General features: G+C 45.8%; 4 protein-coding genes and 2 non-coding genes across 11 annotated transcripts in view; 3 read left to right on the forward strand and 3 right to left on the reverse strand.

Moving 5' to 3' along the window:
* Window positions 1-4820: 4820 nt before the first annotated feature.
* Window positions 4821-5696, forward strand: CCDC160 (coiled-coil domain containing 160). Its single transcript, XM_066640181.1, has one exon. The coding sequence runs from the start codon at window positions 4821-4823 to the stop codon at window positions 5694-5696; it is 876 nt and encodes a 291-aa protein (XP_066496278.1).
* Window positions 5697-8325: 2629 nt separating this feature from the next.
* PHF6 (PHD finger protein 6) lies at window positions 8326-30117 on the forward strand. 5 transcript variants are annotated; one of them, XM_066639992.1, is made up of 11 exons: window positions 8326-8452; window positions 18968-19137; window positions 19742-19843; window positions 21361-21494; window positions 21704-21747; window positions 23877-24034; window positions 24189-24332; window positions 24908-25012; window positions 25617-25750; window positions 27900-28026; window positions 28353-30117. In XM_066639992.1, the coding sequence occupies exons 2-10, from the start codon at window positions 19000-19002 to the stop codon at window positions 28024-28026; spliced, it is 1086 nt and encodes a 361-aa protein (XP_066496089.1). In that variant the 5' UTR covers window positions 8326-8452; window positions 18968-18999; the 3' UTR covers window positions 28353-30117. The 5 variants fall into 5 exon arrangements, with proteins under 5 accessions (XP_066496089.1, XP_066496088.1, XP_066496090.1 ...); XM_066639991.1 differs by lacking the exon at window positions 8326-8452 and adding an exon at window positions 9469-9600; XM_066639993.1 differs by lacking the exon at window positions 8326-8452 and adding an exon at window positions 9695-9715.
* Window positions 30118-42317: 12200 nt separating this feature from the next.
* HPRT1 (hypoxanthine phosphoribosyltransferase 1) lies at window positions 42318-59036 on the forward strand. The gene is made up of 9 exons (XM_066639880.1): window positions 42318-42485; window positions 47432-47538; window positions 48773-48956; window positions 51186-51251; window positions 52484-52501; window positions 53096-53178; window positions 55295-55341; window positions 56025-56101; window positions 57728-59036. The coding sequence occupies exons 1-9, from the start codon at window positions 42426-42428 to the stop codon at window positions 57773-57775; spliced, it is 690 nt and encodes a 229-aa protein (XP_066495977.1). The 5' UTR covers window positions 42318-42425; the 3' UTR covers window positions 57776-59036.
* Window positions 59037-99582: 40546 nt separating this feature from the next.
* The window catches only part of PABIR2 (PABIR family member 2), a 16173-nt gene continuing 1081 nt past the window's right edge, over window positions 99583-114674 (reverse strand). The window contains exons 2-10 of one of the 2 annotated variants that reach the window (XM_066640110.1): window positions 111555-111633; window positions 109001-109057; window positions 108298-108341; window positions 108162-108216; window positions 107850-107951; window positions 106482-106570; window positions 103331-103395; window positions 102494-102590; window positions 99583-101698 (exon numbers count right to left, since the gene is read on the reverse strand). In XM_066640110.1, the coding sequence (XP_066496207.1) occupies window positions 101548-101698; window positions 102494-102590; window positions 103331-103395; window positions 106482-106570; window positions 107850-107951; window positions 108162-108216; window positions 108298-108341; window positions 109001-109057; window positions 111555-111633 (739 nt within the window). In that variant the 3' untranslated portion in view covers window positions 99583-101547. The remainder of the gene's footprint in view (window positions 101699-102493; window positions 102591-103330; window positions 103396-106481; window positions 106571-107849; window positions 107952-108161; window positions 108217-108297; window positions 108342-109000; window positions 109058-111554; window positions 111634-114674) is intronic. The other variant, XM_066640111.1, reaches the window with a different exon arrangement.
* Window positions 102853-102986, reverse strand: LOC136663385 (small nucleolar RNA U109). Its single transcript, XR_010795028.1, has one exon. It is a non-coding gene; the product is annotated as a small nucleolar RNA U109 (small nucleolar RNA).
* Window positions 109342-109477, reverse strand: LOC136663384 (small nucleolar RNA U109). The gene has a single exon (XR_010795027.1). It is a non-coding gene; the product is annotated as a small nucleolar RNA U109 (small nucleolar RNA).

A 114674-nucleotide genomic window follows, 5' to 3' on the forward strand; every position in this document is an offset into this window, starting at 1 on the left:
AAGCAGAACTTAACAACTGGGGAATGAATGCCAGCTCCAGGGGTGCCAGGTAGGTCTGGGGAGGGGGGGATCCCTTTGGAGCACAGGATCACGCCCTGCATCTGTTAAATCTTTATCATAAGCTCACACGGACTGGATTGTTACCTGACTATTCTGCAAGCGGTTTATTTGTTTTAATGGCTGTACCTCTTGCTGTGTGTTGTGATATTGTTTGTGCATTGTTTGGTCTTGCAGTGTTGTTTAGCTTGATCCGAGTGGCTGAAGCTCTAAAAACCAGTGGTTTTCCACCAGTGCGCCGCGGCACATTTGTTGTGCCGTAAATAGTCCACAGGTGTGCTGCAGGAGTTTGGGGTAGGGTACTAATTTATTAGTAGGGCCATTGGGGGAAAGGATTCCCCCCCCCACCAGCAGTATCATGTGCCTTGTCAATTGTCAAGAAACTGATGGCATGCCTTGTCAATTTCAGCACCTTGTCAGTGTGCCATGAGAGGAAAAAATAGCTGCTCTGAACAGTTCTCCTAATTTTATAAGTGAAATACTATTATTGTTGGCAACCTTCAGTCTCGAAAGACTCTGGTATCGCGCTCTGAATGGTGGTTCTGGAACAGCGTCTAGTGTGGCTGAAAAGGCCGATTCGGGAGTGACAATCCCTTCCACACCAGGAGCAAGTGCAGTCTGTCCGTGGTCTGACTCCCTGGCTATGGGCCTTCCTTCTTTGCCTCTTTGCCTCAGACTGTTTTAACTGTTATAATTTATGTAGCGTTGGCAATGGCCATGACATCCTAACAAGGTACAAGTCCCTGCCCCAGAGGGCTTACAATCTGGGGAACAGGCACAAGGGAAACAACAGAAGAAGGTGGGAATTGCGGCAGGGGTAAACAGGAGAAAAATAACGTGATTATTTCAGTGGCAAGTATGTATGTAGGTTTACAGCACAATCCCAGGCATGCCTATTCAAAAGTAAGTCCCATTGTGTTCAATGGGCCTTACCCCCCAATAAAGTGCGCATAGGATTGCAGCTCATGTCCCAACTCAGTGGGACATGAACTCAGTGAGACTTGCTGCATAGTCAAAATGCATAACATAGCACTGTTCATTATTGGATGGCATGGGGACTAGAGAATGGAGATTCTCTAGTGGCCACAGAGAAGCACAAGCTCTAGGTGAGTACTTCAAAAGTACAAAAACTCTTAGGTGGTCATGTTAGTCCATTAGCGGGGAAAGTTCAAAAAGCCAGAATCTGGTAATACCTTTACTAGCACCCAGTAAAAGTGCCTGCAAAATCTTAAGCAAGGCTCCAGAGTTATCCAGAACTCTTAATCAGTCAGGATATTAAGCAAAGCCAAAAGAGTGTTTGTGGTCATTATGTTTGCATTTCATTTTAGAATTGTTACAAACTGCAAGCTTTGGGGGCTTTTCATCAAGCCCTGCTACCAGCCCCTCACACTGTTTACTTTGCTTGACATCCACCCTGCTGAAGAGTCCTGGATAACTCAAAGGGCCCAATCCTATCCAACTTTCCAGCACTAATGCAGCCATGCCAATGGGGCGAGTGCTTCATTCTGCAGCAGGGGGCCAGTCATGGAGACCTCCTCAAAGTAAAGGAACATTCGTCTCTGACAGCAGGGCTGTATTATAGCTGCATTGGCATTGGAAAGTTGGATAGGATTTGGCCCAGAAGCTTGCTTCAGATTTTGCATTGGGATGGGAGGATTGGTCTACTAAAGGTGTTGTCGGATTCTCCACTTCAAAAGTATTCAGCAGATTTTTTTTTTGCCACAAGACCCCATGTTATTGGGCTCATGGTAAAGGCAAAATTTGAACTCAGGGCTTTGTGACCAGCTCAGTGTCTTAAGCAACATGTTGTACCGTAAATGCCTTACATGATTTTCATGCTTGTGGTGTGTATGGAAAGTATCACAAATTTTCCAGCCTCCTGTTTTGCTTTGCGGATTAAAAGAGAGGGGAAAGATGCAGCAAATACCAAATTTAAATATTCCAAGCTTCATGAAAGTTCATCTTTTGTAATAAGCTCAGCATGAACACGGTTCAGCAAACAATTTTCTGAGTAAATGACACAGTGGCTTAATCCACAACTGTTTCAGTTCCAGGGGAGCAAGATGGAAACACAGCTTTCTTCTCTCTTCCAATGCTTTTTTTTTTTTGGGGGGGGGGGTGGTCTGCACACATCTCATTGTTGCATTTAATGAACATGGTTTCTCATCTTACAGCTGGAGGCAGATCTGCACAGCTGGGGGGCTGGAGCTCAAAAAAGAAGAGCAGGAACAGAATATGAGGAATGCTCCAGGTCAGGCCTATGAAGGGACAATGGGTAGCCTTGCAAGGGAAGTTTGAATATGCTGCCGCTTACACCCACTGCGTGGCACCGCAGCTTTAAACAGCCCATTTGCTTTCAAACAATGATCGCCGCAGGTCAACCCCAATTCAGTTGATACATCATCTCAAAGAGTTATGGAATGCAGGAAAAATCCAAAAATGTATTGAATCAAAGAGTGAACACAGAATGTCTATGATGAACTCCCCACCCAACAAATTCCAGGTGTGGCAGTGTGGTAGAGGTGGCCTGTAGAAGGGAACAGCAAAAACCAGTCCTGCCTGGCACAATTCATCTCCCTGAAGGCACCCATGCCGTTTGCTGTGTTCTTGAAACGCTGGTCAGAACTGAGCCATTAACTGTGAAGAGCAAGACAGTTAACTGATGGGATGTGTAGTCCAACAGTGTGTGTGTTTACTTGGAAACAAGTCCCACTTGTGTTCAGTGGGGCTTACTCTCGAGAAGCTTAGGACTGCAGCAAAAGCAGCAATTTTCAACTTTTTTCATTTCATGGCACACTGACAAGGCGCTGAAATTGTCCAGGCACACCCATCAGTTTTTGGACAACAGACAAGGCACACCACGTTGCCGGTAGGGGGCTCACATCTTCCAATGGCCCTACTAATAAATGATCCTCCCCCAAACTCCCATGGCACACCTGCAGACCATTCATGGCACACCAGTTTGCCATGGCACAGGGGTTGAATATGGCTGCTATAGAGGTTTTGTCCATACCTCTGTTCCAGTATTCGGTTGAGAGTAATAAAGGTGGGAGATTGTTTCAGCTCCACCTCTTCCACCAAATTCCCGTGGCATACCTACAGACCATTTGCAGTACACCCATGTGCCTCAGCGCACTGGTTGAAACTTGCTGAGCGAAAGCAACCCCATTTGAAATTATGTACATAATGCTTTCACAACATGATGGCTTCACAACAATACAATGATGTGACATTGGGCATATCCTGACCCATAAGTCTTCAGCTTAGAAGAAATCCAGTTGTCCCTATTCACCAGAGACCATCCCTATTTTCAAGTATCTGTCCCTGGCAAATAATTGAACCTACCATTGTGTTTTTGAGAAGGTTCTATCGACTTTCGTGCAAGTTGCTGCAGTTGTCATTCTTTAAGGTTCCACTTCCTTCCCTCTGGAACTGTGGAACTTGCATGATCTGAGTGGGGAACAGATGCTGCATCTTGTCTTCAGTGCAGATATATGTAAACCCATGTGCATGAACATGAAGGCAGAGCTTGTCATTTTGCACACCCTGCTGAGATACATTCATAACTGCCGATACCTATTGCAACACAACTGTGAGCGCTATCCTAACCCCTTATGTCAGTGCTTTCCAGCACTGGCATAGTGGTGCCAATGGGACATGTGCAGCATCCTGCAGTTGGATGTAACTCACGGAGGCTTCCTCAAAGCAAGGGGATGTTTGTTCCCTTACCTCAGAGCTGCATTGCCCTTATGTCAGTGCTGGAAAGCACTGACATAAGGGGTTAGGATTGCGCCCTGTGTATTTCTTGTACATTGTGGGAAAGAAAACTCTTTCTGGCATGTCTGCAATGGAAAACAGGTGATTTTAGGGTAAACAAATGACACCACATAGTAAAACAGAGCAGAGCCAGGGACCCTGGGCAGTGGTCCACGGTATGAGATTAGGAGCATGGTCCTCTTTTTGGTTCCAGAATGTTGGAGTGTATGTGATTGCTGATCTGGAAGTAAGTTCCATTAAAACCAGTGCGTTGTGGTCAGCTCAGTGTCTTTACTTCCAAGTAAACAAGGTTCAGAATGAGTTTTTTAAAAAAAATTTTAAGCTTATGAACAGTTCTACAAATATCCTATCACAGGGGTGTCCAAACTTTTTGGCAGGAGGGCCACATCATCTCTCTGACACTGTGTCGGGGGCCGGGGGAAAAACGAATTAATTTACATTTCAAATTTGAATAAATTTACATACATTAATATATTAGAGATGGAACTTCTATGACTGAATGAAGGTCTTGCAATAGCTCAAGGTCTACAAAAGGCCTTGCACAAAGCAAAGTCGGTCTTTCCTTTGCTGCCACTGCTGCATCACAAATGTGAAACAGCAAGTAGTGGAGGGAGCCCTAATCCCACAGCTCATGTGAAAGGTTGAACAGTCACCCTCATGCTGAGAGCACTTGCGTCGGGCAAGCATGGGCTCCAGGAAGTCTCCAGAGGGCCAGAGTCTCATTGGAGACTGGGGGCTTCCCGTGGGCCACATTGGGAGTCCCTGAGGGCCGCAAGTGGCCCCCGGGCCGGGGTTTGGGCACCCCTGTCCTATCAGATGCTTATTTATTTATTTATTTATTTATTTATTTATTTATTTATTTCTACCAGCAGCAGCAGGAAGTTTGTGAAATGGGGAGCTCCAATCAACATTGGCTAGAGAAGCTATTTCCTCCGCATTTCAGCGCAGAAGACTTCTTTAGTCAAAGTCATTGGCCTGATCCGCTGATGTGTGAGGAGCTGGCTTCTGAGAGAGCAAGGAGGGTTCAAGGAATCTACAATATGGTGATGATAAAGTTTAAAGAAGAAAAGAGGTCCCAAAGAAAAGAACCTCTTTCCAAGCTGTTTGTAACAGAGCTTGAACCAGGATTAGCAGGGACAAAGATAAACATTTCAAAGGAGGAAACAGAAGGGGAGTCTGCCTGCTGGGGGCCTGCTAATTTAGAAGTTGAATCTGAAGGAAGCATTGTGGAAACAGAAGGTCATTGTATCTGGAAAGCAAGGCAATTGGTGGCCCTAAGACAAGAGATGCACAAGGAGCATTTAGGAAGCATCTCTTTAAAGCTTCAGCTGTCCTTTCTCAAGGAAGAGCTGGCAGGACTTAAAGCCAAATGCAAAAATTTGGTGGCAGGATTTGAAGAAGCCAAGCAAGAGTTGAGCCATTCCAGAAAAGAGACTTTGTGCAAAGTTGCCCAGTTAGAGCAGCTTCAAAAGCAAAGCCTCCATAAAGACTCTATGATCGAAGCTCTAAAAGGAGAGCTCCAGGAGAAATCTGCCACCATAAATAGTTTGGAGGAGGAACTGCGCCAGGCACGAGTGGAGACCCTGCAGTTGGGGCTGCTCAAGAAAGATTTGCACCAGGAGCTGAAGGAGCTGAAAGATCAGCAAGACTTCGAGGCAAAGTTATCTGCAGCAAAGGCAGTTCTGCATTTTGAGGCCGAGAGGAGGAAAACCCAAAGAGAGCTGGAGGATGCTGAAAGGGCGCTGGGTGCAGAGAGAGCTCTGAACACGGAGAACTCCAAAGCTCTAGCAACGCTGAAGAAACATTTTGCAGGCCCACCATCATCCGACGTGGCTGAAAATTTGAGAATCTATTATCTGTAACACAATTTGCAAAATTATTGCAAGCCCCAGTTTATAAGTTGTCTTTCTCTCCCATTTATCTGAGAGAATCTCTAAACTGCAGTCGTCTGTAATGATTAAACAGCCTTTATTCTCTTCAAAGAATCTTGGGGTTGCTTTGGGGGGGGCTGCAGGGGAGGAATACTGATCTGATTCCATCCCAAAGAAGAATCCTTTTGAGTCTTATAGTCACAGTCCTCTATTATGTTGCCTTCTTGCAATACTGGCTAGCTGTTTTCCACATGAGAACAACTCTGCCAAGGAATACAGGCTCTTATTGACAGGATCATGTCTGGGACGCTGAGTCTGAATGCACAACTTTATATCCCTGACTGTTTATTGTGCGAATGGACAGAGACAGGGTGAACCATTTCTGAATATGCTGGCTTTTTTGCTTGTGAATTAAAGATTGCCATTTTCAAATATTGTGACATAACATTAAGGGTGCAATCCTGACCCACTTTCCAGCACTGGCATAGCTGTGGCAGTGGGGCATAAGCTGCATCCTGCAGTTGGGGGGCAGGCACAGTGGCCTCCTCAAGATATGGCAATGTTTGTTCCCTTACCTCGAAATTGCATTACTCTTATGTCGGTGTTGGAAAGTGGGTTAAGATTGCACCCATTGTTGCTGTTAAAGAATAATATAGTAAACCCCCACCAGGTTAATTCTTTAAGGGCGCAATCCTAACCCCTTATGTCAGTGCTTTCCAGCACTGGCATAGAGGTGCCAATGGGACATGTGCTGCATCCTGCAGTTGGGTGTCACTCACGGAGGCCTCCTCAAAGTAAGGGAATGTTTCTTCCCTTACCTCAGAGCTGCATTGCCCTTATGTTAGTGCTGGAAAGGGGTTAGGATTGTGCCCTAACATGAATTTCTTCTCCATTTTTTAATTGCACATTGGCTGTTTGACATGTCCCACTATATTTATAGTTAGTATTACATGCAGAATTACATGCAGTATTCCCCTGAGGGCTGGGGACAAGAATAGGCCCTCAGTTTGTCTGTACTTGTCGTAAGAGGCGACTAAACAGCCGGGGAAGGCAGCTCATCTGAGAGAAGGAAAACTCTGACCCCAAACCTCCACTGCCTTGTGGCTACATCCAGTTATGGAAAAGGCTTCAGGAGTCAACCTCGAGGCAAAATCCGGAGCCGGAGGCAGTTCATGGCTGAACACAGTCACGTTCTGGCAACTCTTGCGACGCCGCTAGAACCAACCCTATTGGCCTCTGCCTTTCCATTGGACCATTTCAGCGACGTGGAGAGGGGGGATTTGCTGCATGGGAAACAGTCTATCCTCCATATCTACCTTACCCAGACTTTGCACACTGGAGAGGACACTCTGTTCCAGAACCACCATTCAGAGCGTGATACCAGAGTCTTCCGAGACTGAAGGATGCCAACAACTATTACATGCAGTTTTCATCCTAAACCAGTAGGGGGTAGTCCTTGCCTAGGTCTTCTCAATTTAAATGGCCTCTCTAGTATAGACCTATAGAAAAGAAGGGAAGAGCACCCAGGGCACCCAGAGCACACCCACTGGTGTGCAGACTTTTAACCAATGCAGCACTCTTTATGAGTCCTTTGAAGTACTTGTAAAGACATAAAATCTTGCAAATCTGCATATTCTGCCCACCACTCAATTCATACAGAAATGTGCATTGACAACTGATGAGTTGTGCAACATGGTCATAAAATGGGAGGTGTTAAGAAGAAAAGTGAATTCACAGCCCAATCCTATTCACACTTTCCTGATAGTAAGCCCCATTGACTCTAATGGGACTTACTTCTGAGTAGACATGCATAGGATTGGGCTGTAAATCACTAATTCTTAGCCACATTTTTGACATAAAAATGCTCCAGCAGTGTTTTTCAAACTGTGGGTTGGGACCCACTAGGTGGGCCATCAGCCAATTTCAGGTGGGTCCCTATTCATTTAAATATTTTATTTTTAATATCTTAGACTTGATGCTGCCTGTGTATGCGACTGCATTTGAGGAAATGTGACAGATCTGTACTTTTAACTACTCTGTATATGCTTTAACAATGATAGTAAATGGGGCTTACTCCCAGGGGGATAGAATTGCAGCCTACTACCCAACCCTATGCAAATCTACTCAGAATTAAGCCCCATTATAGTCAATGGGACTTACTCCCAGGTAAGTGTGGAGCTGATGGCAGCCTCAGAGCCCAACCTATGCAGGTCTACTCAGAAGTAAGACCCATTATAGTCAATGGGACTTACTCCCAGGTAAGTGTGGCTAGGATTGCGCTGACTTCCCAGCAAGTGCCCTTCTGCGCATGCGCACAGAGCCTCAATCACCTGTTGAATTGAGTCTTTCGAGTACGCATGCGCAGAGCTCACGAGGCGCGGGGGGGGGTTTTCGTGCGCACGCGCACACGGAGTTCCTTTCCGCGCCCTCTCCCAGGCGCGCGCTCTGCTCTGATCCAATCGCGGCGCGGGTTGTCCCCGCGCATGCGCAGCGAGCACTGGCGGCAAGGGGGCGGGGAGCGCTGTAAGTTCTCCCCGTCCAGGCTCGCGCCGCGTGACGTCACGACGCCGGCCGCGCGGCCCACGCTCGCTGCGTGCTTGCGTCAGCCCCGCGTCGCTACGTTGCCTCTCTGTCTCTCTCTCACCCCTGCCCCTCCGAATGAAAGGGAAGGTCCCGGCCAGCCTGCGAGCGCCTTTGAAGCCGGCGGCGGCCGCGCTCCCGGTCCCGCTCTGAGGGCGGATCGCCTGGTGAGTCCGCGCCCCCCAACCCTGGTCGCCATGGAGACTGCCCCTCCCTCTCCGCCCCTCCCTCCCCGCTGACCCCCCTGCGAGGTGCCTGGACGCCGCCCACCCCTTGCTCTGGGGTGGGCGTGGAACCCCCCACCCCCTTCCCGTGGGGTGGGCGTGGGACACTCCTTGCCCTGGGGTGGGACCCCTTGCCCTGGGACCCCCACCCCCCTTGCCGTGGGGTGGGCGTGGGACCTCTTGTTCATGGGGTGGCCCCCCCACCCCCTTGCCGTGGGGTGGGCGTAGGACCCACTTGCCGTGCGGTGGGACCCCCAACCTCCTTGCTGTGGGGTGGGCGTGGGACCCCCACCCTCCTTGCCGTGGGATGGACGTGGGACCCCCCTTGTTGTGGGGTGGGTGTGGGACCTCTTGTTCATGGGGTGGCCCCCCCACCCCCTTGCCGTGGGGTGGCCGTAGGACCCACTTGCCGTGCAGTGGGACCCCCAACCTCCTTGCTGTGGGGTGGGTGTGGGACCCCCACCCTCCTTGCCGTGGGATGGACATGGGACCCCCCTTGTTGTGGGGTGGGTGTGGGACCCCCTCCATGTTGTGGAGTGTGTATTTGGCCCCCCACTCCCATGTCCCATGGTGGATGTGGGACCTGCCCCTTGTTGTGGGGTGGGGGGTGGGTATGAGATCCCCCCACCCCCATGTTGTGGGGCAATGGTGGAACCCCCCTTTTCGTTGGATGGGTGTGGGATCCCTCCACCCCTTTGCCGTGGCGTGGGTTATCATGGGGTGGATGTGGGACCCCCATGTTGTGGGCTGGGTGTGGGACCCCCCTTGCCTTGGGGTGGGTGTAGGACCCCCCACTTCCCTCTGCCCTGGGGGAGTCTGTGTGTATGTGTTGTACGATCTTCCTTTCTCCCATTCTTTTCTGGCCAGCACTGCTCCTCAGTGTTGCCTTGTATAGGTTTTGGCAAGCACCTGGCAGAGGTGAAGGAGGCGAATTCCAGTCCTGGGATTGTTAAGGAAAGGATATATAGTGCAGTGTTCTTCAACTTTGGGGAGTTGATCAAGTCCCCAATGCGTTCACATAGCCTCAGTTATGGGGTCACAGTAACTTACAGGAATGAAAAAGGTTGAAGACCACTGGACCCAACCAACAGGTAAAGGGGGAGGCATCTGGTGTACCCTCTTTATCGACCAGGAGATGGTGTCCCTGTCCTGATCTGGTTCTTAAGCAGTTGTGCCAAACTATCTTCCACTAGTGCCAGGCCTCAGGTAACTTTTCCTGCTTTCTCTAATAAGAGTGGCTACAGTGAACAGTGCTGGGAGTGCATAACAGGGGCAGGGAGTGGACGGTGATGAAGGTGGGCAGATAGGGTCCTGGGAGGGGATCGGGATCAATGGTGGGGTCTCCAGTCTCATTTATATGTCGGGGTTGTGGCACAGAAAAGGTTGAAGACCACTGACATAGGGGATGAGATTGCTGTTCTACTGTGCCTGTTCTATGGTGTGAGTATGTTGGGAGTAGTGGCTATGGGCTGGGTTGCTGACCCTCAAGAAGGTTATTGCAGAGCTAGAAAAGGTGCAAAAGAGGGCAAGCAGAATGATTGGGGAGGGGGCTAGAGCACTTTCCTTATGAGGAAAGGTTGCAGTGTTTGGGTTAACTCGGGGAAACAAGGCAGGGGACCAAATTGAAACGTATGAAATGATACGTTCTCACAATACTAGAGCCAGGGGTCATCCAATGAAACAGATTGGCAGGAAACTTAGAGATGCTTCTTCACACAATAGTCTTCAGCCCCAATGCAATCTGTGGAACTGGTTGCCACAAGATATGGTGTTGGGCCACTAACTTGGATGGCATTTAAAGGAGATAGGACAAATTCAGGGCAGTCAGGTCTACCAATGGCTACCAGTCATGATTGCTATGGGCCAGATCCAGTGGCAGGCTGCCTCTTCATCCCAGTTGCAGGGTGAGCAATGGCAAGACAGAGGTGTTGCTTTTCTCTCCTGCAGAGGCAGCTGGCAGGCCCCCATGGGAAACAGGATGCTAGACTACCTGGACCCTTACTTGCCCCTAGTTCTTGGAAGAGACAACACTGAGTGCACTTATTTGGGAGTAAGTTGCATAGTTCTCAGTGGGACTTGGTTCTCAGTGAACATGCCTTGAATCACACTGATAGATGCAGGCGGGTGCAGATGGGAGGATCCCTCCCTCTGGATCCCACCTCACTCTGAGGTGAGGCCTGATGAGTTCAGCAGAAGTTGTTTGTGAGTAAAGCTGCTTAGGATTGCTGCAGCTGGGTTGTAAAATATGCCCCACTTGATTCACTTCAGCCCATTCATATGGTAAGTGTGCATTGGATGGAATTATATATCATTAATAAGGAAGGTTTGTAAAAACTGTAGCTTAGATCATGAATGTAATAGCCATGTCTATATATGTTCTGCATTTTCAAATGTTTGAAGCTAAGTGTATGGTATTTCTTGTAGCAGGAGAAGGTACTGTTGTTTGCATATGTTCAATTGGAGAATAGCAGTTCCTTTTAGTCATGAATTCATACGTAGAACTGGGATTCAGCTCTGGGACTTCTGGCTCCTGTTCTGCTCTGTCTTTGATTCACTTGTGACTTGTTGCCCTATCATCTCCTCTAGTTTCCTGAATAATCTCTTCTGGGGTGGTCCATTTAATCTGTAAAGGAATAGGATGAGGGACTTTGTGGGATTGTGTTGCTATAGTTACATTTTTACCTTGGGCTTCTGGTTCCCTGAATTCTGACAGAAGAGTTTGAAATAAGGGACTTTTTCCATTCCAAAGGAGATGACAAGCCTGCCTTACTCTCCTTTGGTTTCCCTGTGAGACTGTGGTTTCTTTGAGGAGGGGTAAATGGGGAAGATTGCAGGGTTCTTTTTAAGGAGCCCTGTGAATATTGATGGATTCCTGCTAAGCCCCATGAACCATGATATTTGTTGGTTCTGAAATTGGCTTAGTTGCCATGTTTCTGGGATGTGTTGTGGTGTTGCTGCTGCTGCAACTGTGCCTTTGTGTTTAGATCTAGGTTTTATTCTGTGTACTGATAGCCACTCTATTTGCTGAGACAAGAAAAGGGGGATAAACACTTTAAGAGAACATAAATATTTGCCAGAATTCAATGTTTTTCAGTAAGTGTACTTTTGAAAAGTCACCCAAGCACATTCCTTGTCTCACAGCCCATGGTTGTCATTTGCATCTCAGTCTTGCAACTCAGTTTCCTTTATGTAGAATTTACATGGGTTTTCCCAAAGGTTTGTTTCTCTGTCTCCTACAATGTTTAGAGCTCCTACTGGTTATCCTTAATTGCCCTTTGGTTTGATACATACACGGTATCAGACTGGATGCTGGGGGTAGAAGACAGAATATTAGTCTGTCAGTGCTGACCCCACTCCAGATGTGTGTTGCCTCTCAGCACGCCCTTGCTCTTTGAATCTGGTGCTTGTTTGAGGGTCTTGGGCTTAGTCAGAGGGCATGTGGAAGGAGGCAGACTCCAAATATATTTGGCCAAAACCATTAGCAGCTCATGTGTTAAAGCAAGCGCCTTGAGTTGTGCCTGGATAAACGTCAGGAGGAGCAAGTGCATGTTCTGGAAGTAGGGCTGTGTTGCTCTTCTATATACTGTATGCAACATGGCAAGTGGGCAAAGCCCAGGTTGTACGGGCTTATTTTGGGCATTTGCCACCATCAGATTGTGAAGCCTTGCTCAGAAATAATGCTCATTTTGTTGAATTTTTCTTCAGTTGAAAAGCACAGTAGAGTTACAGTTGGGATGAGAAACATCCTTCATGCATGTGTGCATTGCTGTTGCACAAAACCTGCATAGTCTGGTTTTCTTGCAAAGCCAAGACATCCCAAATACCTTCTGCTTTCATCTGGAGATTGAATCCACTAAAATGTTTTGGCCTTCTTATTTTCTTTGGGTTTTTTGGAGTTCTGTGAAGCCTGATTCTCTCAGAGAAACGACATGCTGGGACTTGACTCTAGCAGCTAAATGGAGCATGACTACAAGCTCTTGAATTTCCCTCCTTACCCTTGGCTTAGGTGACATCACTGCTACTTTCCCTCCTTCAGTGCTGAATAAGGTCCATTGCCTTAGCAGTCTGCTTTGGAGCCAGCCTCTTTTTCCCATGCTTTGGGAACAGGCTATTTAGAAAAGTGCAGTGAGGCCACAAGCAGGGCTTAAGACACAATAGGCATTCATGGGGGAAACGGTCACATTTTACCTTTGTTTCTGCCAAGAAAGCCCTGCTATGGGCAAATGAAAGGCTGGAATATTATTACCAAAGGAGGTATTTTCTGTGTCGATGGCTTGCTTAACCAGCTCCTTTCTGTGAAAGAGCTTTCTGTGAAAGGTGGGGTGTGATGATCAAGCCCTTGTAAGAAAGGCTTTAGAATATAGTGGTGGTACTTAAGGTACTGATCCTGTCAACAAACATGCTAGACTTTCTCTTCAGTACTCCTGAAAATGACAAGTTCTGATCCTGTGTTTGGATTTTATCTCTCTGGAATGGATTCCTGTGAATCTCGGAGAAAACCTGCCACTGCCAAGATCATTGTGTTGCATAAAGTCTGCTTTTCTAAGAGGCAGCTGGTTTCTCTTTTGCTTTGCAGGGTGGCACAAAATAAATATTTTGCTCGAAACTTCTTGTGTGCAGATGCACACATAATATAGTACTGAGGTTCTTACTGTGTGTGATTTTTTTAAAAATTGATGGAGTAAACCTTTGGCTGATTTAAAAACAGTTCTGGTTTCTCTTTGTTTTTCAGAGGTGTGTTCAGATTTGTGTTTGTGTTAGCGTTTTAGAAATGCTTTGAATAATCTATGTGATATTTAATAATAATAATAATAATAATAATAATAAAGACAATTGACAAATACCAGGTAGTGATGCAGGTGTCTTGCTCCTGGAGCCATCTCATGGGGCGCTGTGAGATACAGGAAGCTGGGCTAGATGGACCTTTGGCCTGGTCCTGGCCAAATATCCCACTTATAAACATGGTAGGCTTATATGAGTGTAGGAGCTTTTTTGGGTGCAAACTCTCAGCAATGGCTTGATGGGTAGGCAGGTTTCTTCTCCATTGTCTCCAAGTGCAGGATCTGTCAGTGGCAGGCTGTTGGTGCTGGGCCTAACCTTTGATCCCAGCTGCTGAGAATCATGCCTGCTCTTGTCAACATAGCTCTATCCTGGGTTCTGTTTCTTAGTCAATTGTGTCCCATTCTGCTAAATTTCTACAGAACATTTGCACAAGTGAGTTTTGGTAAATAGCCATACTTACTTTAAAAAAATTAAAACGAAAAGAATGTTAGTAATTGATTTTGGCTTTGGTCTCTGGTGTAATGCTTCTCTAGAACAATCTTGATACTTGTCTTTCTCTGCCACTGCCCCTTCATCCTTTATCCTTTTGAAATTGAATATGACTGTTTACCAAATGGATTTTTCAGTCTTAATCCATATTGTTGTATGCTCACAATCCTGCAATTCTAGTAAAGTGAGTTCATAGCAAGTATTTCACTTGTGTAGATAAAAAATGCCTCTTGTGTTTGATGTTGTTGTGTCCAGCAGAACAGAAAAATGATTTCTGCTGTAGCAGTAAACTGGTTTAGGTGAACTGTAATTTGGTAGTGTAGTACTGAAGTGGCTTCCAAAATGTGTTGCCCAGATCTTGCATTGTGATGGTTCTTCATAATCCCTGTTCTGATTCTTTTTTGTGTGTGCTGTTATTTATTTATTTATTTATTTATTTATTTATTTATTTATTTATTTATTTATTTTGAATTAACACACACAGACATACAAACATATAACATACATTTAGGAGTGCTAAATACCATATACCATTACTCATTAATCATACTATATCTCCTAATCTACTACTCATCTACTTCTGCCTCTTATTAGTTTATCTATTTATATAATATATACTAAATTTTCCCTAATGCCCTGTACTATATTTTCTAAATTTTCACTTTCTATCAAACATAATTTACTTCAATTACTCATTAATATTAAAGCAAAATAATCGAATTACCAAAGTATAACAACATATAAAACAATTCTTTCATCTACTTCTGACTCTTCTACTCATTTAAATATTTCTTATATCAAATATAATAGATTTTTCTTAATTCCCTATAATATCTCTTCTAAATATTCACTTTTTATCATCTCAACTAGTTCAATTATTCATTAATATCAAATAATAATAATCTAATTTCCAAATTATACTAAAACCAACAATCTCTTATAATATGTTGTTTACCATTCTCCAGTCTAATTCTCCAATCTGATTACATTTTTTTCTTTAACATAATAACCACCTATAAAACAATTCATCCACACGCTAACATTTCCCACTATTTTTTCTAATTCATATATATCAATTTTGTATATACGTATTCATTTTTTAAGTAAATTTAAACCAGTTATTAACTAAATAATATCCTCCAATTTTCTTTAACCCTCAGGTTTCTTTTTCTTTCCATTTTTTGTCCTGTAATATCTTTAATAATTTATCTCCATAACAGAATCCAATAAGCCCACACTTTCTTGTATAAGGTATGTTCATTCTTCCATTTAACTGGGATATGTTTTCTTCTTGTTCCAACAAACTTTGTATTTTGTGCACCCATGTTACTCTGTCCATCGTCTCTCTCTAGATCCTGTTGATTTTCCACTCTTCTAATTTCTGTATCCACTCTTCTGATGATGATTTCATCCCTCACCATCATCTTTTCTGCTTTTTCCTTCTGTTTATCTTCTGTTTTCTTCACATCTTCCAATTGCTCCTTGCACACATCTATCTGTTGAGAGAGAGTCTTTAAACTGGCTTGAATCTGCAAGGACCAACTCAACTGCTGTCTTCTCATTGTGAGCAATTTTTCCAAATTTTTGAGGATCATTTGAGTCCAAATATATGGAACAGGCTCCATCTTGCAATTTCTCTCTGATCCACAAGATGTCCACAGTGTATTATTCTCCTTACTTCCACCACATGTTTTTTCAGTCAGGCATTTTTTGAATTTTTCTTACAGATAACAGTGTGATTAATGGAGAAAAACAAAACGAAAGAAACAGTCTCAAGGAGACAAAACTCTTTCAAATCTAATAAAAATTATGTCCACAAGTAATTCTGGATTTTAGTCCACACACCAAATTATATTTATAATTGTAATCCACGACCGATTTATTCCACTACAAAGATAAAGAGCACTTTCAACATCCTTAAAAAATTTCTCATTAACGCCTTCAGTGTATTCAGGGCTTTTAGCCAAATCAGTCAATCAAAGCCAGGGACAATATTAACACATACTTATCTTAAAATTCCAACTTAAACTTTACGCTTCATGCTTTTTCTTCCATATGGTATCTTAACACGGAGCCAGCAGCTTGATTGCAGACACTGCACTTCCCCCAATACTGTCTGTCCCTGAGGATCAGGTTTTGGAGAAGAAAGCCCTCCCCCCTCGGGCTTTCAAAATCTCTGGTACCTGCATCTTGGAAAGTTCTTATCTCTCCTGATAAAGATCTTCAGATCCTCTTCAGACCTGCAGTTTTTTGGGGGGAAACAGACTGTCTCTCAGGAGCCCCTGCAGACATGTCTGTTCATCCACTGTTGGCTCCTCCTTCCCCCTGTGTTTTGATTCTTGAATCTCCAACTTGTTTGTTCTTAAACTAGAGAATACAGAAAACTACAGAATACCCAAACTAAGAAGACATAACCTAAAGATACATAAACTAATGAGGCAGATCCTATCCACAGTATCCAAATCTATTTAAGAAATTGCCTGCCAATAACCTTTTGAACCAGAATTGTCAAATATCTGGTTCTCATAAGCATTGTTGTTGGCCCTGTGCAATGGTGTTCCTGGTGAATGTCCAGATGCTTTGGAATTTATGACATCTTGAAGGTTAAGTGCCCAAGAAAAGAGCTCAAACTTGGCAGATGTGCTAGTAATTAAAAAAAAAATGCCCTGGGAATTAAAATATCTAAAGACATGGATCTATTTTGTTTCCCTTCTTTTTGTCTTTTATTTCCAAAGTGTGGAGGCTTCCATGCTGGGTTTTCCTGCTAACACAAATCCTCTGGTAGGAAGTTGTCCATTACTACATCCAAGAAAATGCACCCAAATTACTGTTTCATGGTAAAATGCAAGAGTAAGAGGGGTGTATGATTTAGCAGGGCTGGGAAAACCCCAAGTGCCTTGGTGCTCAGTTGCTGCAATTTGGTATAGAGGTTTAGGAATCTGAAATATTTTGCTCCCCAAGGCAGGTCAGGCTCTTTTCTGAATGCACGTGCTCACAATATTTTGAAATGCGTGTGTCTGCATTTTAAGATTGTCTTCTGCGGCCTTCTCTGGGTTCTCTGACCTGCTGAGTTCTGGTGGGTGGGGGCCAAGAAAAGCCTTCTCTGTGGTGGCACCCATTTGTGGAACACCCTCCCTACCTCTGTGCGCCTTGTGCCAACACTTCATCCTTTTCAATACCACAACAAACCATTTTAATTCAACCCCAGTTTTCAAATTCTGTAAAAGTATCTTTTGGGGGGGGGGGCCTGTTACAGTTTGTTGCTGCTCTTCTTACATTCCAGATTTATTGGGAGTTCTTTCTGGATTGTTGCTGTGGTGGTTAATCTTTCTATGTAGTTTATTTCAGCCTGTGTTCTCTGCTGCTGTATTTTTTGTAAGCTCACTCAGATGGTTTTTGGAGAGGTGTGGCATGCACATACAAAATGTGGTACTGGGAGTGCTAAGATCACATTTTTCTACTGTGTTTGCATGATCCTTGAGATGCTATTGAAGGGACTGCAGCCCCCATGGCTGCGTGGTTAATTCAGCCTTGTCACCTCCAGGTTCCTAGAGCTTTTGAATCTTAAATGGGAGAATTGCACATGTCACAATATAAACCTGTGTCCTGCAGGGAGCTGGCGTACCATAGTGGCTAAGGGACTGTGCTATGAGTTGGGTCTTCCTTGGTTTGAGATTCACCTCTACCATCAGCTCTCTCAGTTGTCCTGTGCAAGCCACACCCTCTCAGTCTCTGATCTCCAGTTGCAGGGGTGTGTGTGTGTGATAATACTTGCTCTCCTTATAGTGTTGCTGTTGCAAGGGTTATGTCAAGAGAATACATGTGAAGTACTTTGCAGACTCGGAAAGCACGAGGTACAAATGCCACGTGTTGTAATTCCCCTCCCTGTGTCAGCGGGAGGTGTGATGGTCCCCTGGAGATCTTTTAACATGATCTTGAACAATGTGAGAAGAAATGGGGCATCTCTTTGATACCAAATGGCCATACTTGAACTTGCAATCTGAACTTCTGCATCCAACATGTTCACAAATGTCACTTTAAAAAAAATTATGTTCTCATAGGTCACAACAACACACAGAATACAAACCAGAGGACCTATCCTGTGAACGCAGGTGGGAGAAAGCTTAAATTCAGCAAAACATTAAAAGATCCAAAGCGGCACAATAAGAGTTATTCAAGTGATATCTTCAGAGAGGATGATAATGAGCAGAGGGTCTAAAGACAAATTGGGTTTTATTCACATAAGAAACATATGGTTGCCACCTAACAAAAGAAATGAGTTTACCGAATTCATTGTTAACCGCACCTCAGGAGTAAGCTTTTCCACTGGAGCAATGTACCTTCCCCCCTTACCTTAACAGCAGTTCTTCTCCCCAAATATCAGGGGTGTTATTGTGCTGTTTCAGTGAACTGTAAGGCAGACTGAGGCCCAAATCCTAACCAACTTTTGAGCACTGACATAGGTGTGCTACACCCTGCTTTTGGGTGGCAGTCATGGAGGCCACCTCATGATAAGAGAACAGTTTGTTCCCTTCCCTGGGAGCTGCATGGTCCTTACCTTGGTGCTGGAAAGTTAGTTAGGATTACTCCCATATTCATATAATTCTAACTAGTGTAAGAGGGCTTGAATCAAGCAAAAGTCACTTTCTGGTGTTGTGCAGGTACCCTGCGGCAGAGCAAGTCAAGTCATTCATCAGCAGTCTGCAGTTGGGTCTGCTTTATTCGGAACCTGTTATTTTTTCTTTGCTGCAACAAATCATTAGGCACTATTAGGATTTCCGCTGTGCCAAGCTCTTCTGTCCTCTGTTTCTTAAAATGAATGAGTGGAAAAAGTAGGGTAGGGGGCAACTTCACCTTGGCTTCTCTTGTCCCCAGTGTGTGTGATAGTTATTCTCCTCCTCTGCTTTTTACTCTCAGTTTTTTCCAGCTTATTCCTTTGGGGAATCCTGTTTCTGGGCTTCTGTTACAGTTTTTATTCCTCAGAGAGGACTACTGCTTTGGCAATATGCAGATTTATTTAGGAGATTCACACAGACATACCATGTTCCAGCCTCAGGCAGTGTGAATCTTGCAAAGGGCTTTGATAAGGAATGCAGAGTAGACTGAAAGGAGTGGGGGAGAAAAGGGAGAGATTCACCAAGGACTTCTATTTGTACCTCTTTTGTTTTTTTTTGTTGCACTGGCAAGGATTGAAGTGGTGTTCAAGATATTTCAACATCATGTCGGGCTCTGTTGGACAGAAAAAAGGGCCAGGGAGGCAGCGCAAATGCGGCTTCTGTCGATCCAATAAAGATAAGGAATGCGGGCAGTTGCTGCTGTCTGAAAACCAGAAGGTGGCAGCACATCACAAATGCATGGTGAGTGCCCCAAAGGATGCTGGCAACTGTTCTGGTAATGGGGGGGGGGGGAATTGGAAGTGGGGCTGCTTAATTCTCTCCTATAAGTACACTCCCCTGACCCATTTTTGGCCTGATCTTTTTTCTCCAGCAGGGCTCCAATATATAGAAACGTAGTCAGCATCTGTCTACTGGTGTACACAATTGATCCGTCAAGCTTAGTATGATCTATTTTACCTGGTAGTGGCTCTGCAGGGTTTCGGGTGGAAGTCTTTCCCAGCCTTACCTGGGGATGCTCCCTGGGATCTGAAAAGTAGGAATAAACCAGTGAAAAATAGCAGTGCGGTTGAGGGAGGATGTATGAGGGAACACCAAGTAGTAGGATGACAGGTTAAGCACTGCTGTCTCCCTGAATCCTGTTCACGAATGAGCCATGATCTGCTTCTGAGTATACACACATAGGATTGGGACTATACATTGCAGTTCTCTAAAAATTAAGTATGAAATGACTCAGCACTTCAGCTGTTCCTTCGTGTCAAAGCTACTCACTGTAAAGTATGCAGTTAGATTTACTGACGTGAAAGAAAATCTTGAAGTCTTGTCTTTCTCTTGCACAACTCTTCAGCTTTTCTCATCAGCCTTGGTATCCTCACACTCAGACAATGAGAGTCTTGGAGGCTTTTCCCTTGAAGATGTGCAGAAAGAAATAAAGAGAGGCACCAAGCTGGTAAGTCTGGTATTTCTTGTTTGTAAAACTAAAATAATTGAAAGAAAAGAGAAGAAGCTTCTTAGCATATTGTCAGTGCCTTAATACTTTGCACCCTTTCCCCCCATCCTCCTTGCCTGGACTCCTGCCATGGTGTTGTAGAGCCCCCTGAGCAATGGTCATTGTGTCCTGTTGGGATGATTCTGTTTCTGGCATAGGCACAGGCTGTCTTAGCTTACTGCCATGTCACTCCCTTTATTGCTGAACAATAAGGCAAACCAGTAAAGAGCCACTGCATGGAATTGGCTCCGAAGTCAAAACAAGTTGCTGTGTTTGGAGGAGGGAAAAAGATATAATCCTGTTGTGCTGGGTATGAGTTGCAGCTCTCTTCAGTAACAGGATTGTCTGCATTAGCAAGCCAGTGATCCTGAAGCTTCTTAAAGCATTCTAAAAAGCATTGAAAAATAGAAGTAAGTAGCGGGGTGGTGTGTAGAGGGGCTTCCTCAGAAGCGCAGACCTGTTCCCCCCCCCCCCGTGTTTCTGACAAGTGAGCTGTGTTACTAACTTGTGCAAGTCCTATCTGTTGCAGTGGAGCCTTTGCCAGTCATGATATGGATGACTCTTAACATGTGCCTCAAGATGGAGTTGGGCTGCCAGGCTGTCCAACCCAGCAGCTCTCCAAGGAATCAGGCCAGAGGGCTTCTCTTAGTCTTGCCACCTCATCTTTCCTTCATGGAAGATGTGGGGATTGTACTTGGGATCTTCTGGCCAGACAGCAGGTGCTCTGCTACTGAACAGAGTCCTTGTGGCTTAAAAGAGCATAGCTGTAGATTTCTGCTGAGTCAGACCATCGATCAGTCACTGTTCATCTTTGCATCTCTCCAGGGCTTTTCCCATCCTTGGTACTGATTATCCTTTGAGCCAGAAATGCCAGAGATGAAAGGGGAACTTCTCCTTAGAACTACTGATCTAAATTAATCTTCATGGTAGAATTTTTCTCTTGGTATATAGGTTGGTGCCCGTATGAGGGCTGAGGCTGGGTTGTAATAAATCTGGATTCCTGTCCCTGAAGGACTTGCCTCTTCATTCCCTGGTGAAGTTGGATTGGGGCAGAGCAAATGCAGAAGTCACTTTTGTTCCTAAGTAGAAATGAAACCTTTTTCCCCAAGCACTCAGCTTATTTCATGTTTGCTCTATAAGTCCTTGCCACCTTAGGCTGCTGCTGTTGCTGTATTTCTCAGTGAGGGACCCTGATGGTTGTCATGGTTGGTGGGCTGCTGTTGAACGGAGGGGTTGAACAGAGGTGAGCCAGAGCTGCCAAGCTGTGTAGTCTTGACCTCAAGACTGGACCATCTCTTAAGAGAAATAGGCGTACAGAATTTGAAACTGAGTCAGGTGTACGACTGGCTGGCTGAGTATATGAAGAGAAAGATTTGCTGCTGATAGTCGCATCTCTTGAGCTCTTGAGCTTGTCTTTAATTGTTTTTGTCAAAGAGACAAAAGGCTTTTAGTAGGTTGTCTTTTCTTTTTCTTTCCAGATGTGCTCCTTATGCCATTGTCCAGGGGCAACCATTGGTTGTGATGTTAAAACCTGCCACAAGACATATCACTACTACTGTGCATTGCATGACAAAGCTCAGATCCGTGAGAAACCCTCCCAAGGCATTTACATGTAACTACCCTTTGTATTTATTTTTGTAAAAATAAATATCCTAGAGACTCCAGCAATGTTTGCTCTTTAAATAGGCACTTTGAATGATAGCTTCCCATCAGTGCAAATGCTGCTGTTTTTAATAGTTTAAATGTTAGACAAAAAGAGATGTATCTTTTAAAGGCCATGTACTCTGGGCCACTTAACTCTGTGCATTGTTCTCTCCCTAGGATATTGTGTCGAAAACACAAGAAAGTGCCACACAACTCTGAAGGTAAAATTGTTTGGTATCTGTTGCCATTAATTTCAATGCAGTAGTTTCTCACCAGCCATTTGTGCCTTCCATTCAGGCAACAAATAATTGTCGAACAGAACCAGTGTAGTGAAAAATAAAGTATTCCTGTGTGAGCTGCTCTTGCACATTAGTGCAAGAACATTAGGAGAGCCAAACGGGATCAGACTTGTAGTCCATCTTGTTCAGCATCCTGCTTCCCATAGAGGCCAAGGAGATGCTTCTGAGAAGCTCACAAGCAGAACTAACAGCAGTAGCCTACCCCAGCTGTTGCCTCCCAGCAGCTGGAATTCAGTGGTATTCTGCCTTGGAACATGGAGGCTCCGTATGTGTGGCATAACCATTGATAGATCTCTCCTCTTCCTTCATGGAGGTGTTGAATCTTCTTTTAAAGCCATCTGAGGCTAGTGGCTATTGCCTCATATGTTATTCATTGTGTAAAGTCCCCTTTTGTGTCCTGAATTTACTGCCCATTCACTTCACTGGATGATCCTCAGTATGTAATACTGGCATAAAGTTATGCCTGCTGTGGGGAAAACTTGGGATCTGGTTTCTTGTAGCAGATTTTGGGCACGAATTGAACGGTGACAAGACTGCTTGTGGCGTATCATAATATATAGTCAAAATACACCATAGAGTCTAACCTACTTACAGATATGAAACCATTACCCTCAAACTTGCCTAAGCCTGGTTTTGGTTTTCCCCCTTTTTTTGGAAGCATTGCAGTCACTGTGTTTGCATGGCCATGTCTGAAATTGGTTGCACACTGAAAACAGAAAAAATGCCCTGGTTTTGATTATGCCTCGTTGAGCAAGACATGCTGTGACCCTCCAGGGAAATGAGGGGCTTCTGTGCTTCGGTTTTTTCTCAAAAGACTTATCAAGTGAGAACAGAACAATCTTTTCAATGAATATTGTGCTTTGAACCAAGGGAGTAAGCAAGCCCAAGTGGGTGGTGTTGAGAAGACCTTTAATTAAGAGCATTGAGTCATGCAAGAAGTACATTGTTTTTCATTTATCATCTTTGCCCAACTGATCACACAAATGGGTGATAGTGTCTCTCTAATTTTTTTTGCACCAAGAGTCTCATTAGCTATGATTTGAATGTAAGGATATTGTTGAGCCATGTTTAGCCATTAAGAGTTACCATAAAATTACATCATTTCCCTCTCCTGTAGGGAGCCCTGAAGTCTCTACTGGGATTTGTTTGAGTCAGATTGCTACATTATTGGGAAGGACCCCGTTAATTTCAAGCACTGACACAGGTGCATGTGTGTTGAGAACTTGGCTCCTTGTATCTTTTGAATTTTCAGAGGCCTTTATTTCTAATGCTGTTTTTCAGTCACTTAGGGTGTGTACAGAGATTCTGTAGTGCCTTCTTAGATGTAATGTGAGAAGAGAGAATGGGAGACTGTTAGTGTTAACAGCCTCTCCTTCCTTGTGTTAGGAAATAAGTTTATACAACAGTTATTTAGAAGCTTCTCTCTCTGTTGTGTATGGAGGGGGCAGGATTGGGGAACTTCTTTGGGTTTCTAATGATGCAGAACATGTGTGTTGGCAACCTTCAGTCTCGAAAGACTCTGGTATCGCGCTCTGAATGGTGGTTCTGGAACAGCGTCTGGTTTGGCTGAAAAGGCCAATCCGGGAGTGACAATCCCTTCCACACTGGGAGCAAGTGCAGTCTGTCCCTGGTCTGTCTCCCTGGCTATGGGCCTTCCTTCTTTGCCTCTTTGCCTCAGACTGTTGGCCAAGTGTCTCTTCAAACTGGGAAAGGCCATGCTGCACAGCCTGCCTCCAGGCAGGCTGCTCAGCGGCCAGGGTTTCCCACTTGTTGAGGTCCACTCCTAAGGCCTTCAGATCCCTCTTGCAGATGTCCTTGTATCGCAGCTGTGGTCTACTGTAGGGCGCTTTCCTTGCACGAGTTCTCCATAGAGGAGATCCTTTGGGATCCGGCCATCAACATGGTGCTTGCCTAAAGCCCCAAGAAATTGTCAGCGCCTGTTTCTTGGGTGGGTATGCTAGTTCCATAGCAGAGCTGTACTCTGCAGTACCTTGTACAAAGCTGTTCTAGCCTTAGATAGTTCATCAGTTTTGCCATTTTTCTTCCAGCAGATTTGGAAGAAGGTCCTCACGAACACGAGTTGGAACCGTCCCCTCCTAAAAAGAGAGGGCGCAAGGGGAGGCCCAGGAAAACGAGTCTCAAAGGGCAGCCAGAAGATGCTCGGTCAACCTCTTCGCATGGCACAGACGACATAGAAAGCAGTTCTTATGTAAGCAATTCGTAGGCTTAAAAACCTCTCAAGTATGCCTAGGTCTCTATGTAAGGAAATAAGAGCTGTTAAAAGTGAGTTTGCATAGCTGCCTTCTGCTGAAACTGTATTTGTTGTTCTGGCATATTATTTTAGAAGAGTGTTTTTCTTTCAGAGAGACAGATCACCCCACAGAAGCAGTCCCAATGATACAAAACCTAAATGTGGATTCTGTCATGCAGGTGAAGAAGAAAATGAAGCTAGAGGGAAGCTTCATATATTCAATGCCAAAAAGGCAGCTGCACACTACAAGTGCATGGTGAGCTGTATGCTTTGCTTTAGCCCTCTGCTGACCTGAACCTTCTCAACCATTGGGGGCGTGTGGGTGACTTCTCTTGACCATTAGCATTATGAACAGGGCTTTCCAACCTTCTTAGTGACTGATGGGGGAGGGCTATCCACCATGCCACCCACCCAGCCATGGCAAACCATGACAAGGGGGAACCCATTAGATAATGGTGTGATGGTGCAGGGGAAGGATTGGCAAATGGGTCCAGCCCTACCTGCCTGGCTCAATAACTTCAGGGGAGCACTGCTGGGTCAGACCAACAGATCTGTCTTGCCCAGCATCCCGAATTCCATAGTGGCCACCCAGATACCTTCATGGGTTCTCATCAGCAAAACGTAAAGGTAACAGTGCCCTCCTGCTGCTGTTGTCTGGCAACTGGTCTTGCATGCTGCCACCGAATGTGGAGGCTTCACTTGGCCATCAAGCCTAACAGCTGCTGATGGTTCAGTCCACATCTTGGAATCCCATCGCTACCTCCAGATGCCTGTTTAGATGCTCCTTGCCTGGCCCAGATTGCTGACATTTGTGCATCTCTTTCCTTCTAGTTGTTCTCTTCCGGCACTGTACAACTGACAACAACGTCAAGGGCAGAGTTTGGAGACTTTGACATTAAAACTGTACTTCAGGAAATCAAACGAGGGAAAAGAATGGTATGTGCTTCTTGTGACTCTTCATGGAGTAACACTTTCTTTTTTTTTAATCTTGCCATTCCCCCTAAAAGCTTAGGGCAGCACATGGAGTTCCCTTCCCCCTTTTGCTCACAATAACTCTACAGGGCAATTATTATTATTATTGTTATTATTATTGTTGTTATTAACAGTATTTATATACCGCTTTTCAACTAAAAGTTCACAAAGCGGTTTACAGAGAAAAATCAAATAACTAAATGGCTCCCTGTCCCAAAAGGGCTCACAATCTAAATGAGCAATGTAAGCTGAGAGACGGCGACTGGCTGAGTTCACCCTTTGGTACTAAATGAGGATTTCGAACCTGTCACCCCCGATCTAAATGCAGTACTCACACAGTTCCAGTGCGGTGAAACGGTGAATTTGTGTGTCCCTTGGCTCTGGGTGTATCTCCACGGAATGAAAGCTGTTTTTAAAACCACCCTGGGAATTGTAGCAGATGTGCAGGCAAACCATTGTCATTCTGTCCCAAAATGTGGTGTTTGGGAACGTGAAATGAAATGCTAAGTGGCAAGAGGTGGATCAGCAGCTAACTTAGCTCCTTGTCACCTTTTTCTCCTCCGAACAGAAGTGTACACTCTGTAGTCAGTCTGGTGCTACTATTGGATGTGAAATTAAAGCTTGTATCAAGACTTACCATTACCACTGTGGTGTACAGGACAAAGCAAAATACATTGAGAACATGTCGCGAGGAATTTACAAGTAAGTACCCTCATTTTCGTAGCAGTGGCTCATGCTTCCAGTTTCCCACAGCTAGTTGACTGGAAGCCGATAGGGTGGGGAACTGGGTCTCTGAAATTGGAGGATGTGTGTTCCTGGCTTGCAGCTGGGAAGTTCATTTGCTAAGACAGTATAACATCAGGGCTTGGTCCTGGGCGTTTTGGCTATGTTATCTTGACACAGGAGACAAGGGATCAGGCTCTGTGTGTGTGTGTGTGTGTTGACACTTGTGCAGAAGACATTACAGTCCTGCTGTCATACTTAAGTTCATGCTTCTTAACAGTGTTATTGAATCGTTCTCCCCCACAAATGGTTCATCAGATTTTGTTTTAAGAGGCGGATGATCATGAGAGCTGGCATTTTATGTAGCACTTCCTATTTGGTAGTTCTAGGACTATTGTAAGAATTCACCAATACTACCTTCAGCCCTGTAACATAGGTCACTCCCCACACTTTGGAAGTAGAGGTTGCTTAGTGGTGGAGCACATGCATTGCATGCAGAACGTCTCAGTCAATTCCTGGCAGCATCTCCAGGTAGGACAAAGGGGGGAGAGAGTCCAGGTGAGGCAGTCCCATTCCGTGTTGGTCACCAGTGCTTTGACTCTGGATAAGGCAGCTTCCAATGGGAAGCGAGTGAGCTGAGAGGGAGAGAAAGCAAGAGTGACTTGCCCACACCCCACTTGGTGAGAAGAAGCCTGAGGTGATATTTGAATTGAGTGGATTTGCCAGCTTGCTTTTGGCCACTGGGCCAGCTGCAGTCTCTTGTTGTGCTGCTCCTAGGAACTTCTGCCCACTTCACTATTTTAGCTGCCAGCCTGTCCCTTAAAGCCAGTGCTGTTGCGCTTAGCCTGTAGGTTGGCCACCAGGGGGCATTCACTGACTAGCGTAGTTATAAGTTCTGCTTCCTTGTACATATCGTATTGATGACCTTGGTGGTTTCACCAAGTCTTGACAGAAGTCTTGACTGTGTCTCCTGGGTTGAGCATCTCAGTTTGACTCACCAGTGGCAGACCTAAATAAAGTAGTTTTGCAAAATGTTCTGAGCAGCACAGCCACTTTTAGATTTTTAGTTCCTGCTTTTTGTACCCATGTGCTTTAGTCAGTTCCACCTGAAAATGTTGTAGAATGGAGACTCTGGCAAAGAAAGAACTCTGCTGGTTTAAGCTGCATCAGTGACTCAGATGGTTCTGCTTTGGATGGGGTCTCCTGCAAAGAGCCTTGCGTGCATTTTCTAAAAATGCATGACTCTGTAAAATTAATTGGTAACATAATGAATGGATGCAAAACTGCCATGGGCTATTGTGTTTCATAATTGTATACTTGGCTTTTAAACTAACCTCGCTGTCCAATTGGGCTGTGATCTGAGGGTGACTTGACTGTGCTAAAGACTTAGCAAGGGTGGGATTAGAATGGGGATTGCAAAAATCGCTATTCTCTAGGTAATCTTCTGAAGGAAGAATTTTATTGTTTGCCACAAAGGAAGGAAGGGATATGCCAGTCTGTGGTCTGGTTTGCAGCCCATGGGTGATTCTCCACTATGGGCATGTGAAAAGTCCTGTTGAGTCCTGTCAGAGATCTAGTCAGTCCAGCATCCTGTCTTCTGCAGTAGCCAACCAGGTGTTCTCTGGCAATCCCACTAGCATGCCACAACTGGAGTAGCCCTCCTCAAGTGCTGCTGTTCCGTGGTTTCCTCCCTCCACGCCTTCCTGTATCTAGGCTGATACCCTCTGATAGGTGTCCCCTCCTCTGTGTCTCTGTCTGATCCTCTTTCAAAGCCATCTAAGCTTGTGGGCATCACTGCTTCTTGATGGCAGCCAATTTCATTGGATGACCTTAAATTCTCAGTTTCGGAGAGAAGGAAGAAAATGATAGCTGCTTTCTCCATTCCACTCAGAGGTGAAGCGCCTGCTTTGATCCTTGACATCAAGAAAAATGTGATGAGTCACTATATGGGCCAGTGGTCAACTCCATGGAAAGCAGCTTCCTAAATCGACATGGGGTAGTGTGGAAAAAGTAAATGCAGGCTTACACCTGGACATGGGCCGCTTTCTGGTTGCTCTGGCCCATTGACAGGTCTCAATGAACGCTCCCTTGGGGGTGTGTTCCTGTCATGTCTTTGCCTTGTTTTTAGGCTTTACTGCAAAAACCACAGTGGGAACGATGAACGAGATGAAGAGGACGAAGAGCGAGAAAGTAGAAGCCGTGAAAAGTTGGTGGCTGACCATAGTGGAGTCCCACAGCAGCTCAATGGAAACTAGGTATGGAAGCTCTTGCCCAGCAGCCCCTCTCCTGGGATGCCACTGTGTGATTGATGTCGTTGTTAAAGGTGGTAAGACTAGAAAAGAATTGAGCATATTCTAATCGGTGGTGTTTTCTGTGACGTTCAAACCAGAGTCCTGCTGCACAGAAGTAGGGGATATTTCTCAAATTCAGCTGACTTTTTTTTATTGGAGGTCCCCCAACTCCTGTCAATAAACACAGATATCATTTCCAGTCTGGTTAACATGCTTTCTTCCTTTTACCCTCTAATATTTTAAAATGTGCTCTTTGTTGTTTTTTTCTCCCCTTCCATCTTTTAAAACAGGTTCAAGGGACAAAGTTAAACTGGGAATGAATAAGACGTCCATAACTACTAACCTTTTAAAATTGCTTTATGAGGTCAGGAAAGGGTTAGTAACTTCTCCTTTTTGTTTTTCTCTTTTTTGTTTTGCTTTTGTTTTGTGTTCACTGCCTGACTATTAGAAATGTCCTTGAACTGCCTGAAATGTTCATGTGTGTGAGCCTTCAATGAGCGGCAGTTTTACATGTCAATATTATGTAGTTAATTAGTCTGCAATGTCTGGAGGAAAACAAAACACCCCTGAAACACTATATAAATGAGATGTAACTTGTACAGTGTCAAAGCTGAAGCAGACTTTGGAGTAGTAAGTTCTGTTTTTGGACTGAATGCAACCTTGAGATGTGGACGCTGTTTAGTTCACTGGATTTCTGCACCATCGGAAGACCGGAAGTTTAATTTTGCTAAGCGGACACGCCTGTGGCAACAGCAAGCCTGTAAACTAGTGCATTTTTGCATTTACCTTCACGTGCAAACTACGGAGGCGGGCCCAGGGAGAGCTGCGGAGCCCTCTTGCAAAAAGCAGACGGGCGGGGGACGGGACAGGACTGAAGCTCCAGAGGTGTGCTTTTTGAACCATTTGGGTTATTCCCTTGATGATTGTTTCTACTGCCTAGCGTTCCTTGCTGAAGACCTCCTGAGCAACTGTTGACTGTGAGCTGTGAGCTTCGGTACTCATGCCAAAGGGCTGTAGTTCATTCTCTTCCCCTGACTGTCCACTTCCTCCTCCTCTTCTTCCTGCTTTACCAACAACCTGTGGCTAAGTGTGGAAAACACAGCAGTCACTTCTGGATGCTCCACCCCCCAAAAAACACGTCTGTTAGATTTCAAAATTACCGCTTAACTCTCACTATGGAATTTAGCCACCTTACTGGACATCATACCTCAAGTGCTCTGTGCTGCGTGGAACACATCATGTTTTGTCCCCAAAAATATATATATCCAGATCCTGTATGCTGTGAGAAGAATGCAGAATAAGACTCTGGGTTTTCTTTTGTTTTTAAAAAAGAGGTCAGTATTTATTTTGCATTTTGTGACCACTATATGAGAATGTTCTTTAGTATTTGATTAAGGTCTCCTAGAAAACCAGCAAGTTGAATTATGTTTTAAAAGAGAGAATCCTACAGAGTGCTTGACTGGAGGCTAGTTAGCTTGAAATTACACCAAGTCTTAACATCCCAGTTACGATGTCATCACAAACCCTGGTATATCAAACCACAAGTCGTTCCTTCTATTGGTCTAATAAAACATTGATTTAAAGTCATGCTAGTTAGTAAACTAGCAAATGCACTCTCTCTAAATTTGAGGCAAAGCTGCAAACAAAAATACACTGACAATTTTCGGTAGGAGTCGATACTGCAAGAACTTTTCACAATATGATCTGTGTTTCCGAAGCCTTGTTTAATTTCAGGTTTTGTTTGTGTTTTTTTATTTTTAACCTTTTTATTGTCTTTTTGTAATGCATTTCATTGTTGTCTTGAGGGACTCAACTATTGTGTATAAGAATTTCAAAGACTTTCTTAAGTTGGAATCCAATCTGTTGGGTTTGAAAACTTCCTGGAAGAATTGCCGTTTTAGTAGAAACGTTCTGTATAAAAAAATAAATCTGTTAACTGCTCTTATGCCATTGACCAATTTTTTTATTTTATTTTTTTTGTATTGTAACTTTCAAGATTAAAGGCGCAACTTGTACTGAAATAGATTTTTACCAGGGTGTGCGCTCTTTCAAAAGCCTGTGGTGTGTTTGGTTTTTTTTTTAGGTCATGTGGTTTTTCTTTGGGTGTACAAATTTTATATTTTGGTAATTTTTATAAAACCATTTGTCATGCCCTGTTCTCAAGGTCAGGCTGCAACATATTTAGACTACACATGAACACTAACAACATTGCAGACATTTAAACAAGCTATAACCAGCCAGTCTAATGGGAAGAGCTGCGGCACCTAGTAGAGTCCTTGTGTTGCATACTGAAGGCTCCAGGTTCAGTTCCTTTGAAGAGCCACTGCTGAACTCCAAAACACTGTCAGACACTTTGAACGCAAACTTACTTGCATTTTAAAAATGGAGGGGTTCCTTCTTAGTTGATTGAAAGGCTTTTTAATCAGTTAAAGGTTGCAGCCTTTATATCTTCATGTTTCAGCCAAGATTGACTTCTAAAGCAGCTTGCGTTTAAAACCCAGATAAAGGTATAGGATATGATTAGGGATATATTGGTAAAGGATGGGGCAGTCAGGATGTGTAGTTCAGAGGGAGAAGTCAAAAGTGCTGCTGATAGCACAGCTCTTTCCACAAACCACAAAAGCCATTCCTTTGCTCTGTAGCAGTTTGTTCCAGTCCCTGGCAGTCCTGGTTCCAAGGTCTTCCATCTAGAGCAGGGCTTTCCAAATCCCAGCCCATGAGCCGCATCTGGGGTTTGGAAAAAGCCCCCCCATCCCTGATGAGCAGCGCTTATTGGTCTGCATCCCTGTGCCCAAATCAGCTTGAGAGAAACATAGCATTGTCAGAACGGTAAGCGCCACTCGGGGTGGGGAGGGCTTTTTTAGGACACAGCAATTTCCAGTTTGCTCTAGAGGCAGTAAGAAATTCTGTCTTTGACTTCCTGTAAGATGAGAAATTCATACATAAATTCATTCATACAATTTTGCCAGTTCATCACTGTAATTGTCATGGTAGCTGCTGCTGAATTTAATAATGAAAATGACTTGGTTGGTAGTCAGGTGGGAGAGAAGGAAGTGCAAGTATCTGCCTCTGCAGATACCCTGTGACATTTCTTAACTGTTAGAGATACTTACGAATTATTATGGTGTGTTAAAGTTGACCTTGAAATGTATTTACTGGGTAAGCTTTGGTGTCTTATCCCTGGGGGCTGGGGATAAGAATAGCCCCTCAGTTTGGCTGTACTTGTCGCAAGAGGAGACTAAACAGCCACCGGGTAGATGGGACTCGTCAGCCTGGGAAGGCAGCTCATCTGAGAGAAGGAAAACTCTGATCCCAAACCTCCACTGCCTTGTGGCTACATCCAGTTATGGAAAAGGCTTCAGGAGTCAACCTTGAGGCAAAATCCGGAGCCGGAGTCCCTGAGGCAGTTCATGGCTGAACACAGTCACATTCTGGCAACTCCTGCGACGCCACTGGAACCAACCGTATTGGCCTCTGCCTTTCCATTGGACCATTTCAGCGACGTGGAGAGGGGGGATTTGCTGCATGGGTAACAGCCTGTCCTCCATACCTACTTTACCCAGGCTTTGCGCACTGGAGAGGACACTGTTCCAGAACCACCATTCAGAGTGTGACACTATGGTCTTCCGAGACTGAAGGATGCCAACAATTTGGTGTCGTAACTCATCTTGCTATGTGGGCTGATTCCCAATTGCCTAATGGTCTATGTTCATACAGTGTTGCTGGCAGGGCAGCGGTTATCATGGGGTTAATATATAGGCGGTTCCCTGAGCTGCATAGTGGTGTTTGGACAGGAGGCCCAGGCAGCAGGGAAGTGGTTAAAAAGTGTCTGGCTGGCTTTGATCTGTATCTTGGTGTCATAACTACCATTTTGGGTACAGCTTTCTCATCTCTTTGGATCCCCAGTTCCTCCTTCTGAGCCTTCTTCCCTGCCCACCCACCTGACCAGTTATACCATGTTATTTCTCTTCAGTTTATCATCTCAGAATAAAAATTGGTACTATTTTGGATAAAATATGCTAAACTGGTATATGCCCACAATTTAACAGAAGGAAATGGACAGAGTATGCTGGAAGGTTTCAAGCTTTTTTGGGGGGGAAGTCTCTTCAGCTCCTGGAAGGGCTGTCTCTGGCCTTAGAATCACTTCTCTTATGCAGCTGTCTTCTACTGTGTCAAAGGAGATCCTCTGAGCCAGATACAAGCTCTTTTCAGGACCTGCTACACCTGTTATGCTTCAGCCTATAACTCACTAGGCCACATACCCTGGTACCCAAAGTGGTGAATTACCTTCACCTGTGATGGATAAGGCTGATGATGACTATTGACAAGATCTGATGGCTATTGACAAGACTGATGATGACTATTGACAAGATCTGCATGCCAAGAGCTGGGTAATAGGTAGTAGGCTTGCAATACTCACCTCAGTTTTGTTCTAAACTAAATAGAAATCCATTTGTTTTATATGAATTTCAGTGGAGACTTGTCCCATTGTCTCAATCCTTTAGCCTGGTTGTTTTTTAATCGAATTGCATGAATCTGAGGCATTATTCTATACCTTTAAGGCATCATATCAGGAATACTTCAGAGTTTAATTCACCCCCCTTTCAGTGCAACCCCCCCTCCCCTGTATGTATGGATGTTTTATGCTAGTGCTTTCCCACTAATTCTTGGAAAACAGTGATGTAGCACTTGTGCATTTTAGTTCACTGTTCTTTAGCACCAAACCCCTTTTTTCACTTGACATTTCAGTGCTAGAAGGGAGGACCTCTCACTACCTCCAGCAGCCCCATTGTAATGAATGCAACTTCACATTAAGAGCAAAGCGTGCTGCTATTTTTTGTTGAATAGGAAAAAGCTCTAGATTTAGGTCCCAGAATTGTTCCCTGGGGTACGGTTTGAGCACACAAGGTGCAGCCATCGTGCTTAAGTGAAAAAGGGCTGCATCTACTCAATTTTGGGTGGGAAACCAACAGAATTGCATGTATACTGCTTTGACTTCCACCATGGAAGAAAGATGGGATACCAGTGTAGCACATTCTCTTACCACTTAGGAACTGAACATTGTATACTTTCCAGCCAGAGAGTAGAATGCCCAACATAGACGCTGCACACCGATGCTCACTGCTGTAGTGCATTGGGGCAGCTCTACTGTCATGATTCTCTAAGGAATCATAGTGCACTCTTGTACTCATTCATCTAAATCACAAAACTCTACCACTGGTCTCCCTTGTCTTGCCCTAGCACAACATGACATGCTCTTGTCCAAAAACACTAATGAAGCAGGTAAGGTGAGTTGCCATGATGCAGCCAAGGATTCATATGGAACTAACTTGCATGAAGGGCCTTGGGTGTAGAAGTCAGAGAGCTAGCTAAGCTTTCTACCTTTTAAACTTGCAAAAAGTTGCCTTGTGCTGGAAAACTAGGTGTGGCAAGCCCACAGCATTGAAAGCCCTCAAGGTTATTTATGGCTTTGCTGGTTTGATTTCATTAGCACTAATGCTATTGATGGGAAGCAGGAACTCTAAAAAAGCTTGACCATACAGACATCAAGAATATGAAGCAGATTTTATTGCTTGCAGTACACTGCTGTTTCGTTTCCTCGCTTTCAATAAATAACCTGTAGCCTCTGTCTCTGTCTGTAAAAAGCTTGCCTGTGAAAGAAGCACTATTCACCAGCTTGTGGATGTTGTTGACTAACAGCTTAAGATGAGCCAAGGGCCCATTTGGTTTTCCTCTGTGGCCAACCAGATACTTCTGGAAGCCCCCAATGAAGGCAAGAACAAGTGTTTCTCCCCCCCCCCCCACAAAGCAGCAGGTATTCTGTCTCTAGGCATAGAGGTTGAACATAGCCATCATGACTAGGTAGACCTTTCCTCTGCCATGAATCCATCTAATCCCCTTTTGAAGACCTTTGAAGCGTACTCTTAATTTTTATTTGCTTTTTTAAGTTGAAAGCTACTATTTGAAACACCTGAGTAGACAATATTCATGTCTTGGTTCTTGTGGCTACTACAAGCTGAAATATTCATTTTTGCATTTTACATGAGCTTCCCATTTGCTTACTGTCACATACAAGAGATGTTGACAGTGGCGGAAACAGTTTCTCATGTACCAAGTTAAAAATAGGTTGTGTGTTGTAGGCATTTTTCCCAACCAGCTTGAGTTATAACTTCTATCAGATGTAACATTCCACACTGAAATTTTGTGGGGGCTGATTTTCAAAGATTGGCTTTTGTTACCTGCCTCAAACGTCGCGACCTGGAATTGGCATCCAAATGTTAACCACAGATCTTTGCAGTGACATTGATGTTCAAAATCAGAGTGATCCAGAAATTCAGGAGTGTGTCATGTCATCTGCTACACTCTCTCGCTATAGGCCAGCCATTTTCAACCAATGTGCCGTGGCACGCTGGTGTGCTGCTGTTGGTCCCCAGGTGTGCCACGGAAATTTGGGAGTGATTTATTAGTAGGGCCATTGGGGGATGTAAGCCCCCACCGGCAGCAGAGTGCGCCTTGTCAATTGTCAAAAAAAGGATGGTGTGCCTTGACCATTTTAGTGCCTTGCCAGTGTGCCATGAGATGAAAATGGTTGAAAATCACTGCTCTGGGCAGATTAATGGAACTTCTAGCTGTGATCAATCTTAGAGGGGGTTATAAGGGGGGGTGCAAACAGTTGTGAGTTCCTGGGTGGGGCTGGAACCAGGTGTATAACCTGCATTGCTGGTTGTGGAGAAACACCGCATGATATGCCTTGGCAGCCGAAATGCTTACTTCTGTGTTTATGCTGCCAAAAGTTCCTTCTGTGCATGGCTTGCCTCTTGATTAATTTGGGTAACTGGCTCAATCTAACCTCTATAAGTGCCACCCTTTTGTCTCAAGGCACAGTGGTAAGAAGCCAAAGAATGACGCTGCTGGTTCTTTCCACTGCATGGCCTTTTGAACTTGATTCCTATCAGTCTTTAATACCGTTAACAATAATTTATAAATCCTAAATGTGCACAGCCCTCGACCCATAAGAGGACAGTGCTCTGCCCCAAGCAGCTTACAATATAAAATTCTAAAGGCAGATAACTGAGGCAGGGAAGGGAAACAGAGGCAGTGTTAGCTGTTTTAAAGATTCGGTGCTGTTTCAAAAGTTTCTGACACAGCACAGTCTATTGTTTTGCAAAAATGTTGCCTTATTGTGTAGCGTTGACCACCAGTTAGCTCAAAAACAAATCACGTGTATAATCATACAGAAGTTCATTGCCTCTAAAATGAGTTAAAATTCAGCTCAAAATTTGTGAATGAATCTTGGCTGCATCAACTGGAAAAAGGATTTTTTAAAAGAGTTACTTAACGCTAAACAAATAGAAAACGTTTAGTGCTGCAGGTCAATCAGCTATTTTGGACCAGATAATATATATTAGCAAGTGCCTCTCTAGAGATGTATACAAGGAGCAGTAAGGTACAGAATGGATTGTGTCTTCCATGCTGACCAAACTGCAAGTGCACAAACTTTTCCTAATTTGGAGTGGTGCGACAGTGACCGAACTGAACTGCTGTCTGTTGAATGGAGATGGGGAATGCTGATGGAAGGATTTTAAATCCAAGAGACTTTCACTATTCAGATACACAAAACATCAAGAGTTGGGATTTTGTCCATTTACAATGCAATCCATTCAGAAGAAAGTTCCATTGAATTCAGTGGGACTGACTCCCAGGTAACTGATAGCCTTAACGTCTCACTGTGTCATCTTGCTGCTCAACATATGTCAGTTTAAACATCAAAACACCCTTTCAATAACCCTAGATTGAGTAAGCATTCTTTTGCAAAGCTCGCACCTGTTCAGAATCTTGCTGACTTATTGTCAATTTGGACTCCATTTCTTTGGGCAGACAATAATCATTTAAAAAAAAAAAACAAACAAAAAATCCCACTAGGCAGCTGCAAGTGTAAAGAGTCTTTTTGGATGCTGCCCAGAATTTTCACTGTCATTTTGGTAGCCTTATCTAAAATATTCCCCATGAAAGTAGGTGTGGTTATTTTCTGAAAATACTTTTTTTCAAAATTCAAGTTCTGGTCAATTGCTGTGTTTAAATTTACTGCAAGAGCAGCATAGGATCCCTTTTTTTTTTTACTCTTGTAAAAGGTCTTTGCACCGTTTGCAAATAGGGTGCATCTCTCATGCTTCAGACAAGCCCCAGCCTTTAATAGTTCCATGGAAATGGAAACCACTGTAGCATACCATAATAGATGGTTTTCCCTCCCCTCAAATGTAAGAGGTATGTTCAGTTCATTACTAGGGAAGCTCACCCCTTCTCTGTGCACTGATTACCTAATTGTCTGATTACTACAATGATTAAACAAAGTTTGATTTTAATTGTGTTTTGCATTCTACAGAAACCTCTCATCAATCACAGGGACGTTACCGCAGGCGTGTAACTCAAGATGCCCTTGGCAACTGTTCAAGAGAGCAGGCTGCCTGTGCCATCTTTGCCAAGGCAATATTGATAGCACTGTGCAGCTGCAAAGTACTATCACGTTAGCCGAAAACACTGTTCAAAAGGAACACAGAGGCGGGCAGTTCTAAATTAAACTACGCTGACGTGCTACAGGGAAGGGAGCTGAACTTAGCCCTTTTTACCATTGCCCAGTAAGAGACTGGGAGAGGATAGATGGGCAGTTTCCTCAGTGGGAGGAGAAGGTTGTTCGTACTGTCTTCCATTGAACTTTAAAGAAAATGCTGGAACCCATGTAAATTCAGACATTTTTTTAAATGCAACCCCCTTGGTTACAGAATGCAACTAATTAATGTCACATTGTTGTGTTGTGTTGTGTGATTGATTTCTGGTGGTCCAACAAGGTCCTGATAATCCTTTAGGATTTAAGGAAAATATGTCTGTGGTTTGAGGGTACATGGTACAGATGCCTTGCTGAAGAGGCCTACGTGATGATGTCTGATCGATGTCTGGGAATTGCATGGCCATTGCCTTGAGTTGGACACAAGGGGGATATTCATGTGATAAACAAAACTGAGAATATGCTATTTGAGCAAACTACCCACCATCTGTGCTGTTCATAAGCAATGACAGTAAGTGGATGTGAGGCTGAAGTTACTGTTAAAATCAGCATGATTGACCCCTTGGTAAACTGCCTTTTAGGGCCTACTGTGGTTTCAAATCAATTACATCTACATTTTTAAAAATCCTGCTGAACTCGACAAACCTGCTGGTTGCAAGTTTTTTTTCTGAATTGCTGCTATGTTGTACATTCAGTCCGAAATCCCAGTGATTACTATACTAATATGGACAGCTCACTTGGATAAATCTCTTGCTCTTTAATCAGCTAAAGAACTTCCTGTAACTTCAGCAATTATTTCTGCTTTTATAAAGCTGCCCTACCTTTCCTAATCTCATGGTATCAGAATTGAGAGTTGATTTACCCGGTTGGGTGACAGAATAGTCTTTTGGTGTTTTTTTGGTTGTTCCCTAAACCTACAAAATAATCGGCCAAAAACGACAAAAGAGACCTTATGTCGAAGGATTATTGTCCACATGTTAACAGAAAATCAGCCAACCCAATTTCAAAGGTGTCTTCTCAGGCCAAATGGGTCGTGGGGCTATTTGGAGAGCCCTGCTTTGTTTGCATGGAGTTTCAGATTTACCCCTAACATCTTAGCCTCCATTTAAAAGGTGGAAGGGGAAAATCCATGCCTGAGATTTTGAAGAACAGCTGCCAGCCCCATAGGCCACTCTGGATTAGAAGGGTCAGTGGTCTCACTTGCTAGAAGCAACTTCATAAGCTTAAAAGTCTAATAAAGTTTAGCCATTACTCATGTCCTGGAGAATTATTAATTTATCTAGTACCATCCATGTACAGTACATGGTACTTTCAAGGAACTTAGGATCTAGATTAGTGTTTCTCACCCAGTGGTACTCGTACCACCGATGGTACTTGAGGTGGTGCCCAGTTGTATGTACAGGACCTCAGACCCCTGCCACCTAGCAGCAATGCAACATGACAAGCAGCAATAGGAAGCTTGGCCAGCAGAGCTCCAGTGTGCATTTTTCATGCACCTCTCATCTGCCCTGAGCCTCTTACTGGTGTTTGGGAGGCCTGATGCAATCCAACAATCTGGAAGTAACTACGTAGCCAGTTACTTCTGGTGCTACTTCTAATATGCAGATAGGGCAGGGGACAAACACTGAGAAATGCTGATCTACATAGTGAGGCAAGGGGGGGCATGCGCGAGTGTTTGCAATTGTTTCAGTTATGTTTCAATGTACTGTACATTTAAACATATCACCAGGCCATATTCTTTATTTGGGAGGGTTAGTTTACCTTCTTATAGTTTACTCAGAAATAAGTCCCACTCTATTCAATGGGGCTTACTCTCACAAAAGTGTTATAGGATTGCAGCCCTAGGGTGTTTGCTTATGTGGAGCCTGGCAAAGGTGATCAGAGGCCAAGACTTTAAAGTAGTAGTAGTTTAACAGTCTCAGACCAGCACAGAAGTAACAATACACATTTACAAACATCAAGACTTTAAATAATATAAATACTCACTGGAACAACTACAATTCTAAACATGCTTTCTAGGGAGCAGTTACCACTAGCCTCATGGGGATTAACTCCTGAGTAAATAGGTTAAGGCTGTTCACACATTGTTGTACCTAGGTACAGAATGTCTATACCAGGGTCTGCATTTTCAAGCGAATGACTGTACCAGGGTTCATTTTATATTCTTTGTTTTTGTATTGTTTTTAATTGTAGGAAACCACCTTGAGCATTGTTTTAATGCTGGAAAGGCAGGATATAAATCTGTAAAATAAATGAAATATAAATTTGCACAACAGTCCTTGTACACCATACAGAGATCATACCAATACTGCACAGTTTGCCAAGGATCAGCTATGAAGAGCAGCTCTGGAGCCTACTAGTTTAGTGGGGGGGGAGGGGAGAGATCAAACTCATTTATAGGGTTAAATCCTACCCAGTTTTCCAGCACTGGTGCCAACAGGGCGTACACAGTATCCTGCAGTAGGGGGACTGTCATGGAGGTCTCCACCAGGCAAAGGAATGTTTGTGCCTTTTCTCAGGGCTGCATTGCAGCTGTACCAGCATTGGAAAGTTGGATAGGATTGGGCCCACAGTGAGCTGAATAGCATTCATGGGGCCTGCAGAGGGCTGGAAGTGACATCATTAAGCAGGAAATGATGTAATTAAACAGATAATGGCCAGAAATAAGTACTTGGTTCTCACAAAGAAACTCATTAGTTGCAAATAACAGAAGATGTGCTAATCTTGTTCATATTTCCAAGATATGGGAGAGCCCAAGTATCACATGGGCTGCCCTTTCAGCAGCACTTCACAGCTCAGCAGCTGAGGGGTAGTCTGCAAAGTGGCGCCTTGGTAAAAGCAGCACTGCTGAAAGGGTGGTGCTGGGAGAGCCCAATTATCACAGGGGGGGTGGATAAAGAGATTCTGGGGGTGCATCTCGCCCACAGGAGTTTAACACCCCTGATCTAGTCCCTGACCACAAGTCCCATAGGAATTTTGAGGTGGATGAGTTTTCTCTTCAGATCCTGTTAGGGCCATACCTAAAGGAAGGGCAAAACCTTGAGTAGACATTTAGCAATCCAGGAATAAGGTGGCAATCCTCTACCCACTGTCTTGGGAGTAAGCCCCATGGGACACAATGGAACTTAAGCCTGGGGTTGGACTGTAAGTTGTATAGGATGCCCAAAAATCAAAATGCTGCCTTATGGCCTGGATTGCCAGATATCCATCCAAGATTTTACCCATCCTGTAGGCAGGGCCTCTGAGAGGAATTTTTATAATGGGGTATAAACTTTCCATCTCCACTGGATCAATATTTCTGCAAATTGGTCTCTTGTTATCTGGTGTGCTCCCTGGGGCATTTGGTGGGCTGCTGTGAGATACAGGAAGCTGGACTAGATGGGCCTATGGCCTGATCCAGTGGGGCTGTTCTTATGTTCTTAACTACAATTCCCAGGAAGCCTTGCAGGTCTCTTGTTATCTGGTGTGCTCCCTGGGGCATTTGGTGGGCCGCTGTGAGATACAGGAAGCTGGACTGGATGGGCCTATGGCCTGATCCAGCGGGGCTGTTCTTATGTTCTTAACTACAACTCCCAGGAAGGCTTGCAGGTCTCTTGTTATCTGGTGTGCTCCTTGGGGCATTTGGTGGGCCACTGTGAGATACCGGAAGCTGGACTAAATGGGCCTATGGCCTGATCCAGTGGGGCTGTTCTGATGTTCTTAACTTATGATATATAAAACTGTGTAGGGTTACACAGTTTTATATATCATAATTTAAGAACATAGACCACAGCTGCGATACAAGGACATCTGCAAGAGGGATCTGAAGGCCTTAGGGATGGATCTCAACAGGTGGGAAACCCTGGCCTCTGAGCGGCCTGCTTGGAGGCAGGCTGTGCAGCATGGCCTTTCCCAGTTTGAAGAGACACTTGGCCAACAGTCTGAGGCTAAGAGGCAAAGAAGGAAGGCCCATAGCCAGGGAGACAGACCAGGGACAGACTGCACTTGCTCCCGGTGTGGAAGGGATTGTCACTCCCGGATTGGCCTTTTCAGCCACACTAGACGCTGTGCCAGAACCACCTTTCAGAGCGCGATACCAGAGTCTTTCGAGACTGAAGGTTGCCAATACAAGTAGGGTTACACAAAATGTTAATGCCAGTCTTCACAGGATGCGGGCAAACATGTTCTGAGATCCCAGAAAATTTCTGGCTTCCCTCCTTTGAGTCCTCAGCCCCCCCTTTTGACCCTGGGCCAGGGTACAATTTACCCCCTTCAGCCTCCCCTCATGGGCCCTTCCTTTAGGCCAGCCTGTGGTTTGGGACCCCAATGGGGTTGCAGCACCTCATTTGGGAGGAGGGTCATGGCAACCTTTCCAAGCCTGTGCAAGAGAAGGCTTGGATCCAATTCAATCATGGTCCTGCCTTATCAAAAGCGAGTTCTTGATATAGCCCTGCACTGGCTCTTCTTGCTATCTTGCCCCACAGTTGCCAGCCCTGCTCAGGCTCCTACCTCACAGGGTTGTTGTGAAGACAAAAGGTAGGGGGAAATGGGGCTGGTGGGGGTCAGGTGATGGACTGCAAGGGGGGAGATCAGGTCCTGGAAGGGGAGTGGGAATGGCAATGGGTCCCCCGTCTCATTCTTCAGTTACTGATTGACAGATTGATTGGGATATGGCCCCCCAAAAAGGTGAAAGACCCCTGCTTTAGGCCTTGCCCTGACAGGGCCTGAAAAGAAAACTGGGTCCACCTCCACATTCCAACAAGACGTGGGGTCTCTGAGGATCCACCTCCACCCTCTCTTGGGGGGAGAGGAGTTCACTCCCCCCCCACTGAGAGCCCAATCCTATGCATGTCTACCCAGAGGTAAGTCCCATTATAGTCAGTGGGGCTTACTCCCAGGTAAGAGTGAATAGGATTGCAGCCTGAGAACCCAACTCTTTGCATATCTACTCAGAACTAAGTCCCACTATAGTCAATGGGGCTTACAGGTAAGTGTGGGTAGAATTGCAGCCTGAATCCCCCTCCCCTTCCAACACCCCAATGGCTCCCCATCCCCTCCCAACATCCCACTGAATCCCCCTCCCTTTCCAGTTCCCCAGACTCCCCCTCCCCTTCCAACTTGCCAATGCTCCCTCCCAACACCCCACTGAATCCCTCCCCTTCCAACCCCCCCAGTGATTCCCCCTCCCCTTCCAACCCCCCCAGTGATTCCCCCTCCCCTTCCAACCCCCCAATGTCTCCCCCTCCCAACACCCCACTGACTCCCCCTCCCCTTCCAACCCCCCAATGTCTCCCCCTCCCAACACCCCACTGACTCCCCCTCCCCATCCAACCCTGCCTCCCCCCCCACTGCATCCCCCCTGCCAACACCCCAGTGAATATTCCTCCCCTGCCCACTCCCCATGACCCCCTTGCAACACCGCAGTGCCTCCCCCTCCCCTTCCAGCCCCCTTTCCCAGCCCACCTCCCCCCCCGCTGTGGGTGTGGGGTGGGAGGGAAGGTGCCCCCGCCCCCTTACTTGGGGGGCAGGTGCCGAGACCCCACCAAACTCCCTGGAGCGCCTCGGGGTCGACCCCCACTTCCCAGCCGCCTTCCGGGGCCCGGGCGCGAGGCTCCCCCTTCGCGGGGGCGGTGCGGCTCCCCGGGCGCCGTGCCGGGGCGGGCGGAGGCGGCGCGGGGCGGCGCTGCGGGCCGGGTCGGGCCGGGCCGCGTCCTCCGCTCGCTCTGCGCCTCACGCGGCGGCAGGCAGGCAGGCAGGCAGGCACAGGCAGGCAGGCCGGTCCCCGCGCCTGGCGGCTGCCTCCGCCGACCGCAGCCCCGACATGGCCGGCCACAGCAGCAGCAGCAACGGCGGCGGCGGCGGCAGCGGGCCCTGCATCGTGGTGAGCTCCGGCCGGGGCGCGGGGGGCGAGCGGGGGGCCCCTCCGCTTCTCGGGGCCTGCGGCGGCCCGGCTGGGGGCGCGGTGAAGGCCCCCGCTGGAGGGATGGCGTGGGAAGCCTGCCCCCTCCAGAAGGGGGCTGGCTTCGCATCTCATCTGGGCCCCCCCAGAAGGGGGGCTTGGAAAATGGGGCTGCCTTTTCTCCCCCCCCCCACACACGCTTCAGGTTCTGCTGAGGGAGTTTGAAGGGGGGCTCAGCACTTGCCCCCCAAGTAAGAGGCGGTGGGAGGGTCTCCTTCCCTCCCACCCCCCAGAACTAGGGGGGAGATGGAGGTGGTCTTGGAAGGGGGGCACGGTGAGAGGTGGAGGGAGCTGGAAGGGGAAGGGGTCATGGGGGAGTTGGAAGGGAAGGGGGATTCAGTGGGGTGTTGGGGCGGGAAGGCATTGGGGGGCTTTAAGGGGAGGGGGAGTCATTGGGTGTGTTGGAAGGGGAGGGGGAGTCAGTGGAGGAAGGATGGGGGCTCAGTGGGGGGTTGGAAGGATGAAGGAAAGCCAGTGGGGGTTGGAAGGGGAGGGCAGTGCACGTGGGGGGAAGAATTCTGCTCTCCCAAGAGAGGGGAGATGGCGGGGAGGGGGATCAACCCAAGAAAGGAGTTGAAACTGGAGGCAAATGTGGAAGGGGGTGCGTGGGGGGCTTGGTTTGAACCCCAGTTCTTCCCTCTGCCCCCTCCAGAAGGGATAGCAGTAGTAATGAGGGTGTCCCCCTCAAAGAAAGGCTTGCCGTTGGGGGTTATGCAAAGGGAGGTTGAAGGGGAGGGGGCTTCATTTTGGCTTCTGCTCCCCCTCCCCACCTTAGATAGGGGCATGACTCCCACCCCGAAAAAGGTGGTTGGGCAGACAGTGAAGGTAAGCCTGAGTCAGTGAGTAGGGATTGGGGGAAGGAGTTTATAGTGGGGTTGGGAGCCTTGATTCTGGCCAGAGAAACGCACGCCCTGCTTCCCCAGTTGGTGATGTTGGATCTTCCCAATGAATTGACACCAAGAAAGGGGGGGTGGTGTTTTAGTTGGGTTGAGGGAGTTTAAGGGCTGAGAATGCGCTTGGCAGGAGGGCTAAGCCTCCACTTCTCAGAATCTGTTCCTAATATGCCAGGGCTGATTCTTGGCAGATATGAAGCAATCCTAATGAGTATTGTCTCTGAGCATGTACAGAGTGCCTTTGTCTTCCTACGTAGTCCATTCTCAACCGCAGCCTGACATTTGCCACTGTCAACCTCAGCCTGACATTTGCCACTGTCATCCGTTTGAGGGCTAAGAAGCAGGCAGGTTGCAGTTAGAAACTGATATGGGGAGGGGACTGGGGAGGCTGCTGTGGGTTGGTTAGGGGACAAAATGTCTTGTTTCTAACCGTACACTGTAAACTGCCTGTTCCTTAGCCCTCAAACACGTGACACTGTAGGTTGTTAGGGCTTCAAAAATTTTGAGGTGTGTAGGGGGAAGATATCATATGAGAGGAGCAGAGGTGAACTGGGATTGAAGGGTGTCCTAAGAGGAAGAGCACTGGGCTTGTTTGTGTCTTGGGAGTGGATGGGCACCATTTCTTTGGGGAACATGGAGGGGGATCCGGTTTAGTTGGCTGTCTGCATGTTTGGGAATGGAAATGTGTGGAGGAAGCAAAAGTGTTTACTCTTTGCTCAGCTTGAGAGAAATGCATTAAAGACCTTTGTGTGTGCTGGGGGCCCATGAGGGGCTTTGATACCTGCATGTGGGCAAAGCCAAGGGGTCTGCTGCAATTTGGAGGGCCTGTGCAGTTTGGTGGGTGGATGCTGGAGACTGAATGTGCCTCATTGAAAAGGGGTAGATGTGGACAGGAAATTCTGAAACATGACAAATATCAGAACAGTTTGCTTATTTAGTACATGTGGTTGCAGGATGAGAGGTTGCCTGGGAGTGCAAATTGTCCCATCCTTCTCTCAGGGTTTCTTTAAAAAAAAAAAAAAAAGGCGGCTTGCTCACCTAAGGGTAAGTCCCGCGGGACTTCCTTCCATTCACATGGTTGCCTTCTAGTTTATACCAAGCCCATGATATGAGTAACTTCCTGTCCCAAGGCGTGTAGGTTTAAAACGTACTTGCTGCATGTGTCGGCTTGATTTTGTTCGTATAAGCTAACTGTATCTGGGTTTGATGCACGTACAAAGAAGTTCAGGCTGGCTGCAAAAGCTGAGTGTGTCAAAAGCATTCAGGAGTTTAAGAGTGCACTGCTGTACTACAGTATAACCTTGAAATTTTTAATTAAATTAGTAATTTGTTTCAGTTTCTTTACTAATGCAGGATAAGATGGTAGATTCTGAATTTTAGCTTTTCCTCATCTTTCAGTAGGGTTGTGTTCCTCCCCCCCAGCTTTATTGTGTGTGTGTGTGTGTGTGTGTGTGTGTGAAGAATATGGGGAGAGGGAGGAAAGGGCATCCCCAAGGGGGTACAACTTCAAGCTTATCCCATATGAAACTCCGGTCTGAGATGTTTGTGAGAGGCAACAATTGTAGCATCTTTTGCATCCTCCTATGTTGGTGAGGTCTGATTCCAAGAGCAACATCAGCAACTGCTGAACCCTCACCTCTTGCTATGTAAAGGGAACACAGAAGACTAGGTACTGTAATCTGCCATGACTGAGACCCTTAACAAATGCGAGTCAGTCAAGGTTTTGACATAAGGTCACGTCCCAGGAATTAGCTCATTTTTGGACACTGCAAGGTAGAACCCCAGCTTGTTGCTCCCCCAGGCTTTGGTAACACCTTTCCCTTTTTAATGCTCAGCTGGGACTTACTTTACCGACTGACACAACCAACCTAATGCAGAGGGAAGTCCAGAATATAGTCCTTGGAGGAACTGAACAATGAATTTGAACCCAAAAGTGCTGTGCACAGGCATCTTGAGAAGCCTGAATGTTGTTGTTGGTGGACCTCAGCAGACCCTGCCTTGAATTGTAGGCCTCCCAGCATCAGGAGGTATCCAGGTTGGGTGCTGACCAAGGTGCCAAGCCCACCTTAGGGCCCACCTGCCACCCCAACTCCAGAACCTTCAGTCCCAGGGGCAGTGGTAGTGTCCAAGCACCATTGTGGGTCAGGTAGGGGTGTGTAGCATGGGGGCCCCTGTGCAAGTCTTTGCCCCAGGGCCCCCAGCAGCTTGGCATTAGCCCTGTCTCCCTAGGACATCATGAACCAGATTCAAGGCCTGGCTCTTGTAGGCTGAATTCAGCTTCTGTGTGGCATGTGGGAGTTTTCCAGGTGCCTTCTTAAGAAGAGGCAGAGGGAGCTGATGTTATTCCTTCCTCTTGGACATTACATTGGAAGCAAGGCTGACTGGCCCCTGTGCTGCAACCCAGCCAGTAGTTTGTGCTCACAGAACATTCCTGAAGAGGCTTTCAATTCACAACAAGGAATTCCTCATTCAGTTCTGTGCTGGTGTTTGTTGACATATGGGCGAAGCCCAGCGCATTTGACAACTGGAGAATGAAAGTAAAAACCCAGATATTGTTTTCAGTAAGTGGAGAAGGAAAAAAGGTGCTGCCTGTGGTGTGTTGTCGCATGCACTTCCAGGAGTTAAAAGGACCAGACGCTTGTGCAAGCATTAAAAAGTGAAAACTGACATTCTCAGAATTCTTTGCCATTTTTGAATCTTTAAAAATAAACCAAAAACTGCTTTTAGCTTTTGATGTTTCGGTGTTTGGGCTTCAAATGCTGCTTGCTGCAGAAAATTGCAAGTTTTAAAAGTAAATAAAATGAATCGGCTTTGAGTTGTTAAAAAAAATAAAAAAATCCCACACTCTTTTAAGTATGGAAGATGAGCCAGTCTACAGGCATACAGGGGTTTGCACAGGCATAACGGTTGGATGGAATTAGGAACCTTTACCAAGTAGCTAATACTTTTTATCAAACCATGCACAAGCCAGGTCCCTGAGCACAACTTCCTTGGCTCCCCAGTGAGTATGGTTTGGAGGTACCCAAAGTGCTGTTAATTTGTGGTTTGTTCCACAGTATGGCCACTCCTAAATATGAACAAATTTTCCCCCACCTCCTCAAAACGCAAGTGTTTTGGTTTATAGCAATTGTGTCGCCTCTCGCTGACTTGGGGCTCTCATACCTTGCAATAATGAAAGTCTTTTCCCCCCTTTCTCTGTGCCTTTTGTCACGTTGCTTCCCAGTTTCCAAATAGTCACCCCACCTTTCTTCATAATGCCTCTTCCCTCTTAAGACCACCAAGCTCTTGAACTATCCAGGCTTTGACAGCTCCTCCTCTGCCACCTAATTCTTTGCAACCCATCCTTGTGTTTGCCAGTCCCTCCGTGCCTGTCTTGTCTGTGTAACATTGATAGTGAGAAAGGGACATACCACTTATATGTTTTGGGTTGCATCCAGCACTCCAGTAATGATAAGCTGGCATATAGCAGAGAGACATTCCCTAGTCCAGATGTCTTCAGTTGGTGTGTGTTTCCAGCAATGAGTTGGACAAAGGAGGAGTCAGATTGGAGGAGTGGGTTAGCTAGGGAGAGCTCTGGTTACTTGGTGAACAAAGGGGCATGGGAGGTGGAGTAGAAGGATGACGACAGTCCTAGCATTACCCAAACTAGAATTGCCATTATAGTCTCAATGCATATAAAGTTTCCTTTCTTTATGAGGTGCTGCTTTGTACCAAGGCCGAAATGGTGCCCTATCATCATGGACTTTGACTGGCCATAGCTCTCCAACTTTCCATTATCTTTCCTGGCCTGGATTTATTCAAATGATTTATAAGCCAAAAGGCTATCTCATTCAAGATATAAGCCTTTTTGGCTTATAAATCCTTTGCATTTTGGAATAATTTTCCTAGTTCTGGAGCTTTTCTGTTGCATTTTTCCTCCACTAGCAGTACATGATAAATGGTATCTGACTTTACCTTTTGTGGTTTTTCTTTCAGATTGGAGATGATGAACAAGGCTACGACCTAGATTTGTTCTGCATACCAAAACATTATGCAGAAGATTTGGAAAAAGTCTACATTCCTCATGGACTTATTATGGACAGGTTTGTTTGTCCTCCAGCCAGTATTCTGAAATAATCATTTCCAGGAAGACTTGTGTTTCTATTTTAAATAAAATTTTCCTCCTAATAATTTTTGTTTCCTTTGTGTGGGTGAGGCCCAGGAATTCTATCCGTGTAGCTTACTCCCCTTGATTTGGGTGTACATAGATATACTCTGTAGGCAGTAAAAGTGATAATCTTAGATGAAAATGTCTCCAGTGTGCAGCAATGCCCTTGAGTGAGCTCAGTTCGTGGTGGGTTGTGCCTTGATTTACTGCACCTCTTGCAAACAGTTGCCAGTTTTTCATCCATGACTTGGAGTCCTTTTTTTGCTACAGGTGATGTGTGCTATTCTCTCATTTGGGAAGAAGTCCAAGTTTTAATATGGACATCTATTTCCATGTTTCTAGGCCCCTGTATAGTTATCAAGGTCTGTAAGCAGCTGAGTAACCCTCTTTGTAACAATTAAGCCTTTACTTTTAACAATTCTGCCTTTAAGAATTTAGAAAAACAAAGCAGCAGTGTAACAAGAATGGGGGCTGATGATACTGTAAAACAAGTTGCCTCTCAAACCCGGAGGTGGTGTTTCTTAATTTAATCATAAAAATAACCGTGATTAGTTTACACACTCAAATATAATTTTTGCTGATGGTGTAATACAGTGCATATCGTAGAAGTCCAACTTGTTGGCATTGCTAGCATGTAGCATTTGGAAAGCACGACTTTTAAAATACAAGTATGGCATTTTGCTCCTTGGCTGCTGATCCACTAGTAACCAAGTTCAGGCTGCAGTTCGTTTGAGATGAGAGGGTGAATTAAATTTGCCTTTTAAAAATCTGTGAACTTCATATCTTTTGAAAGTTGTCCAGTAACTAGGCAGGGACCCAAATTTGCTTTGGCACATGCAGCCCTATAAAATCAAGGGAGTTTGGCAGTGTTGCTATTAGATTAACCTTGACAAGTGAGAAAAAGCAGAAATGTCACTGACTAGTAAATAGACATAGCCAGTGTGAAGTGGGGGGGGGGGGTAAATGCTATATTAAGGGAAGAGGCACTGTTTTATCTCAGTGTGTCTATTTCCCAGGGTTGGGAGTAACTCCTGATATTGTGTGACCCTAAGTTGGTATGCAAAATCATCATCATTATTAACTGAAACACTGGATGTTGCACAGTACATTATATTGTCTTTTTTTGGCTTAAATTCTCTCTCTGTCTCTCTCTCTCTCTCTCTTTCTAGGACAGAAAGATTGGCCCGCGAAATTATGAAGGGCATGGGAGGGCACCACATAGTTGCTCTCTGTGTGCTTAAAGGAGGCTACAAGTTTTTTGCCGACTTGCTGGACTACATCAAAGCCCTGAATCGAAACAGTGACAAATCTATTCCTATGACTGTTGACTTCATCAGGTTGAAGAGCTATTGTGTAAGTGTTGTTAGGACACCGCGGCTTGTGGCTTGACTGCTTTAGCTAGCCGTGATTATGATTGCTCCTGATTGCCTCTTGCTCCTCGAGTCCTCTGTGTATGAATTTGTGGGTAGTTTGTAACGTGCTGAACTCTGTAGCCACTGTGTGAGCTGCTTCTGCCTGTTCCAAAGCCCAGTGTGACCAGTGGCTCTTGGGGCGTGCAGCTGGGAAGGGGAGGAGGAGCGGCAGCCCCATGTTGCCTTCTCCAAGTTTTGTCACGGAACACCCCCTTCCTAGCTCCTAGGTTGCAGGAGGCAGTGGATTCTCATGTCATGCTGAGTAGGTCCTTCCTGAGCCCTTCCTCGAGGTCCCCAAAGCCTTGGGGAGTAAATTTCTGGAGAAGTCTCTGTTTATCAGTGTTTTGTAACTTCCCAAAGTAGTTTGGATGAGCGGGTTTAAAATTAACCTCCTAGTATTGCCCATATCTGCTTGCAAGATGTACAGATAGTTCAGAAGGAGGATGTTATCAGATGGTCGTCAATTGTTAATTGCAAGCCGGGATGTGAAAGAAGGTCATTCTTGGAGAAGGACAAGTGAGGCAGCAGGCAAAGGGGCCTATAGGACCCTCCCCTTCCATGGCCTCAGTTCAGAGTAGGGGCAGGGTCAAGATTTTGTAGTACAGAGGTAACTATTTCAGAAGGCACCCCCTGGCCCCTCACTATGAGCTCACTAGCTTGAGGTCTAGCTCGTCACTTTTGCTGCAGAATGCTCACTGGTGGTAAGCACATAGTTGACCCATTGGTCCGAGATCACATTTGCACTGCCTTTGGGAATTATCTACTTGACATTGTTTTGTCTTTGAAGTATTTTCAGTAGAAGTGGTTTTTTAACTGCTGTTTTGCTTAAATGAGGAAAAAAGACAGTACTGATAATTCAACGTTTACCATTGAAGTGGAACAGACAAAAGAAAATATTTCTTTACTCAGCGTGTGGTCGGTCTGTGGAACTCCTTGCCACAGGATGTGTTGCTGGAGTCTAGCCTAGATGACTTTAAAAGGGGATTGGACAAGTTTCTGGAGGAAAAATCCATTACGGGGTACAAGCCATGATGTGTATGCGCAACCTCCTGATTTTAGAAATGGGCTATGTCAGAATGCCAGATGCAAGGGAGGGCACCAGGATGAGGTCTCTTGTTATCTGGTGTGCTCCCTGGGGCATTTGGTGGGCCGCTGTGAGATACAGGAGGCTGGACTAGATGGGCCTATGGCCTGATCCAGTGGGGCTGTTCTTATGTTCTAAGTAGGTGGTATTTGAAGTGTTAATCATTTTCACTTGGGTAAGGAAAATGTAAAATGACCATCTGAATAGCACCATCTGGAAAGTATTAGTTCTGTGATTCAGGCAGTGCACCCCTATAAATCCCCTTCCCCATTACTTGTAGACTTGATTTGAGTAGACAACAAGAGTGAAAAAATATGGAAATGACTGAATTGGAAACATAATTTGCTTGATTTGACTGTGAAATTAGTGATCAAATGGTTTACAGAGCTGAAATGGCTGGCACCGAGAGGACTGCATGAAAGTGGGCATTGCTGTGGTGTGATTGATTAACCGCAGAGAGAGAGAGAGAGAGAGAGAGTTTTGTGCAGGTGATCCTATTTTGCTGATTTCAGGAACAGCAGAGGGTACTTTCTCCAGTTCACCAGGATGAAATGCTACACAAAAATGGGTGGATGAAGAAGGTAGCACAGATTTCATTAGCTGTTCTGTTTCTATCCATGCCTGCACAGGATGCCTCCTTCTGTTTAGAAGTCACAGAGAATGCTGGCAGCCATGTCCCACCACCCACCCCAGTCCCTACAGCCGCCCTGACTGTCTGTTTTCCTGAATTGCTGCCATTATAAGAGACCTGGTTGAAGAACAGGAAGCATCACCTCTTCCAGACAGACAGCTCTGTTTTCCACTGGGTCCCGGAAATGTTTTATACCTTGGCCAGTTTGCTTTTGGGGGAGGCTTCATCAAGGTGGGGGAAGAGGGCTGCTACAGGGAGAAAATTTTTTAAAAAACATTTTGTGGGGATGACATGTCTGTGCTCCTGTTGTCTCACAGCTGAGAAAATATTGCTTTTCCTCTGTGGTGTGGTGCCTGGTTCCAGCCAGGGCTTCCAGTCTTTGGAATAACCCTGCTTTCATAAGGCTTTAAAAACATTACCATGACACATGTTTTTCCTTCCCTGTGTGAAATTAGAATGACCAGTCAACTGGTGATATCAAGGTGATTGGTGGGGATGACCTCTCAACTTTGACTGGGAAGGTATGTCCGTTTTAACAACAGAAGCTAGGTGTGTATGTCTCGTTTCTTAAAAGTTGATGGGCATCACTTGGGTAAGCCTCTACTCTTTGCAAAACCAATTAACCTTGTTTTGAAAAAAACTCAAGTCAGTGCAGTTTGTGGTATGCTACTAGCCTATATTTGTAATACACAGAAGGCATTTCAGAGGCAGGTGCAATATACAACTGCTGCAAACTCCCTTCCCCTTTTTGGCAGTGTTATAGGGTGTACCTGCATTTTGTATCAACCCCATTTCTGCACGGGGTGGTTTTTGTCCTGGTGAAAGGACTGTTTCTCCCGTTTTAAAGCATTCACAGTCATAAAGAGTGGTGAGAAGACCCTGCCTCGACCCTGCTTCACAACAAATCACAGAGATGGTGTCAATCCACTGCCATGAGCTGTGATAGCTAAGTGGAGCCTCCATGCGGTATTCCAGGTGTTGGGGGGCCTCCAGGGAGCTGCCATTCCAGCTTCAATTCCAGATGTTGGGGGTCAGCACACAGGGGGCTCCCAAGAGTTAATTGAAGCAGCTGTTTCTGCAGTTGCAGTCTCCAGCTTCTCCCGTATTGGCCAACTTCAACAGTTCACTTACCTGGACCCTCCCCCTGTGTGCACAAAACATGGCACTCACGCCACATTTCAGGCAGCTGGGGTGGTGTGTGCCTCTTTTCCCTTTTTTAAGTACAGAGACAGCTCTTGGACATGGGAATGAGTGCTCCTCCTGCCACCTTCGGTGTGGTACTGGTTTTCTGAAAAAGCTTCCATGGATGAATTTTCAATGTTTTTTCTTAGCTATCTGCGAGAAGATGCTTAAAGGAGCTCAGAAACGCCACGTAATTTGAAACAGCAGGATGCTGCGTGCGAGACATCCGATTTGGTCTCCACACTTTTCTTCCTCATTCCCAGTTAGTTTTTAAATCTTCGTTGTTACTACATTGGGATTAGTTGTTTACTTTTAGACTGACTGTCCAGTCTGAGCCTTAAAAAAAATGCACTAATGAGCTCTAGCAACTTGGGTAATTTAACCGAAGGGCACAATTTGCAGGCTTTTTCTGCTGGGTTGTTTCATTAAGCAAGGCATCTGCCTCTGTTTGTGTGCTGGCTAATTGAAATGAAAAACAGTCAGATATTTGGATGAATGTAAATTGGAAACCAGGCTTGACTTAAATTACTCATGGACTTTTATCTTTTTTTCCCCCTCCCGCCTTTTCTAGAATGTCTTGATTGTAGAAGTAAGTACTATAGTTTGCATTGACTTTTTTTAAAGTGTGTATGATTTGGGGTAAGGCTGTGTTAATAACAGTAATGAATTTTGCTGCTTCCTTGCAAGATAGCACCATTCTCCTCCAAAATAATGGACATTCCTTGGCTCTGTATCAGTGTATAGAGTGTAGATTAGAATCTTGCAAAGAGACAAAGTGTCTCCAAACTCATGCCATGAGAGGCCTTTTAACTTGCACATTGGGTTTCTTGCTTCCTACATGAGTAACCAGGAATATCGCTCTATTGTTGAACCAGTTCTGCTTAATAGCATTGTGATTAATTCAGCCATAGCTTGTTAATATTTTTCTCAACCATTGCCATTCTCCTCATGAAAGAGAGAGCTCACAGTATGCGATTCAGCTCTAGCCTGCGTTTCAGTGTCTTAATGTTGTATCCATGTGCAAATATGTTCCTTTTGATCATTGTGATGTTTACTCGCACCCCTGTGATGAACATGAGTCTTATCCCTACCTATATGTATACAGTTTTGCCAAGCAGGCATCTGAAAGAGCTGGATTGGACTTCACGAGGCTGACATTTTGTTTTCTCTTTTTAATGGTCAGGATATCATCGACACTGGTAAGACCATGAAGACTCTGCTTTCTCTGCTGAAGCAGTACAATCCCAAGATGGTGAAGGTGGCCAGGTGTGTTTGATTGCTGCCACTAGTACTGCAGCTTGCATTTTCAAGTGCACTGTCATAGGATGAAAACAACAAGTTTAAAAGGACTATGGAAAGCTTTAGAGGAGGAAAGCTTCGGAAGAGCCCCTAAATCCTTTGGCTGTCTTTGGTGGATTTTGGGTTCCTGCACACGTGCAATAGGCAAGCCAGGAGAGGCAGAGAGAAAGCACACAGGCAGAGCAAGCAAGTAGGTTGTGCGATGGCAATGGAGCAGCAGGATCGAGATGTAGGTTGCAGTGGGGGTGGTGCAGTAAAGTGCAAGTGGCCAGTCTGTTGTCCTCGGGCAGCCTACTGCCTAGGGCAGTTGGTGCCCTGACCCCGGTCTAGCTGCGCCATTGGTTTAGACCCATTTGGGTCAGTTATAATTCCAAATGCTTTGAAGGCTTTCCACAGGGAGGGTGTTAGCTTTTTGCTGTATACTTTACTCCATTCCTAACTCTGCCCTTGGTTGTTGGTCTTGTGTGAAAGTCCCTCACTTATTTACAGTCAGAAGTCTTGTCTTCTCCATTTCTTTGCTCCTGCCGACCTGTATATAGCAAAAAGGAGAGATTGTTTGGGGACAAGAATATTTAAAGGCATTTAAAAATTAGCATTTTAAAATAAATTTAAAACCCAAATATTTTAAGAATTATAAAAGGAATCAAAGCACAGGCTGGCCTCACGCTAGAACAGCCAGGCTGGTGGGCTGTGGCTCCCCTGGACCCTGTGCCCCTCAAACAGCTACATTTTATATGTGCACTAAATAGAGTTTGAGCATTCTTACCACCCAAGTCTTGTCTTCTCAATGCCCAGTGAAAGTGTTCTTTTTCCACTTACCCTGTTGGGATGATTCTACCTTCCTGAGCAAACTTCATTGTTGGCCTTCCTGCTCTTGGCTTCACAGTTCTGTTTGCATTGAGAGAACGAGGGGGTTTCTTTGCATGCTTGGGGTGGCCTGCTTGGACCCAGGGCACAAAGGGCAGGCTGCCTAAAAGGCACAGCCTCTGAACATAGTGGGCGCGTGTAAACACACACTGTGCGTGTGTGTGTTTAAGTTAGTTTCCAACGTGCTCAAACTGATTTTTAAAAAAGTAGTTGTGCTTCTTTTGTTTGTCTGTGCAAACCAGCAATTCTGTTGGCTTAAGCTTGTTTATCAGCTGTATGTACATTTCATGATAAAGATGTATGGGGCTATCGGAACCAGAGATAAGTGAAGAGCAAAGGAGTCTTGCCAGTTTCAGTTGCCATAACAGCACCCAAGCACTCCTGTTGGAGGTGACTAGGGTGCTGCTTGGGTTTGACCTTGGCAGGATGAGGACCAGAATACACTGGCAGTCTGAGCATGCTATGGGATATTGCGGCGAGTCCTTCCCACTCTCTGAATGTACGAGAGATACATATCTCGTATAATATGTATGGGAGGGGAAAGGATTCTATTTATTTATACCACACCTTTCCCTTTTATATTAAAATGCTCAATGTCATTTATCTCAACAAGAGATAAAAGTACACTAAAATCAACTGCATGTAGCATAAGAACAGTGAAAGGAAAACTAAAACGGCAGCAAAAAAAACACTAGGTTAAAAACCCTTCACAGCTAGTGTAGAAATAACAGATCAAACTCCATTTTAGCAGCTTCAGAGTAAGAAAGGCAGCCAGACAGAAGGGATGCTAAAAGCCCGTATAAGCAGGAGGTGGCTCCTTGACCAAGGAGGGCAGGAAGAAGCATCCCTTGTCTGCCCATCAAAGAGCTGGACAGGATGTCCCGGCACAGAGCTGTGAGACACTCAGGTTCCCCTCCTTCACTCTCCTGTCTTTGAAGAGACAGATGATGCGTTGTGATGCCATCACTTTGTCCTCGTCCTCTCCTGGCATCAAGGAGCAGCCTTTGTTCTTTGGTGGAGTTTGCAGAGAGATGCTGAGAAAAGTCCTTTTGTGGCCCTCTGAGTTTTGGTGCTGGTGTTTGCAGTGAGACGAACCCCAGTTGGTGATGGGGCAGTCAAAATGTGGCTGTTGTCCCTTATGCAACCAGCATGGAATGTATTGAATGGATTAAATTCTACCAGCTGTTCATTTTGTTTGTTTGGGTCTCTCCAACAGCTTGTTGGTCAAAAGAACACCCCGAAGTGTGGGATATCGACCAGACTGTGAGTGCACTTTACGTTCAGCTTCAAAACATATTGTCTCTAAAAGCATGTTAAGGACCCAAGCATATTTTGGAGGTTAGGAGGAGAGAGAGGTACAATTTGTCTGAAAGAGGAATCACTCGATGAAAGAGCACCTGGGATTTAATTAAATAGAGAAGGAGATCTGAGTGTGAGAGAAGACAGTGGTAAGGGGGCAGTGGGCAGGACGTGGAGTAAGAGTAAGGAGTGTGACCACCTGCATTATAAAAATCTTAACTGTATAAGATAAAACGCAACAGTTTTGCTATAGGTTTATGGTAGAGAGCACTGGAAGGACTAAAAGTAAATTGGCCGAATGAATATTTTGCCGGTGTTTTAAGATACCTTGAGTGAAATGGGATGGAATGTCCCCACCAATTTGAAGCCCTGGTGTCCATCACCTGCCCCCTGCCTTCCTTTCAAGCATGGTGTAGTTGGGAGAATTTGCATTTTTGAAAGGGCCTCCCCCACGTTACAGTGTAGTTTTCCCTGTGTCAAGAAGTCTGTGTCGGGCACTGGGTTCGCGACGCCAAACTCTGCCAATTGGGTTGTGGTGCAGCATTATCAGTTGAGAGCTGGAAATGATCTTTAAATCGCCCAGAGTGGAACACCTTGTCAAAATGTTAGTCAAGTTTAACACGTGGATGAATTTCTGTTTTTTTCAGTTGTTGGGTTTGAAGTGCCAGACAAGTTTGTGGTGGGATATGCCCTGGATTATAATGAATACTTCAGAGATTTGAATGTAAGTAATGGCTTGATATCCTTTCCCAGTTTGAAGAGACACTTGGCCAACAGTCTGAGGCTAAGAGGCAAAGAAGGAAGGCCCATAGCCAGGGAGACAGACCAGGGACAGACTGCACTTGCTCCCGGTGTGGAACGGATTGTCACTCCCGAATTGGCCTTTTCAGCCACACTAGACGCTGTGCCAGAACCACCTTTCAGAGCGCGATACCAGAGTCTCTCGAGACTGAAGGTTGCCAACACAGGCTTGATATCCATCTCCTGGCTTAGAAACCAAGGAGAGCGTTCACTCTTTTCCCCAACTCCCCAGTTTCACATCTGGATGTCACTCCTGCCGCTGCTTTTTGTGTGACGTGGGCCCCCTGGCCGAAGGCTGCTTTACCCCAGAGTGTGTGTCGCAATGCTTCAAGGTGTGATCACGCTTTGGGAACCACTGGGGTAAGGCGACCTTTGACCAAAGGGCCTAACTGTTTGCTGGGGCATTGCAGGCTGCCTGGTGCCCAGCAGGGAGTCTGCAATCCGAGTCAGCGACAGGAGACTCAGTGCAGTGGACAGAGCTGCAGCGCGCAGAAACTGTGCACTGGGCCCTCCCAGACCCTCTTATCACTGTTGTGAGGCTTGCAACACTAGCTGAACCTGGAAGTGGCAGTGACATTACAGTGTGTTGTGTTTTGCATTATCATCCCTTCCTTCCGGGTTCCAAGGGTGTCCACAAGACACCCGCAAGTTTGGGAAGCGATGCCTTTACTTAGCCCTTTTTGGTCCAACCCCAGCTCCATATTACCCTGCTATTACATATTAGCCAGTTGCCTGTGGGGTTTTCCTTGGAGGGATGTCCAGAGCCTGGCCCAGAAGGGTGTCTCAGCAGGGGCCCCTCTGAAATCCACCAGGCCATTCCTGTCAGTGAGGCTGCTAGTGGGCATTGGCCAAGCTGATGTTGGTTTAAGCAGAATCTGCCTTTTTTTTTTCCTCCTTCCCCCTCCCTACAAAATCACCCCTTCTAGGCTGCATCAACATAGATGATAACCCCTCACCCTGTGAGCCTTTTCCCCCCTCTTAAACTAGATATAAAGATGCTTTCCCCCCCTCCCTGGCTGCATGAGCCTGTCTGGAATTTGACCCTATGCCCTCTCACACCCAAAGCAGAACGCTCCCTTAGACCAACAGACCTGCTACCTCACTCTTAAACACTTAAAAATTTTGCTGCCCTGTTGCTTTTTCCTCTACCTTGATCTGGAATTCAGAAGAGCAGACCTTGAGGGGTCAATTAATCTGTGTGTTGATCTTGAATACATGTCCTAAAAGCATGTTAATTGGAGAAGGCATTCAGAATCAGACGGACGGGGCCTGCTGAAACTTTGTGTTGCTGGGATTCCTGGTTATAGCTGTGTCTCAGCATGCACCCAGTTGAGTTTATCCTGTGGAACTTCATGGGAGCCACATTGCCTTGTGCCATCCCAGATCCTGTGTCTTGGTCACGCAAGACGGGGGCAGAGCTTTGCAATGTGGCTTCTGTATCCATATCTCTGCACACATGAGCTGTGACTTGGGGGTAAGCACATGTCGAATTGTGAAGAGTCTAGTTAAGCTTCTGACCCACACAGTCCTTGTATGCTCTATATTTCAGCACATTTGCGTGATCAGTGAGACTGGGAAGCAGAAATATAAGGCATGACGACCAGGCTCAAGCACAACAGCTGCTGGACTCTGAAGCAAACCTTCACCGTGTCCATTGTTCCCCGTGGCTTTCAACTCTGGTCACCAACTTAAAATTGTGGAATGCTTCAAGCTTGTCATTTTGCTTGCTATAACTTATTGCATGTCCCATTGTATGGGAACTTTGTCTTGTTCATTTGCATTTAAGAAATGTCGGGTGGTACAGTTCTGTACCTCCTTCCCCCCCTTTTTTTAAATTTGCACTATGAATCTACCGGTTTCAGCTGCTCCCTCCCTTGCTCAACCCCCTCAAGGGTAACTGCTGTTTGCTGAAGTCCCGTTTAACCCTTCAGGGCATAATATTCCTTTTTTCCTTTAAAACCTCATCAGCCCAGAACTGTAATAGTTATAAGTACTGTAAATGTATAAGGCATTTTGAGATGGGAGATCTATATTAGTAATATTTTTAAAAAAAATAAGTAATTTAAGTTTTATATTGTAATGAATGCAGAAATTAGGGTGATTATTGAACGGCTGCTCCAGGGGCGAGGGTGCCGTGCTGTACAGAAGGGGCAGCTGTCGAAAGCTTCTCTGGTCTCCGAGGAGCGTGGACAATGTTTTGCGATCTGCTTTTTCTGGAGTTGCCTTACTTGCCTCTTACCGGAGTTCCGAGTCTTGTGTTTTGTGCGTTTTCTTTTTTTAAAGCCATTTTGGCCTGAGAAGAGAGTGAGTGACACAATTGAATGTTTAAGCAGCCACTGAGCTCTCCACCTTCTGTAGGATTAACGGTGCAGTCCCCTGGCCAACTTCTCTCACTCGGTCCCTACAGGCTTGCACACGAGAAGTTCCAATTGGGATTGTGGCTTAATCCTCCTTTCCCTTCTCCATCGGTCTAGCAGCATCGCCTTTCGGATCTGTCAGTCTTAATGTATTTCACCTCTATGAGAAACGACTGTAGTGTTGAAGAAACACGACCTACTTTCAGACCAAGGCTGTCTCGGACACCTGTGCTGTCTTCTCCCACCTGCTTAAACATCTGTGGCACCCCCTTCTCCACCCACAGCCGCCTCTGTTTTTTCTATCCATGAAAGCAAACTCTTTGGGCCAGGCAGTGACTCTGTTCAGATCCAACTGCAGTAGTAGAGGAGAAATAGCCCTCTCATTTCCTCTCATAGGGCAAGATGTCAGCGTGCCCAAAAAACACTTGTTTGTTCTGCTCTGGCAAAGTAAATAGCACAGATGAACTGTTCATTAAACACCCATGTGTGGAAAAGCAGAAAGTGCTTTGCAACTGATCCTTTCATATCTTCTTCCTTTTTTGTGGTGGTCTTTTTAAAAAAATGTATATTCAGTGTGTGGAATCTCTTAACGTGTGTCTTTCACAGGCATTCTTTCCATACCTAGAGCCACATCAGTTTTTGGGGAGGGGAGGAGTGGTCAATTAATTTGCATTTACCCAAGGAACAAGTGTGAGCTCAGTTGTCTTCCATAAGTGATTTTAGTGTAGTTGCTACAGTGCATTCTAGGTCTTCTTGCCATTTACAGTCACATCTGGGTGGGCTCAGAGCCGGAGGTGATGCATTGTAGCACTGGCTTTCTGGATCACCCCATGGCTGGTCTCCCTGCATTTTACAGAGAACATCGCCCTCTGCTGAACACACTGCTTGTTGCAAGGGCAGGAGTTATTCATTCTGGTGATGCAGAGGCCTTTCTGCTCAGCTCCTCCTCAAACTGGCAGGGAGCTTTTAAATTTGTTTCCAGACACTCAGCTAGAAGTGCACAGTTTTTTTGTAATTCATAATCATGTACTGTTAGTAGAGGGGTCCAATCCACATCCCACTGAAGTCAAACTTGCTTCGAGTATCCCAGCTAGCCTAGAACGCTGCACCCAAATAATTGCAAAGCGAAATGGTCCTCTGTGCTTCATCTCCATGTCTGTCACCCATCTGTTCCTCAGGTCCCTGTTTTTCAGGCCACTGCTTGCCTCTTGGCAAGTGCCCCAACCTTTAGCGTGGGTGTTTCTTTAGAGCACTTTCCCCAGTACTTCCTTTTCCTGATCTCTGCTCTTGACCTCGGGCTTCTGCCTTTTTATCAGGCAAGCGCCTTTCTTTTTTTGCTCCCTTCAGTCACTGTGACACTTAGTTACCCTCTTCGTTGATCTGTAGCTTGCCCTGGGTGTGTGTGGGTGCACTTGTCTCCTCCTGTGAGAGTTACTCTCAGCCCAATGGACACCTGTCATCAGAGGTGGAAGCAGCCTCTCCCCTGAGCTGTCGGAAAACTGGTGAACATTCTGAGCCATCCTGCCACTGCGTATAATTGACTTCAGAGGATTCAAAAATGCAGAATAATATATATTAGTTCAGCATTTCTCAAACTAGCTCAGTTGCTGTTGAAAATATAGAGCTGAAAATACAGGGTATAGAACTGCTGGGCAGGGAGGGATCGCAGTGCGAGAGAAGCCTGGTGCTTTGCCCTGAATAGGTGGGAAGATGGGATAGAGGGGAGGGCTGTATGGCTGGAGAAAGATTCAAGTATGTGTTCTGTTTTGGCTTCCGAGCTGGAACGTTTGAGCTCCAAGCCATGCAAAATAACAGCACGTGTAATGGGATATTTGGCTGATTGCGGCTTAAGTTTGAAACCTAAATTGTTAAGGTCACTTCCAGGTTAATGATATCACTGCCAGGGGGTTCCAACAGATTGTCATTCTAAAAAGTAGGTCCTGATGCTAAAGTGTTTGGGATATTTGTCCTGCCCTACCTCTGAGGAATATGGGGCGGTATACATGGGGCAGTAATATGGGGCGGTATACACCCCCACAAGAACTCTGTGGAGGTGGGTTAGAGTGACTGGCTGACCCAAGGCCACCTCCTAGTGTGGGATCTGAACTCTGGGCTCTCTGCTTCTTGTCTGACTCTCACCACAACATCATGCTGTTGCCCCCCGTTAACTGGGCAAAGAGGCACCTTTTAGGGTGGTGGCTCATATTCAGCACCAGGAAAGCAACTGTCCATCTTCACCCCAATGTAGCAGCTCCCTAGTCTGAGATAGGCCAGCCAGGCCCCTGGGCAAGGACCACGCTAATTCCCGAAACTGCTGTACTGGTGTGGTTTTAGTGCTCAGTGTGCTACCAGGAGGTGCCGGGGAGGGGGTGTTGCTGGTGACTTCCTTGCATTGCCAGTAACAGCTTGCTAGGGGGCCACAGGCCTCCCATGGCACTTTCCCCCCCCCCGAATGTTGCACTAGGTGCCAACACCAGCAGGAGATGATGGGTGTAGAGATGGGTGGTCTAGTAAAACCTTTAGGTGCAGAAAAGCAGAAGTTATTCCTAATCCAATTTGCTCATTCAGCATTATTATTAGACTATTTATATTGCGTCTTTTTTTAAAACAAAAGGCTTATGAATCCAGGGGAAGATGGTTTCATCTTGCTAAAGGACTCACAGTCTGAAAGGAAAGCAGGAAGGGCTAGCCCAGTTCTCTCTGCCCTTTCATTTCTACAAGGAAGTGTGACAAGAGGGAACTGATGCAAAGAGAGAGCAACTGGATAAACTGCAATTACATGGAGGAGAGAGTGGTGTAATTCCCCAGAGGGGAGAACACTTAACGCCCCTTTTGGCTCTGGTTTCTGTTGCACCTCCATAGCAGCTGTACATTGACATTTAGATCATCCTCTTCCTTCAGTTTGCCTGCCTGTCTACTGATAAAGATGCAAGAACTCTATTTATTTACAGCAAAAGATAAGGACTATACTACATTTGGAAAGGGCAGTCTCGCCCACTATGAGAGTTGGAGAGAAGGTAATCTGCATCCCCCACCTTGTTCCTTGCTTGATAGCATCTCTGGATTAGCCTACAGCTACCACCATATCCTGCCGAAACCGATTTAGGCTGCAGTCCTATTGGTACATACCTAGGTGTAAGCCCCATTGATCTCGGGGGCTTCTGAGCAGTGACATCAGTAGGGTTGGTTTATCTCCATTACCTTTATTTTACTATAGAACAGTCCAGGTCACCCAACAAGTCAGTAACCAACAAAAAAACCAGTGGTCAGCTTAATGATACACAACTGAATTAAGAGTTCTGCTATTAACTCTGACTATAATTATTAAGAATTGGTTTGTTAAGAAATTATGTCTTGGTTTTTAACAAAGAAGTGCATAAAGTGGTTTAAAGAGAAATGGCTCCCTGTCCAAAAGGGGCTCATAATCTAAAAAGATGCAAAAGAACCCAGCAAACACCCACTAGAAAAGACAGTATGCTGAAGTGAAGAGGTTCAGTGACTTTCCCTGCTAAATATAAGAGGAGCACCACTTGAAAAAGTGCTTAATTGCCTAGTTAGCAAGTGTACCTGTATGAAATACATGGAAATGAGAGCTGACTCATACTAACATGTTATTGGCTCCATGCTGTGTCTTAACACCTCATGTGTTATCACAATCAGTCTCATTGGTCAGTTTTAAGTTAAGAAAATTCACTTTTTGTTACATAAGGCAGTTGTGTTTTCCTTTTCTGGTTATATGGCTGTAATGTTTGATAGAATTGAGGTAATTCAATGCGGTTTGTTTCATTGCATTCTGCATTAACTTACCCATCCAATGATATATAACATAATGGTATTATTCATAAAGACCAAGGTTCCCACAATTCTGACCACTAGTGGTGTCCCACACACCTCCAAGAGTGTCACCTGGGGCGGTCCGTCCTCCCCGCTCCCTCTTAGCTACACTGCTGCTTCTGAATGGACGTGAATACAATTGTGCTGTTAAAATACTGAGTAGATTCCTTCACTGGGACACTCCAGGCAAGAAAAAATAGGCAGGCAGAAGAAAAAGATTCCAACCATGTGATCCATTTGTGATCATGGAGATACCTGCGTGTGCTGCTGTCAGGTAAGACCCATTTCACATGCTTGACGTTTGGCTTGTATAAACAGCCAACAACAGACCATTCTAGTATCTGTAAGGAAGGTATGTACTCAGCACATGAATTGGCTTATTTGTGCATTGAGTTATCACTTAGACCAGCTATTGTCAACCCTTTTCATTTCATAGCACACTGACATGTGCTATGCGTGCTAAATTTTAGACAATTTAGGCAGCAACTGTTACCCTGCACATGCCTGATCTCATCTGATCTTGGAAGCTAAGCAGGATCAGGCCTGGTTAGTACTTGGATGGGAGACCACCTGGGAATACTGGGGGCTGTAGGCTTCTACCATGATCTCGGAAGCTAAGCAGGGTCAGGCCTGGTTAGCACTTGGATGGGAGACCGCCTGGGAAAACCGGGTGCTGTAGGCTTCTACCATGATCTCAGAAGCTAAGCAGGGTCAGGCCTGGTTAGCACTTGGATGGGAGACCGCCTGGGAAAACCGGGTGCTGTAGGCTTCTACCATGATCTCGGAAGCTAAGCAGGGTCAGGCCTGGTTAGCACTTGGATGGGAGACCGCCTGGGAAAACCGGGTGCTGTAGGCTTCTACCATGATCTCAGAAGCTAAGCAGGGTCAGGCCTGGTTTGCACTTGGATGGGAGACCGCCTGGGAATACCGGGTGCTGTAGGCTTATACCATAGTCTTTCGAGACTGAAGGTTGCCAACCAGACAAAGTGCTAAAATTTTCAGGGCACACAATTGTCAAAAGGCACACCATGCTGGGGAGGGGGGGTTCACATCCCCAATAGCCCTATTAATACATTATCCTCCCCCAAATGCCCACAACACATCTGTGGACCATTCACGGCCCACCAAATGTGCCACAGTACAACAGCTGAAAATCGCTGACTTAATTACCACATCAAGGTGTGCATCTTTCATTCTTGTGTAATTGGTTCTTGCAAGAATTAAAACAAAGGCAGAGGAATCGTTTCTAAACCTGATTCCCTGAACATTAACATGGCATGTACATGTTCTACCACCTCACTCCTCTGGTGTGGACCAGGCTCAGACGCACAAGTTACAAGTGGCTGTCATGCACCCTTTATGACCCATAGTACTTCCCAGTCCTCAGCTCAGATAAGCAATGGCTGTAGCTGCTCCCTTGGGCAATGAATTTGTAATAGTCCTATTAAGCCTATTAATAGGGCTTGGACTAATAATCATGGAATATTAACACCAGCATGTTGATTAAAAAAGGCACAAAAGCGGTTACATTTTCTGAGGAAGCTTGGGAGGTTAAATTTGTCACAGCAGCTACTTGTGTCTTACTATCGTTGCACCATTGAGAGTGTCCTAACCTATGATATCTTGGTGTGGTACGGAAATTGCTCTGCAGGGGACAAAAAAGCTCTGCAGAGAATTATTACGATCGCGCAGCACATCATCAACCTTCATCTACCAGCTTTGGAGGACATCTATACATCTCGCTGTGTGCAGAAGTCACATAGTATTCTGAGAAACCCCTTCCATCCAGCTCATAAGTTCTTTGAACTGATGCCTTCGGGTAGATGATACAGAACTATTAGAACAGCACCACACGACTCCTGAACAGTTTTTATCCCACAGCCATAATTACATTGAATAAGGTGATATAGTTGTTACCATGCTCCTGGGCATTATGGTCTGTTATACTGTTTTTATATTATGATGCATGTCTTATAGAATGTGTGGGTGAGTGTGCAGAGTGTGATTGTTGGAATTGTAGTATATATTTATGCTTGTATCTCAAAGGTGCATAAATTTCATTGTGCTGTAGCGCAATGACAAAGTTACTATTATTACTACTACTAGCATACCCAGATTGTCCCAGGCAATCAGACCTACGGAATGCTCTGCACCAAATCATGACAATCACCAGCCAGTGCCCTCCAAAGCCATAAACAGGAGGCAGTCCAGGCTTATCTCTGGGACAAGATAGCTGAAGCAGTGGTGTAGCTAGAGGGGGTGCAAAGCTCTAAGTTTTGCAGGGCGCCTCACTGCAGCATGCAAGCAGCCCTTCCAGTTCCAGAGCCATTCTGGTTGGTAGGAGCAAAACAGGCGAAATGAGACACAAAGCTTAGTGCTTTGCACCCCCTCTAGCTACGCCACTGGTCTGAAGTTGTTGTGGCTCACACATCTCCCAATTGTGACACCAAGATCTGGTACCTACAAGATCTTTTTTTTTCTACTTCAGCTGACTACAAAAGTTTAGAGCTGGTGGCAAGAACTTGATTGATGACATGGGACCTGATTCAGGCAATGAGTTCAAGCTTCTGTAGTTGCCTGCACTGAGCAGGGAGACCTCCAAGGCCCCTTTCTGTGTTAGTAGTCTCCGATTCAAAGCCCTTGTGATGGCAACCAGCTACAAACTTTTGGGCCAAATGTATGGGCTGGGATCCAGCAGCTGTATTTGCTTAAGCCATTTCTGTCCAATGCAACAGGGACAAAATGTGTACACCCGTGTCTTGCCACAGCTTCTCCCCACTGGGCCTCGTGCCCGCTTAAGTTTGATTAGTTTCCCTTGTGAAACTCACCAGTGCAGCAAGCAGAAGTCCAGTTCCAGTCCACATATTCCAAGTAAATCAGTCCAATCAATGAGAGCTGCCAAATCAGAGTCCAGAGCCTATAAACCAATAAGAGCTACAGTCCCAGGTCAGGTTCCAGGTAAGTCAGTCAAATCAGTCAGAGTATCCAAGTCAAAATCCAAAGTCATTAAGCCAAGTCACAGTCCACACTCAGATTCCAAAGTCCGTAAGCCAAGTCAGTCTCCTCTCCAACCTGCACTCCTTCTACAACCCAGACCACTAGTTCCTCCAGGTGCTGTTTATATGTTCCCAGGTTCACTTTAGCCTCTAGTGGCTGCAGCTGTGCAGCACACCTCCAGCTACCACCTGGGCTTTAACCCTGCATTTACTTAGAGCAAGGGGCACTGTGGACATCACACCCTATCTCCTCGGTAATATCTTCCGCAATTCCAATACAACCTGTGAACCAGGCAAAAATGGGTTAAATTATCACCACACCAATTAAAGCAGATCAGTCAGCTCTCCTATGAAACACAACATGTATGACCTACTTTGGTTTTTACTAGCATTTTGCACAAAGTTAATATCTCAAAAGGCACTGGGTTCCTCTCTTGTAGCTTTTGTTGCATCCAGCAAGTCTGGTCTATCAGCTGTGATCCTCATTCATTCACCGAGTAGGAGGCAACTTCTTGCAGAAGAAAAAAATACAGATTTGATTATGAAAAAGAACACTCAGGGGTAGTCGCTGTTCTGACTGATAGTATGTATTGGCAACCTTCAGTCTCGAAAGACTATGGTATCGCGCTCTGGAAGGTGGTTCTGGAACAGCGTCTAGTGTGGCTGAAAAGGCCGATTCGGGAGTGACAATCCCTTCCACACTGGGAGCAAGTGCAGTCTATCCCTGGTCTGTCTCCCTGGCTATGGGCCTTCCTTCTTTGCCTCTTAGCCTCAGACTGTTGGCCAAGTGTCTCTTCAAACTGGGAAAGGCCATGCTGCACAGCCTGCCTCCAAGCGGGCCGCTCAGAGGCCAGGGTTTCCCACTTGTTGAGGTCCATCCCTAAGGCCTTCAGATCCCTCTTGCAGATGTCCTTGTATCACAGCTGTGGTCTACCTGTAGGGCGCTTTCCTTGCACGAGTTCTCCATAGAGGAGATCGTTTGGGATCTCCATAGAGGAGATCCTTTGGGATCGTGAGAATGGATGATGGCTGGATCCCAAAGGATCTCCTCTATGGAGAACTCATGACTGATAGTAGCACAAGAGGAATTCTTCAGTCCAGAAAAGTAGCACCAAGATTGGATCAAACTGCTAATGATGTAAAAAAAGTCAAGATGTTGATACCAAATCTTCACTGTGTTCAGATTGTCTATTCCACAGTTTCTCAAATGGTGGGTCATGAGCCAATTTCAGGTGGGTCCTCATTCATTTTGGTATTTTATTTTTTAGATATTTGACTTGATGCTACCTGCTGCGTGACTGCATTTGGGGGAATGTTACAGCTCTGTACTTTTAACAGGCTACTCTGTATATGCTTTTATCAATGATAGTAAATGGGACTTACTCCTGGATAAATGTGGCTAGGACTGCAGCCTAGTATTGTTAAAAATTTTCATACTTGATGATGTCACTTCTGGTCATGACATCACTTCCCTTGAGTTCCAACAATTCTCATTCTAAAAAGTGGGTCCCAGTACTAAAAGTTTGAGAACCACTGGCCTATTCCACTGGTACTCAAACTTCTCAGGAGTAAATTTCCTGAGATGAATCTTTGTGGGGGAGGGGGGAAGGTAGCAACACAATCCTCAGGATCACGCCGTTGTGCGGGAAGGGGGGCTATTCTAAAACTTAACATACCTGCTGCTGGGGTCTGGGGGGTGAGGGGAGCCCCGCAAAGCGCTCTGCAGAGCTCCTTGCCGCTTGTAGAAAGTGAAAGTAGTTATTGCGACCCACTTCCGGTTTCATGACCACAACCCAAAAGTGGGTCGCAATTGCTATTTAGCAGGTAAGTTAAGTTTAAAAATAGCCCCCCTCCCCTCACAGCAGCTTTCCCCCTGTCCCCACCCCTTAAGAGAAAAGGGCAGGGATTCTCAGGCTGGTGGGTCATGACCCACCAGTTTGAGGACTACTAGTCTATTCTGTTGTAATCACATGGCAGTCCTATTGCTCACAACTCATTGGCATCTTATTTGATCAGGATCTGTGAAAGTTACTCAGTGGTAGAGTAGAATCCAGAACATACTGTTGTAAATTTATAACTATCAAATCTCTGTGTTTTTTCAGCTGCTTTATTTATTTGTTTATTTACTTACTTACTTATTTATATCCCACCTTTCTATCCCAACAAAAGATACTCAAGGTGGCTTACAAATAAAACAATACTAAAACATTGAGATATAGATATTTCCTATTCAATTTTCCAGTGCTATTGTAGTTGTGCCAGTGGGGTGTGCACTGTATCCTGTGGTGGAGGAGCAGTCACTGGGACCTTTTCAAGGCATGGGAACATGTGTTCCCTCACCATGAGGTTGCTTTGTGGCTACACCGGAGTTGGAAAGTCGGATAGCATTGGGCCCTTATTTTCTTCAGTGTGTGTGTGTATACATATACATACACACACTCACACACACTGAAGAAAATAAGGGCCCAATCCTATCCGACTTTAAAATAAGAAGGGTATGTTATATTGTGGATTATTGTTTTTAAAACACAATATAGCATAGCCCTTATTTTCTTCAGTGTGTGTGTATACATATACATACACACACACACACACACACACATACATACAAACTGAAGAAAATAAGGGCTATGCTATATTGTGTTTTAAAAACAATAATCCACAATATAACATACCCTTCTTATTTTCTTATTATATATTCTTATAATAAACACAGCAGGAAAGTAAGAAGGGTATGTTATATTGTGGATTATTGTTTTTAAAACACAATACAGCATAGCCTTTATTTTCTTCCATTAAGGATTCAGTGTAAATATTGTCGTTAATCAATTTCTGGTTTTCTGCTCCTTCCAGTACAATGACTCGTTCTCTCTATCTCTCCCCCCCCCCCCAATATTGTTTGAAGTGTAGCTTCACTTGCTTGATAAAGATTTACTGTTGTTGTAGCCAGGAGAGCATTGTTTAACGACCCCAGAGGCTTCATCAGTTGGTTAACAAGAGAGAACAGCGATTGTCTTCTCTGGGAATCAAAAACAAAAGTACAATCAAGGTATTAAGTGGATGGCATTTTAAGTGGCTTTTGAAGGTTCTGCAGTTGCCACCAGCGCTCGCAACTGATCTCAGCAGTGCAGACAGGAGTTAGACAAGTTTCACGTTGCTGTGAGCAAATCTTGTCTCTGAGAGATATGGGTGTACTTTTCAGCTCTATCCAATGCACAAGGAGCCATCTGTTTGGGATCCTGTTAATGAGTATTCAACTCTCTTGCGGTGAGCCACTTTGGGTTGGTTGGTGGGACTGGAGTTGATCCATCAGCCATCAGCTGCCAGTCCCCAGCAAATGTCCATGAAATAAAACAAGAGTAACAATATGGAACAGATATGATGCAGATCCCTGGCACACGGGGGGGGGGGGGGGGAAGAGATATTGCCAGTCTGCCACATCAGATAGTCTGAGAAGCACTGTTTTAAATGGCTTAGCAGTGTACCAAGGTCATTTGGCACCTCCCCCCCATGACAAAAGAGTAACATAACATAAGAACATAAGAACAGCCCCACTGGATCAGGCCATAGGTCCATCTAGTCCAGCTTCCTGGATCTCACAGTGGCCCACCAAATACCCCAGGGAGCACACCAGGTAACAAGAGACCTGCAAGGCCTCCTGGGAATTGTAGTTAAGAACATAAGAACAGCCCCACTGGAGCAGGCCATAGGCCCATCTAGTCCAGCTTCCTGGATCTCACAGTGGCCCACCAGATGCCCCAGGGAGCACACCAGATAACAAGAGACCTCATCCTGGTGCCCTCCCCTGCATCTGGCCTTCTGACATAGCCCATTTCTAAAATCAGGAGGTTGCGCATACACATCATGGCTTGTACCCCATAATGGATTTTTCCTCCAGAAACTCGTCCAATCCCCTTTTAAAGGCGTCTAGGCTAGACGCCAGCACCACATCCTGTGGCAAGGAGTTCCACAGACCGACCACGCGCTGAGTAAAGAAATATTTTCTTTTGTCTGTCCTAACCTGCCCAACACTCAATTTTAGTGGATGTCCCCTGGTTCTGGTATTATGTGAGAGTGTAAAGAGCATCTCCCTATCCACTCTGTCCATCTGTATAAAGAGTAACTTTATAAGTTTGTATATTGATCTATAACTTTGTACGCATAACCACCTCAATAAGTAATTTAAAAGAAATAAGTTTTCTGCTTGAAAAATAAGTTTACATGTCTTGGGGCAGCCTCTTGGACAGCCCCCTGAAGCCTGACCTGAAGTGGGGGGGGGAGGAAGGGAGTGAAAAGCGTCTTCACCACCACTACTGCCTCTTCATCCGTTCACAACTGTCTTTCTTGCAGGCAGGTAGCTTGGACTGACCGGGCTTGCTTGGAACCAGCGTCCCATTTCAGGGTTAGCCACAACGCCCTCCCCACGATGTTCCACCAGCACCACTTCTCCTGCCTGCCTGCGCAGTCCCGAGGTCTGGCATCCCACAGCCCTTGCCTGTGCTTTTGCCGACGGGTCTGGCAAACCAGGCTGCCTCCTTCCTACTACCTGCGGTGCCGGGGCTGCCCCCGAGATGCCAGCCTGCTGGGCTCGGCCCGGGCAGTTTCTCTTTGATCCGCAACAGGCGCTGTTAAGACATCACAGGCAGGTGTTGGGAGGAGGCAAACGAGCGGCGAGTCAGTGCCAAGGCTGCCAAACCGGGCAGCCCCTTCAGATGCCCAGCGAACTCGCACCCCCCCTCAAGAGCCAGTTCTAGTCGCCCCCCGTCTAGCAGGGCTGTGCGGGGAGTCCTTTGCCAGAGTGCGAGATGTGCACACGTGCAGGGCTGTGAGTGCTTGCACGCTTCACGCGGTGGGGACCCTTTTGAGGCACTGCCTCCCCCCCGCCAGCTAGAGCGAGCTGGCTCTGGAGGGCCCCAGAGGGAAGCCCGGGCCAGGCTCCCCACGCCAAGAAGGACCCCGTCTCGCCCACAGCTGCCATCCCAGGGCAGATCCCCGACAGGGACCCCCTGCCTGTCCCTCCCGTCCAGGATGGGGGGGGGCCGAGGGCTGCTGGCAGGGAGCGCAGGTGCCTGCGGGGGAAGGGGGTCGGTGCCGGGGAGGGCTCAGGTGCGCAGCAGCGTCCAGGTAGGGGGTTGGGTTCGGCTCCTGCAGCAGCCGGGCCGGAGGGCAGAGGGAGGACGCCCCTGGAAAGGCGCCGGACTCTCGAGGGCTGGGGCGCCCTCGGCCCCCCCCATCCTGGACGGGAGGGACAGGCGGGGGGTCCCCGTGTGCGCCCCGTCCAGCTCTCCTCTGGCCCGCGGGGAAGCGCCCGGCTGGCGGGGGCGAGCCCTTCTCCGCGGCCGCCCCTCCGCCCCAGGCTCTGCTGGGGGGGCTTGCGGCCGCCCTTCCTCTGCAGGACCCCCAGCTGGCCGCACCACAGCCCCGTGGCGCCCAGGCGGGAGGCCGGTCCCGGGCACGCCTCCCCCCCCCGGGAAGCCCGGCTCAGCCAGCTGGCAGCGCTGCCAGGCAGGGAGGCTCTCCGCCCCCCCCCCCAGATGCTGCTGCAGGCACCGGGACAGGCACGCCCAGCCCTCCCGAGGAGGCATCTCTGCTCAAAGGACGTGCCCTTCCTCCTGGCTCCCGCGCACCGCGCTGCCAGGAGTGGGCAGCGACCCACCTGGTGAGCCCCTAACCCACCACTGCAAGCCGGTCCACTCCCCACCCCGTGCCCAGCAGGTCCGCATCCCTCGTTTTTCCCCACCCAAGCCAGGCAGGTCATTGGACCCCCACCGCCCATGAAATACGGACACAGCTCTCCTTGTCTAATTTATTTGCACACTGGAACTCCACCACTGGCATCACCTGATGCTTTACAAAGCAGCAGAATAGATCTCTGCCACAAGGAGCTTACAGTCTGGTCGCGGACAGAAGGGAGACCACAGAGAATTTCAAGGAAATGGAGGCAAAGTTGAAAGGGGAATAATAGGCTCTCATTTCAGTTCTACACACTTAAACATTTACATGAGAATGGGAACTAAAATGGGACTTCATGGGTAAAATCCACGCCATTTTTGAAGTCTTCAAGCAGAATACGAGTGAGGCTGACATACCCACCGAGAGCCGCTTTACCCCCTGCTGGCTTCTTCACTGGTGCTTTCCACGGCGCTTGTGCCAACGTCCAGCCTGACTAAAGCAGCAGAGCAATACTGGAGGGTATCTGGGCAATCCTAAACTCCAGTATTTACGTGCTGCTACAGCACAGCGGACCTCTTCAGAGCCATCTGTGAGATTCCCAAGATGGCTTCATGCTTTCTCTCACCAGCCAACTGGAAGGAGTCCAGGCCAGGACAGGCAGTCATACAGAGACACAGAGCTCACCCTCATTTACATCTCACAGCACACCAGCAGTTCTCTTGCAACATGCAGTTTGGGACCTCTTGAGCCATGCATTTCTTTGCTTTCAGAGGGAACTAAGGTGACAATCCTGTGAACCTTTACTTGGGAGCAAGCCCCTCTGAACTCAGTGCGGAACTTCTAAGTAAACAGGTGTGAGAGGGCAGGGTCACACACAAACTTCACACTGCCCGTTTTGGTGATAAAGAGAACTACGATATCTCCTGCCAATTCTCAAGAGCCCTTCAGATCTACAAACTGGACCGTTTAAATCACCTTCCTGCATATCTGGTTCCTGTTTAACTCTCTGGGCTCAAAGAGAGCTCTAACAGCCTCCAAGAGCGCCCCCTACTGGTTTGGCAAGCTGTGCAGTCGTCCTCAAATTCCTCCACAATGTGAAAGCAAACCACCCATTTATTTCTTCAAAGTTCATGCCTGCACTGACTTTTGTTTTTTAAACTCAGTATGAAATAATAATACTGGTTGGTGGAACATAAAAAACAAAGAGACTGAACTGCAAATCAGGACTTTCCTTGTTCAAATCCTGCCCTCTGCGGTTAATTCTCACTAGGTGATCTTAGACAAGCTGCTCCCTTTCAGCCTCAGACACAATAAGGAGATAACAGTAACTGCTCACCTTACAGGGTTGTTGTCTTACTGATATGGTCGTTACAATACGCGAGACACACTTTGCACACTGAGGGAATGCTGTACAAATCATGATCACCAAAAACACACCACCTCACCAACCTCAGGATGGTTCTGGAAGCGAACTGTCTTGGTTCCAGCAGTTCTGACCCCAGCCGATTCCCCTCCTTGTCTTAATCCTTGAGGAAATGAGGCAGCCCAGAACGGTCTGTATCTTCTTGTCCCTACAAACCATGTTGTGCTGCTACATCCCCTCTAGGCCTGCTGCTGGAATGCGAGCCCAAAAGAAGACTTGCTTGCATAGTGGGCCAAGAAACAGGGTTACAAGAGGTTATCCCTCCTCTTACTCCCCCTGCATTTATTGGAAAAGAGTCAGAATCATAACAGAACGAGGCATTTAGCACACAACGTGAATCCACGTTACATGAAGTATAAAAAACTAAAGCCTGTACATCTGAATAAACCAGAAGGAACCACACAATCTGAAAATCTATGGGTCAAATGCATGGGTCACTTGGCGATATTGGTACCAGGTATGTCTGCATGTTGCATCTTACCTTTTTCCCCCCTATATAAATAAACCACCCCTTCATTAATCTCCAAAACAGAATTTGTTGCAGCTGCTGAAGCATCAGCCAGAGTTTGGTGTTTAACCCATTTCTGCCCAGCCCTCAGGTGTACACATTTGATCCCTGTTGTGTATATTCAATGTTGGGCAGAAATGGCTTAATAAGAGGCAACGTTTAATTTAAACCTTGGACAAATGCCAAGCAAGAACGTAATATGGGCGCAAGACTTCAAATGAATTTGGATAATTAAGGAGGTTCTGAACACTGGAGTCCCTATGATTTACTTAAACCTTCAGCACACATTTTGTGTGTTCTACAGATAAACTTTGGGCAGTAGGGCTCCAATTTGAGATGGTCTAACCAAAGTTCAGGTGGAGTATTCCAGTCACCCTGGAGCACATGATCTGCTCACTATAACCTGTGAAGGTTTTGTAGAGTCTGTAGCATTTTAAAAAAAGCTTTATGTGGCCCCTCCCTGCACTGAGGCTAGTTTCTTGAAAACTAGGAAACAGAACCAGATTGTGTGGGGTGTGTGTGCATGTGTAATTTCCCCCTCCAATTCTTGTATCCTAAATTCACTTAAACAATGGGATTAAGCTTACAATCCTATGCACACTTTCCTGGGACAAGGCCTCATTGAACACAATGGGACTGATTTATGAATAGACCTGCAGAGAGATTGGGGTGTAAATCAGTGTAATCAATTTAAGCACTAGTCACTTCTATTATATGGGCTGACTGTCCAATAGATTTTAATTTGACTAGTTGCCACAAGTATTTTTGATTCCGTGCTTTAATGGAGACAGTCAGACTTCACTGCTAATGCTTATGGAGGTCTCATTGATTTCAAACAGGGGATGTGAAATGGATCTCACAATTAGCTATAATCTCCCTTCAATATCAGTGTACCACCAAGGTTGAAGTACAATAGCTTTTTCACTTACTCATACGATTATTCAGTGTGTGCCTGTCAATGCATAGATGCATAGCCTTTTCATCGAGGGCTCAAAAATACCTGTTTAGCATTTGGTTGATGGGGGTGTGTGTGTGTTTGCCCTCTGTAATAGTGTTGTGGCTCGATTGCTTCCCTGGACTAATTCATCATCCGTCCCCCCCCAAGCCTCAACAATCTGTGCTTTGGGGTTTTGCTTTCTTCTGCATTGTTTTAATGTTTAGTGTTAAATGTTATTAATTTAATTTTAATGCTTTTTAAACTTATTATTGTCATGTACTGCGCATTTATTATGGAGCTTTGTAAGCCACCTTGGGCATTTGCTTCGGCATGGAAAAGGCGGGATATAAATTTTTAAAATAAATAAATGAACTGGCTGAAGCAAAGCCTGAAAAAGGTTCTGCTGGATCAGGCCAGAGGCCCATCTAGACCAATATCCTGTTTCTCACAGTGGCCCGCTACAGACCTCTGGAGAGCTATGAGGAGGAGAGTAAGGCTTCTCTCCTGCCATTTGTATTCAGAGGCAGACAGTCACTGAACCTGGAAGTTCATTGACAGATTTCTGGTGCTCCATGACTTTGTCCTATTCCCTTTAAAAGCCACTTAAATTAGTGGCCATCACCACACTTTGTGGCAACAAATTCAACAGACCAATTATATGCTGTGTGAAGTAGTATCTCCTTTTGTTCTTCCAAAATCTCCCTCCAATCAGTTCATTGGAGGACTCCCGGTTCTAACACTATGAAAGGGACAAAAAGTTCTTTCTGCCCACTCTCTCCACACCAGCCATGATTTTATTAGTCTCAGTCATGTCCTCCCTTAAGAATCCTTTTTGCAAGCTAAAAGGTCTGCAGCCCTGTAGCCTTTCCTACTTCTTACTTCCTTCCACTGAGAAAATTCCCCATTTACTGCTACTCTCTGATTCTTGTTCTTTAATAACACAGGCCTGCAATATTAAAGGTCTGATAAACTTTTTTTCAAAATTTATGGTGTTTTTATATGAATTTGGAGTGCTGATTCCAAAAATGGCATCGGTTTTGCCCTATCACATCCAGTTGCGGAGATATGGCATAGCCTTGTTAGTGATGGCTCAAACAGCTTCCTTGTGAGGAAGCCATGGAATAGGCTTCCTCATGAGGAAGCTGCTTGAACTATTCACTAACGAGACCATGTCATATCTCAGAAACTAGCCATGAGAGGGCAAAACCGATGTCATGTTTAGAAAGCAGCCTAAATATACCCAGGATTGGGTCTAACTTTTAAGACTGTAAAATGTGTGTTGGCCTGTGTAATTACCAATCCATGAAAGGACCAGTCCTCTTATTCTATGACTGCTACATTTACTCAAGAGTTGTTGGGCCTGCCAAGAGCTTTGTGAAAGTCCAGAATACAACAGCAACTGAACCAGCTCCCAACTGGACACTCTTAAATTTCTCTGGAAGGCTAACAAAGTGGGACTTAAACACAAGCATTTCTTTTGTGCCGAAACTTTGTGTTCCTTTTTGTTCTCCTCACTTTGGGAAGACTTCAACTTTCTGAAGGAAGCCGTCTGGCATTTTATGGCTTCCTTGACTCTACTCCTAAGCCATGCCAGCACCTGCCTGGATCTGATGGTGCCTCTCCTACTTAACAGTAAGTATTCTAGTTGAGCTTCTCTTATGGTGTTCTGCACCTTCTTCAAAGAGCTGAGCAACCCTACTTCCTGCATGCCCCTCCCTGTCCTTTCTATAGGAGCTCTTGGCTCAGAGCTTTGGGCATTTTCATATGAATGCATATACTCTATACCCACTTCCAAAGGTTCTTGGCTTTACCCCACGACCTACCATATGTTCCTATCCTACCATATGTTCATTTCAAAATTGAACCCTTCCTTCTTCTGAATGATCTCCAGAACATTTATGTCCTAATTTCTCAGGGACGATTTGGCCTGTCCTCCCCCCCCCGGGGGTCAATTTAAAAGCTGTTCTGCCACCTTCCTGGTGTGAAGCACCAGCTGGTTCCATTTCACCAAGTGGAGCTTGATGTTCCCAAGTGCTTAAGAAATCCAAACCCATCATCCTGACACCACAGTCTCAGCTATGCAATGAGACTTATCAGCTTCACCTGTCTGTCTAGTCCTGCGCAGGTAGCAGTTCTGGACGTTCTGACCTTCAACATCCTGTCCAACTATCTAAATTCGGCTTTCAGGTTGCCCGACTAGATTTCCCAATGTCACCGGTGCTGACATGCATCAAGACCTATGCTTTTCTACCCAGCACTGTCTACCAATGTATCTAGATGATGCATGAAGTCTGCACCCTTCGTCCCCATAGGCAAGTCACCATGCACTCTATACATACATCACAAACCCATCTCTATGTTCTTAATTATCAAATCTAAGCATTGTTGCTTACATCTAAATAAGCAGTTTTTTGGTTTTTTTAAACAGTGTCATTGATCCCAATATCAATAACTGGATTACACTGAGCCAAAACGGGCATAGATTCTGTCACAACCCAGAAAGCTGTTTTGTAACATGGAAAACTGACTTTAAAATAGGAATTTAACATGGTTTGTCCCCAAGCACATTAAAACAACTTCTTAAAAATTTTTTTTTCCTGAAATGGATCATACTTCCCCTGAGAAGTCTTTAGAATTACCTTAGACTGTTTCAGAGTTTGCTACTTCATCTGTAGACAGAAAAAACTGATTTTAAAGAACATGTTCCAAGAATGCATACAAGCAATTTTGCATGATTGTTTCAACAGATATATGCCACTCCTCTTCAAGGAAATGCTGTTACAATTCATCCAACCTCTAAACAATCAGTGCAGTCTACACCTATGTGGAGATTTAAGGGAGTTCAGGTGGCTGGGCCAAGACTTTGCCATTTCTGGGAGACAGGAAGGCTAATTCTGCTTATGCCAGTTCAGTCAGTAGCCTATAAATGGCAAGGCTCCCAACCCCTATACCAGCTGTATACCTACTGTGGGCACCCTCAAATGGAGGGCCCTCTCTCCTTGCCCTGTGTTCCCAGCAAGAATTAAGTCTTTATTAATTCTTTAAAGAAAGAAATGCATATCTTGCCTCTCCTTCACTGAAGACAAATGCCCAAGGTGGCTTACAACATTGTCCACCCATTGTTTCAGCGGTGCCTCACTTTTCTTTCCCCAGAGCAACCAGAGGGAAATGAAGACAGCAAACCCCAATGGACCGTTCTACCTCCTTATCCTCTTGACTAGGCTGCTTTGAGTTCTCACCTTTGAGCCCAATCCTGGGCTCGGCGTCACGGGTCCACGCTGCTGAGCACAGTTGCAAACGTGCTGTAAGGCATGTTTGCGGGGCTCACCGCCGGGCTCCCACCCGTGCTAGCCCACCACCGGCCGGTGCTGGGCTAGTGCCAGGCTGTCGCGCAGCTCCTGCGGCTCGGCGGTCTCCCAGACCACCGAGCTGCAGAACGGTAGGTGGGGGTGGGGAGGAGGCGTGATGGGGAGGTGTGACGTGGAAAGGGGGCGGGCAGGAGGCATGCCTGGGGGAGGGATGGGAGCTGGATCCGCGGAGCTCTGCTCCGCAGGATCCAGGGTGCTTGTGGAGGGCTGCGCACCCTACACGAGCGCCTTTACGTTGCCGCCAATATTTTGGTTGGCGGTAAAGTGAGCAGCCCCATTGCGGGGCTGCTTACCTTACTCGGGGGAAGGGGACGAACGTCCCCTTCTGTAAAGGCACCTCCTGCAGTAGCGCTGGAGGCGCTGGATTCGGCAGCAGCCCTCCTTGGTGCCGCTGAGCCTGGGCACCACGGGCAGCTCAGGACTGGGTTGCCCAAGTGCTGAGAAAAGACTAATGTATTAACCCCTGCTAACTGGTTAAGAGGCACTTTTTCAAGTGGGGGCTCCTCTTTTATTTAGCAGGGGGAGAGTAACTGGCCCACCTCACCCCAGCAGTGTCTTTTCTAGTGGCTGTCTGCTGGTGTTGCATCTTTTTAGATTGTGAGCCCTTTTTGGGGCAGGGAGCCATTTAGTTATTTGATTTTCTCTGTAAACCGCTTTGTGAACTTTTTGTTGAAAAGCGGTATATAAATACTGTTGTTGTTGTTGTTGGGCTTAAGATTCATTGTAATCAAGGTTTGAAAGTACTAGGTTAACTGGCTCCTTTTATATCCCACGTCCATTTGACTCACCTGCCCCAACTTACCTGTTAGGAGCAATGCAAAATGACTCCCTGGATCTATTTATCTTCAGTTGCAACAGGAACTAGAACACACACACTAAAAATAACCCACAGAAAAGGTTCTTAGAAACTGTTCCAATACATACGTTAGATAAAAGTAGTGACTTCAGAAACTAACCAAACATTACTTGGTCTCCTACCCTTTAGGTCTATTGGCACAATTAAAAACAAAGGCTGTTAGAGGAAGTTATGTGCGCTAATTTTTTTTTGCAGGGGGAAAACCCTTCTTCCCCAGTGCAATACAAAAGACATGACACAAAGACCTTTCATCACACCCATCCTCTCCTCCACCACTTTGTTTTTATTCATCTATCAAAAACAAAAACAAGTTATTGAAACCACAACACTAAGGGCTTGATCTAGCCTAATTTAAGCACATCTACACGCCATTTAATTATTCATGTGCTTAGTTCTCTCCCAAGTACCTAAAAGTTGGATGATGCCCAGTCTGTATAAGTTAGTAAGCATGGTGGACAGTTCCCCAAACATTCAACAGGCATCACTTCTAGTCTGCAGTTTCTTAAGGGACAAACTGTAGGTTCACACATCCACTTGCATTGCTCTGTTTTGCTGAATTTAACCCCTGGCTGCTGAATGTGTGATCAGACCAGTAGAAAAAAATTGGGGAGAATATGGAAGCCTCACCTAAGCATTAATGTCTGATGGCCACTGACATGCACAAGTCATCCCTTGACAGGACAGTCATCAAGCCTGTCATGCATGCATCAGCTAACAAGAGAGTGAAATAAAGAATCATCATACAGTTCAGCTCACCCTATAATCCCATCAAGACACAAGGAAATACCCACTGAAATAGACAGGGCTTGCCATTCCGTGTTCTGCATGGTATTCTCGCTACTTGCAGTGCTGGGTAGAATAACTGCCTAAAATGTAAAAGAATGAAGCAGACTTAATTGTCAAAGATATCTATCAAAAAAACAATTTTAAGAGTTAAATGCAGAATGCTTTTACAGATGTGGAGAAGGTGCTGGCACCTCAGTTCAGTCCTTCACCCTCTTTCTCGGACAGGGCAGAGGAGAGGCTCCGAGTGGCACATCCTGGCTGCTGACCAGCCCCCATCAAGGAAACAAAGACCAGTGTTCGTGGCATCTTCCAACTCCCTTTTCCTCCTCCACAGCAGAAAATACACCATAATCATATAGAAAGAGAGAAATCTCGCTCTGTGTGTAGAGGCCCCTTTTCCTCGCTCCAGGAGGCAGAAGGGATTTCAGGAATTATCACATAAGATTCATGACTGTTGTCCTGCCGAAATTCCAATTATTTATTTATTTTAAGCAGAGTTTTCCAGATTGTGTTGCTAGCCCGGGACTTTTGTCGCTGGTGAACCACAAGATAAATCGGAAGCAACAAGGTCTGTGTTTCAATAGGGATGATACAGTTGCACTTTTGTTTGTTATAAAAGACTCTTGATGGATTACAGGGCATGTTGCGGGTGCGGGGGGGGGAGGGATTTACAGTGGTGTCTTTCTAAAAGCAAGGTGACTCACGTTGGAGATTTTGGCCGTGTGAATTGAGTCAGACTCTGTTCAACATGGGTTTAGACAGCAGGCCAATCCCACTCTGGCCAGTTTTGGAAACAGTCCACAAAACTCTTTGTTGGTTCATGCTGGGTTATTTGTTAGACTGGACCCCCACCACAAACAGCGACTACCAGGTTCTCTTGGGCTAAGGTAAAAATGGTTGTATGAAACAACTCGCTCTAATACAGCAATACAGCTTTACATGTCAATGTTTTGTAAATCTAGCCATACAGAAATACGCACTAACAGCTTCTGTATGTTGCACTTTATAATACACTAAACTTTAGTTAGTACAAAGAGGGACCCAACTGAAAAACAATGAGTGACAAAGATGCACCAACTGAATTATAAGGGAGAACTAATAAATCAGAGAGAAATGCTCTTGTTTATTTCAATGGAGCTATCACAAGTGTACTTTCCCCTGGATTGTGTCCTAATTATTCCAATTCTGAGTAGTTTCTTAAAGACAGAATTCCATTTAATTTCTCCCATATATGCATGGACATACAGAGTAATGTGCACCGTAGCACCACAACCAAAGTATCTAAGACAAAACATGTTACGGGGGGGGGGGGGTTTAAATTCTACTGGTCTGGGAAGATGTTACTCAAGTCATAATATTCCCCTCTCCCAAATTTTATTTTCCAATACTTTCCCCCTATTTACAGTCGGAAAACACAGGATCTAGGAGGCAGCACCTGCTTGTGCTCACCTCGCCCCTCTCCAACCCCCAAAAAATCTACTTTTAAATCACTCTTCTGCTTTATTGGTCTAATTTAGGAAAAAGTGGGATATACAATTTTAAAAAATAAAATTTAAATAAATCGTATCATAACTGGTTTAGGCAATGGAACCAAACCACCAAGTTTTCAAAACAGTCACAAATTTTCAAAAATGCAGTTTGTCACTGGGAACCATTTTTCAACATTCCTAAATAATTCAGCTTACAGTACATCCCTCTCTCTCTCCCCCACCCCCCACCCCACAAAAGAGGCAGAAAAGTGAACTTAGAAGCCAAGCTGGGTTATTCAACCTATATGTTATCAAAGCAGTAACGTACAAGCCATCTGTGCATACCGTACTTAACTTTAGAACAGAAGAAAGTGTTGTACTACGTTAGCTCATGTTAAGAAGATTTTTTTTAAAAAAAAGCAAAGAGAGGGAGAGAGAGAGAAGGAAAGAACACAAGACCTATGTCTACTGTATGTTACAGCACCAGTAAAAAGTTCTCCCTCAGAACTGCTGACGGAGAACAGTATTTTACTCCTGGGGGCGGCTTTCATTTTTGGTGGTGTCGCTTCCTCCAGTGCATTTGTTAAGGGGGGGGGGATCTGTCCTGGATCAGTGTTCTTTCAAAACCAGCTGCACACACAATAGTACAATCTTTCTAAAGTTTAGCAGCAGTTTTTCTGAAGCCCATCAAAAACTGTGTTGCTAAGAAAAGGGTCTGTCTCTTAGATTATAAAGTGTACATACTAAAAAAAAAAAGTCAATTGCTAGAACAGCAAAATAAGTTTGTTCTTTATTCCTCACTGCACCGCCCTACAGATGAACTAAACAAATGCTGACACACACACAAATGTAGTCATATTCCTCCCCCCCACATTGCCACCACCCCGTCCCTCAAGCCATAAGGGGACTTTTCCCTGCTTTGAACACTTAACGTTTTCTAAGCTCTGGACAGAAAAAAAAATGTATTCTTAGGTAACATCACCCCCCCCAAATTGTTTTAACTGCTGTTTGCACAAGCTAAAAATAGAGTGATGTATAGGTTATATTCCCCACTGCTGAAAAGGAAACAGAATTATATTTGTGTATTCAAAACATAATGTATAAACTTACATACTAGTCAGGGCACCCACATTTCCTGTGCAAAACAGGTCAGTAGAAAATGCAATTAAAATATAAGTATATTGCTATTTTTCAAAAATCATAAAAAAATTATTTGTGGGATTTTGCTGAGTTCTGGTATGTTTTAACACACTATCAAGTAAAAACTATTTTTAAAATTTTTTTTGTTCTTCACACAAGTATATACGCTTCAACAAATGTGTGACCTAACTTCTACGCTAATGTGAAATTTAATCCACGGAAACTATTATTTTTATGCTTTAAAAATTATTTTAAAATAACATATGTCTGAATCTAAGCAAAAATTACAGCGTGCAATATTTTAAAACTGACTACAAGCAGGATCAAAATTTTAAATGTAATTCAGAGCTTTGAAAGCCATCGTGCAGAAATCAATTCTAATTCATTCTAATTGTAGAAATTAATTCTAATTAATGTTTAAATTAATCAAATCAATTTAAATTTTTAAAAAGCCACACATTTTCCCCACCAATTTTCCTACAAGGGTAAATTGCGTTTTATTCGTGTTTTCTAAATATAAATCCAGCTGAAAATCATGAGGAAAACGTGTATATTTTCCAAAGAAAAATATTTCTGAAAAAAGTTGAATATTTGAACTTGTGTGTGAAAAAAAACAACACACCAGAGGACTGTTTTTGTAGCGAGATCACACAATTCTCACCATTAAAAAAAAAAAAAGGCAGCCCAAGTTCTGTTCTTTGGGTGCAAAAGCCCCATTTTTGGTATGGAAGGCGCAGGCAAAAATGGTCGGGAAATGGGGTGACCCCCCCCCGATTAATGCCAGGAGCCGGTTGCTGTTTAGTGGAGGGCTTCGGCTGCCCAAAGGGGGTCCCCCAAAGCGGGATGCGGCGCGCTCCACCGCCAGCTTCCGACTTGGGGGTGCAACAGCCGGCGCTGGGCCGGTGACACCTCGCCGAGCGGCCGCGGGCGGGCGGAAACTGCGCGGGTCTGAGCGCAGCTCCTCGGGGGGCGCCTCCGCTGCAGCCCGGCGCGTCCTCGCCCCCCACCGGGCAGCCGCCCGCTCTCTGCCAGGGGGCAGTGCGGGGAGGGGCGAGGCGCTGCCCCCCCCGCCGCCGCGGGTCGACCCGCAGCGCTGCCCCGGCCGGGAGGGGCGCTGGCGGAGGCCGCTGGTCAGAGCGCCGCGGGCGCCTCCTGGCTACAGTCGCAGCTTCGCCCGCCGGATGCGTGTTGAGCTACAGAGTAGCCGGCGGGCGGGCGGGAGGCGCCGCCGCCCCCCCCGCGCGGGCGCTCCGAAGTTTCCCCCCGCAGGGGGCGCCCCTGCTGGAGGCGCGCGCGGGGAGGGGCCCCGGGGTGGCGGCCCCCGCGCCTCCCCCGCGCCTCCCCGCCGCCCCCCGCGCGCGCCCGGCCAGGGGGCATTTTTGGGGATTTTTGGGGCATTTTTGGGGGGCGCGCGGGGCCCCTCCCCGGGCGCGCCGCCCCCCTCCCTCCTTCCTCACCTCCGAGTCCACTCGAAAATGGCGCCGAAACCGAAAAAACTTTGCAAATTTCATTGTAGCGCCTGCAAGGGCTGCTGGGAGGGGGGAGGGGCGGGCGCCGCCCAGGGCGGGGGGGCAGGCCGGGGGGCGGAGGGGCGGGGCGGGCCGGCCGGCCGGCCGCGCGCCCCCTCCCTCTCCGCGGGGCGCGGGCTGCGCTGGGCCCCCCACCTGTGGGGCGCCGGCAGCCCCCCCCCGCGCGCGCGCGCGCCCCGGCAGCTTTGCGCACCGGCTTTGGAGAGCCCGGAGAGGCGCGCGGAGGCTCCACTCGAGCGCTGCCCGGGGAGAGCGCGCCTTCACGGGGGGGGGCCGGCCGGAGTGCGCCGCCAGCAGGGGGGCCCGGCTGTGGGGGAGCCCCGCGCCGGAGGGAGCTGGCCCTGCTCGCCCCCCTGGGCCGGGTTGCGCCGCGGGTGCCGCCGTCGGGCCAGTGGCGTAGCTAGAGGGGGGCGAAGCACCACGTTTTGCGGGGCGCCCCCGCTTCGGAGCCGTTCCGCGTGGGGGGCTGAAAGGGAGCCCTCCCCCAGCTGCTCCAAAGACCCCCCCGCAGGGGACCCAGCTCCCAGGGGGGCCCGACCCCTCCCCACTCTCTCCCCCAAAACTCCAGTGCGGAGGGCACTGGCACTGCCCACTCCCCCCACCCATACTTTTGGCAGGGGGGTGTTGCTCCCCCCCCCGCTTGGAGTGGCTCCAAGGAGGAGGGGCCACTTGCGTGCCATCGGAAGGCTCCCTGCAAAACTTGGTGCTTTGCCCCCCTCTAGCTACGCCACTGCCTGGCCTCACGTTTTGCAGGGGGGTTGCCTGTGGGGGAGGGCATTGGCAGGGGACGTCCTGATGCTTCTTCCTTGAGGCTGCATGCAAGGCTTGTGCCTGGGGTGGAGAGGGGGAGAAAGAGGACTGGTGTCCCATCACATCCAGTTCAGCTGTGGGATGGGGGGGGGGTTTCCTGGTGCAGGGGGCCATGTGGTACAGCACATGGCTTTAGTGTATAATGGCAGGGTGAAGGAAACCAGTGGACCTGAGCATGGGCACGTTCTGTGATGCGCAAGGAGCCTGGACAGGCACACGTGTGACTGGCCCTTCCCCATTAATTCCCGGGAAAGGCGTGCTAACCTTCTGTCCACCCTCAACCTGATTCCTTTCCAGGAGGGCAGCACTGACAGTCCTTCAGCTGTCATAGGCCCATCTGTGAACCATGAGCTTGTGGAGTGGCTCTTGAGTGGACAGGTGAGGGGCTGCAGCTATTACACCTGACCAAGCCTGTGCATAGTTTGCTAGCTGAGATCTCAGGAACAGGTCCACCCTGGGGGACGGGCTGCTGTGTCAGTGGGTGAGAGGTTGTGTTCAACATGTCTTTCCAAGTGTGTATTTAATTTTAAAATTTCAGCGACTTGCTGCTGTTTGGCGTTTCTGGATTATCTGATTCTAGGAAGGTTGAGCAGCCCCCAGCCCTACTGAGGACCATGGGCTACTTTGCAAGTTGTTTCCTACATTCCGAACTGCGCATGCTTGCAAGACAGACCTGTTTGCTGAAGTCACTTTGGTTCCTATCTTACAGGTGGCAAGCCGAGGCTGGAGATGGACTGTATAATAAGGCAAAGGCAAGATTTGGATCCCACCATCTCAGATCCAAGTCCAGGTCTCCCAGCTAGAAAGCTCCAAATTTGGCAAAAAGATAGAGGATGTTCTATAATCTCATTTGTACAGTAAAACTGTCTGTGGTTGATTGTATGTTACACCAGGGTGCTCTGATCTTTCGGGGCTGGGCCTTACTGATGGTTCAGTGAATTTGGATTCCATTTTAAAAACATGATGAATGTTTCAACAGTTTTATTTACAAGAACTTAACAATAACAATGCAAAATAATAATATAACTGATTACACAGGCCTACAAAATTGAGGGTCAGAAACATTTTCCCCAAACTTTATGGTGGTTTGATAAGAATTTGGGGTGTGGATTCCAAAAATGGCATCCATTTTGCCCTATTGCGTCTAGTTTTGGAGATATAGTATAGCCTCATTAGTGACTGGTTCAAGCAGCTTCCTCATGAGGAAGCCATGGTGTAGGCTTCCAAACATGTATATTTGGAGACACATGTGTATACTGTGCCTCCAAAACTAGACCTGATGGGGCAACACTGATGCCATTTTTGGAATCGGCACCCCAAATATACCCAGGAATTGGTGTCACGTTTAAGGAAGCAAAATGTGTGTTGGCCTGTGTTATAAATTAAGGGCGGATTGTACAGTATTATCCAAAGCACATTGGAAGGGGCGCAGATAATAACTATAGTTATGATAACCATAATGTATACTGGTACTGGCCTTGCCCATATGTTTGCAAACTATTCTGGGATGGGGGAGGGTTGTTTCTTTGGTTCCAGGAGCCAGGATGGAGGGTTTAACATGGTCCCGTCACTCAGTAGTGACACCCCTGCCTTATGTGCAGAAAGCACCAAACTCAGTAGCCAGCAGCATGTGCAGTTTGGACCCCCTGAGGAGCTCCTAGTATGTTCAATAGTCCTGAGCAAGGTGAACCCAGAATGATCAGATCATCTGCTTTGCGTCCAGGGTTTTCCGTTGCTTCTTGAAGGGGTGGAGCTGCCTTTACTGGGAAGGGGACTTTGCTTTGGATAGCACTGTGGTAGGAAACATTCATTAAGGCAAACATGCCAGTTACAGCTCCTCCTATCCAGAAGCCTCTTGGCCACCCTTATCCGTGCATTAACAGCCAGGTTAGACTACTGCAACGTGCTGTACATGGAACTGACCTTGAAGACTTATTTGAAACTGGTCCAACATCTGGCTGTATGAAACACATCTTTGCTGTTGGTTTTGTGAAATACAAGATATATATAATTAAAATAAAAATTATTTTAAAATATAGCAAGACCAAACAGGCCTGTCCAGTAGGCCCAAATGAACTGAATGCATACTCTAGAACAGGGGTACCCAAACCCTGGCCCGGGGGCCACTTGCGGCTCTTGGGGACTCCCAATGTGGCCCGCGGGGAGCCCCCAGTCTCCAATGAGACTCTGGCCCTCCAGAGACTTGCTGGAGCCCATGCTTGCCCAACACGAGTGCTTACAGCATGAGGATGTCTGTTCAACCTCTCACATGAGCTGTGGGATGAAGGCTCCCTCCACTACTTGCTGTTTCACATTTGTGATGCAGTAGCAGCAGCAAAGGAAAGACCAGCCTTGCTTTGTGCAAGGCCTTTTATAGGCCATGAGCTATTGCAAGACCTTCATTCATTCATATAAGTTCCATCTCTAATATATTAATTTATGTAAATTTATTCAAATTTGAAATGTAAATTAATTCTTTTTTCCCCGGCCCCCAACACAGTGTCAGAGAGATGATGTGGCCCTCCTGCCAAAAAGTTTGGACACCCCTGCTCTAGAACAGGGATGGGCAGACTTCAGGCTTGAGGGGTCTACTTGATTTCTGCCTAAAGCCCCCAGCCAAGAGCCAGTATAAGAGAACTGCTTACAGAAAATGGAGAATGTTAAACTCAAGAATTTGAGCTTGCAGTACTTGACACAGAAATCCACTCTTGAGTTTTCTCCCTGGCTTTCTTAATTTAAGCAGCTTAAATTGAAGTGGGGGGGGGGGAGCTACTTTGTTATTGCTGTAAATTATTGGACGTTAAAAAGCCTTAGGCAAATCACCTACAAATAGATCTTGATCTGCTTGATTTCGACCTTTGTCCTGCCTTAGTCCAATTTCTGGCACATAATTTTTTTTCTTTTTATATTGTATGCTCTTTGAAGCGGAGAACTGGTTTTAGGTTTCCTTACTGTTTAAAATGCCACACATGTTGATGGCAGTCAATCAATCAATCATACTTCTATTCAGATTTATCACTGGTCTTTACTGACTCGGAAGCATGTTTTGGCTGGTGAAATGCCTTACTCCTATGCTTACCTTCTGCCGGCCTAGAGTGTCACAAACATACCATAAAGCATGTTAGCACTTACTCTAGGGCAGGGGTGTCCAAAGTTTTTGGCAGGAGGGCCACATTAGCTCTCTGACACTGTGTGGGGCCAGGGGAAAAAAGAATTAATTTACATTTAAAATTTGCATAAATTTACATGTTTACATAAATGAATATATTAAAGATGGACTTATATGACTGAATGAAGGTCTTGTGATAGCTCAAGGCCTATAAAAGGCTCAAGGCCTATAAAAGCAAAGCTGGCCTTTAATTTATTCAGGCTGCAATCTTATGCACACTTTCCTGAGAGTAAGCTCCACTGAAGACAATGGTACTTATGAGTAGACAAGCATGGGATTGTGCTCTGCGACTCATGATTCATGGGCTAAAATTTCTTCAATCAAATGGCAGCCCTGTAGTCAAGAATCCTTTGCATTCATAAAGGGTGTTCTAAGCATTCAGACGTGATGCATGTACACTCTCTGGGATTGTTCCTGCCTTGAAGGATGATGAAACACAAGGCAGAGGGAACGGAATTAGGTTCCGCTGGGAACACCAGGGGAATTAGGGTGACGTTGCCCCCCCTTCCTGCCCCCAAGTCCCATCGTTCTGTTTTGGGGGTTGACCAATATGTAATATTGAGGCAAATGTCAGCAGCAGGGAAAGGCTCCTGCTGTGAGGTGGAAGAGAGGAACCAGTCAAGAAGAGACCTTTGTGAGGAGTAAGTGGGTGGTCTTTTCCCTCTGATAATAATAAAAGATGACTTGCATCCCTGAAGAGCAGAGGAATTTAATATTTGTCCTCCCACTCCTCCGTGTTAATCAGGATGTGGTGGCTGCAGCAGACAGGCACTGGAGGAGAAATTTCAGACGCAAAAAAGCAAGTCACTTTGTGCGAGTGGAAACTGGAAGTTGCCTGAGGAAGGGATCCCTTGCACTGTGTGACAGAGAGGGAGAGAAATTAATGGATCTGTTGAAGCTGCTGGGGGCCCAGTCCTATCCAACTTTCCAGCACCGGTGCAACTGCAATGCAGCCCTGAGATAAGGGAACAAATGTTCCCATACCTTGAGGAGGCCTCTGTGAACGGTCTCCCCACCACAGGATGCAGTGCACGTCCTATTGGCATGGCAGCACCGGCACTGGAAAGTTGGGTCGATTGGGCCCTTGGTCTGGGCTAGACCTGAGGCTGAATGTTCGGATGGATTTTTGTATGATCCAAACAGGCAGTTTTTCAGCGACTAAAGGCGCAATCCTAACCAATTTCCCAGTACTGACTTGCCTGCAGTGCAAACCCAAGGCATGGCAACAAACATGCCCTTACCTCGAGGAGGCCCCCTTGACTTGCCTCCCCACTGCAGGACGCAGAGCAGGCCACATCGGCACAGTTGTGTCAGTGCTGGAAAGTTGGAAAGGATTGCGCCCTAAGGCTGCAAGCCTGTCCACACCTGGGAGTAAGCCTCATTGGTTACAATGGGGCATGCCTAAGATTGGACCGTAAGCAGTAGGAGTTGGGGGGTGAGGACCCATTTTCAGCCCATGTTTTTTTCCTTTTGGGGGAAGGGGCAGAAAATGTGTTCCCTTCTTTCTATTTTTCGTGCTTAATTTCTGGGGGGGACGGACCCTGAATGGTAAAACAAAGGGGTCCTGTATCAACTTCGAGCTCTCCATGTGATGATTTGTTTTGAAGTGTATCGCTGGCCCTTCCATTCATTGCTGCTGTCTCTGATATCTCCATATCGTGGACCTGGCAGGATGTGGCTCCTACGCTGGCAATGGGGCCACAGAAATCTATATTTATGATGAATACAAGCCTCTGGAGACGGAGGAGAAGGGCAGCACAGCAAAAAACACCATGTGGTATTGCACTGGCTTTTTGCTACCTTTTGACCGGCACCCAAGAGAGCCACAGGGGAAAAGCAAAATGGAAAAAGACTTTCCATCTCTCCAAGCGTTCCCACTTACTAGATATAGCACCTGTTTACAAAGTGCACACACACACACCCTAGAATGTGGTTACAGAATAGCCAGATGGACTTAAGATCGCAGATGAACCTCGTCCTTAAGAGGCCTCTTTCCAGCTGCCTACGGAGGACAGGTGGGTGGTCGTGGGAGACGGGTCTCTTCAGACTTTTCCAAACAAGTTGGGTGGTGCTGTAGGAGCCTAATTTAGGCATCAGGTTAAAATCATTTTATAAACCCTTGTCTCCAAAACCAAACTCGCCCTGGCTTTGCTCTGTTCTTGCTCCCCGTGTTTGCTCCCTGCTATTCTCTGTTCTTATGTCCCAGTCTATGACTTTTGATCCCCTTAGGAGCCAGCTGGAGGTCTGCTTAATTATTCTGCTTTCTATCCCCAAGATGCCACCCCTCTTCCCTTCCAGACCTCAGTTTTTCTGTGAAACCTCGTGCGTAAGAACATAAGAAGAACCCTGCTGGATCAGGCCAAAGGCCCATCTAGTCCAGCTTCCTGTATCTCACAGTGGCCCACCAAATGCCCCAGGGAGCACACCAGATAACAAGACACAACCTGTGTCCTGGTGCCCTCCCCTGCATCTGGCACTCTGAGGTAGCCTACCTCTAAAACCAAGAGCTTGCACATACTTACTATGACTTGTAACCTTTGATTAACTCATGATGAACTCATGCACAGCCTTTTAGTGTCCATGCTTTGCTGTAACTCAGTGTAGGCCCCTCAGGGCAGGGATCTGTCCTCTCATGCTGTTCAGCATCTTTCCAAGGTTTTGGACAGCAGCCATTTTTCTAGCCCTACCTGGGGATGCTGTCAAGAACTGAGCCCAGGATCTTCTGCAGTTTACAGAGATCTCTGGATGGGTGCCATTTCCTCTTGCTGAACTTGTTTGGGGGGCATCTTCATAAATGATTTAAATCAAGCGACAGCCTCTTATTTACACCCTAGCACTTTCTGGCTGTAGCACTTTCTGGCTGTTCCGAATCTTCATTCCTAACCTACTCTAGAAAGCAATAATTTGGTCCAATTCTGCATCTTGAGGCAGTGGTGTAGGTAGGGGAGCAGGGGACACATTGCCCCGGGTGCCATACCTTGAGGGGGTGTCTTACAGACCTCCCAAATGCATTTCTGGTTTCCAGGTGTGGGTGCCAAGCAGCTTAGCTATGCTACAGTTCTGAGGTGCCTTTTTTTGTTGTTGCAGGGCCCCTAAAACAGTTTGCAAAAAACAAAAACAAAAATCTGACAGAGGGTTTAAAAAAAGAAACCGCAGAAATGTTTGAGGCCATCGAGGCTGTAAGCTCCATTGACTCTAATGGGACTTACTTCTGAATAGGCAGGTATGAGATTGGGAGCTTTTTCCAGGAGCTGGTGACTGGAGGGCCAGGCCGGTGGGTCTCCTTCCTTGCCTTCCCAACACTTTCAAGGGTGTTCCCATAATTTTAACCTAGTTGGCTGAATGCTTTAAAAAAAAAAAAAAGACAGGGAGATGAGGGCAGTCTCAAACCAGCACTTGTGTATATATGACATTAAGTTCACTCTGGCTATTTTGAGTATGTGGTTACAGCTGGCTGTTCAGCCTGGCTTAGCAAAAATGAAATAAATACGGAAGCTTCTTTTTTCAAATCAGACTTCTCTACCATGCTGAGATGATGCTCCCCAAGGAGAAAGAAAGTCACGCTTCAAATATTTAGAGAGAGAATTTCTCCCCAGCTCAGAGGCATCACCGACCTGCATAAGGGGAAAAGTTTATCCTTCGTGCAGGGCATGCTTACTCAAATGCTTACTCACTATGTTCAGCAGGGCTTGCTCCCAGGAAGGTGTGTAAAGGATTGCAGCTTCAGAATTTCCAGTTTCCTCTCAATTAGGGGTGGGGGACCCCTGTACAACATCAGCCTGCTGAACCCCACTGAACCTCAAGGTCCACCAACCAGAACCAAGTACCAACTAGTGACTCAGGAGAGCAGATACAGAGACCTTTAGAATGAAGGCCCATTGGAGAAGTGAATTCAGGTCTGTGGGCTTTCTGGTTGTCCAGCTCTGCCAGTGCTCTCAGTAATCTCCTGGTCTCAAATGTTTACACCCATTAGCTCTGGAACATTATCACACAGCATCAGAGTGGTGACAACGCTCTTTCAAATGCCTCTTCAAAAACCAGTGGCTCCGAGTGCATTTTCAAGAGCCGAGATGGTGTTGTGGTTCTGGAGTTGGACTTTGTCTTGGAAGATCCAGGTTGAAATCCCTGCTCAACCATGAAGCTTCACGGGTGTGAAGTTTCCCTTGGGCCAGCCACTCTCTTTCAGTCCCACCTACCTCGGAGGGTTGTTGTGAGGACAAAAGGAGGGGAGGAACTCTTACACCACCGTGACCTCCTTGGAGGAAGGGAGGTATAAAAAGGTGCAAAATAAATTTTTGTGCATAATTATAGCGTCTGATTGCTATGTACTTGTATAGCCCTACATTGCCTGGGACCTAGAAATTTGTAAGACTGCCCCCTCCCCCAACATATGAATCTGCCCATTCCCTGTAGTCACCAAAATAAGCCATACTGCAGGTTCTGTCACAACTGAAGGTATGTTTGGTGGTAAGTAACCCATGAGAAGGCCTTCTCAGTTGTGGCACCCAGCCTGAGGTTTTCCCTCCCACCTGATGTTCAACCTGCTGCTTGCATTCCATAGGAATGTTACATACTTGTTTATTTTAACAAGTGTTTGGTTTGGATTGTCTCTATCTGCTTACCTACGTTAAAGTTGTACTGTTGCTGTTTTAAATTCTGCCACTGAAATTTGCAACTTCGAGCTACATGAGGTTTCTCCATAATGAGAAGAAAGGCAGGATATACATTTTTAAATTAAAAAATTTTTTTGGCCTTAGACCTCCCTGAAATCCTATGTGCGCTTATTTGAGAGTAAACCTGGCCAAGTAGGGGGAGATCGGAAATGCACATGAGTGCATTTGAGGTCAATCTACCCCTGCTGTCCTTGCCTGTCTTAATGTAAATTACTAACAGTTGTAAAAACTATGGTACAGCAGCATTCATTTTAGCAAGCGTTTACAACCAGTTGCACAGTATTTAACTGTTATGGTCTTACTGATTTCACACTATTAATTTCTTGGGCGATCAACCATTATTTCTCCCTGCTTCAGTCTGGTGTGCCTTTTTCGCAACACCTCACCCCCTAACGTTCAGTTTTGTTCGGTGTTGCATCATACACGGATCCTGTGTAGGAGAAATGTAAGATAATGGAAGTACTGCCAAAAAACCACAAGAGGGAGAAAGGGAGTGCAAGAGTTAGTCTGCTTGCTAGGGAGTACGTAGTATATACTATATGGAACTTCCCCTAAAGGGGAGAATCCTGAACAAGCAGACCTGTGTCTGCACTGCTGGGGAGAGAGAGAGAGGAAAGGCAAGGCAAGGCTGGAAAACAGATGAATCATATTTGGGCTTGACGTTCGAGATAAAACTGCTGACATGGCCAAGCTGTCCGCCTTGGTTCCTGTGCTGCGGTAGCTAGCTCCCTGTTTAGAAATAGGCCTGCTCTGGGTAACCCTGCACAGGAATAATTTCTGACCAGAGATCTGGGCTCAATTCCCAAGTTACACAGACAACAGGCAGCACCTAAAGATGATATCCAGAGAGAAGAGGGCAGTTAGGGCTGCACTTATAAATATCGAGGACGAGATACCCTGACATTACGACGGGCAGGGCAGCTGTGGAGGGCTAGGGATGGCATTCTTCAGGGTTCCTTCCTTGGGTGGCAAGATGACTTAGGGTTGACTAACCCTAACCCTTGACTTCCGACGGGCGGACTTCCCTCAAATGAGGAGGCTGGTTAGAAGGAGGTTGAAAGGGAGGGTAAAAAGAGTCCAGTCTCTCCAGAATGCATGGAGGCTGCTTAAAACAACAGTAATAGAGGCCCAGCAGAGGTGTATACCGCAAAGAAAGAAGGGTTCCACTAAATCCAGGAGAGTGCCCGCATGGCTAACCAGCCAAGTTAGAGAGGCTGTGAAGGGCAAGGAAGCTTCCTTCCGTAAATGGAAGTCTTGCCCTGATGAAGAGAATAAAAAGGAACATAAACTGTGGCAAAAGAAATGTAAGAAGGTGATAGGGGAGGCCAAGCGAGACTATGAGGAACGCATGGCCAGCAACATTAAGGGGAATAATAAAAGCTTCTTCAAATATGTTAGAAGCAGGAAACCCGCCAGAGAAGCGGTTGGCCCTCTGGATGGTGAGGGAAGGAAAGGGGAGATAAAAGGAGACTTAGAGATGGCAGAGAAATTAAATGAGTTCTTTGCATCTGTCTTCACGGCAGAAGACCTCGGGCAGATACCGCTGCCCGAATGGCCCCTCCTGACCGAGGAGTTAAGTCAGATAGAGGTTAAAAGAGAAGATGTTTCAGACCTCATTGATAAATTAAAGATCAATAAGTCACCGGGCCCTGATGGCATACACCCAAGGGTTATTAAGGAATTGAAGAATGAAGTTGCAGATCTCTTGACTAAGGTATGCAACTTGTCCCTCAAAACGGCCACAGTGCCAGAAGATTGGAGGATAGCAAATGTCACACCTATTTTTAAAAAGGGAAAGAGGGGGGACCCGGGAAACTATAGGCCGGTCAGCCTAACATCCATACCGGGTAAGATGGTGGAATGCCTCATCAAAGATAGGATCTCAAAACACATAGACAAACAGGCCTTGCTGAGGGAGAGTCAGCATGGCTTCTGTAAGGGTAAGTCTTGCCTCACGAACCTTATAGAATTCTTTGAAAAGGTCAACAGGCATGTGGATGCGGGAGAACCCGTGGACATTATATATCTGGACTTTCAGAAGGCGTTTGACACGGTCCCTCACCAAAGGCTACTGAAAAAACTCCACAGTCAGGGAATTAGAGGACAGGTCCTCTCGTGGATTGAGAACTGGTTGGAGGCCAGGAAGCAGAGAGTGGGTGTCAATGGGCAATTTTCACAATGGAGAGAGGTGAAAAGCGGTGTGCCCCAAGGATCTGTCCTGGGACCGGTGCTTTTCAACCTCTTCATAAATGACCTGGAGACAGGGTTGAGCAGTGAAGTGGCTAAGTTTGCAGACGACACCAAACTTTTCCGAGTGGTAAAGACCAGAAGTGATTGTGAGGAGCTCCAGAAGGATCTCTCCAGACTGGCAGAATGGGCAGCAAAATGGCAGATGCGCTTCAATGTCAGTAAGTGTAAAGTCATGCACATTGGGGCAAAAAATCAAAACTTTAGATATAGGCTGATGGGTTCTGAGCTGTCTGTGACAGATCAGGAGAGAGATCTTGGGGTGGTGGTGGACAGGTCGATGAAAGTGTCGACACAATGTGCGGCGGCAGTGAAGAAGGCCAATTCTATGCTTGGGATCATTAGGAAGGGTATTGAGAACAAAACGGTTAGTATTATAATGCCGTTGTACAAATCGATGGTAAGGCCACACCTGGAGTATTGTGTCCAGTTCTGGTCGCCGCATCTCAAAAAAGACATAGTGGAAATGGAAAAGGTGCAAAAGAGAGCGACTAAGATGATTACGGGGCTGGGGCACCTTCCTTATGAGGAAAGGCTACGGCGTTTGGGCCTCTTCAGCCTAGAAAAGAGACGCTTGAGGGGGGACATGATTGAGACATACAAAATTATGCAGGGGGTGGATAGGGAGATGCTCTTTACACTCTCACATAATACCAGAACCAGAGGACATCCACTAAAATTGAGTGTTGGGCGGGTTAGGACAGACAAAAGAAAATATTTCTTTACTCAGCGCGTGGTCGGTCTGTGGAACTCCTTGCCACAGGATGTGGTGCTGGCGTCTAGCCTAGACGCCTTTAAAAGGGGATTGGACGAGTTTCTGGAGGAAAAATCCATTATGGGGTACAAGCCATGATGTGTATGCGCAACCTCCTGATTTTAGGAATGGGTTAAGTCAGAATGCCAGATGTAGGGGAGAGCACCAGGATGAGGTCTCTTGTTATCTGGTGTGCTCCCTGGGGCATTTGGTGGGCCGCTGTGAGATACAGGAAGCTGGACTAGATGGGCCTATGGCCAGTGGGGCTGTTCTTATGTTCTTATGTTCTTATGGAGCAGAACACTCATGGTTGGCAACCTTCAGTCTCGAAAGACTATGGTATAAGCCTACAGCACCCGGTATTCCCAAGCGGTCTCCCATCCAAGTACTAACCAGGCCTGACTCTGCTTAGCTTCCGAGATCAGACAAGATCGGGCATGTGCAGGCAGAACACTCAGTAGCATAGCTAAGGCAGGGCTGGGGTGGTACACAGCTCTGGGCACCACACCTGAGGGGATGTCCAGCTGTGTGCACATGGAACAAGGATTTAGGCTTCCAAAGCCTAAATCCTAACCAACTTTCCAGCGATGACTTAGCTGTGCCAATGGGGCATGTGCTGCATCCTGCAGTTGGGTAGCAGGCACGGAGTGCTTCTCAAGGTAAGGGAATGTTTGTTTCGTTACCTCGTTACTGGAAAGTTGGTTAGGACTGCTCCCTGAGTGGCTTTTTCTACCGTTCTTCCCCTCAACAAGCAGGAAAAAAGATCCCCCACCACTAAAAAAAAGATCAGCCACTCAGAGCGCTCACAACTGCTCTGCATGCTGTTTTAGCAAGTAATTGGTGGTGACATCATCACACCACCACAATTACTTCTGGGTTAGGCACTTCCGGGAGGGGGGTGTCATGAGTCATGGCCCTCGGGTGCCAAAAGGGCCAGCTGTGCCGTTGAGAACACATCTCCATGTCCTCTGTGCACAAATAAATTTATTCTTTATTACAAAAATAATGATAGTTCTGCCTTTTGCATTCAAGGCCTCTCACAAGCAACTTAGGGCATTTTTAAAAATATTGATGCATACATCTGCATAAGAATGCAGCTGGTGTGCCTAACAAGGGCAATGTCTAAACATTTCAAAGTAAAAACCAATTTTTGCGCAGTGTAGGATCTTTCTGCAAGAGTAGATGCTTTGCTGCTGCGGCTGTGGGAGTCGGCCAGCAAACCCAGTTCATGGAAAGAAATAAAACAGGCAGAGGCCAATAAAAGCACTCCCTCAAGCACCCAGAGGCTGCTTGGCTGTGAAACCTCCCTGGTGCTCAGTGTCAGTTTGGGAGACTCCAGCTTGAGGTTTCTGCTGAAGTTCACAGGCCACTGAAAGAGCGATTGCAGGCCTTTTAGCCAGCACTCCTGTTTTTTCTTGCTCTGTACGTTCTGGCACTCAGACATAATGCCCTTGAACATGGAGGCTCTAGCTAGTGCAGTAAACACTAAAGGTGACATTAAGGCAGAGTGACACATTCAAGTTTCCCTACATAAAAAGTGGCACATGGACTAAGATGATTACGGGGCTGGGGCACCTTCCTTATGAGGAAAGGCTACGGCGTTTGGGCCTCTTCAGCCTAGAAAAGAGGCGCCTGAGGGAGGACATGATTGAGACATACAAAATTATGCAGGGGATGGACAGAGTGGATAGGGAGATGCTCTTTACACTCTCACATAACACCAGAACCAGGGGACATCCACTAAAATTGAGTGTTGGGAGAGTTAGAACAGACAAAAGAAAATATTTCTTTACTCAGCGTGTGGTTGGCCTGTGGAACTCCTTGCCACAGGATGTGGTGATGGCGTCTGGCCTGGATGCCTTTAGAAGGGGATTGGACAAGTTTCTGGAGGAAAAATCCATTATGGGGTACAAGCCTTGGTGTGTATGCGCAACCTCCTGATTTTAGAAATGGGCTATGTCAGAATGCCAGATGCAAGGAAGGGCACCAGGATGAGGTCTCGTTATCTGGTGTGCTCCCTGGGGCATTTGGTGGGCCACTGTGAGATACAGGAAGCTGGACTAGATGGGCCTATGGCCTGATCCAGTAGGGCTGTTATGTTCTTATGCAGGTTGGCCACCCCCATCTAAATGTTTTAAAATTATCTTTAGAGGTATTTGTTTCTGGTGAGTAAAACAGTTTATAGTTCTAAGTCTTACGGAATACAATGGGCTTTATCCTAATGCCAAATGCATTGTAATACACACCACCCAATACAACTGCATGGTGTAAATTGTGGCTAAACTACTGAGGGTATGCCTGAAATAACTGCATTTTTGAAATTCTTGCAGCAATATTAACATCAAAATGTTCAGATAAAACATGGAATTGTTCAAATTTTGTTACACAGTGTATGCTTGTTACATGGTGTGTGCTCATCCATGAATTGATCTAGCCCTATGTTTCTCTACCAGTGGTACGGATAACACCTTGGTACTTGAGATGGTGTCTGGTGTTACTGGACACCTGACAGCGAGACCAGGAATGTGACACAACAAATGGATAGGAAGCTCAACTGGCAGAACTCCAAAGCATGCCTTTCCACACTCGAAAAAGCCCCCCCCCACCCTGAGCCTCTTCCTGGTGTTTGTCACGTCACATCTGACCTCCCAACCTAGAAGTATCTGGCCATTATGTCATTGCAGAAGTTACTTCTGGTAGTACTTTGAATAGGTGGACCAAGTGAAGTGGTACAGCAAACATTGAGAAACACTGCTCTAGTCCATTTTTATAGTCATGATACAGCAACAATCACCATGTTCTGTGACAGCAAGTGCTGTGGAGGGGGGAGGGTTTCAGCCTAAAGTTTCTTACAAATCAGCTTCATAGATGCCCTCAAGTTCTCAGGTTACATGAGACAGAAGCTTCTCCCTGTCCACTTTCTCCACCCTATGCCAAACTTTGATCCTTGCAAGAATTTCAGATAAGGGTCTTTGCTAACTCCTGAACCTGCCCCCCCCCCCGGAGCTCCACAACCATTTCTAAATGGTCATCCAGAGATGAGTTTTGCTATTTGGTTGTAAGGCTGCAGACAGGCCCGAGTTTGTGTTTGCCTTTTTGGTACTTTGTGGTGATTTTTAGGCAAGTTATGAATTAATCATATCACCCAAGGCCTTAGTAAATAGCAGAAGGGAAAAGGTTTTTGGAGTACATAAACAGACTATTTGTTTTTCATATTTTTATATTGCCCTTCCTCCAAGGAGCTCAGGGTGGTACACACAGTTCCTTCCCTCCTTTTGTCCTCACAACTAGCTTGTGGGGTAGGTGAGGCTGAGAGCGACTGGCCCAAAGTTATCCAGGTCCAAGTCCAGCTCCAGAACCACCACACCATCCTGATTCCACCTGGCTGTAGCAGAGAAAAAAAGTGAGTAGCATCACCACTCATATGACTGGATCATCCTGTCCCAACAGCAGCCATTTAACATGTTGCATTCAAAATTGACTATGTAAGCTCACAAAAGATGAATACCTGAACTTTTTAAACTGTTCATTTTGCACCCCTTTTTGAATGCCTATTAGATTGTAACTCAATTTATTGCAGCAAGGAGTGCCTTGATTCCTTAGACTAAAAGTTTTGTTGTGGCAGAAGCTTTTGTGGACTAGAGCCTCTTGGGTGTCTGCAACTCACCACACGATCCTTTGTCATCAATGAAAAGAAGGTAACGCAACAAGTTGGGCAATATGGGACCAACGGGGGTCTGCTGCAACCACTACCAAGGCTGTCCCCTTGTCCAACTCATGTTTGTGAACAGGAGTCCCGTGCACTCACAATTCAGTGTAGAACCAACAAGATCACAAACCAGGAGACGCTGCTTTTGCAAAATGCAAGACTATTCCTAGTTGGAGACAGAGTACAGATCCCAAGAGAGTGAACAATTTTAGATGGTTTGCACTGCAACTGCAGCTTAAAAATACATGATTGTGTTTTGCCTTATGAATCTGGCCTGTTTACATGTGTACAGCTGCAACCATTTTGCACAAGGCTCCACACTTACAACGTAAAAGGTTTGGAATGAATCACTAAAATATTTTTAAGATTTCCAGTTATAAGAATGCGAACATATTTTTCTGTTTCTGTAAGGTGAATTTCAGTATCAAAACTTCCAGCACGCCGTTAGATGTCATTATTGCCCCCTCTTTGGTTACTTTAAACCACCACTTGGTGTACTGGAACATATACAGGTGTGCACCCCTTAGGGCCGTTCCAGCTAATGCAGGGATTGCATATCCAACAATGACATGAGGTCACGTGGTTGTTGGAGGCGCACATCCCACCCTCCAAATGCAAAGGGAAACCTCTCTCGCGATTTCCAGCTTGCTCCATGAAACGGAAAGTGGCGCAAGAGATCTGATTTCCTTCAGTTGAAGCCTTGCAGAGGCAGCACTCGGGTATGTGCTGCCTCTGGGAGGCTCAGATGACTCTCTGGAGGGGAGCATCACCTGCCCTGCGGAGGGTCTGCACTGAGTCAAGCACTGCTTGATGACAGGGATTGCGGCCCCAATCCCCGTCGCCAGGTGGCACATGACTGTACTTCATATTTTCTTGGTCTCAGTTTTCTGCATTGCTTATAAGGTTTTTTCCTTCTTTTAAGTTTCAGTCAGGGCATGGAGAAAAGTTTACAATATGTACTTCACTTTGCAAATGTTATCAAACCAAGACTCTCCAAGGAACAGCACAACAATGACAAAGACACACACAAAACTCAATACCTCAAAGTTCAGGCAGTCCAAAACAGCAGCTGATACGCCAGCAAGAAACAGAATTTTGTATATGCAGAAATAATTCACACACTGATTATAAACTTTTTTTAAAGATGGAAGAACAGCCCCATAGGATATTTTACAATATGCACATTTATTGGAAGTGGGGGAAACTAATTCCACAGGTGAGGATAGTAATACAGGTAACAGTGGCACTACTGGCCCAAGTATGGTACTTAGTACAATTCCAAATAAACACTTTTAAAAGCAAAATGCTATTGATAGAAAACCAAATGTCCTCTTTTGAAATGGAAGTTCACCAGAGTTCTTCCCCTTCCCACTTCTTCTTCTTCTTCGCCAGACAAGTATTGCCAGAGATCATGTGCTTTACAGCTTAGCACAAGCTCATTTCAAATTCAGTGCTATTATCTTTAATTAAAAAAAAATATATATCCAAAGTTGTACTTTGACAACAAGAGCATGTGAATTACTTACAAACATTCAGACTGGAAGTGTACATTTCCGGCAGACAACATTGCCTATTAAATACAGACCAACCAGCACTCACAGAACATAAAAAAGGTTTTCAATCATAAAAAAATACTATAATTCATCACCAGACTATTTTTTTTTACAGTTATAAATAATAAATAGCATAACACAGTAGATTACAAGTGGATCTCTCTCTCTCTTTTAAGCCCAATTGGGTCTTTCAAGAGTAAATTGCTTGCTTTAACCCCAATGGAACGAGGTGCCACCACAGCTTGTCTCATCGCTGGCCCCTGAAAGCCCCCTCAAGCCAAACTGTATGCAGAGCTAGCATTCAAACAAACTGGAAAGACTTTCCATGAAAAAAATCAGCATTAGCTTATCGGCCCCCTCTCTCCAAGGCAGCACGTGGTGGGCTGCTCTGAAAGTTATGTGGCTGTGTGGTGCAACTGCGGAACAGCTGGGACTGCTTCACAGAATCTCCTTTCTCCAAATGGATCAAGCACCTCAAGGATCAACGGAGGAAGAAAATCATTTTTCCCCAACCAAAGTCTCTGCTTGACATTCCTCCATTTTGTAACCGTGTCCTCTAAGGCACAAATGCATTTCAGCACCGCAGGAGACACCAAAGGCCCAAGACATCCTATGTGGCAACCCAAGCCATTGTGGCTACGGAGTCCCACCACCCATCTTGCACTTCCTGCAGCCAAAAAGTTCTTTGCAACTGCCGGCTGCAATCAAGTGAACTCTGAAGCTGCCTGGGTGAAAGAATGCTCCGTGTGAGTTAACTGTGCGTCACAGGAAGCTGGTCCCCCCCACATTGCTAACATCAAGATGAAGTAGTTTCAATAGTAAGACAAAAAACCAACAAGCCAGTCCTTCCCTGCATCCACAGTGTTCTTTTTCCTGCTTCTAGCACCATCATCATCAGAGCAACTGCCAAGAAGCACAGTTTGAAAACTCTTTCCATTCTTTGGGAAAGATCACAGGGAAAGACGGCAACAGAGAAGCCAAGAGAAAAAGTGATTTTCAATTGAATTCTCTTTTTTCTTTAAAGGGGTGGGAAGTGAAGTCCAGAATATGCCTAATTGTCCAGCAGAAGAACTTTTACTTTTCCTAGACAAGTATCTAGAGTAATCTATTTTTAAAATGCATGTCAAAGAGCAAAGATTTCATAACCACCTGTAACCACCATCCTTACCTTCAGAATAAGTGATCATGATAGCAACAGCAGACAGTTTTGCCCACTACAGTCTGAGCATTAATACAGCTTAGGTGCTTGGTTTGGGAAATTGTTTTGTTTGTTTTTTTTAAAGTGTGTGCAGTTTCTCTGAAAGCAAAGTTAGTATAATCTGAGCAGACACTGGTAAAATGATTTTTTTTTTTCAAAAAAAGAATATCAGCAAAACTCAACATCAATGTGGCCTGATGTGTCCATGATGAAGGATAATCAAACCCACTTGGAGAAGTTGCCAAGGAATAGAGTATCGTTAACATTGCCACTCAGTACTTGAATCCTTAGGTCCTCAAAGATTTCATTTGATGGGTTTTTCTCTGTACAAATGTACAGTTAAAGGAACAGCACAGGCAGACATCAACAGACTGGGCAAGTCACTTGGGTGAAAGGTCATCCATTAAGATGAATGAGGAACACGAATTTGAGCATGCGACAGGAGACTCTGTAGTAGTGCTGCCTTTGGCCAATGAATCAGAGGAGGAGCTGACGCTGCTCGTGCTTCCATCAAGGATATCTGAAGACAAGCTAGAGAAAGAGAAGGGAAACCACATACTGAGTTCACAGAAAGCAAGAGCGAATTACTGGTGTCCCCAGGTATCCATGGAGGATAGTTTCCTTCTGCTACCGTGGATACCTGAAACAGCAGATAGCAGCAAACCCTACTCAATCCCCCCCCGTCGCAATTATGATTCACCTGTTTGCAAACGCTTAGCAAAAGGCAGACTTTTCTTCCTTTTGCTTTGGAACATGAATCAGGAAGCCAACAGTGAGAACCTAGACTCATACTGCTAGAGGACGCTATAGGTAGCGACTGTAAGAATACTAACAGGAAGTGAGCAACAAAGGACTTCCTATTAGCAGTCTCATAACTGCATCCTATAGCGTCCTCTACCAGTAGAAGTTTAGATTCTCACTGTTTGCTTTTTGTTCCAAAATGAATCGAAGAAAAAGCTGCCTTTTCCAAAACATTTGTAAAGAAAGGAGAATCATAATTTTGACTCTGGGGGAGGGAGATTTGAGAACTGTGGGTAAGTGAACCTGGGGATATGGGAACAGAGGATGGGGTGGTGCCTGTACTGTATATTCTGAGCTCTGGTCTTGGCTCCTCTTTCAGATCATTGGCATCTGAAGCAGAAGTAGGGGAGCCGCGCAGCCCCCAAAACAGGACCCCGAAGGTACGCTTGGTGATCAAAATCCCTTAATTTTATGTTGGAACTTTTCTGACTGTTACAACGTAAAGAACAACAATCCATTTCTAAGTGTGAAACACACAGTATTTACTCTGGTGATGTTCACCAGTCTTATTAAGGTTACTTGTACCATGAACTGAGGTCTGCCAGGTGTGTCATGTCAGGAGAAAGCATGTTGGTGGTTCCTTGGAAGAGTCTCTTTGGTTGGCTTTCAGTTTCCATTTCACCTACAGAAATCAGGACAGTCTGATTAGATTCAAGGAGGAGGAAGCCTAAGCTCAGGAGCACTAAAGTTCACCTCAGGGAGACATATTTTATCATGGGAAAATATAGCCACATTGGTACAAAACTCTCTTACAGCAAAGTCAAGCCTGCTACATGCACTACAATTTTAACAGCAAACCAAATGATTGCTAGAGGAACCCTACTTTGCACCCCTTTGTTTTATGAGATTAGCCAGGGACTATGGGCTTCCCAGTCTGTTCACTCTCATGTAGGAGAAATATACTACCACTCACACTTTACTCCAAGTCTGGTGGCCCTGAAACCTCCTTATTTTTATAGCACTGAAGGAATACTCATTCTCCCCAAAAGAAGGAAGAATGGCATCTTCCACCATGCAGGGGTGTCAAGAAGAGCAGCACTCTGTATATCAGATGTGCCAGCAGGTGGCCAAAAATTCCATACTGATCTCTCTTTTGCTACCTGTAACTTGGGAGGGCTGACCCCCAGCCAGGAGAAAGAATATGAGATGACAAGTCCCACCTCAAATTCCAAGGGTCTCCTGTAACTGCTGCTGTGCACCCACCACGGTGGGAGAGGGTCTTGAGAAGAGCCCTACAGCAATATGCAGCGGAAACCCCTCCAAAGGGTCAAGTAAAGTGGACTCCAACTGAGCCAGCCCCTTGTATGTCACCATGGGATATTCTTAAAAGGCTAAGAGAGATTGACACACAGAGGTGTATACCTTTCCTTTTGATGGGACCAAGAACGCTGGGCCTGATACAGTTGATTGGACTCTGGCTCCGCCTGCTAAAATACAATGGGAAGGTCACAGGATTTCTAGGTTACGAAAAAGTTCCAATGTTAGAGGAAGCACCTACTGGAACAGTACCCTGAAAGGCCAATGTATTTTAAGACTATAAGCAATTCATGCATCGTATATAATCAAGTATAAACCAATCTCACTGATAAGTTGAGAGCAAGTTTTGAGTAAAAAATAATGGAATTTTCTATGACCCCCCAGATAAATCAGGGGGTTAAACTTAGGGGGGTGTCTGACCATAATTTTGTTTGATTTTATCCAAGGTCAGATCTTGAAAAATAACCTACCAGTAATTGTTACCCAAGAACTGTACAGTCTCTAAATTATTAAAAATATAGTAAAAGAACCTAAGGTACATTTTTATTCATTAACTTTTAAAATTCTGGTCTTCACAACCTTTTTCTAAACACTATCAGAGTAGTGTACTGTAAACAACATTAGAACCATTAATCAAATCTTTCTCTAAGGCGCCTGTTGAATTGAACAGGAGGTTCTACATATAACATACCACACACAACTGGGAGTGTGCAATTCAATTCACAGTGGAGAGACAAGCAACAAGGAATGAGCATGAACAAGTCCAGCTACACATAGTTGCAACCCTATTTACTCATATGTAGACCCCATTGCTTTCCATGGGTGTTATTCTTAAGTAACACTGCACTGAATTGTAGCCTTGGACTCTGCTTCAAATTGAAATAAGGATTATTTATTTTTCACATTTTTATACCGCCCTTCCTCCAAAGAGCTCAGGGAGGTGTACACAGCTGCTCCCCTCCTTTTGTCCTCACAACAACCCTGTGAGGTAGGTGAGGCCGAGAAAAAGTGACTGGCCCAAGGTCACCAGGAAGCTTCATAGATGAGGGGGGATTTGAACCTGGATCTTCCAGGTCTAAGTCTATTATTAATTATTATTATTAACAGTATTTATATACCGCTTTTCAACTAAAAGTTCACAAAGCGGTTTACAGAGAAAAACAAAATAACATAACTAAATGGCTCCCTGTCCCAAAAGGGCTCACAATCTAAAAAGATACAAATGAATACCAGCAGACAGCCACTAGAACAGACAGTGCTGGGGTGAGGTGGGCCAGTTACTCTCCCCCTGCTAAAAAAAGGAGCACCCACTTGAAAAAGTGCCTCTTACCCAATTAGCAGGGGTTTACCTGTCTACCTCCCAAACCACTACATACTGGTGTTTAAAAAAAACCAGATCTCTGCCAAACATTTGCAAAATGGAACAAGGGTGTAGAAAGGTCTGCTAAAGAAAACGAGGCTTGCTTGGTTTAAATGGAAGCCTTGAGCCCAGGCTTGCTTCTTTTCTCAAGAAAAGAATGAAAGGTTAACTTTGGCTGCGGCTTTGCCCTGGAGGTGTTGCTGTGCAGACAAATAGCCCTCTAATTATCTCTGCATTATCCTCTTGCTTCTCCCCTTGTGACTTGCTTAAACAGCCCTGTGATCTCCCTCAGTAACCTCAGAGATAAGGTGAGGAGATGATCTAAGCTTGATTTATCGGTACAAAATTCTTGCCTTATAGGCGAATATCTCCGGGAAGTTTCCAAAGGAAGCACGGACCCAGACCCAACACTTGCCTTCCCAGTGGTCCAAGTGGCCACAAAAAGAAGTATAATCAAATATAGCGGTCTCAGTGTGCCCAACACGGAGTCCTGTCCAACACTCACTTCAGGCCTTGGAGAATGCAGACTGTTTCACAAGCAAGTTATAAACAACACTTTATTTTTTGTTCACATGGCCTTACTTAGGAAACCACACTAAAAATTTCGCAGCCGGCATGGAAGTCTTCTCTCAAAGTCTGCCAACTGTGCTATGGCTGCTGTATTAGCCTTTATAATAATCCCCATTTGCCTTTTGAAACCATCTTTGAAGATAAATCAAATGCATTCCCCCTTTGAAGGGAAACCTCAAGTCCTTGCAGAACTGGCTGTTACAGCCTTTGCAAATCAAACACCTAAGAGAACCCTGAAGGCACATGCCCTATTAATTAGGATATCCTTGCAATCAAACAAAGCCAGAATTTCAAGATATCTGCTCTTTTTGAATTCGTATCTCCCCTGTGCACCCTTTGGGGACCTCAGATGTAATCTTCACCTGTCTGTTTGTTTTTTGCTATCACCATGTTGCCAGCTCTCATTGTGCATGCCTGTTCTTCCAGCTTTACCTGGAAACTGTACTTTGGAATTGTCAGAGAGCAATGTGGCACCTGCCAAACCAGCGGCAGAGGTAGCCTTGTTCGCTTGCTCTGTGAGCTGGTTAAAAAAAAACAAAAAAACAACCTACTTATAAATTTTGGAAAAACAAAAACAAAGAGCTGCTTTCCCCACTTGGACCCAAGCCCAGAGAGAAGCATTTTCCAACAAACTGATGGCTTCAGGAGTTCACTGGGGACAAAACTAGGCACCAGGCTATTGTTGCCCTACAAGTCACCCACCTGCACTCTTTCCTCAAAAAAGTGGTCACCATTCAGAACGGCTGCTTAACCCTGAGAACTCTGCAAGCCTCCAGACATCCCAGGCTATACCTTCTAGGAGGGACTGTAAGTTTAAGTAAGAAACCTGCTCTCTTGCAGCACTTTCCAGTTCCACAAAGCAGGCGAACCTATTCGAAGCCCCGTGGAACACACGCTAAGTTAAAGAGAAACAGAGATCTCTTGAAGCTCTCTCTTAACTTGCTGCACCAAGCTACTAATGGAAAATGTGATTCCATGTTCCTTTTTAGGCAGTTCTAACCTTGACTTTCATTTTTGTGCTACAAGGCTTAGGACATGTGTCCAAGCTCATTCACAAAACCCCTCTTTGAGCCAACAGGACTTTCATGCCACATCCATGTGCTTATGACTAGAAGCAATGGAAATGACCCACCAAGGATCATCTGCACAAGCAGATGTGCAGTGAATGAATTTTAGCAGGACCTCATGCCCAAGAAGTCTCCAGTGCCCAAATAATTTGCTGGCACCTGCTCTATTCACCCGCACAGGCCACAAATTGCAAACCCTATAGCATTCAAACCACTTGTAGATAAGAGACATGCTCATTTTTCAAACATATTGACTTACTTTGAAAATCTCCTGGTGGGGCTGGGGATGGGACTTGGAGGCAACCCATTGCTACTCACAAACATTTGCAAGGAGGGTGAAAAACATTGCTAGAAAAACAAAGGCACAATATTTAAAAGGCATTTCAAACTCAGTGCTGCAGTTCTTTCAAGGCTGCCGCCGCCTAAGAACTTCTTCCTCTCTCTCACTTAAGATGCACAAAAACATTGACAGACCTCTGCTTTCAATGCTTTATGCCAACATTATCTACCTGCTGATTTCACTATTAGCTTTCTGTCCATCAAGGAAGCTGCAGTGACGATGCTACACCACAGCCATTGGAGAAACGAACACACAGCACCTTCCCTGGTAAGGTCCACTTTCACAGGGGAGGCGCTGTAGTATGCAGAAGGTCCCAGGTTCCATTCCTACCAGCTCCAGGCAGGGAATGGACAATATTCCCTGGTTGAAATCTGAGAGCTGCTGCCAGACAGCGTGGACCAGTGGTTTGACCACGCAGAAGACATCTTTTTCTGTTCACATACATGGCTGTTTATTGCAACCACCTCTAGCTTTCTACCCAGAAGAAAAAGAAAAAATAAGAGTGCTTTGACTGCACAGAAGTTTGGTTTCAAGCCATTAACCCATATACAGCCATGGCTCAAGCACTGGAAGTTTCAGCAGCATTGCCTAACCAGTTCTAGGTATATCTCTGGATCCACATGGGCTAGTGAGCTACCTTTTAATGAATAAATTAAAGGCATTTGAAATGTGTTGCTGGGAAAGACCTCTGTCAAGGCCATACAAGAGCTGCTGCCAGCCTGAGCAGAAAATACTGAGCTAGGCGCACCCATGGTCTGGGCTTGATATGACAGTGTTCATAGATCCGTATAAAGGGTGGATTCCAGAGAACTGCAGGAGTGTTTGAAGGAGACAAGCCAGTAGCTGAAGCTGCCACAAGTACCCTTATAGTTCTCCCTTATGTGTCCTAATCCTGCCCCCTCTCCAACCCCAAACACAATTACTACAGAACCCACACTGGATAAGAGCTCCAAGGCAGTAATCCTATGCATACTTACTTGGGAATAAGCCCCATAGAACTCAGTGGGACTTGCTTCCTAGTAAAACACAAATGGATCTGGGCTTCATATCTCCCATTTTAAAATGCCAAAAACTCTTCTGCCCCTCTCATGTTACTACACATCCTGGTATGCATAAAGAATGACAGAAGTTTGCCAATGCAAATAATTCCTAATGTATTATGTAGCTCAAGGCGACAAGAGTACCTTAAGAGAACTAAGGTACTTCAAGACAAATTTGAAGATTAATATTAAAATGTCCTTAAAACCTTTTGCAGCTCCAAAAAACTGATGCAGTTCTCTGGCGTACCTTTCCAATGCCCCTTGTAGGGGAAGGTGCTGGAGAAACAGGAATGAAGTCTATCCTCTTTGGGGACGAAGATTTTTCAGATTTGTCCAAGTCGTTGTCACTCTGAGGATACAAAGCATCATATTTGCAGCCCCGTAGCATTTAAAAAGCTCTAAAAGCTGAACCACAAAATTCTGATGCAAAAAAATTAGCATGGCCAACCAGTGGAGCCTATAGGTTGCTCCACTTAAGCTAGTTCCACTCTTTTCCCCTAAGTTCACTGGTTAAGTGAAAGGGTGAAATTAAAATATTAAACATCTGTAAAGAGATTACCAGGCTCAAGCTCTCTTCCCATGACTGGCTTATCTGCATTGCTGTTTGCACTTCCCTAAAACACAAAAAGGCTCATCAGTGGCGACAAGAGAACAAGACCGGCCTGCTTTTTTTATGGTGCTGTGGTCACACCCACCTTTCATGCGCCGTCTCTCTGTTCATCAAATCCACTCCTTCCTCCTAGGGAAGTACAAGAATTCAGGTCTGAGATTCTTACAACTTTCTGCTCAGCAGAATATCATGTCCCTTATCAATCAGAGCTGAGCTGCATGACCAGCAGAATCAGCAGGTGCAGCTGAGCTACACCATTCCTTGTGGGGGTGCATGTTTCAATGCTTACTGCCTGCCCACCCATACAGAGAAAATAAACACGTTAGGAATAAGAATTGCTGCCTAGCCTTCTCTTCAAAATGCTAGTTTTCTATGCAGAAACATATTTTTCTGTCAAATGGGGAGAATGTAATAGATTGAAACATGCCACTCCTCATCGGTAATTGAAAGTGGTACAAACCAGCATTCTAAAGTACTGTAGAGCTCAGCTTCTAGAATATAAATAGGCAGGGTGTTCCAGGGTGTCCACCCCGTGGCACCTCCCTTCCCCAGTCCTGCAAATGGCCACTTCAAATTTTGCACTAGCTAACCTGCATAAGCAGATTACTTGCTTCCAAAAGCAGGATTAGGAGATGGGTTGAGTATGGTCAGAGTAGCACCAAGACCCTAACCACACATGTGGAAACAGGTAATAAATTAGCAGAGAAACCCCTTGTGTGCCGTTTTCACAGGAAAAGTGACCACTTGCCATTAAAAGACAGCACCCTAAGAGATCAAATGTTACTTACCCTTCTGATTTGATGGAGTCGGCTGCTAGGGATACGAATCGGAGACGATGATATCAGCTGACGGGGAGGAAGCAGACATTCCAGAAGTTATAATCACTTTACTTTTTTTAAAACAGATTTTCATCCGAGCCCATTTCTCAACCTCATAATGCACCAAATATCACACAAATTAGTAAAAAATGTAACCTTTGGGCATCATCTGCAGTTCTTGCAAGCTCAGGAACTGTGGGGGGAGGAAGACAGGACACAGACAAACACACCATCTCTACAGCGGGAAGAAACTAATGCTCCCAAATCTTCTGTCTCTGAGAGACTAGACTATGGTACATATATAGTCTATCCAGTGTTGGAGTAATATACTACCACTCAACCTCTACTCCAAGGCAGGTGGCCCTGAAAACTCCCTTTTTTAATATAGCATTGAAGGAATATTCATTCTTCAAATAGAAAAGAAGAATGATAGCTTCCATCATGCAGAAGGAGCCAAACTTCATTATCTACACACTACAAAGTAAGCGACATGACTGCATTATATTAACCAATGCCTAAGAAATCTTTACTAGTACACAACATCAATGACTTTAGTTAAAAAGAGTTCAACAGCTTAATCACGTATTTGACATCTCAGGGTGCATAACTTATCTTTTGAAATGTTGCTTATGACCCTCAGCTCTCTCTTTAAGACTCAAGAATATTTTTTTCTGAATAAGGCAAGAAATTTTCCACCAAAGTGAGAGGACATTTTAGTTGGATAAATAACTCCACTACTAACCGATATGAGAAGTGAACCCAGCATGTTTGAAACTAATTCAGAGCCTGTGGAAAAATGTGTTGGCTTAACTCTACTACAGTCTGTGGAAGTACTATAAGTATGCCAAATTGCAAAGCTGGAAATTGCAAGCTTCTTTGAAACATAAAATAATTACAAGGCTGTATCTTAAATATCCTAAAGAACAAAGCACTATTTTTCTCTCAAAATCATTCTCATCTTGCAGTGCCATGCTATGCTCTTTGAGTTGAAGAACTAAGTAAACAACAGGTGCCTGTTTTGATGTAAAAAGCGTAAAAGAGGCTGAAGGTTTCCTTCCACATTACAAAATAATTTTTCCAAGGCCACTACAGAGAGTACTGAACAGAGAATAGCAACGGTTGGCTGGGATCAAATTACAGGAAGTTCTAAACAATCTACAATATCCTGGTGTTCTCCCATTTTAAAATGATGTCCCATTTAAAATTCTGCCTATAACTTTATAGCCAAAGTTCTTTAGAAACCATGACCTCTTTGTCCACTTGCCTGAACATGTTAACTCAGTGTTTCCCAAACCTCTGATAGCCTGAAGTTTTTAAAATTAAAACTCAAAGCCGAATTTCACTTCTGCAAATGAAAAGGGATTAACAAAGGCCTATAAACTGAAATAGCAGCACCTGCTGTCAAACAAGCTCACCCTGCCAGTCTGAGCTATTCATCGTTTTATCTGAGAGCAGGTAATGCTGCTGCATCTGTACACCAGGGAATGGCTAACAGATCCATTCTCACCCAGCACCGAGCCATGCTAGAATTGCTCATCCCCACCAGAAGCTGACTGAGAGGCCAAAACAGTGACTCATTCAGGGATGCAGTGAACAGCTTCCCTGCATACCATGGCATGCCAGCAATTCTCTTGCCACACTTAGTGTGCTCCAGAGCACAGCTCAGACATCACCATGCAAACTCCTTGGTCACTGAGTCACACTGGGCTCAGGCAGGGAGAGCAGAGACCAGGGAGGACAGAGTGCCTATACATTTAACCACTGTTTAGAAGAGGGAATTTTGGCAGGTGTAGCTCAACACACAAGGGTTTAAACAAAATCCCCTCTTCTATACACTGGTTAAAGGTATAGGCACTCTGTCCTCCATTGCATCTGGTCTCAGGGCTGGTCTCAGGGCTTGATGACATCACTCCCAACACAACAAAGTGTTATAAGCAATTAACACACTTCGTGGGAACTCTGGTGGCAACTACAGCTGGTGCAATACAATCCTGATGGGACACAATCACAATACAATGAAAGCCTTTGCTCTGCTTCTTCTGTGAGTTTCAGACATTTTGCTATAGCTACAAGAGGGCCTTGGCTGTTGGGTCTATCAGGTCTAATTACAGTAGGGCTCTCCAGACCGCAGCCCGTGGGCTGGATTTGGCACCTGGTCTAATCCCTCCCCTGTGTGAACTGAGCTTACTGTTCCACAGGGGAGCCTCCGTTTCACACCACCGATCTCCCCCAAACTGCACTCTGGCCAGGTGCTTCCAGGTTCTGTTGACCCAGCAGGTTTTGCACCCAGATTTCCAGACAGAGGTGGCTGACTGGGGAAAATCAGTGGTAAGGTAACATGCTCCCCAGTGGAATGCTCCATTCATGCCAGGGAAGACTTTTCTGGTGTGCAATGGTCTCCAGTTTGGAGACCGCTGCATAACAGCATCCACCTATCGCACACGAACTCTATACTTGCAAGGGTTTAAGTGCTCTTTGCATCACATCCATATAATTATATTTCCTTCCACACTGGAATTCTTACCATGCTGTGCCGGTTCATGACTGTTGTGCTGTTCCTGCGGGTTCGCAAGACGTAAGGCTGAAAAACCTGTGAATTGTCACTGAAAGAAAACAACAACTGTTATATTTCTGCACATTCCTCCAATGATAGTTTTACCTTTTTTTTACTGCAGTGGTTGGGCACTGCACGGATTTTTCTCCGCCCCATTGAACAGACCACTCTGCACGAAAGACCAGCACAAGAATGGAAAGAAGCCTCACAGGACAACCAAAACACATGCATCTCTGAATTTGCCAGTGGTCTCGGTGAACTACTCCAAAGAACTCTTCCTCTGACAGTCACTGCCCAAAAGCTGCGTTTTGCAAAAGCCACTCTGCCTTCTTGGAAGATTTGTTCCTCTGAAGGGGGTGGGAAAAGCCTGTATGTGCTCCAAGAAAATGGAAGAAATGTACCTTTATGGTCAGGACCAGGTCCTGAAGAAGACACACTGGTCATCTGCCCAGGTCTCTCTCACAACATGTATATGCAAGTATACCTTACCAAAGATCCCCTACTATCCACTATACTTCCAGCCATCCCTTTGTCATCTCCTCAGTGTCCAAACTTAGACTGTAACATCTTTGGGGCAGACACCTGTCTTTTTCAGTTTATATTAGGGCACAATCCTAGCCAGGTCTACTCAGAAGTAAGTCCTATTTTGTTCACTGGGGCTTACTCTCAGGAAAGTGTGGTTAGGATTGCAGCCTTAATCTCAAAAGAGCCATGCATATGATGATGCGAGGGCAGGATCCAGCCTCATCTCCTGTGCATGCATGGAATGTATTTAAGCATTCATCCTCTGCATCTCAGGGGCTGCCACTGCAAAGGGGTGGTTTAAATGCCACCTTGTGCTACTGCAATACTGCCGGCAGAACCTCTGAATCCCAGCCACAGTCACATTAGCAACTGCCATTGTGACTGAAGCATGATGGCTGAGAGCCTGAGCTGTGAACGAGGTCATCCTTGGGCTGAACTTCACCTCTGCTATAAACTAATCACCAACTGCTTGGTCCAATGGATGTACATCCAGCAGCAAGTCCCTAAGCCCCAATAAACACAACAGGACTTATTACCAAGTAAACATGCAGATGACTGCACTATAACTTTCATTACAGTGGGATTTATTCCCAAGTAAGCAGGCACAGGGCTGCAGCTGTAAGCAAGAAGCCCATCTTTCACTTTTCCCACTGCATTACAGGGATCACAGTAATGCTGTACTTTGTAGGACTGCTGAATGGAGGACTGAAGTAGTGTATATTTCAATGCTACTATCCTACAATACACCACCAGTTCCTGAACAGACACCTTCGGCCTGACAAAACTCCACTTTTTTTTTAATATATGCATTAACATGCCTGCTTTTCAATTTTAAATGATAAAACACCTTCGCTGCAGTGGCTGAAAAGCAGTATATAAATGCTGTATATCTTGAAAGCAGCTAAATAGTATTACAGACAAGTAGGCCCTGGACCCCAGATAGATACTGCCAGACACTCAACTGTATGTAAATAAATGACTAAACAGAAAGAGATGTAAATGTTTAAATATTTTGGTTTTTGCCTTCTTTGGTAACAAAACATTTAAAAACCTTTCTTTGGCCAGTCACGTGTTGCACACAGAATTATGCTGATGTCAAGACTTGTCAGCTAGCCAGGTGTGTCCTCTGTGCCACGAAAATCATATTATATGCATATACAAAGTCCCCAAGATACACACTAGCTCCACTCCAGACATCTGCCTGGAAGCTGGAGCACATGCAAGTCAAAACAGCCAGAGTTTGCCGACCCAGCAATACCACAACTGCACAAAAGCATCACAATAAACAGCCTCTGCATGCATGAAAACGCAATGTCTGTAACTCAGACATCTGTAAACTCAGGGACCCAGTGTTTGTATAACATGCCACAGAAAACTTCTTTCTAGTGTGCATGTGCGCTGGTTTACATGTATGAATGTAAGCCACCTTGGGTGCTCTATGTGGAGAATGGTGGGAATATAAGAAATAAAATAAATAAATAAACTTACACATACATGTTATACTCTGAAAGGGAAGAGTGGATGACACTAAGACAGCAATTCCCGAATTGTGGGTCTGTGACCCATAAGTGGGTCACTACCTAATTTCTGATGGCTTGCAAAACTGACAGGACAGATAAGGCTATGTGCATTAAGGGTTAAACAACCTGCTACTGGGAGAGGGGGAAAGAGAAGCACTGCTGCCCAAACACCATGACAGCCACAGAGGCTTGAGCAGCTGGTAAGTGAAACTTTTCTTTCTAGGTGGTCCTGATGCTAAACTTCTCAAACCACTGCCCTAATAAAGGTTCGATATCCCTTATCTGAAGTTAGAAGAGGGATCAGGCCAAAGTCCCATCTAGTCCAACTTTCTACATCTTACAGTGGCGCACCAGATGCCCCAGGGAGCACACAAGACAACAAGAGACCTGCATCCTGTAGCCACTCCCTTGCACCTGGCATTCTGAGGTAGCCTACTCCTCAAACCAAGAGGTTGCACAAACCCATCACGGCTTGTAACCTGTGATGGACTTTTCCTCCAGAAATCTGTCCAGTCCCCTTTTAAATGCATCTAGGTCAGATGCCATCACCACATCCTGTGGCGAGGAGTTCCTCAGTCAGACTACCCACAGGGCGAAGAAATATTTCCTTTAGTCTGTTCTAACTCTCCCACTACTCAATTTTAGGGGATGTCTCCTGATTGTGGTGTTACATGAGAGGGAAAAAATATTCCCCATCCACTCTATCCATTCCCTGCATAATTTTGTATGTCTCAATCATGTCCCCCCTCAGGTGCCTCTTTTCTAAACTGAAGAGCCCCAAATGCTGTAGCCTTTCCTCATAAGGAAGTTGCCCCAGCCCAGTAATCCTCTCTTTTGCACCTTTTCCATTTCTACCATACCCTTTATGAGATGTGGCGACCTGAACTGGAGACCAGAACAGTATCATGCTCAATTTATTTATTGGGGTCCTGCCACAAAAAAGGCCGAAGACCACTGCTTTAGGCCACAACAACAGTCATATTGGTACTCAAAAAAAGACCTGTTATTTTGGAATATTCCAGATAAGGATGCTCAACCTGTACTA

This window comes from Tiliqua scincoides, chromosome 12 (genome assembly GCF_035046505.1).
Source record: "Tiliqua scincoides isolate rTilSci1 chromosome 12, rTilSci1.hap2, whole genome shotgun sequence".
In the NCBI taxonomy this organism is placed as follows: domain Eukaryota; kingdom Metazoa; phylum Chordata; class Lepidosauria; order Squamata; family Scincidae; genus Tiliqua; species Tiliqua scincoides.

Excerpts from the sequence above, each read along its gene's own strand:
- HPRT1 (XM_066639880.1), top strand. The coding sequence starts at position 42,426 with ATGGCCGGCCACAGCAGCAGCAGCAACGGCGGCGGCGGCGGCAGCGGG. Across the intron at positions 47,539-48,772 it reads CATGGACTTATTATGGACAG|GACAGAAAGATTGGCCCGCG; the intron begins GTTTGTTTGTCC and ends CTCTCTTTCTAG. Across the intron at positions 48,957-51,185 it reads TCAGGTTGAAGAGCTATTGT|AATGACCAGTCAACTGGTGA; the intron begins GTAAGTGTTGTT and ends GTGTGAAATTAG.
- CCDC160 (XM_066640181.1), top strand. The coding sequence starts at position 4,821 with ATGTGTGAGGAGCTGGCTTCTGAGAGAGCAAGGAGGGTTCAAGGAATC.
- PHF6 (XM_066639989.1), top strand. The coding sequence starts at position 18,871 with ATGCAGAGTAGACTGAAAGGAGTGGGGGAGAAAAGGGAGAGATTCACC. Across the intron at positions 19,138-19,741 it reads CAGCACATCACAAATGCATG|CTTTTCTCATCAGCCTTGGT; the intron begins GTGAGTGCCCCA and ends ACAACTCTTCAG. Across the intron at positions 21,748-23,876 it reads AGTGCCACACAACTCTGAAG|ATTTGGAAGAAGGTCCTCAC; the intron begins GTAAAATTGTTT and ends TTCTTCCAGCAG.